The following is a 138,272-nucleotide window of genomic DNA, read 5'->3' as shown; positions in this document are numbered from 1 at the left end:
CTTGTTCAGTGGACCTGTCATTCCATCATAGAGAAAACATCTGCTTCTGGTTGTACCTTTAATGATGATCTGACTCTTTGAAGAATTCTCTGCCACCTCCATTGGTGGTCTTCTGGGCAGACCTCAATTAGGTGAAGGAGTTCTCCCTGGCAATGCATATACACCTGAACAGCTTCTTAAATGACCATGTAAAGATGAAACTCTGAAGAACTTAACTGACACAAGAAAAGGTTGAGTAATACATGATGAAAAGACAAACAATGAATTCATGTCACAGGTGCGAGTGGTAATCCAGGTCTCAAGTGTGTATTTAAAAATGCAAAGGGGATTAATTAGTCAGATTTTTTTTTACTACCGTTTTGAATTGTATTGGTGGAATTTAGATATAATTGATCTGAATTAATTAATGGAAAGGTGGCACAGAGTTCAAGGCAATTAGAACAACACTTAAATGTACAAAATTAAATAAAATGCACACTTTATTTAATTTGAACATTTGAATTACACATGAATTACACAGCAAAACATACAAAATCAAACTTTCTACAGTAAATACATTTATAATAAAGAGTGCAGGAACAGAATATATATAAATTCATAAATACTCAACAACTGCAATACCTGTGGAGAGAAACGAGGGGAGGGGGAGAACAACATCTGTAAACAACCTAGACCTCTTTGCGAAACTGGTCACACTCAGCTGAGTGCCAAGACTGAAAACAGTTCCTATCACGAACCAAGCAAAGTCTTTTGCCATTACATTCCGGCACGCAACAAGCTACTTTAGTTTTATTTTCAGTCCTACTTTTCCGATAGCATAGCCAACATCTCTTAGAGGACTCTTAAAATGTAGGGACATGGGCTGTGAGGAGTGATGATGAAGGAGGGACTACAGGCTTTAGTGTTTACAAAGGGAAACTTGCGTGAATATCGATACCTCCCAGCTGACGAGCCAGGTTTTCTCTGAAATAGTTCAACAGTCTATGCACATCCCCTGGTGCCACATGAATGTGTTGCCATTCCTTAAAAAATATGAAACTATTGTCTACGTCTATGAAGTAAAAAAGAAAAAAAAAAAAAGTCTTCCATCACAGTTTTTTGTAGGACGTTGTAAGATTTTATCATTTGGTCTGACCCATCAACACCGCACATGTTTTTGTTATAATCGCTGATGACAGTGGAGGGCTACTTCTTTTGTCCAGTCTGGAGGTTTATAGATTTAAAAAAAAAAGTCTGAACAGCATCTGCACTCTGCCTTACATTACTTCAGGTGGATTTTTCACAAGAGGCAAAATTGTCAAAAAAGTTATTGATATTTAGTTAAAAATGTTCATAGTATTGCTAGCTAATGTTTATTTAGCAAATTTCACAGAAACTTCCAAAAAAAAAACTTTAGATAAAAAGAGGCTCGCCGATGATGGTTACGTTTTTTTCCAGAAACAAAAACTAGCTAGTAGCGCTACTACAAATAAATGCTTCGCAATTAAAAAGGTTTGACTATATTCCACAAGAAACAAAATTGTTAAACAAGTTATTGATATTTAGCTAAAAATTTACATAGTAATGCTAGCTAATGTTTATTTAGCAAATTTCACAGAAATGTGCTTAAAAATAGAGGCTAACTGCCGGTCCGATGAACGCCATTATTTTTCCCAGAAAAAACTAGCATTACTCCTACAAATAAATGCTTCGTAACTAAAACGTTTTGACTTTCAATAGACAATATTGACAACACATGTTAAATAACTTGTCTTACCTTGAAATATCGCCTCAGTTTTCAAGTTGAAGCAGTAAATCCAACACTGGATGTAATCTCCCGTGATGTCCTCTCTGGCTCCGCTCAGGCAAATGGAGGATGACGCGGATGACGATGCATTTATTATTCATGCTCAGGAACTCCTTAACCAATCATATGTGCCTTTAGCTTATACTGTCATGAGTATCTAGCATTTTCAGAAATAAAATCGTGATTGGACGGCCAAGATATTGAGACAGGAACCACGGGAATAATTGTTCCCAAACTTGAACGTTCTGGCTGGAAAGGGTTGGAAAGATATAATTCACAAACCTCACGAAAATCCTGTCGAGCACTCATCTAATATCTTCGCATGAAGTGTGTATTCTATCAGCCAGAATCAACTTCAAGATCAGGATCAAGAGTTCCTCTGATTCACAAATCATGACAGTCAGATGTATTTGATGATCTGATGGTATTTCTGTAAAATGTGCATTTAAAGTACAACTTTTTTTAAATGTATATACACAAAGTGCATATAAATGTAACAATTCAAAACAAATACAAACTGAACAACATAAGTTGGCTTCGCCCTCCCTCACGCATTTTTGGTTCATTGGTTGACACTGCGAGTTTGATTGACAACAGGTGAGGCTGTTAGTCTGAGCAAACAGTCACAACAAATGTGTGCACTTGAACATTTAGGCCTATATTATTTTATTTCTTTTTTCGTTCTATGAATTAGTTCATTCTATTCATTTAAATCTTTTGATTATTCATATCTTAATTTTGTTATATTTATATAAATAGATTTAGCGCTTCTGATATGCGAGCCGGTGTTCGGAGAATCTGTCCTACCCGCTCAGGATGTGCTACCGGTAGTTCAAGCTGTCATATTGTCTAATATTGTCATATTGCTTCTTTCTCAGAATGAGCTACTATTTAAATTTTTCACCTACAAAAGCCGACTCTTTGGGCCAACTCATTCGCGAATGACCCATCACTACATGTCAGTGCAACCCACTATCAGTCTATAAACTTTGTTAAGATTAAACAGTAGAATTTAACGCTGATTGCCAGAAAAAAACAACTGTCAGTCAGGTGTTGGAATCCGATTAACTAGAAAGCTACTGATGTGTAACACAATTGCATTGTCACTGGACATGCACTCTAAAATGGGCTTTTATTTTGCATTTTAAAATATGACATTATGCCTGGTTATATATGAGAAATTGAGACAAACCTTTGATCCTTTCTGCTGATATCAGCCTCTGCCTTTGCTTGAAGTGTGGAGCGCTTGCTCATTGACGTGAATAAACCACACCCCACCTGATGGTATTTCTGTAAAATGAGACTAGTGGTATCTGCTTTGCTCACACAAAGTTACGATTGTATTAGGGCTGCACAATTAATCGAAAACTGATCGCGATTACGATTACGGCTGCCACGATGATGTAATCGTGAAAATTGACGAACCCATGTCCACGTATCCATAATAACACACTTTGGTAAAAACGCATGCAAAATAAATAAAATGTTGGAGGGGTTGGTTACATTCAACTTTGTTCTTCTGCACCATGTAGATGCACACAATGACACAAAACGTGCCTGTCAAAGGTTAAGGTAGTGGTTCTCATAGTGTTGGGCGCCAGATTAAATGTGTAAAGAGGTGAATTAACACTTACATTTCGGCCTATTTCTCACACAACACTGTTGTATGGCTTCAGAAGAAATGAAAAATGCATTGCTCCTGCAGCAGTATAATTTTTGATTTAGTCTATTTTTGAATGTTTTAAAAGTTAAGGCCTATAGGCATAATTATGTTATTCATTTTAAGTAATAAGTATTTACAGTATGTAACACTGTATGGAAAATAACAGAGCAATGTAAGCCTAGTGGCAAAAATGTAATTACATTTATTATTATTTTTTTAACTTTTTACATTATTCAGCAGAACGGTGAAAACTGTAAGAATGCATTCTTTATTCATTTTTGAAATAAAATTTGTCATAACATGAGGTTGAAAGAAAATCAGGTTATGGATTTAGCTTGAAACGCTAAAGTTTCTTGTTTTATAGGGGGACACGACCAAAATAAATATTTGAGAACCACTGGATTAAGGCCACACCTTCTGAATAATTATAAGGAGGTTTTTTTATTGCAGAATTTACAAACAAACATGGCAACATATAATCCACAACTTTAAGGATATATAGAAAACAGTCAGAGGAAACAGCTCTTTATGACATGAAGAATAAAATGTTTTAAAATAAAATAACCCAGTGATAAGACACCGTACCAGTGGAGAATTCAGTCTAAGTTCAGTTATTTTCTATAGCCAGGAAGTGTTTAAGGATGTCGTACAATTTTTGTTCTTTTGGACCTTTTACAATTTTTAGAGATTTCAAATACAATTTAAATTAATTTAAAAAAAAAATAACAAATTTGTGGGATGATCTTATAGTTCTACACTTGTGGATAAATTTAGCTAGGCACAGAATTGTATTACAACGGAGTTCATCGTCTTTGCTTTGCAATATCAAACCAAATGTTATGTCGTCTCTGGAGATAGAAGTCAGGAATGAAGAGATATTTTACTGTATACAATTGTATGGTCTTGGTCCGTAGTTTCAACATCATTTTCACAAAATGTGCATGCATTATCATCAATACCAAAGCGAAGTCGAAGTAATTCTTTAGAGGGGTATATGTTGTTTGTAACTTTGAAGTGTGTTTCTTTCATTTGGGGGGTATAGGAATTGTTAAATACATTGTGCTTAGTTTAGTTATTGAATTTGTATCAAATTTATGCAGGATGCCATTTTTGTTGGGCTTTTCGTGGTAAAGTTTTTCAGTGAAACAACTTCAAATAAAATGATTATTGAACTTTATCCAAAATTAAAATCCCTTGAATTGATAGTGGAGCCAGTAGTGGCTGTATCATTTGGTATGTTAATATATTTCTTGTTAGAAAAACTAATTCTTGGGGAAGTGCAAAAGAAGAGTACAGAGGTGTGTGGTGAAACGTTATGTACATACTGTATAACATTTTCCAATATAACAGTATTTGTTTACAGAACTCTGATAGTGATATAGGTAATTTGTCAATATTAAAGTCCGTCCTGAGAAGAAAATCCAGGCCTCCAACTTTTTTGAATAAGTGTTCTGAGATACAATACCAAAGTGATCCGCTGTGTTTGATCCAGGACTTCAACCAATTTATTTTTAAGGTTCCATGAAGACAATCAAAGTCAATAACTCTAAGTTACAGGAACATTGGCACCTCTGTGAAACTTTTTTTTGTGGGAGAAGATGATGTTGAGAGGAAAGTCCATAAAATGATGGCTATGCCCCCACTTGTGCCTGTCAAAGGAACAATGAAAATCCACCATGTCATCAGTTTCTCTATAGGAACAATTATATAACGGGATATAACATGTCTTTGTCAGGCAGACAAAGGTGTACTCGACTGTGAATGCTATGGGCTGAAGGAGGTGAGCCAGGGAGAAGAAGAAAGCCCACATTGCATCGAAGAACCATCACGGGCAGTGGTGCATTGTCAACTACGATGGTGAACCCTACCCAGGAATCATCCAGGAGGTTGAAGATGATGTGAGGGTGAAATGCATGCATAAGAATGGGACCAAAAAGTTGTTCAGGCCAAGTCCACGAGAGGACATTAGCTGGTACAGGGATGAGCAGATTGTGTGCCTGATGAAAGAGCCACAACCTTTAAATAAGAGGTCTGTCCAGCTAGAGAAGACAGTGTGGAATTTCATAGAAAAACACCTGGGATGCTGGTTTGTTTAGTAGTTTACTGTTGCTGTTGAGATGTGAGACTGAAAAATGTTTAAGTTTGAATGGTTGATGTGGACATGTGTCTTTCTTCTTCAGGGGGTGGCAGGGTAAATTAGTTGATTTTCTTTCATGACATATATTGTTGTTCAGTGGAGTGATGTCCACCCTGTTATGTCCTGTCCACCCCGTTTCCCCGCTGTCCACCCTGTTATGTCCTGTCCACCCCGTTTCCCCGCTGTCCACCCTGTTATGTCCTGTCCACCCTGTTTCCCCGCTGTCCACCCTGTTATGTTCTGTCCACCCTGTTTCCCCGCTGTCCACCCTGTTATGTCCTGTCCACCCCGTTCCCCCACTGTCCACCCTGTTACCTTTTGTGTTTTTTTATGTTAATAAAATTGTGTATTTAATAAGTTGAATACTGGAAATAAAGGTTTAGGATTTTACAAGTGTGATTCACCATAAAGGGCTAAATAGTCAGCTTGTAATGTACAAATGGCTTGCACGTGCAGCGCGAGTCTCGTCACATTTTAATAGTTTTTAGCTTCCCATTCAACTGATGAAAACATGCTGCATGATCATGAGGAACGATTACATCAAGATGTAGATTGAAATGCAGGGTCAGGTGTGAAAAACATAATATAAACAAAATAGACTGTTCCTCTCGCCGTTGCTTGCATGCTAGTTATTGCCCCTCTGTGTGATTTTGAAAAATTTATGACCTAATAAATATTTAAGATTCCACACAATTTCATGATCAGTAATCATACAAGCAAATTTGTAACTTTAACTGTTAACTCATTTTGTACAAAAGGACAGGTTTTCTTTCATAAAAGCACTTTCACAAGATGCTCTGTGAAAATTCACATGCAAGAATTTTCACATGCAGGTTTTGCACAAAATTTTCACTCAAACTGTTATGCTGAGCCATTGACCAGAAAAAAAAAAAAATGTCAATCCATGTCAAAAAGGTTTCCGATCCCTGCTCTAGACTGTTTGTTCACTGTTTTGCCTTCTGACTCATGTTTTGTATTTGTTTGCTGTTCTGAACAGATATTGTGTTTGACACCTGCTTGTTTTGGACTGTGTTATAAGAATATCCCTTTAAGAAACCTCCAGCATTTGGATCCTTCATCTGTGCTTGTCTGACTCTCTACAGAAGACTTCTCCTAACTCAGATCCAGTGAGGTGCCGTCTTTACTGGCTATGGTCGCATTCCACTCAGAGGTCCTCCGAGAACACAGAGAACAACTACAGGTGATATGATAACATGGCAAAATTCATCCAGTCTCTACCACACCACCAAAAGCCACCATCTTCCTCTCTTCAACCACAACTGGCATTACCAGTAATGTTTGATAGTTCTCCCGATAAATGCAAGGGATTTTTGAGACACTACTCAATTTTTCTTTCTTAACAGTCATATTTATACTCCATCGAGGAATCCAAGTTTTTTTTTTTCTTTTTTCTTTTTATTTAAGTTTTTATTACAGTAATTATAACATTTCCTTACATTTGTATGGTACCTGGAATCTTAGTCAAGGCATTCAACAATTGGGTATATTGGCTAAAAATAAATAAATAAATAAACAAAAATATAAAAACCAGCAAAACATATTTTGTGAAACAGATATTACATCCAAAATTATAGGAGAAAGAAAAAAAGGAACATAAAAGTCATCAATTGAAGTAACAATAAAGTATGTTGCAAGGCAATGTCAGCCAACCCAATATTTCAGCTAACCAAGTTTTCTTTTTTGATGTCACATCCAACTGGGAAGCTCTTAGCTGGGTGACGACAGTTTGGGAATATGATGCGAAACTCATGCGGAATATTCTTATATTCAGAAATTTATCAAGAATGTTTTTGAGTATCCTACAGGAGCCTGCGATGTAGGATTACAGCTGTTACATCTATGGTATCCACACATTAGCTGCACAGAGTGGGTGGAATAAGATTGCTTTGAAGAACACCTACAGAGAAGGCCTCTCACCCCACAGCTTCAGGCGGAACTTGGCTGTCATGTTGAGTCCATGAATCTGAACCAATTTATCCATCTGCATTAACAATATGATATATAATAGCCCAAGACCCCATTTACGTTTTCAAGAAGTAAATGGCCAACCCCCACCACAGTCAAGGAACTGCAGAGGTTCCTAGGATTTGCCAACTTCTATTGACGCTTTATAAGAGGATTCTGTTGGCAGCCCCGTTGACATCCCTGTTGTAAGGTAAACCTAAGAAGCTGGTCTGAGACAGCACACAAACAATCTTTTGATAGGCTCAAGGAAAGATTCATAACGGCTCCAATTCTGAAACACCTATACCCTAATCTGCTATTCATTGTCGAATTGGATGCCTAATACAGTGAAATTGGAGCAGTCTTTTCCCAATGTCGGGAAGTCAAGAAGTAAAATTTTATCCATGTGCATTCTTTCTCTGTAGAAAGAAATTGCAGTGTGGGAAAAAAGGAACTATTCTCAGTCAAAGAAGCACTCGAGCAGTGGAGACACTGGCTGGAAGGGGCTTGTTATCCTTTCCAAGTTCTTTTGGATAATAAGAATTTGGAGTACATCAAAGCCACAAAGAGAGTGAATCCTCGACAAGCAAGATGGGCACTTTTCTTCACACATTTCATTTTCACTGTTTTTTATTGTCCAGGCAGTAAGAACTATAAGCATATGCTTTGTCATGTACAGTATGTATTAGAGTGGTACCTACCATCACATTTCTGAACCAATCCTGCCCTCCTCAATCTTGGCACCCATTAGGGGGGAGATTATCAAGGAGATTCAAAGTGCACAACAAAATGAACCACCTCTGGCAGACTGTCCCCAGGGTAAGCTGTATGTGCCTTAATCAATGAGATAGCGAGTCAGCCATTGGATATATACTTCCCTCAGTTCAGGCCATACAGGCATCAACTGTGCTACTTCCTTGATCAGATCTGGTGGCCCACAGTTAACAGGGATATTGTGAGTTATGTCAATATTTGTATGTATGTGTGTGTGCTTATTCTAGAACCCCTTGTCAGCTGCCTGCCGTTCTCCTGGAGCTCCTACCTGTGCCACAGCACCCATGGTCTCAAATCGCAATCGACTTCATTAATGATCTTCCCCATTCTAATAACTTCACTATCATTATGGTAATCATTGACCACTTCTCCAAGGCATGCCGATTGATCCCTTTGAATGGACTACCCACAGCTATGGAAACCGCAGAGGTACTGTTTAATCAAGTCTTCAGAATGTAGGTTTACCTGATGACATTGTATCAGATTGAGGATCACAATTCACATCAAGTTTATGAAAAGTGTTCTGTAAACAACTTGATGTGAATGTCAGTCTCACTTCAGGGTACCATCCACAATCCTTTGGCCAAGGAGGTTTTTAATGTTTTTATGCTCCTACTACAGCCGAAATCAAGAACAGTGGAGACAGTTTCTTCCCTGGGTAGAGTATGCTCGAAATTCATGGTCTCTCCCCATTTCAGTGTGTATTATGATACCAACCATGATACCGTTTCCATGTTCTGGGAAACCTTCTGAAGTTCCGGCAGTGGAGGAATGGATAAGGAGGAGCTAGAAGAATTGGGATTTTGCAGGCCCATCCATCATACCAGCCAGGACAGATGGTATGGTTATCCACCAGGGACCTGCATCTATGACTTCCATGTAGAAAATTAACTCACAGGTCCCTTTAAGATCCTTCAAAAAATAAATCCAGTTACCTATTGTGTGCAGTTAACATCTACTTTCCAGATTTAGCCTTCATTCCATGTATCCCTTTTGAAACTGGCTCAACCCTCCACATTGCCCTAGCAATAACACCATTGGAGACTGTAAAGAGCCCAGCATATCTGGTAAAGGACATCTTGAACTCTCATCATTGGCTGTTCTATTTCATGGAATGGGAGGGTAATGGCCCAGAGGAGAGGTCTTGGAGACCAGCTGAGGACACACTCAGTCATCACTCATCCATGACTTTCATAGAACACACTCTTCTCTTCCTGCTCCAAGGCCCAGAGGTCTACCTAGAGGCCTAGAGGCATTCCTTTAATATGGGGATCTGTAACATCTGAGCCTGCAGTTCTCCCTCCTGCCCACCAGAGTGAAACCTCACCTGAATACTGAGGACACAGTACTTCCTGTTTAAGCCACATAAATAGAGCTTGGAGTGCTTGCATCTTTGTGAAGACTTGCCTCTAGTCTGCAATTCTGAATGTTATACTTATATCTTGCTTCGTGGTTTTTGGCTCTTGCCTGTTTGTTCAGTGTTTTGCCTTCTGCTTTATGTTTTGGATTTGTTTGCTTGTTACAGTACATATCTACCACTTATCTAGAGACATTCATTCATTATTCATTTCAAAGCCAGAAAAAATTTTCTTATTCCTTATAATTCCCATCTCTAAACAATTTTCTAAACAAATATATATATATATATACACACAATTTTAAATATATATATACACAATTTTAAATATATATATACACAATTTTAAATATATATATATATAAAGTAGTGTTAGTTTTCCCATTTCAAAAACCTTTTTGTTTTACTCAGTGACTGACTAATAGCGGTAAGATTGAGAAAAACATGCAATAAGTAATCTAAAAGTAATCAGATTATATTACAAAAAAGGTGAAATCTTAAAGAGAGCTATCTGCATTACATCATTCATTACAAATGTTACTTAAAACTAAACTGAACACTTACAGAGAAATTGGCTAGTGCAGTGGTTCTCAACATTGTAAATCAAGTGGCAATCCAACCCAAGAGTCTACCAAAACAGTTTTTTATACAAAGATTATAATATATTTCAATAAAACATTTAAATGAATTAATATTACCATGGACTACAAAGGGCAAACAATGTGCTAAATTATTAATATGACATAGGCTAAATAGGAAAATTTAGATGTTAGAAAAACACAATTTTCAGTGCAAATAAAAACTTGGGACAGTTGTGGATGTGGCTGTCATGCCCTCATCGGGATCTCCACCTCCTACCATTCTCTGCTCTCGATCACCAGAGTTCTAATCAGTCTCACCAGCAATCAATAAACAGCTAATTACTAACATTATATATACTCCCCTTGGACTATTCATGACCGCTCTGCTCCCATGCAGTGTTTCTCTCTTTATCATACAGTACTCGCTTGTTTATTATATACAGCATGTGTACTTAGCTACTTACCTTTGTTACTTACCTGTTGGAACATCATATTGTTATTCTCCATCGTATAGCTGATATTCCTGTGCATTCCTAACTGAAGACTTGACCGCAACATAAATCCAGCGGGAGTCGGTCTCCGTGAAACCGGCAACTCTCTAGAAGAGCTTTAACGACAACTTGGCAGATCTCACACCACCTCAGCCATTTCCATTGTTGATGGCACTGTTAATCAACATCGGAATATCTTGCAAGAGATTCCTACCTCAGCCACCATACCGGTGAGTGCTTCACCCACTGCAACAACTTCCTCTATGCACTTCAGCCATCACTCAGGCCATCTCGCTACTCCAGTGCAGCGAAGGATTGCAGCGGATTCTTAATTCAGTTTTCTCTCTCCATGGAGATACTGCTACACAGATTCACCACAGATCATTCCAAGATCGCCTTCATTATTTCACTCCTGTCTGGCGGAGCACTTCAGTTGGCCACAACTATTCGGAACGTGAATGGACCAGCTACTCAATCCATTACCGCCTTCCTTTCCCACTTCAAAGAGGTCTTCTCTCACCCCTCAGGAGTTTCTGACGCAGGAGAACAGCTTCACTGCATTAGGCACGGGAAAGGATCTATTTCTGATTATGCCATCTCCTTTTGCACCGTCACAGCAGCCAGTGGATGGAATTAGACAGCTATTCTCACCTCCTATCGCCAAGGATACAGTCAAACTTCAACGGTTTAAGATGACACCATGAGTCTATGATCAAGACTCAAACAACTTTCCATCAGAGTCGCAACAGTCCTGCGGTAACGAAGTCCTGCCCAAGGCGGAACCACTTTCATCCCCTTCTTATTCTTCCTCTTCCTTTTAACTCAAACGCAAATAGACTATTCATGTCTCAGTACAACAGAACATCAACGTCATATTCAGAATAGGCTCTGCATGTACTGTTGAGCTGATGACCATCTTCTCCCTAACTGCTCCATTAGTCCTCCTCATGTGCTGTGAGTTCAGTCAACTGCAAACCCACCATTCATTCTCAGTTGAGTACTTCAGTGAATATTACTGCCTTACTCTTCCTTACCATAGAGGCCCTCATCGATTTGGGATCAGTGGGCAACTTCATCTCCAGATCACTCTGTAAACGGTTTCCACGGATGCCTGGCCTTACCTCGTCCTCACTCTCCTCCTTTTCATTAGCTTCAAACTCGTAGTTGTCACTCTCCTCCTGGTATCACATCTTCACCACTGCCAGCTTTATTGAATACCACATATGTAGAAAGACCTAACATCATTCCTTCTATTTCCATTCTGCCAGTTAGATGTCCTAAGCCCCCAGAAGGCCACACAGGTACCTCCCACTGCCAATAGGACTGTGCTATTGACCTACTCCCTGGTGATCCTCTGCCTCGTGGTCGCATTTATCCTCTTTCACTGCCTGAACATTGTGCCATAGAACAATACATCAATGAAGCTCTTAAACAAGGATATATTCGCCCTTCCACTTCACCCACAGCCTCTTGCTTCTTTATTTCTAAGAAGGATGGAGGACTAAGACCCTGCATCTTCTATCGTGGACTCAATTATATAACTGTAAAATTCTGTTACCCTCTTCCCCTCATCCCTGCTGCCCTTGAGATGTTTCTGGGGAGTGCCTAGAAACTTATCAGGATTCGTAAGGGTGATGAATGGAAGACCGCTTTTGTGACCCTTACAGGGCATTATGAATATAGGGTGATGCTCTATGGACTGGCCAATTCACCAGCAGTCATCCAGGGAATCATGAATGAGGTTTTCCATGAATACCTCAGTTTATCATAATAGCGATATACAAATTTTCTCCAATTCCATGACTGAACATCACCAACATGTAAAACTAGTCCTACAAGGGCTCAGAAAGCACCACCTGTTCCTCAAAGCAGAAAAATGCTCTTTTCACCTCTTCTGTGCAATTACTGGTCTATGTTATAGGTCCCAAGGGCATGCAGATGGACCTGGGGAAGTTGCAAGCCGTGCAGTCCTGGCCATCACCTTCAACAATCAAAGAAATCCAATGCTTCCTGGGCTTCTCAAACTTTTATCGATGCTTCATATGGAACTTCAGCCCTCTTGCCTCACCACTAACATCTTTTCTCAATAATAAACCCAAGAAACTTTCTACAAGCCCCGAAGATGCCTTTCAAGCCCTCAAACAAGCCTTCACATCTGCCCCTCTACTCAAACATCCTACCACCACTGTATTGGGCAGTGTTATCCCAGATACATGGTAAACCAGCCAAGCTACATCCCTGTGTGTTCTGTAAGATGTCTCCAGCTGAGATAAACTACAACATCGGCAACCGGGAGCTCCTTGCCATCAAGATAGCGCTGGAGGAGTGGCGCCACTGGCTGGAAGGTTCACGCCACCCATTCCAGGTAATAACCGACCATCGGGTGCTAAGAGACTGAATCCTCGCCAGGCCTGTCTTCAGGATATCATCTGCAAATAGAACGAAAGATCCAAGAGGTGGGCAGATTTCTGAGAACCTATTGTTATCGTCACCAGAATCAGTGGAGCCGCTATCTGCCCTGAGACGAGAATGTGAAAAACTCGGCTGTGCGTACTCTGCTTCCAACATCCCGTTTCCCTGGTCGGGTGTACCATCCAAGTTGTCTGCTGTGGACCACTGGTTACGGAATAGTGAGAGGGTCTGGAATGACGTTCATGTCCACATCCTAAGAGGTGTATGGAGACAAAAGATCCAGGCCGATTTCCTAAGGTCCGATTCACCACATTAACAGCCTGGGCAAAAGGTCTGGCTATCCACCAGAGACATCCAACTCCGCTTACCCTGCTGCAAGTTAAGTCCCCACTTTATTGGTCCTTTTCTTATCATTGAACAGAGAAAACGTTTCACCTACCATCTCCAATTACCCCCAACTATAGAATTTCATCTATCTTCCATGTGTCTTCGTAAAATCCTTACTCCCCCTCCATTATCTTCTGCAGAGCCCGTTAAGTCCCCACTTTATTGGTCCTTTTCTTATCATTGAACAGAGAAAACGTTTCACCTACCATCTCCAATTACCCCCAACTATAGAATTTCATCTATCTTCCATGTGTCTTCGTAAAATCCTTACTCCCCCTCCATTATCTTCTGCAGAGCCCCATGGGGTGGGTGATCTCCTGCCATCGCTGCTCCTGGAGGGCGGTCCTGCATATGTAGTTCGGGACATTCTGGCCTCCCGAGGGGGCCGTCTCGAGTACCTTGTCAACTGGGAAGGTTACAGACCAGAGGAAAGGTTTTGGTGGCTCAATACAACATCCTGGATCGATCCTTATTTTCTGCCTTCAACATGGATCATACCAATTGTCCGGCTCCACGTTGACAGGGATGGCTTCACCTGTACAGTGGTATGAGTGCATTCCTAACAGTGACTTCATCCTCCTCTGTGTGTCAAAGCATTATTAATTACATTTTATTGTATTACTTGCATTTAATATTGCCAATTCTCTGTGGCCCAGAACAGAACTGATTATTGATGTCTAAATTAAAATTCTAGACAATAACACAAATTTCCCAATATTTTTTTTCCATAATTCTATATGATATTTTCTTGCAAACAAACTTAAATTGCCTTAAGCAGGTTCGAATAAGGAAACCTATTGAACACAAGGGCAAAACTAATGAAACCTCAGAGAGTAGAGTATGTTTGAGCGCTGAAACACCAAAATATATTCACGATTTCTCAGGCTGCACTTACAGTACAGTGCCTTTTAAATAGCAAAAAGAGAAATTGACATAGTTCTTAAAAGTGCTTTGTCATTACAGCATCAGCATTTATTTTCTGTTTCAGTCTAGGAGAGGTTAAAAGTTGACATACCAAAGTGCTGATTCATTGCAATGAAAACTGATTCATTCTGACACCAGGATAGAAACACAACAGCTACTGTATTTACTTGTATTGATCTCATGTATGATGTTACATAAGATAATTCACTTCAACACTGGAGTATTGTTTACAGTATAAATTTATATTTGTTGCAATTAGATGTTAATATGACACTAGCTCATTAAAAAGCATTTGTGACCTTTGCAGGGTGGAAATGGTGGTGGAGATGAAGATGCTGTAGTTGAGATTAAATCCAAATGCTAATGTTATATATTGCAATGGATGCACAAAATACTTCCATTACAGTATGTGCTTACACCAGTTTAATATATAACAAATAATTGCGATCTGATTATTGTCTTTTGTTTATGCATTCTCCAGTGCATGCACATGGCTACATGGGTGAATCTCACCCCCAAAATCAAAAGAAAAGAAATTAGAAATCACATTTAGTTAAAATCATGCATAGTTTAGGACTACATTGCTATGTGTCATTTATTTTCATGACAATGCACAGTTTCTTCCAAATTCTCCTTACTGTGATGGAAAAATATGTAGTTCTAATTACGGTAATGTAAAAAAAAAAAAAAAACATACTGTGTGTGTGTGTGTATATATATATATATATATATATACACACACACACACATACACTGGAAGCCAAAAGTTTGGAATAATGTAAAGATTTTGCTCTTATGGAAAGAAATTGTTACTTTTATTCACCAAAGTGGCCGTCAACTGATCACAATGTATTGTCCAGACATTAATTTTGAATTTTAAATTAATTTGAAAAAATGTAACTACTTCAAAGAGTTCTCATCAAAAAATCCTCCACGTGCAGCAATGACAGTTTTGCAGATCTTTGGCATTCTAGCTGTCAGTTTGTTTGTCAACTTGCCATAGATTTGACTGTCTTGTCGGGCACTTCTCACACACCTTACAGTCTAGCTGATCCCACAAAAGCTCAATGGGGTTAATATCCATAACACTCTTTTCCAATTATCTGTTTTCCAAAGTCTGCGTTTCTTTGCCCACTCTAAACCTTTCTTTTTGTTTTTCTGTTTCAAAAGTGACTTTGCAATTCTTCCCATAAGGCCTGCACCCCTGAGTCTTCACTTTACTGTTGTACATGAAACTGGTGTTTAGCGGGTAGAATTCAATGAAGCTGTCAGCTAAGGACATGTGAGGCGTCTATTTCTCAAACTAGAGACTCTGATGTACTTATCCTCTTGTTTAGTTGTGCATCTGGTCTTCCACATCTCTTTCTGTCCTTGTTAGAGCCAGTTGCCCTTTCTCTTTGAAGACTGTAATGTACACCTTTGTATGAAATCTTCAATGTTTTGGCAATTTCAAGCATTGTATAGCCTTCATTCCTCAAAACAATCATTGACTGACGAGTTTCTAGAGAAAGCGGTTTCTTTTTTGCCATTTTTTTCAGTCTATTGCATACTGTGGTAACTCAATCAGTTGAATGCCACTTTGGTGAATTAAAGTTCCAATTTCCTTCCGAAACAGCAAAATCGGTACATTATTCCAAACGTTTGGCCAGTGTGTATATATTTGCAAAATATTCACACTTCATGGTAGTATTTGTTGCAATTCTGTTAATTTATGCAGAGTTCAGAATACACAAAGTAGAAATTACTGTATTACAGTAATCAGAATCACTATTGAGGATAATGAGAATTACAAAAACATGGTCTAGATGCATGATGATAATAAAGAATTGGGGAGAGATTATGCTTAGTTATTAAGAAAATATTGTTACAATGCAAAAAAATCGTAATAGTCCTATAACAGTTTTCATTTTATTTATGCAAACTGTAAATTATTATTTTGTTCTTTTGATTTTGGTGAGAAATATGACATTTGTGAGACATTCACTGATATAGTACATCACTAACAAACACTGACTTGAAAATATACAATCTTAAATTGAACAAAATCAATGACGCTATTGTGTTAGCATTGTGAAAACAAACAAAATGTGTAGAAAATAACTACTTTTGTTAAATGTACATTCACTACATAGATCTTCAAAGCAATTAACAGTCAATAAAAGCAGCTTAAATAGATTTTTTAATCAGCTCCCATGTTGTTTTAGCCTCAATGTATTTAACCCTTCGTTACTGTTTGGGCAATTTTTTAGCCTTGAGTTTTTTCTTTTTTAATTAGCAATGTTTCCTTCATCGGAGCAGTACAAGGCTTGGTGACTTTGATTTGATGAGTACAAATGGTTGCAAATATATATATATATATATATATATATATATATATATATATATATATATATATATATATATTTTTCAATGTTACCTCCACAGGAAATGCATGGGTGAGACTATAACACAGAGCTTTTTTTATTTATCAAACCAGTCAGTCACAATGTGGAACACCCACACATAAATTTTCTCGTAAACCACCCAAACCCGCACACACTCAGATCAAAGCCAGAGTCTGACCCCACATTATTGCTGTTTATGTCACTGAAAGTGAAAATTTTGCAAGCAACAAAATTGAAATCAGTTCAAATTTTGAACTGATCAAACAGTTCAAATGTTATAGTTTACCATTGCAGTCTTTAGTTTGTACACAAATTGTATTGTTATTTATTGTTCATTGCTGTTCATATCTGTTTATTGATGTTTGTTATATTGACATTTTATTAATTTACTCTATTGAGATATTGAATTTTGATGCTTTGATGTCTGAAATGGGTAACAAAATGGTTTATGTCTTCTGTTCATAATACCTCAGGTTTGACTGTAAGCATAATGTAGCATTTTTGCAAGAACTGAACATGTTTTTTTTTCCAAAGCAAACATTTGACAAATAATAGTCTTTGATGACGTCGAAGTACTATCCAAATTCATAACTTGTGAAATACATCTCAAAACTAATTTTGTTTCAACATTGGGTTACAGAGACTAGGACCATCTAAATCAATGGATCACTGAGGCCACCTACTGGCTTTTAGTGTTATTTCATGTCATGTATTTATTTATTTATATTCGCCAGATGTTAGCAAATGCTCCAAAAGCCTCACATAAATATCATGTTTTCTAAATTTGTCAGATTAATAAATTTTACGTTTTACATTAGTGAAATTAATATGAAATGTGTTTATTTAATAAAAAAATTAAAATATATATAATTAAATGTTTTAAAAAATCGAATTAAGTCTAAATAAATACCATCAAACTCCAGATGGAATGCAAGAGTTTAATATAATCTAATTTAATTGAACCCCGATCAGTCAAGTTGTCGGCCTTTAACTGAACAATATCCAAAGCAAAAGCAAAAATGGATATATATATATATATATATATATATATATATATATATATATATATATATATATATATAAATACATTTTTATACATTTCTCATTATCTTCTAATGATTCTAAGATTAACTGTCTATGCTCATTCTTAAGAAATGCTGTGTTCTTTACAGATGTGTATAATACTGCTCTAAAGTGGAGTGTGGCATACTCCTGTATATTTGTTAAGTTCCTCTGATACGTTCTCCTTTACATCAACAAACAACAAGCTTAGTTAAGACCAGTGCAAATTAGTACATTAATAAGGTTAGCCTCTTTATAATTCATTAAAAAAAAACTCAATAGACGACTGAGGAATGTGCTTACTTGAACCCTAATTGTTGTCTAGATCCCTTGTTTTTGTAATTCAATATGAATCTCTTAAAGACTAAATGGCCTTAGCTTGGTGAGTGGATATACATATATCTATGTTGCTATGGAAACCTACATCACTTTGATCACAGTGTTACACAGATACGGACAACAGGACTAAATGGTGGACAAGCTGCTCTCAATCTGTGCGGGGTTTCCTGTATTTCACCTTCTCGCTGGATGTCACCCCATTAGAGTGGCCATGTATTGATCCATTAGAGTAATCAGTCTTTCGAGAGCCGCCGTGTCCCTTATAGGTCTGTGTAACAAAGAATGAGAACATTTGGAGCAATTCTTTAAGCTGTACTATTTCACAACACAAGCAGGATGATATTTTGAACACTAATAATTAGAACCAGTTTACCTTTATGTAGAAATTTGAGAAGAGAAAGATAAGAGTGATCATATAACTGATCTGGAAATACAGCCAACCCATTGGAAAACCACATGGCCAAAACACAGCACAAGATGTTTGGAACATAGTTAGAACAAACTGGACCTGCAAGAGGAAAGAGCCATCAATGGTTGATTCTTCAATTAGGGGCAATTAAAATCTTCAAACTGGTAAAACTTTGATCACATGTCCTGGGATAATATTCGGAATTGGATCATGGTCTTGATCTACCTTCAAGTAGTATAATGTGTGATAGTGTGGATTTTTATTTTGTGAGTGGTGGTAATGATAGTAATCACTATTGATCTAATGTGGGAAAAAGCTGGATCAGCATTAGTCTTGAAATAGCTTAAAAGAAATAATCTAGCCATCAATCAACATATTTGTTTTTATAACTAAATAAAAATGCATTGTTCCTGAATTAAAATTCTAAAATACTTACGCTAATGAATATTGATGGTTTGGTATGCACCTAATGATGCTAATCTTAGATCATGATGTTAAAATGTAAAACAGAACCAAATAGAAACATATTTTTGAAAAAAAAAAAAAAAAGTAAAATAAAACTAAATCGTTATCTAAAACAAATTTATACAAACAGCACATGAAAACACAGAATCAACTTTTATCAATTATATACTGAATAACAACAGACACACATAAACAGACAGTTCAAAGAAAATAATCGATGACATAAAAAACATCAAATTAACCAACAAAAATAAAAGGAAAAAAGGTTCCACACATTAATTACTTTACATATATTTAATCGGAATTGTCCCTCTCCACTGCTTCCCACTGGCAACCTTCTAGGAAGTCCAAATAAGTGCCCCACTTCTAACCATATACACCCAAACTGCCGCTGTCTATGCGTCATCTCTTCAAAAACCGCTCATGAAATGACGGTGCATCAGCCGACTTCCATCCCTTAAGAATTACCTGCCTGCCGATCATCACGCAGGTAAGTACCTAGTTTTTTATATGATTGTTCATTATGTTAATACCCGCCCCATTACCCAAAATACAAAGTCTGGGGCAAAAGAAAATCTGAGTGCTCATGACCTCACAGATAAAATTCTGAACCCTCGACCAAAACTCTTGAATCTTAATAAAAACCAAAACACATGGGCTATGTCCCCATCCCCTAACTGACATCACCAGCAACTAGGTGTATCTTTAAAGCCAAGCCTATACAATCTAGAGGGAGTCCAATAAAAACAATGCAGAATATTGAATAGACTTGACATTTTTTTAAATCCTACCCCATTCTTCATCTTCCAGAACTAAATTAAACTCTCTTTCCCATAACTTCTTAAGAAATGTTAAAACCCTGTCCCCTAGACTAGCCAGAAATAGTACGCTGAATCTTCCTGACCTTTCCTAAAAGCAGCAAGCACCATCTAAAGAGTGTTTTCTGCTTTTGGGGGCTGCATACTACACCCAAAGGTGGTACAGAGTAGATGGCGCAGCTGTAAGTACCGGAGAATTGAGATCTGGGAATTCTAAACCGCTGTATTATATTTTCAAAAGGATCTCAACGCCCCATTTGCATACAGGTCACCCAGCGTAGTAACACCTTTCTCAATCCATTCTGTTCAGCAGAAAGTAGACTTGTTAATGCACAATTTAGTGTTTAACCAAATACTTGTGGCAACGTTCAGGTAAATGTCTGAATTGAACACATGGGAAACTTTTGTCCAGACTAAAAGCATGTGCGAGATAATGGGATGTGTCTTTAATTCTCCGGACAGCTTGGTAGAAAAACTTTGTTCAATAAAGAGCCAGGGAGGGGCTCAGGTAGAAGCAACCAATGTGCCAAATGTCTGAGACCAAAAGCATAATAGTAAAACAAAATCTTGGGGAGACCTAAAAGCCTTTGCCTTTGGCCTATCCAAATAAAGGATTTAGCTATATTATCAAATAGTTTAAAATAAAAGAGGGGAATTACAATGGGGGATAGACTGTAGTAGGTAGTTGAATTTTGGAATACAATAAATGTTTATAACAATAACCTTCCCAGTCATAGATAAATGTACTGAAGCCCACCTGTTCACATCAATCGAAAACCTTTTTATTAAATGGTCAAAATGAACAAACTAAATCACTCAAATTTGCTGGAAATAAAATGCCCAAATACTTAATGCCCTGCTTGGGCCACTGGAAGGCCCCCGGTTAAAAAGGCGTTTCAGGGCAATATGCTGTCAGAGCCAAAGCTTCGGAATTTAGAATGGAATTTAGAATTTAGAAAAGGAATTCATAATTCTGTGGAAGCAAGGCATAGATCTAGTAGGGTCGGAGACAAATAATAAAATATAATCTGCGTAAATCAAAAACGTATGCGCCACACCTCCCACCATCACCCCTGGAAAATCATCATCCTTTCTAATTGTGGCTGCTAATGGTTCCAAGGTAAGACAGAACAAATGGGGTAAAAAGGGCAACCCTATCCAGAATAAAATAATCTGAAATGAATCCATTCGTTTGAACCGCCGCTACTGGATGTCTATATAGTAACTTAATTCACCCAATAAAAGTATTCCCGAACCCATACATTTCCAAAATCTTAAAAAGACCATTCTACCATATCAAACACCTTTTTGGCTTCAAGTGAGATGGCAGCGACCGAAGTCTGATCCTTCGCCACTGCCCAAATGACTAATGTTATCAGATGAGTTACGGCCCTGAATAAACCCCACCTGATCTATATGTATAAGAGATGTCATAACTTGAAATAATTGGTTAGCCAAAATTTTTGACAATATTTGAATGTCTAGCTGGATCAGGGAAATTGGATGGTAACTCTTACCCTTGCTTGGATCTTTGTCCTTTTTAAGAATCAGGCTGATGCAGGCTTGCGTCATGGTTGGCTGAAGCTTACCATTCTTTAATGATTCTGTATAAACTTCTAGCAAAAGTGGAGCCAGTTCTGTAGCATAAGATCTAAAAAACTCAGCGGCAAAGCTGACTGGCCCCAGAGCCTTGCCGGAGTGCAAGGCTTTAATTACCTCGCCAAGCTCCTCCGAGTTTATCTCAGAATCAAGATAATTTTTCATCAGTTTAGGAAGTTCTAATGGTTCCACAAAGTGTTTAATATCCTCATCAGTAGACGAAGACATGGAGCTATAGAGATCAAGCATTATTAATATCAATGGCTGAGGTATACATTTCTCCACCAGCAGATTTTACTGAGGAAATGGTAGAAAAAGACTGTCTCTGTTTTATATATATAGCCAGAAGTTTCCCCTGTCTTGTCCATGACTTAAAATATGACTGTCTAGCCATGAATAGCCAAAACTCCACCTTCCGCAACAAAATAGGATTATATCTGTATTTCAGTTGGGTCAATTCCCTGAGGCCATTTAACAACATTTGGCGCTTCAGCTCTGCCTCTGCACTTTTAATATTCCCTTCCAGTTCCACAAGCTCTTGTGCTTTGGATTTTTTGGTGAATGAGGCATACTGTATTATCTGGCCCCAAAGAACTGCCTAAGTGCATCCCAAGGCATGGCCTCAGAGGACACTGAGGATCAGTTGGTCTCCATATAGACATTCATTTCAGCCTTTAGCATTTGTTGGAATTCAGGATTTTGAAAGTGAAACATTAAAGTGCCAACTATATGATTTCCTTCTCTCCATATCTGGCAACACCTCTAAACACACCAGGGTGTGACCTGAGTCTAAAATGTTTCCAACTGAGCAATCAACAACAGATGAAATGAGGGACTTCTAGAAAAAAAAATATTCTAGAATAAATCTTATGGACTGATGAAAAAATGTATAGAACAAGAAAATGCTGTGGCTCTTCCAAGAAAGCCTTCCTTTACTCATCGCCTCGTGCAACACAAGATCTTTATCAGACGATATCAGAAATTTGGGATCTCTGAGCAAGAACTCTGTGAGCTCTCTCGATATCCAGCTTATGGCCTGCTATGTCGAGCAGATTCGGAAAGAGCCAGTCCAGGAGCTTCACCGTATCCGGTCTCTCTTCTCCTTTAGGAACTCAGACAATATGGATGTTATTCCGCTGGCTACAGTTCTCCATGTCCTCCAACTTTTCCCAGACACACTCTAAATCCACCTTGGTCATAGTGGATTAGCAGATAATTCCCTCTCCAATGACGTTTCTGGACATCGCCCACTCTTGTAACCACATAAGAGAACTTTGCCTCCATGGCAGTGATCGATCAACGCATCACAGCGAGATCCTCCAAGTCAGCAACGACCTTCGTCAGTATTGCCGACATGCTCAGCATCTCTCACCGCATTTCTCGAACCTCCCAACTAACTAGTCTTTTAATGTCTCCAGAGCCCGAGGATTTTGAATTCTTTGACATATTGTCCTCCTAGAACAGTTATGGAACAGAGTGTATCAGATCTCACCGGTTTATGTCATTATATGTATTAAAACTAGCAAAGTGCTCGCCATTCACACGTCCGATCCTCGCATGGTGTCACGTAGCCAAAAACATGATTTTTATTAGAAATGTAATGCTTTTCTTCCCCTCCTATTAGGTTTGGGTCAATGTGACCCATCTCTACTTTTCAGTTTGAAAAGTTTGACTGTCTGAAATAGCGATATAAAATTATTAATCTAAAATGTATGATTATATTAAATTTATTATAAAGTTATTAATATCAAAATGTCACTTTGTGAGAAAGAAAAGGTTTAATAAACAGTTGTTGAATATACTTTATATATCATTATGTTCGCAAATTTCCTCGTTTTGTTGCTCTGACAAGCCAAAAAAAATAAAGGTTTACTGTTTTTAACCGTTTTTTGTTTTGTTTGTTTGTTCTTCTGTATTTTAGTTTATTTAAACTATGTGTATGCATCCATTACTTAATGGATGTATCTTTTTTCAACATAATTTGAGAGAGAAATTTGCTACAGAGAGGTCAAGCCAAAATAGAGAAACTGTTAAATGCCACCTTTCAACACTTCAAAATGAGAAAAAGGTTATAAGATACACAAGAAAAGTTTACAGCTATAAAAAGTAGAATGATTGTTTTGTGTTGGTTTTTATCATAGGTAATCACTGGCATTTTATTATAGTGAAAGAATTTTGCTTTAAAATGAAGCTTTCAAGTTTGTAAGGAAAAGGGTGATTCTTTGGAAACCTGTCAAGAGAAATGTCCTGTCATATTTAACCCCAAATCAATACAAAAACCCCCCACATTCAATAATATTTCCTATAAAGAAAATGATTTACACATTTACATTTAGGACCATTAAGAGTTTTTGCATTGTGACATTATATTCAGAACACTTAAAGGGGTCATGACATGGTTTTTTTTATTGTATTATTATGTTCCCTTAGGTGCAATTATAGTATTAATATATTTTTTTTTAAGAAAAACTTTTAAAATCTAGTGATTTATGACCTTTTCCCACCCTGTTTCTCATCCTCTGATTCAAACAGTCTGTTTTGGGGGCGTTTTCCATTTAAGACTTCAGTGTTAACGCTCACTGTTATGATTGGCTAACGCCAGTGCCTATGTATCAATTATTGACGCTCCCAGCCAGAACAATATGCAAGTAAACTAAGTAAAAACACTGTGATTATTCATAATGAATGAAATTGCGCTTTAAAAAGTAGTTTAAAGTTTAAAATAGATTACTTACAGTTTGCGTCGTCGTTGTTCCCAGAATAGTCGGCACGGACTTATCTTTGAGCAACAGTTTTCTGGCAAAGCCAGCATCATATTGAGATTTGTTCTCAAAACAGTCATCCTTAAAATGTACAGAACAAACGCTTAAGTTAACACTGCCGTGACTGGAACGTCCGCAAAAAATAAACTGCATCCATTTTTCCCTGACGTCTGGATCTTTCGGCAGATTATTCAGAGGTTTTGTTTGACCACAGCCAGGAACAGCACATCTGTGTGGCATCGTAATTTTCCTGTGCACAAGTAGTCTCTGTCAGAGCTCGCTGTCCATCGACTGAACACTTGTGAGGCGACGGCGATACTGAAATGAGCGTAGTTGTCTTACGCTTAAATCGTAGTTATCTTGTGCTGGAGGCGGTCATATGCAAACGCTGTTACGTCACTTCTAACCGACACGTCACTTCTAACCATGAATCCAGAACGAGCTGTATTTTGAGCTTGATTAAATAAATGATTCGTTTAGAATGGGGAGGACGTCTTAAAATATTAAACTTGCAGGACGTTTTAATGATACAAAGACCTCTTATATACCAAAAGATCAAGGCAAATTTGGTTTCTCATGTCATGACCCCTTTAAACGCATTTTGCCCACCAGTTCTCATAACTCTAAAACAGACATTTTTTTCTGTTTTCCAGAAAGAAAAGATGCAGTCGTACAATTATTTATCGAAGATTACTGAAAATGAAATTCAGTCCAAAGGGAGTGCTACTATGATATATAATACTTTATAACTAAAATAAAATGTCATGTTTTCACATGTAAAAAAAATAAAAAATCTTGATAGGCCTAAAATAGACATGCAAAATATTTTCTTATAATTTCTTATTTGTTTCTTCTGATTTGAGAGTAAACTATGACCAAGTGTTTTCTTGACAGGTTTCGTGAGAATCACCCAAAAGTGTATACTTACCAGCTGCCCTTGAGTGATGTATTTTTTCCACCACAGATACGGTCTGAGGGCTGGAACAGCAGAGAGGCCGTAATATGAATACATCAACACATGGATGAAGCTGTTAAACGTGGCACCAAAATATGCTGATGAAGAGTAGAAACGTCAGTATTAGTAACTGCATAAGCAGTATTCACCATCTCATCATCACATCCAAATCTTCCCCTCCGCTGCCACTCTCCAATCAGACAAGTTGGCAAGACATATGAGAACCAATGCCATTAAATGGTGTTGACAGCAATTTTAAAGTCACTTTTATACTTCAATTGAGGGTAAAATGATCAGTGAATAACAATTTAAAGCTTCAGGTTAACTTGGAATATATCACACACTAAGTCAAATAGACTACTTTTATGGTGTGTTTATGGTCATTTTGGAGCTTGACAGTCCCAGTCTTCATTCACTTTCATTATATGAAAAGTGTTCCACTAAAGAGAGAAAATCATATGGGTGGAGTGACATGAATGTGAGTAAATATTAAAAGAATTTCATTTCTGGGTTGTGATAAGCCAAGATCACTCTCATACAAGTTTATCCACATTTTAATCTGACTGTGATTTTAATAGATCCACTACACCCAATATGTAACAACAAGTAGTCTAAGAAGTAAACAGATCTGTTTAGGTCAGAGGTCGATAGAACACAATTTTTTTAACGTTTCCAAGCTAAATAATGCAATAAGTTATTTAAAGACCATCTGGACCTGCTTTCTTGCCCTCTTTGTGTTTGTTTTTGTGCATCTGAATAATTCAGCATATTAAGTGCAGCATAAGCTTCTATTCACAGCAAAGTGAGGGGAGATTCTGTGCGAGGAACTTACAGTGGCCACACGGCACCCAGTTCATGACGAACCACCAGATGCTCAGCATGCTGGCGTGATGGTACACATGCAGGAACGTGATCTGGTGGTTGTTCTTCCTCAGGATGAAGAAGATAGTGTCCATAAACTCAATGAGTTTGGAGAAGTAATACCACCAGAGGACATTGATCATCTGTGGAGGGATTACAAGGACTCATTTTACAAGAAATAATACACAATCAGTGTCAGATGGTACAAAAGTCATTACCTTGATGGCCCAAGCTTTTTTAAAGCATTTCAAGAAATATCTTCTGCTGCCAGACAAACTGATGGAAATACCTTTCACAAGTTACAACAGTACTTGGGCAGATTGCATTGATAAGATGCAATTCCAGGAACAGCCTGACACAAACTAGGCTGTATTCTAAGACCCAAATCTATTGCGATCAATGTTAGCTATTCAGACCATAAAGTCTAAAGTGGTTTTTAGTCCATGTCTGCTAAGCTTTGAGGTCACCTGTATGCTATTGCGCTCCTAATAGTTGACAGACCTACCGTAAGCTCAAAGGTTGTTCATTAATGGTATATGCTTCAGTTGAAGCCATCAGTCCCCGTTATTTCACTTCACTGTGTAAAAATCTTGTTTGATAGCCGAATTCCTGGTTAACATCTATATTACCCATGATCCAGCAGAGAAATCTTCACCACTCAGAGATCCGTGCCCAACAAAGCCCTTCACCATTAAACTACACCACTAAACTTAAAATATATTGTTTCTATACTTCTATCAACAACCTAAAATGAATAGTTTTATATATTTATATTAATTTACATAATTCGCAATGCTTCATGGGATTGTATTTCTTGCCCTTGTGAAAGACGGTAAGTACACAGTCTTGTATATTTGTCTTTTTGTCTGATTTTCAAATACTTTTTTGCCAATGTTTGTGATGCTGCGATTCACATTGAAGCTGGTTGCTTTGGTTCATGGCTTAAAACTCTTTTATGGAGGATTTTATGAAAAGACTATGCAAAAAACACAGAACATCAACACAAGAAAAATAATTTTGCTCTATACAATTTTGAAGAAAGAATGTAGCTATGAATGTTATAAACATGATATCAAAGTTGAGTTGTTTACCCTGTTATCAGCTTCTCCTCCACTGTGGGTGTTTTGGCAGAAGAAGTTGTATCCACCTTGATACGCTGACATGACCAGCTGTAGAGACAGAAGAGTCCAACAGACAACATAGTCATTCTTAACAACACTGCTCTCTCTTTTTTCTCTATGAGTACAATATTCTCCTGAGATAACTAAAGCGGAGTACACTACAGAATAAGCAGCTGCACAGGCCTGCTGGTGTACTCCTCATTCATGGACATATTTAACGGCTGAGTTCTACAGAAACTGGACAAAAGTGCTTCATATATTACTTTCAATTCCTCTGAACTGTCTTCAATAATCTTGTTCTCACCTCCTGTTTTTTCCACTCACTGTGCAGTTCAATCTCACATGAGCCTCTTATCTATCAGAGTTTATGGTCTCTTTTTGAATAAAAGGCATTGTTCAAGAATTTTAGCAAACACAGAATGAGAGCTGCTGGATCTTGTCTGTCCTCATATAAGTTCTACTGAATGACAGAGAAAGGTTCTTGTTAACACCTGACTTCATGTTGCAGGTGACGGTTGTGTAGAAAATGGTCCTCTGTTTTGTCCACTGTACTCAGGAGGGGACATCTCCATTTAAAGAGATAGTCCTCACAAAAAGGAAAACTCTGTTATCACACACCCTCATGTTGTTGTAAACCCATATGCTGTTATTTTTTTCTGTGGAAAACAAAGGGCTCTACTACGCGCTACGTCCGTGCCTAACGTCTTATCCGATTTTCATGAGCACGCCAATTCTAATCGCAATTTCCATGCCGGTGCAAAGCGCAAGCAGCCATGGGTGGGAGTGCTTGAGCTATTGTGGGTGTATGCGAGCAAACTGTGGGTGTATTTTATGTTGATGAAGTGGAACAAAAGCACAATTTGCTATTTTCCTGAGAGATATGTAATTGCGCAAAGACGTTAAAACTACATCTTAATTGAGCACAAAGTTTAAACTCAGTTCCTGCATTTGCAATTTGGAGATTAAACCAGCAGGTGCTAATAAAGTTCATGTCCAAATTCTGAAAATATAGAGAAACATCAAATAATGAGGTAATCGCTTGAGATTTGTATGAGGTAATAGTATATTTTTTCAAAAAACTTTATTGTTATGTTTATATGTATTATTATTATATATTTACAATTGCATTTATGATTTAATTTCTAGCCTACTAGTAATTTTCCACGTGTTGTTGAGATTTATTTTTAAGTCTCTACAAAAGGGTCCGGTGATAGAAGGAGAGAAAATGTTTGGATTGGGTATGATTTTTGTACACCTTCGTTATAGTGATTTATATTTTTGTTTTGTTTGAAGTGTAATTTTAATTAAGATTATTTTTGGTTTATTTTTTCATGTTTGAATACATGTATTTAATTTTTTTAAATCAAAATCGACAGGTAGAAGTGAAGTGCGTGCCGATACAGTCATTGTTAATGCAAGCCATGATTTGAGTGTCAGTGGATGAAAATGATTAAGAATACTTACATTCTCTATAATTTAACTGAGCATACATCCAAATTCAGAAGAGAACTACATTCTCTATGCATATAAAATGAGCGTCTTACTGTCATATGAATATGTCTGGCATTCATCAAGGACGAAGTTAATGCACATTTTCAATTCTTCTAATTCACTGCATACAGTCCATTTACACTCCAAACGTCTTATGAATGTGCTGTCTTTGTTTATATCACTGGTGCTTGACAGGGAATGAACAATAATAGGATGCAGACAGTGGAAAACACAGAAGAGGCTCAGAATTCAATTGCATTTAATCCAGCCGATTTGCGTGTTGAGCGGGCGGTTTTGCCAAACCTACTTGCACTTAGACTTAGCGCATGTTTGCACAAAAATACCAAACTTTCATGACCATACCCATTGACTTTGCACTTATGACTAATGGCATAGCGCTGCACTTAACACTAGGGCTCTTAAAATAGGGCCAAAAAGCTTAACGCAGGTCTTTTTCCATTCAAAGACAGTTCATTGTGACCACGTCTGACAAGCTCTGAAAAGGACCATACAAAACAGCAACAATTATAATAAAAGAAAATTAATAGTCCATGTGACTTAAGTGTGGTTGTGGTAGAGCAGTGAGAGAAAGAGGAGAGAGAGATGAAAAAAAAAAAAAAACACTTACTCGCCAGTTCTCCAATACGCCGTAGCTTGTTCCTCGGCCACTCCTCCACCCTCTAATGGATGACAGCCGCGCCTCTCCAGGCGGATCGGCCTCCCCATTCACGGTCGGCGGTCTCAGACCCTGCAGCATTTCAGCGGCTGGTAGGGGACTCCTCCGCCCCTGGCAGCGGCCCTGACCGCTCCAGGCGGTCGGTTAGGAGCCCCTTCTCCCCTCGCGGTCGGCGGCCATTCCTCCGCTTCCAGGCGGTCGGGCTCCTTGTCCCCCGGCAGATGGCCGCGGCTGCTCCATTGGGGTTGACGGTAGTGGCTAGAACTCTACTACGGCATATTCCTCCTCCTTCCCGGGTTTCGGCACCAGTGTAAAGGAGGCAAGAACCGGCTTGAAAATATAAATCCCCCATAAAATATGGGGGCATTTTAATGTGTGGAGGCAAGTCATTCCACAAAACACACAGAGTAATAGGGGTCTGGGAACCAGACTCTCTAGGGCCCGTTTAGCAGCATATCTCAGCCTTGCCCTCTTCTCCTCTTCAGCTGCATGTTTTTTGAGATCCTGAGCACTACTGGATCCTTTGCAGCCACAGTTGAGTATCTTTTCAAGCAGACTCTGCTGCTGCTGGCGTTTGTTAGTGGTTCCTGCTGAACAGATATTTCTTGCAGATTGTGCGATCCACCTCCCCATATTTGACATCATCTCGTCTGAAGAACTCGACTGCCGTCTTCTCCCTGGATTGGAGGGTGTACATGACAGTCTGAATGGCTATATTGTATGTTACACATTATGGGTAAATATTATTTCTTTTGCAGTTTGCCTAGTACCATAATAGCGTAAAACCAGGCGCGTGTACGTAATAAGAGTGCACAGAACCGTATCCGCGGCCATAAAACCGTCCTCACGAGGGAGCATTTCTGCTCCGGAAAAAACATAGTCTTATATTTCATAGTCATATCTTATATCTTTATAATTAAAATCTGTATCTTTCTGGCCATGATCGTTTAAAATGTATAAAGTGCATTATTAATTTAGAAGCATCGTATTCAACATGTAAAAATGAGGTCAGGCTCATTTCTGTAAAAGCTAGCAGATAGGAGCTTGCTCCTGCTTGCATTAGCTTACATGTTGCAGGCTATAGATAACGTGAAACAAGAGAAAGATGCCGTCACGTTAGCCTAAATTACATCCAGGTTGCTGCCACTTGTCTCCATAAATGAACAATTAGCTTAACTAAAATTATTGGTTAATAACAGTCGGTTAAATAATTAAATTGGCAACATCACTGTACTAAATAACTTACCTCAGGCTTGCTTTCCGACGTGCAGTTCATTCGGCAGCGTGTCCAGTTGTCAGAATCGTGGTGTAGCAGACTTTGAAAAAAAAAAAACCCGCCCTACTCTGACTCGGATTGGCTGTCAAATTTCGGCATTAAGAGTGATGATTGGTTAGGTAGAACCTAAAGTTACAAAGTTTATGGTAACTATGCAGCTATTGCAGGTAAATGCTGGCCAGATTAGTAAATTCCCAGAATGCATTACAACATGAATAAATGATACGCTTAGTGTTATAGACATATTATTATTCTTATCATTTGTATTTTTTTTTTTTGCTGTATTTTATGCTATTATTGTTTTTGTTGCCACTGTTGGTCAATTGTTGTGTGGTGATGTAAGAAGCTCATCTTTTAACTTAATGAGGTTTGTTGATTGTCACATTACAGGTTTGTGTGTTGATGTCTATTGCTTGACTGTGTCAAACAATTGTACACTGCCTTGCAAGACATACCTCTGCAATCAGAGGCAAAGATTACAGTTAACTTCGTATAAAAGTAATTAAAAAGGGGACCAAATAAAAGTTCACATATTGCGAATAATAGTTGGCTGAACAAGAAATTAGTAGTTCTCTCGACAAGAATTTTTGCATTTGGTGAACAAAGTCACATTGACTACACAAAGCAATGTTACGGAGGACAATTATTAGAATCAGAATGAGCTTTACTGCCAAGTGTTTTCACGTACACAAGGACATTTTTTTGGTGATAGGAGAAACAAGTGCACATAGAACATTACAGTGAGACAGAATATAAAACAAGGTAAGAGTATAAATAGACGTATTACAAATACAAATACTAGGTTATATAACAGAATGACGTATGTACATGTGCAAGTGGTAATGTATAAATTATTAAAGGAATATTCCATGTTAAATTCAAGTTAAGCTCAATCATCAGCATTTGTGGCATAATGTTGATTACAACACCAATTTATTTAGACTTTTTCCTTTTTTTTCTTAAAAAAAGTGCAAATCTGGGTTAAAGTAAGGCACATTGGTCAGTTGTTGTCTGGTGATGGAATGGAAATGAATAGGGGTCAATCGGTAAACGTTAAAATACTATAGCCACAAGTAGGGCTGGGTATCGTTCAACAAATTCCGATATCGATACAGTTACCAATATCTTACATTTACATTTACATTTATTCATTTGGCAGACACTTTTATCCAAAGCGACTTACAAAAGAGGAAGAACATCAGCGAATCATCTCAGGGAGACAGTGGTACAAAAAGTGCCATATTACAAAGTTTCACTATCATCAGAATAGTATACAAAACAGGTTTAAGTGCAACAAGAAATGTAAATAATTTTTTTTTTTTTTTTTTTGTGACCGGTTAAGTGCTTTTGCAAAAGATGTGTTTTTAGCCGTTTTTTTGAAGATAGAGAGTGAGTTAGCTTCCCGGATTGAGTTTGGAAGGTCATTCCACCACCGTATTGAAAAATATATTATATTTTTTTCAATACCAATTTTATGAAATCCATTTTAACAAGATTAAAAACATTACCTCAAAAAAACTTACAGACACAAAGACTCTCCTGAGCCTTCTGGTCTCCTCATACCAGGGTTGGCAGGGGCAGAGGCTATAACATTAATGTGAAGAGGAAAAAAAACAAAACAAGAAAGCTAAAGTGTAAATTCAGTCAACCCTAAGGATAAGTACGGTTTAACAAGATAACTAGTTTAATGTGAGTTAAGTTACTCTCAACCTTAAAGGATTTTTAGCATCAATTTAGCGAGCTATCTATAGCCATACATCCAAACAATTTCTAATGTTACGTAGGTCCCAGTTTATAGAACTATGTCACCGTGCACAGAAACGTTATTTTTAACAAGTACACAAGCATGTACCACAACAAGTTAGCCGATTTTGTTTGTTGGTTTGTTTGCTAAGCGTTAACATTACCTGTTGGATTCTCAGTCATAGCTCCACTGCATTCATCAGTAGTTTTGAAAGAAGCTCTGTGGCAGGAGGACGCTGAGAGGACGACTGCACCGGCTCGGTCTTCTTGCAGTCGAAGATGGAGCAACTTTCTACTCTTAAGTTTATTCCGTGTACTGTCAAGTGCTTCATCAGATTTGTCGTGTTGCCGGTCTTGGCAGCAATTATCTTGTCGCAAATATTGCATTGCATGCTGTTGGCATTGTTACGACTGCGGGAAGCAGGAGAAGGCAGACAGGGGTTTAGGATCCAAACGCAGTTTATTCGTGATAACACAAAGTAAACAAACTCAGGAACAAATGAAAAGATCCACGATGGGAAAAACACAAACTAGAAGTACTGGATTTAACACAGGAAGAACAAATGACCAATGACTGGGGGCACAAAGGGCAGACAGGCAGTCCAGGGGGCAACGAGGGGCAGACAGGCAGTCCTGGGGGCAACGAGGGGCAGACAGGCAGTCCACGGGGGGCACAAGGGACACGGAGACAGACCAAGGAGGGCGAGAGGGCAGATAAGCAGTCTCTGGGGGTGTGTGCTGGGAACCAGGTCGGGTGGCCTGGGGAGCTTCCACCGGGTAGGGGCGGGTTTAGGTGGACTGGGAGATGGCCGCAGAGCAGGGGCCGGTTCAGGGGGCCTGGGAGGTGGCCACAGGACAGAGGCCGGTCCAGATGGCCCGGGAGGTGGCCAACTGGCAAGGACAGGGACTGGGTCAGGGGGCCTGGGAGGAGGCCACTGGACAGGGACTGGGTCAGGGGGCCTGGGAAGAGGCCATAGTACTGGGACCGGGTCAGGAGGCCTGGAAGGCGGCCACAGGACGGGAACAGGGTCAGGAGGCCTGGGAGGAGGCCACAGGACAGGGACTGGGTCAGGAGGCCTGGGAGGAGGCCACAGGACGGGAATAGGGTCAGGAGGCCTGGGAGGAGGCCACAGGACAGGGACTAGGTCAGGGGCCCTGGGAGAAGGCCACACTAAGGGGACAGGTTTGGGTGGCCCGGGAGCTGGCCACAAGGCAAAGGCCGGTTCAGGGGACCTGGGAGGTGGCCATCGGACAGGGACAGGTCCAGGAGGCCTGGGAGGCAGCCTCAGGACAGGGACAGGTCCCAGAGGCGGAGCTGAGAGGGGCTCTGGTGACGAAGCTGTGGGAGGTTCTGGAGGCCCAGGAGGTGGAGCCAAGGGAGGCAGACCCATGGAAAGCTCTGGAGGAGCAGGAGGCAGAGCTGAGGGAGGCTCTGGAAGCTCAGGAGGCGCAGCTGAGGGAGGCTCTGGAGGCAGAGCCGAGGGAGGCTCTGGAGGCTCAGGAGGCGGAGCCGAGGAAGGTGGCGCCGTAGGAGGCTCTAGAGGCGGAGCCCTGGAAGGCCCTGGAGGCAGCGCCGTAGGATGCTTTAGAGGCGGAGGCCTGGAAGGTTCTGGAGGCGGAGCCGTAGGAGGCTCGGGAGGCGGAGGCCTGGAAGGTTCTGGAGGCGGAGCCGTAGGAGGCTCGGGAGGCGGAGCCGTAGGGGGCTCGGGAGTCTCAGGAGGCGGAGCTGAGGGAGGCTCTGGAGGCTTAGGAGGCGAAGCCGTAGGAGGCTCAGGAGACGGAGCTGAGGAAGGCCCAGGACACGGAGCCGAGGATGGCTCAGGAGGTGGAGCCGAGGGCGGTGGCACTGCAGGAGGCTCCAGAGGCGAAGCTCTGGGAGGCTCGGGGAGAAGAGCCGTAGGACGCTCTAGAGGCAGATCCCTAGGAGGCTCTGGAGTCTCTGGGAGCAGAGCCGTAGGAGGCTCAGGAGGCGGAGCCGTAGGAGGCTCGGGGAGAAGAGCCCTAGGAGGCTCTGGAGGCGGAGCTGTGGAAGGCTCAGGAGGCTCTGGGGGCGGAGCCCTGGAAGGCTCGAGGGGCTTGAGAGGCGGAGCCCTGGGAGGCTCGAGAGACTTGAGGGGTGGAGCCCTGGAAGGCTCGAGAGGCGGAGCTCTGGAAAGCCTGGGAGGCGGAGCTCTGGAAAGCCCGGGAGTCGGAGCTCTGGAAAGCTCGGGAGGCTCGGAAGGCGGAGCTCTGGAAAGCTCGGGAAATTCGGAAGGCGGAGCTCTGGAAAGCTCGGGAAACTCGGAAGGCGGAGCTCTGGAAAGCTCAGGAAACTCGGAAGGCGGAGCTCTGGAAAGCTCGGGAAACTCGGAAGGCGGAGCTCTGGAAAGCTCGAGAGGCGGAGCCCTGGGAGGCTCGAGAGGCGGGGCCCTGGTAGGCTTGAGAGGCGGCGCCCTGGGAGGCTCGGGAGGCGGAGCCCTTGAAGGCTCGAGAGACTTGAGAGGTGTTGGGTCTTGGACGGTAGAGGCTACAGGCGCTGGCTCTGGGACGGCAGAGGCTACAGGCGCTGGCTCTGGGACGGTAGAGGCTACAGGCGCTGGCTCTGGAACGGTAGAGGCTACAGGCTCTGGCTCGCTGACCGTGGCAGGCGTGGGCTCTGGCTCGCTGACCGTGGCAGGTGTGGGCTCTGGCTCGCTGACCGTGGCAGGCGTGGGCTCTGGCTCGCTGACCGTGGCAGGCGTGGGCTGGGAGGCGGAAGCCTTCCTTCTCCTCCTCCTTCGGGCGGACGAAGTTGGCTGTGCTGGCTCGTTGACGGCGACAGGCGTGGGGGTTTCCTCACTGACCGGAGGGGCTGGCGAGCCGCATACCAGCAGCGTCTCCGCCACGAAATCACGGAGTGTCCAGCCGCGTGTCGCCGGTGGCAATCGCTCCCTGAGCGAAACGGACAGGCCATTCTTAAAAAATACCACCAGGGAAGAGTCAGGGAAGTCGGTGGCACACGCTAGGATCAGGAAGTCCCTAACGTGGTCCTCCATCGGGCGGCTTCCTTGCCTCAGGTCCAGTAGGCGACAGCTCGCCCGGAGAACCGCTGGATCCATAGTTTGGTCTTTCGTTGATTGTATGTGAACGTGAATGTCATTGTTGTATGTTCGCTCGTGGTTACCCTGTTCCCTGTCTGTTCCATCCGAGGTTACCCTGCTGTCTGTCGTTTCAGGTTTACCCTGCCCACTGTGGATGTTCTCTGCCCAGTCACTCCTGCACCCCTCCTGTGTTAAATCCAGTATTTCTAGTTTGTGTTTTTCCCATCGTGGATCTTTTCATTTGTTCCTGAGTTTGTTTACTTTGTGTTATCACGAATAAACTGCGTTTGGATCCTAAACCCCTGTCTGCCTTCTCCTGCTTCCCGCAGTCATAACAGGCATGAAGCCTGGTGAAATACAGCCACACTTTTGTTATTTTACACATCTTTTACATCTATGGGTTTTCGGCCGCATACACATTACCGCCTCACGTGTGAGCCGCGTCTCTGAGCGTAACCGGTGTAAACTAGTGTTTTTCCTTGATGCCTAAACACAGCCAATCACCGGCATTTTAAATTCTATCACCGAAGTTGTGACCACTGAATTTCTTAGGTATTGAAATTTGGTACCGAACAACAAGACATTTTTTGAGGCAATTCGGTTGGTGCCTAAAATGTATCGAACTCGATACCCAGCCCTAGCCACAAGACATAAAAGATATGTTTGTTAACATGATTTTAGTGTGATAAAATCGCTTACTAACATTTTCTGTGTAAATTTCTAGCCAATTATAGCCATTATGATCAGGGATGTCCTTAGGGAGGTGCAACCAGTGCAGTCCCCCCGCAGATTGCTACCTACGGGGAGATAGCTATCACGGCCCCAGCCCACGAACACTATAGGACCCAACCTGTACTATCGATGGCCCTGATGATGATGCAATGTCAACAATCCCATAAACCCTAAAATGACAATTTAAACAACTTTACAGCTCAAATAAAACATGAGTTTTAACAAAATTATTAATATAAGTGCTTTTATAAAATTACAGTTCCCTATCTGTCACTCACTCGATGTTGTGTCGCAGTAGTGACACAAGGGGTTGAACTTGTGAGCCCCAAACAGAAGGAAAAGGCCAATGAGAATTGCAGAGTGGAATTTGCATGCTACTCCCCCGGACATACGAGTATAAAAGGAGACAGCTTGCAACCACTCATTCAAATTTGTTCTTCGGAACCAAGCAGCATAGAGAAATCCACTAGCGTTCCATTCACCTCAGAAAGCAAAAGTGTAAAAACGGCTGTTGGATATACGGCGCATTAAAGCAGATTCTCCCTTTCTCACACAGATAAGTGCAGAGAATGCCCTTGGGTGCTTCAGCAGCCACACTTGTGAGATATAAAAGAGTATATTTTCTCTAAAACAGTAAGCACTGATGGAGAGCGTCTTTTTAAAGATGCCTTTCCTTTTATGTGCAGTTGCTGGATGCGGCCATTATCTCTCCGTCTCTGATGGCCACGATCGCGGTCTCCCGTGTTTGGGTTGTAGGCACGCTGAGACAGTGTTTTTTAGATGGTTCATGTTCTCACAGCGAGAACATGACCATGGCAATGCTGTGGTCGAGGCTTTCATTCTTTAGAGAGAAAGCCACTCCAGCCACTCCCCGCCCCGGTTCTTCTGGCTACATGCCCAAGGCCGTGGTGGCTAGCGCTTGGGCCGATTTGGGGAATCCAATGGGAGCATTTCCGCCGGGTGAATTCCTACAGACCTCCCCGCCAGTCGAGTTAATGGATGAGTCAGGTGGCTCACACCAGGGCGAGCTTAATGTCTCATTCAGGCTCGGGAGGAGGATGAGGTTTCGATCGCCGCATGAGGCCAACGTGGAGCTGGCGGCCATGCTTGCCCGGGCTGCTGCGATCGTCAGGCTGAAGTGGAACCCTCCACCCTACCCTAAGCGTTCACAGCTGGACGACTTCCCGCACACCGTCTGCTCGTTGCCGAGGACATCCTCCTGCGGCAGCAACACCGGCTCCGCCACAGCCCGAGCAACCGCTCGGCCCTGGTTTAGAGCCCTCCCGCAGGAAGTTGATGCCCCGCATCTCTCAGTCTGGTGCCAAGAACCACAGGAATGCTTCGAAGCATCCCAGAGATGGGCAACCCAGGGGTGCAGAGAAACGCTGTAAGCCAGGAGGGGGTACATAGATTATTCCATCCCCCGGTGGAGGGCTGGGAGGAGAATCTTTTGTTCCCTTTTGTTTTGATTTTGCCACATGCCCAGGGGGCTCTGGCACTTTCATTTTCCCAAAAAAAAGAGCGGTTTCCAGATTCTCAGGTTCACACACACACCGTGTCTACAGCCGTCGTTGTCACGACTAAACTGTCTTCATTACGAAAGTTGTGGAGGCAGCCCTTGCACCTCGCTAAGTGAAGTGGGTGTCTGCATCCTCAATTATCTCGATGACTGGCTGATTCTAGCTCACTCTCGAGATCTATTGTGTGTGTGTGTGCACAGGGACCTGGTGCTCAGACACCTCAGCCAATTGGGGCTTCAGGCCAACTGGTAAAAGAGCAAGCTCTTCCCGGTGCAGAGCATCTCTTTTCTCGGGATGGAGTTGGACTCAGTCACTATGACAGCACACCTCACGAGCGAGCGCGCTCAGTCAGTGCTGAGTCAGTGTCATTCAGGGCAAGAACAGCGGTCCCGCTGAAACAATTTCAGATGCTCCCGGGACATATATATATATATATTTGACATTTTATTGAAGAGGAATAGCCCCTTGAGATGAACCATCTCGTTTTCGAGGGGGTCCTCGATTCTAGATACAGAAATTCTCCTTACAGCAGCAGTCAAACAAACGTAACAATAACAAAACAAAAAACAAATAACATGCATTACAGTAATAGTAAGTATTTAAATATATAAACCAAAAACCATACAAACAAGACATTCATTCATACAAGACACCCAAAAGGTGACACACTCCTCCCTAAACAAAGTAAACAATACCATATGTACCAAAACACACAACTAAACCAAGTAAACTCATATACAGACAAAAATATATACGTACCATGCCAAAAATAAGTTACAGTGAAAGAGGAAAAAAAAAAAAGAAAATATATATATATATATATATATATATATATATATATATATATATATATATATATATATATATATATATATACTAATCAAAAGCAATCACACGTATTCTGAAGATGTTGAACTAAATGATTTTTAAATGTTGGAAAAGAAGTTAAAAACCGAATTGAAATTGGAAGTTTATTCGAATCATACGGTGCTTTATATTGAAATGCATATCTACCTATTTCTTTATTGATCTGAGGAGTGTAAAAATAAATTTGGGTATTATGACGCAAGTTATGAGATGACCTAAATGGAATTAAATACTGTTTTAAATAAACAGGGTAATTCATATAAATGCATTTAAAAATAAACTGTAACCAATGAAAGCGCCTTCTATTTGATAAGGTCAGCCAGGACAATTGATGGTACATTTCACAATGGTGTGTTCTGTAGGGGCAGCGGAGTATAAATCTACACAGGCTATTGTAAACTGTATTAAGAGACTGAAGACAGGAAGCAGTAGTGTTTTGGTATACAATGTCAGCATAATCCAAGATTGGCAATAGAAGTTGAGAAACAATTCTTTTCTGACATGATAGTTAAAACAGTTAATTGATTGATATAAAATTCTAAGTGAGCAGTTGAGCTTATTAGTTATATTATGCACCTGAGTGCTGAAAGAAAGATCAGAGTCAAGCCAAAGGCCAAGATACTTAACCTGGCTAGTATGTTTTATAGGAGTTTGATCCAAAGATATAATATTTAGTGAGTTTTCTAGAGAAGAATTCTGTTTCGTTTTAAAAGCATTGAAAATGATTTTGATTTGTTAAGTAGAAGCTTATTAAACAATAGCCACCTCTGAACTGAATCAAAACCATTTTGTAATGTGGTGCTGATGTCACAAATATTAGGTTTGGAACAATAAATAACCGTGTCATCAGCATAAAGTTGAATATTACATCCAGTGCAGCTACGCAGAAGATCATTGATAAATATTGAAAATAATAAAGGCCCCAAAGAGGAGCCTTGAGGAATTCCTCTATCAATACCTGTAGAGTGAGACAAACTGCCCCCAAAGGACACACACTGGCGACGATTATGTAAATAAGAATTAAACCAAAGCAAAGAAGAGGTAGACAAACCAAGAGAGTACAATTTGTCTAGAAGTAAATAATGATCAACTAAGTCAAAAGCTTTAGTAAGATCTAAAAATAATGCACCTGTACACATACGATTATCAAAACTCAAGAACACATCATTAGTAAATTTAAGAAGGGCTGTAGTGGTGGAAAAATGTTTTCTGAATCCAGATTGGCATTGAGATAATAGATCATTATTAGCTAAATAATTCGATAGTTGGATGAAAATTATTTTCTCAAAAACTTTTACAACACTGTTGATGATTGAAATGGGTCTATAGTTATTAATATTATCAGAACTGCCACCTTTATGAAGTGGAATAACTTTAGCACATTTCCAGGCCAAAGGAATCGTACAAGATGAAAACGATAAATTAAAAAGTAAGGCCAATGGCGCTGCTAGTACATGAGAACCAATTTTAATAAACTTGTTCTCAATGCCATCTAGTCCAGCTCCACTGGTAGATGACAGTTCACTTATAACCTTTTGCACATCTGCTGGACTGATCTCTGTAAATGAAAAGGAACTACCGGTATGGGGACAGAGAGCCAAATCTAGTTTAAAAGTATGAGTCTGAACTTGTGGTGCTGAAGAAAAATGTAAACTAAAAGCATTTGCAATGGTTACTGGATCATCTATAATTTCATTATTCAAATTTAAATTGGTTGTAGTCCGCCCTGATTTCCCAAGTAAATTATTAACCTGTTTCCAGAATCTTTGTGGGTTTTTGAAATCATTCGATAGACAATTTCTAAAGTAACTGGATTTGGAGTTTCTTGTTTGCATGGTACAATTGTTTCTTAATCGTTTATATTCTTCCCAGTCAGCAGTGTGTTTTGTACGTCTACACTTATGCCAAGCCCTATCCCTCTGTTTAAAGAGATTAATAAGGTCACCATTTACCCACGGCAAGTGACTACCTTTAACTTTAACAATAGTCCAAGGAGCATGCTTATTTATGACATTCAAGAGCTCAGTATATACAAAATGCCATGCATCATCAATAAATGGAATTAGATTAAGCCTGTACCAGTTAATTTGAAGCAAATCGTTAATAAATTTGTCACTATTAAAGAATTTGATTTGCCGTATCTTAATAAATTTGGGAGGGAAACGTTGCTTCGAAATTTTCCAAACGCAATAGATCATGTGGTGATCACTAAAGCTGTCTGGTAAAACCCCAGATTTAATTATTCGTTCAGGGTGAGAAACTAAGGCCCAATCCAAAAGAGATTTAGAGGTAGGAGTCAATCTTGTGGGCTCAGCTATAAATTGTGTCAAATTTAAACTATTAATCATATTTCTTTCAGTAAATGTAGATGAATGAAGCCAATTAATATTAAAGTCACCCATAAGTATCATTTCTTTATTAGAAACTAAGGAAGAAACAGTAGAAATAATATTTTTAAATGATTCCACTTTCAGAGAGGTAGGCAGTCTGTAAATATTTCCAATAATAATTTGCTTATTTTCATGCAGAGTAATTTTAATGAACAGACCCTCAAAAGTACTGGAATCTCAATAGGAACCATAAGTTGAGAATTTAAATGAGATAGTACATAAGTGGCTACTCCACCTCCCCTTGATCCTCTGTCAGATCTAAATAATTTATAGTTGTCTATACTGATATCAGTGTCAGAAATGTTGCTGGTAAGCCAAGTTTCGGATAATGTAATAATACTTGGATTATTATAGGATAACCACGCTCGTAATTGATCAATTTTAGGAAGTAGGCTTCTAATGTTCAGGTGTATAATATAAAGACCTTTACCAATACTTATAGATAAATTATAATACGGTGTAGACTAATAAAGAAATCATGTAAGTACATAGTGAAAAATAGAAACCAAGGGGGGTGAGCACCATGGGAGCCAACACACACACACACACACACAACCACATATACATTCTATCAAAACAAATAACAAAAACATTAATAGATAGACTAAACGAAAGAAGAGAAAAAAAAAAAAAATTCAAATCTCAGTCAACAAGTAATGCAATCCAGGAAATAGTAAATACAATAATCAATATAATTACCGAAGCACAATCATTTACGATAAACAAAGATTCAGAAATTGAATACAGAATAAGAGCTACAGACAACAAAATAAGAAGTGAAGTGCAATTCAGGACAGACCCACACTATGGAGATTTCATCAAGACATCCCGAATAAGCACCTCCGATTCGTCTGGAGAGTTGCAGAGGTGGGCTACTTCACCGATGTGAATCCTGAGAGTAGCAGGGTACAACAACGCATAACGAATCCCCATCTCGCGTAGTTTCTTTTTTACCGGATCAAACAGGCGGCGTTTCTGCGTCAAGCCATGGCTGAAGTCTGGATAAATGAAGACTCTAGAGCCTAGGTACCTCAGCTCCTTTTTCTCCCGAGCAAGGCTAAGAATCTTAAGTTTGTCTCGAAAGTGAATAAACTTTACCAGAATGGTTCTTGAACCTGGTTTGGAGTTCGGTTGGGAAGAGGCTCCAGAAATGCGATGAGCGCGCTCGATTACCGGTGGAGTAGAAAAGTTGTCTTCGCCGAAGAGATGAGTGAGTAGATGTTCAATAAAGCCGATTGTATCTGTACCTTCAGCTCGCTCAGGAATGTGAATGAAGCGAAGATTTAGGGCTCTGCTCCGATTTTCGGCGTCCTCGACTTTCTGCAGTAGTAGTGTATTTTGCTTCTCCAGCGTCTCAACGCGTTGCTCTAGATCAGTTATGTTACCCTGGTTTGAACTGACTCTAAATTCAAGCTCTCCTACTTGGTCCCCGAGAGTTTTAAGGGAAGACTGCAATGCATTTGCAGCTATTTGCAGGTTGTCAAGTTTCGGGTCAAAATATATGAACATCTCTTGCTTAAGTTGTTGGAGAGCTTTCAAAATAAATGTGTTGGTCGCGTTTTGTTCCATGACGGATCACAGGTGAAATAATCAACTGAACAAACGGTGTCCGTCTAACAGTTCTCAAAAAAGAAAAAAGAAAAGAGGTTTGATACCTCTAATAACTCTCCAAGCTTATCATAAGGTAGATATGCACGAGGATTCATTAATTAGCGCATTTTGCAGACTGAGAATTGAAGAGCCTCACTCAAGCACTGCTGCTGTGTCGGCCATTTTGCGACATATGGCGTCCTTGGCGGCAGTTACGCTGCTCGGGTTGATGCATATGAGACCGCTTCAGCACTGGCTTCAGACTCGAGTCCCTAGATGGGCAGAGCTCTCCTATGAGGCAGCTGTATGCCTTGGAGTGGCGTCTGTTCGTTAATTGGTGAGCCCTGTTTGAGTCAGTCGAGCTAAAGGCCCTCTCACTGAAGATGGCGCTCCTGACTGCGCTCAATTCCATCAAGAGTGTTGGGGACCTGCAGGCATTCTCTGTCAGTGATATGTGCCTAGAGTTCGGTCCGGAATACTCTCACGTGATCCTGAGACCTCGGCCGAGCTATGTGCCCAAGGTTCCCACTACCCCTATTAGGGATCAAGTGGTGAACTTACAAGCGCTGTCCCGGGAGAAGGCAGACCCTGCCTTGTCATTACGGTGTCCGGTTCGTGCATTGTGTGCTTACTTGGACCGCACCGAGAGCTTTAGACACTCGGAGCAGCTCTTAGTCTGTTTTGGGGGACAGCAGAAGGGGAAGGCTGTCTCAAAACAGAGGATTGCCACTGGATTGTGGATGCCATCACTTTGGCATACCAGGCCCAGGCTGCGCCATCCCCCCTGGGAGTACGAGCACACTCCACTAGGAGTGTGGCATCCTCCTGGGCCCTGGCGGCGCCTCTCTAACAGAAATCTGTACAGCAGCAGGCTGGGCGACACCCAATACCGTCGCAAAATTTTACAGTTTCGTCTTGTGTTAGCAGGTATGAACAGGTAAGTATGTGGGCAGATGGCTGGGTGTACCGCTTGCACTTAGAGCCTTTCCCCTACCAGAGGGAATAACGTGCGCTTTTTCATACACGCGAGTTCCTGGGACTAGCGAACCCTGGATGTCCTTTCTCCCCCAGCACCCTGCGGCAGGTGAATTTGAAGGAGGAATTGGATGCCAGGCCCAGTACTCATGAAGTATGCCCTGTCAGGTCAGCCCTTGTACTTGGGATAGGGGCTCCATATGTGGTGGTTCCCTGTCGGTATCCCCATATGAGGTATTTTCCACAGTACGGTTTCCCTAATGGTAAACCTGTGTCTTCCCTTGGGCAGAGTTCTGCTCTTTCACCAGTCGCTGCACTTGTAGTGCTACTCCTTTACAGGTAGGACCTACCGCAGGAACTCCTTTCTTTTTTTTCTTCTTTACTCCATTTTTTTTAAAGAAGATAAAAGGTTGAAGCAACTGATGCGGCCTACTCTCATTGGAAGTACGTCTTGCCCCCCTGGGTAGAAGGGACTATGTGGGGCGATAGGAAGGTTCGATGGGGCTGTGTGCACTTGTTACTAGGCACGCGGTGGCCTGCCTATTACCTAGTGACATCGACAACGTCGAGTGAGTGACAGATAGGGAACGTCTTGTTTACTGTTGTAACCTCCGTTCCCTGATAGAGAGAACCAGACATTGTGTCCCTCCTGCCACAACACTGAACTACCCAATGAAATGGCCGGGACTCGGTCTCGGCTCCTCAGCACAAACCTGAATGAGTGGTTGCAAGCCGTCTCCTTTTATACCTTTATGTCTAAGGCAGTAGCATGCAAATTCCACTTGCCAATTCCCCTTGGCCGTTTCTTAAATATCAAAGGTGTTTGGGGCTCCAAAGTGCAACCCCTAGTGTCACTACATCGACACAATGTCTTGTTCCCTCCATCGGGGAACGGAGGTTCCAACAGTAGCAAAGAAGATTTCTGCCTTTAAACATTTTTTATGTTGCATTTTTTATGTTCTTATGTTAAATATTTTTTTTCCACATCAATCTACACTCCGTACCCCCGTAATGACGAAGCAAAAAAAAAAAAAATGTTTTATAACTTGGGTTCAAGTCCGGGCTCTGGCTGGGCCACTCAAGGACATTTACAGAGTTGTGACAAAGCCAATCTTGTGTTGTCTTGGCTGTGTGCCTAGGGTCATTGTCCTGTTGGAAGGTGAACCTTCGGCCCAGTCTGAGGTCCTGAGTGCTCTGGACCAGGTTTTCATTAAGAATATCTCTGTACTTTGCTGCGTTAAGCTTTCCTTTAACCCTGACCAGTCAACCAGTCCCTGCAGCTGAAAAACAACCCCACAGCATGATGCTACCAGAGTGACCATCAGGTTCTTCATCACATTAGCAAGGCCCTTCTACCCCGACTGCTCAGTTTGGCCGGGTGGCCAGCGCTAGAAAAAGTCCTGGTTGTTCCAAACTCCTTGTTGTCCTAGTCGTTCCAAAAAAACTGTTACTAAAGGTGATGGACATTTATAATGTCTCTTTCTGTAATGCAATTGCAATAACATTTTCATTTTATTGAACAGGATTGAGGTAAGAAACAGCTCTGATTAAAGATAACTTGTAACTCACACATATGTGCTTATCCTGGATTTAAAGTTCATTATATTTGGAAAGCCAGACAGTTTTGCAATGCAGATAGTAAAGAGAGTTCAAAGTAGGCAAGAGAGGACTCTGAACTCTCAGGTGCTCTGTGAATCATCAAATAGTCCACCATCAAAACTGAGCAGTAAAATTGTTAGAAAAAAAAAAACAAAAGTCAGCATCAAGGTACATTCAAATCTAAAATCAAATCTAGATTGTGTAACATCTTACAATGAAGGAAAAAAAACAGGTTGGAGTGCATGGGGACATTAAAAAAAAAAAGAAAAACACTACAAAATTACAGGATGAAAAAAATAAAAATAATAATTTCAGTGGCAGTGTTAGCTGAGATAATGAGCTTGTCAAATCCCACATGGGCACTAGACACTGCACTGTGGTCACAGCAATACCAACAAGAGCAAGTGCCCACCACAAATAACCTGCCCTAAATGTATCTATAATGTTTTGCATGTCCTGAGTGAATATATATATAATGTTAGAAAACAGTAACTAAAAACAAAACAAAAAAAATTTTCATTTTGGTTCAAAAATTCTGAAGCCTCTTTTCCAAATCGTAACAGGTTAGAACAGAATAAAAGAATGGTTAATAACGTTTTTTTTAACATGACATCTGCGCAAAGGGGCGAAATACCAGTTGTAGTGTTGCCAGATCTTGCAAAAGAAATAAGCAGCCTGGTGTGGAAAAACAAGCTCAAAATAAAGTGAAAATGAGCATTATTTTTTTTCCTGTGTGGTAGATTTATCAGCATAGAAATCCAAAGAAACATACAGTTAGATAACGGAGTATAATTTTAATTACAGATCTGTTTTTCAGTAAAACGCGGCAGCACCAAATCTGTATGAATGCATCATCTCTAACAATAATTCAGTGAAGACATGGAAACAACTGAGAAATATACTTTTTATTTCTAATAATATTTTCATTGTATCTGGTAAGCTGGTGAGTTTAATTATACATAGTTATTAAAAAGCTCTTCATTAACAGAATGTGACATCCAAAATGAACATTTAGGCAAACAAATGTGTGTGCATCAGTTTCCTTCAGGATCAAAGAACATGTTTCATTTTTTCAGGCAATATGAAGTGGTGTAGTTCCAGAAATGTACTGTGATAAACCCTTTAGCCTTTAGTTTCATGAAAATATGTATATATATTAGAATGTAAATTAATCAGTTATCAACATTTAAAAATAAAGTTTTCACTCTCGATCAATTGAAAATCACTTTGTTCCTATTGTCGGTTACGTTCTGCAAAAAAATGTGTTTGTTTTGCAGTTTTCATTTTCATTCCTTAAACCGTTTTTAGAACCTATTACAAAATAAAGGTACACATTCATAAGAATGTATGTATTGTATTTAAAGTGGTTTAAATGAGTTAAAACTTACTTGTTTTTTGTTATTAATTTTTTTTCCAAGGTCCATTTATAATGTCAATAAAGTTTTCTGTGTTTTTCAAAAAGTGCTCTTTTTGAACTTGGAAGGGAGTTTTGAAAATGTCATTCCTCATGATATGAACCCTTTAACCCTTAAAGGAATATTCCGGGTTCAATACATGTTAAGCTCAATCGACAGCATTTGTGGCATAATGCTGATTACCACAAAAATGTATTTAAACTCGCAAAAATGGAGGTGACAGTGAGGCACTTACAATGGAAGTGAATGGGGCCCACCTTTGGAGGGTTTAAAGGCAGCATGTGATGTTTATAATTTTAAAAAGCACTTACGTGAATTCTTTTATTAAAACTCATGTATTGTTTGAGCTGTAAAGTTGTTTAATTGGTCATTTTTACTGTCGTTTTAGGGTTTGTTGACATTACATCGTCATGGTAACAAAGTTGTAAAATTGGCTCCAAGTTTACACAGAAAATATTAGTAAGCAATTTTATTACACTAAAATCATGTTTAAACCCAAATCCTTTATGTCTTTTGGCTATACTTTTGAAGCAGTGAGTATTTTAACGTTTACGGATTAGCCCCCCCATTCACTTCCATTGTAAGTGTCTCACTGGAACACAGATTTTTGCTTTTCAATCAGTATTATGATACCAATGCTGTCGATTGAGTTTAACTTGTATAGAATCTTTGTGTGAATATTCTTTGTGACCCAGAACTTTATTCCACCCCTTTACCTTATCAATTTTTTTAAGTTATGCTCCTGCCTCTTTAGTTTTCCTCAACCTTTCTCTTATAAATAGTGTAACTCTAAAAAATGAAATGCAAGAAATATATATACAGTGCTATTTTGTTATGTTGCAGCCTTATGCTAAAAACTTAAAATATTATTTTTTCACATCAATCTCCACTCCATACCCCCATAACGACAAAACAAAACTGATTTTTTATAACTTTGCAAATTTATCAAAAATAAAAAACTGAAATATCACATAGACATAAGTATTCAGACCCTTAACTCAGTACTTAGTTGAAGCACCTTTGGCAGCAATTACAGTCTCAAGTCTTTTTGGATATGATGTGACAAGCTTTGCACAGCTGGATTTGAGGATTTTCTGCCATTCTTCTCTGCATATCCTCTCAAGCTCTGTCAGGCTGGATGGGGACTGTCAGTGGACAGCCATTTTCAGGTCTCTCCAGAGGTGTTCGATTAGGTTCAAGTCCGGGCTCTGGCTGGGCCATTCAAGGACATTCACAGAGTTGTCACTAAGCCAATCTTGCATTGTCTTGGCTGTGTGCCTAGGGTCATTGTCCTGTTGGAAGATGAACCTTCGGCCCAGTCTGAGATCCTGAGTGCTCTGGACCAGGTTTTCACCCAGACCAGTCCCCCAGTACCTGCCGCTGAAAAAATACCCACAGCATGATGCTATCCCCACCATGCATCACCTTTGGGATGGTATTGCACAGTTGATGAGTGGTGCCTGGTTTCCTCCAGGCACGACGCTTTGAATTGAGGCCAATCATTTCAATCTTCATTTCATCAGACCAGAGTATCTTGTTTCTCACAGTCTGAGAGTCTTTTAGGTGCTTTTTTGCGTCTGGCCACTCTGCCATAAAGCCCAGATTGGTGGAGTGTTGCATTTATAGTTGTCCTTCTGCAAGTTTCTACCATCTCCACACATAATCCCTGGAGCTCAACCAGAGTGACCATCGGGATCTTGGTCACCTCTCTTAGCAAGGTCTCTCCCTGATTGCTCAGTTTGGCCGGACGGCCAGCTCTAGAAAAAGTCCTAGTTGTTCCAAACTTTTTCCATTTAAGAATTATGGAGGCCACTGTGCACTTGGGAACCTTCAATGCCGCTGAAATGCTTTGTAGCCTTCCCCAGATCTGTGCCTCGACACAATCCTGTTTTTGAGCTCTGCAGGCAGTTCCCTTGACCTCATGGCTTGGTTTTAGCTCTGATATCCATTTTCACCTATGAGACCATATATAGGGAGAGAGATGCACGTGACCACGTTGCACGTGTGTCTGTGTTTATGTTTGTTTTAAGTTAAGTTTCTGATTACATTTTACGTTGACTGTTCAGCCAGTTCCCGCCTCCTTCTTGCCCGTCCTTGAACTGTTACAGTGATGCCGAAACCCAGGAGGGAGGAGGGATGTCGCGGAGTCCTCGCCGCTGCCATCCACCAGGGGAGAAGCCGCGGCCATCTGCTTGGGACGGAGGAGTCGCTGCTGGCCAGCGAGAGCCGGAGAAACCTCTGCCATTTGATGAAAAGTGGGAGTAGTGAGCTGTCATCCGCCAGAGGGTGAAAGAGCTGTTGAGGACCGGGAGACAGTGCATCTGGGAGCCGGCGAACAAGTTTATCTCTCTCTCCTCTCTCTGTAGCCCCGCCTCGCTCTTTCCCTCTCCCCTTTCCACCCCTCATCTCTCCCAGGGCTCCAGAATGATGGGGAAGACCTGCCGGCAGGCAAGGCTGAAAGGACAATGCCCCCCTTCCAGGAAGGGAGGGTAGGGGAGTGCATAATGCCGGGGTTTTCACTCATTTCAGTGATTGGCTTGATTTGATTTATATTTGAAATTGCCATTTGATGAAGTAACAAAATGGAAGTAAACTATAGCAAGTGTAACACATTTACGAGTACAACGAAAATTCTGTAAGTGTAAGCATCTAAGCTCAATAGGTGCCTGAGATAATCCATACAGTATGTGTAGCTTGTGTAGATTATGTGTTATGTGTAGCTCAGCTTGTGTTTGACAGCTATTTGTGTCTCATAAAATCTCAACGATAAACTAATAAATTTGGTTCTATAATCTCATTGATATATGAAACATTTTACAAAATATAACACAATATATACAACTCTACTACTTTCTAATTGTCTTTAAAATGCTTTGATATCATTTCTGGCCATTTTGTAGATCCATTTATGATAGATATGTACTGAGATATGCATGGGTTGCTAAAGTCTCAAGTATGTAATGATGTTTGTCAAAACACTTCATAAATATATGCACATCTTAACAGTCATGTTTACAAAAGTGAGTCCCTGCAAGCAACTTTAGCAATCCTACCTCATAGAACATGTAGAAAGACAGCAGCGTCAGGCCAAGGTTATACGGCACTAGCAGAGCTCTGCATGAGTAAGGCTGTCTGTTTTTCATGTATTTTGGTCCCATCCACACAATCAGAAGATATGTAAAAGTTAAGGCAAGAGTAGGAATGAAGTCATCCAAAAGTAGCCAACCCCGAACCCGTGCATCTGAAAATGACGGAGCTGAATCATCATCACTCATATGCAACATATATATATGATGAAAGAATATTAATAGTTTAATTAATCCTTCCCGCAAATAATCTAGTAAATCAGCCTAACTAAAGACTGTTCGTGGTTGCCAAACTATGTAGCAATTTTGCGCATTAAAGGAATATTCCAGTTTCAATACACGTTAAGCCCAATCAACAGCATTTGTGGCATAATTACCACAAAAAATATTTTCAACTCATCCCTCATTTATTTTTTTAAAGCAAAAATCGCAGTTACAGTAAGGCACATACAATGGACATTAGAAGACACACGTAAACATGACAAATAAATGTTTGCATGTGTGTAAACATGACTCTATTGTAATTAAATTGGTTATCAGGTTTCTCATCGTCATGGAAACAAAGTTTTAATGATTAGTAAGCGATTTTGCCACAGTGCATCAATATTGTTTTAGCAATAAAAATCAAGTCCAAATCTCACTCAGTAAACATGCAGTGCTTGATCAAAAAAAAGTTCACATCAAAAAGAGTTAGCCAGGTCAGCAAGAATGACTATTAAAGGCTTGTTAAAAGTCAAGGAGTATTGGTCTTACCCCTGAGTCCCATCCATGAGTCAATATAAGTGTTGACTCTGTGATTAAAGGCCTCCATCTCCAACCTTTGAGAGAAATCATATGAAGATTAGTTGTTTTCACTAGCGTAAAGGCTCATTTACATTCAAGCTGTCTGTAAAAGTACAGTAAAAGAAGTCTGTTCATATTTCTATTCTTCCAATTCATTGCATACAGTCCATTTATTGCTCACTTGTAGCTCAGGAAAGGTCAAGATAGTGAGCTTAGAAAGAGCCCTAATTCAGAAAACCTCTTTAAACGCGAAAGTGTATATTTCAGATGCTGTAACTGGTCACCATTTCTTTTAGCGTACATTTTCCACAATTTTTAATCACCTTTTAACTTTACTGCAGTTTTCTTAAATAGTCCTGCAGTGTGACAGATTTTTCTAATTAAATTAGCCTCTCATTTAATATGGGATCATAAAAACTACATGCGTAATAATTATACAAGAAACTATCTGAAAATATTGTTTAAAATAGTTTGATAAAATATAGCAGGTCACATTGTATTCACTGCTTGACATGTCAACCTAAATATATACAATTATATTAACTTTCTACAACAGACCAATTCATAAACTGCTTTAATAAGTCTTGTCAATATAACCGAATATACATCTAAGATGGCGCCGCAGATGGCCGCCTCGGTATGGAGCTATCCAGTTCTTTTACTGTTTTTGTTTGTTTGGCCTGTGTTTAATCATTTATTTCCGGTCTGTTTTACCAGAGACGAGCTGCTGAATATCTGGCAGAACACAACCTTTTACATTCCCTAACAAAATGGACGAATTACTTCCTCACCTGCAAAAATAAGGACTTCGCTAATTCTGCTGCATTGTGCTTCATGAAAACCTGGCTGAACCCGAGTGAAGCCATTCAGGACAGCGCATTACATCTACCGGGCTTCCAGCTGTTCAGAGTGGATCACATTGCGGAGATAACGGGGAAAACGAGAGGCGGTGAAATGCGATTTTATGTCAGCGAATGTTGGTGTACAAATGTAACAACACTGAAGATGTGCTGTCCTAATTTAGAGGCGCTCTTAATAAACTGTAAGCCTTTCTACTTGCCGTGGGAGTTTTCCTCATGAATTCTTGTTTGTGTCTAAATTCCTCCATATTCGTGCGTGAACAGCTGCCTGATCAGATCAAAACTCAGGCAGCTTTGTCAGGCCAAAGAGGATGCTTACAGAAGTGGGGATAAAATCTTGTACAATCAAGCCAAAAACAGACTGACAAAAGAGATTAGAGTGGCTAAAAGACTATTATGAAAAGCTGAAAAAACAGTTTTCAGCTAACAATCCTGCATCAGTGTGGAGAGTCCTGAAAGACTTTACTAACTTCAAGACACCATCCCCCAACACTGTAGGGAATCAACAACTGGCATACAACCTGATTGCATTTACCGGAAACAGTAGACAAGAAAGCACAGGGCCCAGATTGTGTTTCAACCACTTGAATAAAATCCTGTGCTGACCAGCTGGCCCCCATCTTCACACAGATTTTCAACAGATCACTGGAGCAGTGTGAAGCTACCTGCAACTTCAAATGCTCCACAATCATCCCTGTCCCAAAGAAACCCAAGATCAAAGGACTAAATGACTCCAAACCCTTCGCTCTGACATCTGTGGTCATGAAGTCATTTGAGAGACTGGTGTAGGCCCACCTAAAGGACATCACTGAACCCTTTCTGGATCCCCTTAAATGTGCTTATAAAGCAATCAGGTCTGTGGATGATGCAGTCAAAATGGGACTGCATTACATAATTCAACATTTAGACAAACCAGGGTCTTATGCAAGGATACTATTTGTTGATTTCAGTTCAGCTTTAATACCATCAACCCGCACTCCTATGGACTAAATTAACCCAGCTCTCTGTTCCCGGCTCCATCTGTCAGTGGATCACAAGATTTTTGACAGGCTGCAGCTAGTGAGAATGGGGAAATTCCCCTCCAGCACATGTATAATCAGCACTGGTACCTACCAGGGATGAGTGCTCTCCCCACTACTCTTCTCCCTGTATACAAATGACTGCACCACCAAGGACCCCTCTGTCAAGCTCTTGAAGTTTGCAGAAGACACTAGTAATTGGCCTCATCCAAGATGACGGTGAGTCTGTACGTAGAAGGGAGGTTGAACAGCTGGCCATCTGGTGCAATCAAAACAACCATTCTGAACAGCACTGTGGCAGCAGTGGAGTCATTCAGGTTCCTGGGCATTACCATCACACAGGACCTGAAGTAGGAGGCCCACATAGACTTGAAAAAGGTCTAGCAGAGGTTTTACTTCCTTTGCCAGTTGAGGAAGTTCAACCTGCCACAGGTGCTACTGATTAAGTTCTACTCAGCAGCAGGGGTGTAAAGTAACAAATTACTTTAAGTAGTTTAAAAATTGTATACTTTTACTTAAGTATATTTTAAGTGCTGTAACTGTACTTTTACTGTGCTATTTTCCCACTGTCTGTGTTTGCTACTTCCCTGTCCTGATTTTATTTGTATCTATCAACATGATTGGCTAGGAAGAGTCTCATGACTCCCATCAAATCAAATCATATGTAAAAAAACTTGAGCGGCAGCTGCAGATCTGGCACCATCTGTTATAGACGTGGAGGATGCCTCAAGCATAGTTTACAACTACATCTTGGCAGCACCTGGAAGGGATTGTCGCAGTGAAAAAGGCCAATTGCTTGATTGTGTCATTTGAGTTTAACTTGCTCAAGCCAGATATCAGCATTAATCCTGCCTCTAATTTGAAGAAACATATCGAGGTAAATTTTCTATTTCTGATTACTAGATTCTGTGTGTCTATAACGTAGCCTGTAATTTAACTCTATAATTTTAAATCATCACTGAGATTATTGGGCTGCTGTGACAGATTAATGCAATGTTATTAATAGGGCTGGGCAATAAAATGATGTTTATCGGAAAAAAGAGAAATGACCTTGATCAAATTTTTTGTCGTTTACTATATTTAGCCTATGTTTTACATCTAGAACAGGGGTGTTCATTACATCAATCGTGATAGCAAGAGCACCACTGATTGGTTGATCTAGATGAAATATAAAAGTATATATTTACATTTTATTTCCTGATGTCTGTAGCTGCATGTTGTTTGATTGACAGGCGGCTAATGTTTGAGCGCTAATGCGCCTAAATGATCAAATACACTTTAGAATTCTTGATGAAGATTTAATGTAAACGCAGTCGTTTATGTCTAAAGTGAATTAAGAGTGGGACAAAAAGTTTATTTCCATCAAAATGTTGGACTTGAAGTGTGCATGTAACCGAATTGAGCACTGTCTAGTAGGCTATGTCATATAAAGGCAATTAATCAAACAACATCAAGGAAATGGGAAACAACTCACTTCTTTTGGCTGAATAACTTGAGTAGCTTTAAAAGTATTAATATAATAGAATAAAACAGTGACATTTTTAATAATCATATTTTGGGGAAAAAAAAATATTTTAATAAAAATATTGACCTCTGATGTAGAGAGTGTTAATTGGTATAATAAATTACCAGGAAAGTAGAGATGATAAAATAATTTATAATTATGATTAGGCTTTAAAAAGATAGAAAAGTATCAACATTTGCAGATACTTCAGCAGAATATTCCACCAGTCACAAATTGGATTATGGATGGATTATGCATTAGAATGTGAACACAACTATTGATGGGCTTAAAAGATACAAGAACTAAATCAATGTTGAACATTGTATCTCAAAAGGAGGACAATGTGGCCCCCCCTTGTGCTACTTAAAGAAATAATTCACACAAAAATGTAAATTCTCTCATCATTTACTCACCCTCATGCCATCTGTCTATGAATTTCTTACTTCAGAACACAAATTAAGATTTTTAGAAGAATATTTCAGGTGGTAACCACCATTCACTGCAAGTGAAGGGGTGCCAAAAGGGTTGACACTCCAAAAAGCACATAAAAGCAGCATAAAAGTAAAACATACAACTCCAGTTGTTTAATCCATGACTTCAGAAATGATGACAGGTGTGGGTGAGAAACAGATCAATATTTAAGTCTTCTTCTCTCTGCCCAGTAGGTGGTGATATGCATGAAGAATGTGAATCACCAAAAACACAAGAAGAAAGTGAAAGTTAAAGTGGAGATTGACTGAGCAGGGAGGAGAATTAATAGCAAAAAAGGAATTAAATATTGATCTGTTTCTCACCACATCTATCATATATTTTCTGAAGACATGGATTAAATCACTGGAGGCACATGGATTAGACTACTTTTATGCAGATTTATGTGATTTGTGGAGATTCAATATTTTAGCACCGATTCACTTTCATTGTATGGACCAAAAGAGCGGAGATATTCTTCTAAAAATCTTAATTTGTGTTCTGCAGAAGAAGAAAGTCAAACACATCCTGGATGGCATGAGGGTGAGCAAATGATGAGAGAATTTATATTTTTGGGTGAATTATTCCTTTTTAAGCGTGATGTAGCCCATGTACCAAACACCTTTTCCGATGCCTGCTCTTCCTCCTCTATTCTGCAGGACATGACTTGCCAAGTGATCCTGCTTTTTTAGCATTTTTTTGCATTCCTTGCATTGTTTGAACATGTTTTATGCACAACAATAACTCTGTTGGCATTAAGGGAAATTTAGACCCTACACATAAACTGATTTTAATGTAATTGTTTCATACATTATTTAAAATGGTGATCAGTGTATTGAAAATAACTTTTTAATCTTTTAATTTCTGTAATCATGTCTCCCTTTTATTTTTTGGAAGCAGATTCATGTAGTGTTTATCATAGGGTTGTGCCGATGGACGATATCATCGTCCATCGTGATGGCTGACCAACATAACGATGTAGAGCCACCATCGTGATGCCATGCCCCCTTTTGCGAGTCTTGCTAGTGTGACTCACTAATCCTAGTCTCTTCTATAGTTAACCTAAAAACTTTGCAGGGATTGCTCTGTAAATTAAATTGAGAATATAACTAATGCATATATGCTATTTTAAATACTGTGGTATATGCCAGAGACGTGACGTGTTAGTCTGTGAAAATACCGTGTCAGGCAGGCTACACAAATATTGATCTTGACATTGTTAGCTTCTTGTCTTTTTTTTACATGTCTTACACTGTACATTTAGATTAAAATATTTTATGTTGTAGGCTACAAGAAAATAGCCTTTATTAATTAATTATTAGTAGGCCTAGTTGTAGTGTCTCAGAAAATCTTGCTCATTGTCACATAGCTCTTGTATACACTGAAGCGGCAGTTTAAGATAAACCCAGACCAGCGAACGTCAAATAACTTTTGTCTGGTTAATACTTTTAAAGAAAAATTTCCTTGGCCATAAATCCATAATGTCAAATCAAATGAAAGAAACAAAGTGAATATGAATAACACACATTTATTAAAACATAGAAGAACAACAAATAAAACAAGAAAACAGGAACAACACTCAGACCGAAACTCGGCATTAACATTTCACTTATAATTAGCAGCACAATTAACTTCAACACAGGCTACAAAATAAATTATGTTATTGAACTATTGTAAAGTGGTCATATGAACTACACAAATGAACGTTTAAAAAATAATGCAAAATTGAATAGCTCCGCAACGGATGCCGAAAAATGCGTAAAGAATTCTAATATCTTTCACCATAGACCATGTTTAAATTTCGATGTTTCTGGCCAGAAATACCAACATATTCACTTTATCTGGTTTTAATAAGCTGCGGATTGGAGTAACTACACTACCCGCTGTGCTGAAGACCCGCCCTGATGGAGTACTGGTAGCACATATGCACAGATATTTCCGTGCTAATCTTGCCATGAACGGAAACCTTTTGTCCTTCGTTTTCCACCAAGTCAGCGGGTCCTCTTCCCCATCAATGGCCATTTCCTGTACATGGTCATTTCTGCCTCGACCTTTTGCTCATCAGTGAGTAAAATAACGACATTATAGTTTTTAAGTGGAAAATAGTATTTATGTAAAGAGATATATTAAAATAAAAAGTGCACAACTCTTCTTAAGTGAAAGCAAAAAAAAAATGCTTCACGTGTCGTGCAACCTACTGATGAAGCGCCAACGAGTCATTAGTTGGGTTAGTAAAATAACGAAATTATTATTTTTCATATAATTTTTGAAAATTATATGAAATTATATAATCCCCTCCCCCACACCGCCCCACCCCACCCCACCCCATCGTCCATCGCGATGTTTTACTGTCAACATCATCAACTGCCAATTTAGGGGACATCGCCCAACCCTAGTTTATCATAGATAAGTAATATATTTTAAAAGTTGGCATACAGTGTTCATTATAATGGGGAATATGTTTTGCAACTCAGTACTCAAAACTCACTACTCTTGAGTACTTTTAAATGAGCTACTATTTTACTCTTACTTAAGTAGTTTTTAGGACAGCTACTCTACTCACACTACATTTTTTGGGAAGTAACAGTCCTTCTACTTGAGTATGATTTTTCAGTAATCTTTCCACCCCTGCTCAGCAGTCATTGAGTCTATCCTCTCCACTTCTAAAACTGTCTGGTTTGGTTTGGCTACCAAGTCAGACATCAGAAGGCTTCAAAAGGATAGTTCGGAGTGCTGAGAGGACTATTGGCTCTCCCCTACCCACCCTGCTAGAACTGTACAGATCCAGAGAAACAAAAAGTGCTGGTAAAATCACTCGTGACCCCATTCATCCAGCACACTTCCTTTTCGAATTGTTGTCATCTGGCCGGCACTACAGAGCACTGAGCACCAGAACAGCCAGGCACAGGAATAGTTTTTTCCCTCAGGCTATCTGCTTCATGAACCGTTAAAACTGCCCCCAAATACTTTCCTTTTGTCAATAAAACAATGTGCAATATTCAATCCATCCATTCCTACTTATATCCATATTTAATTTACTGTATAGTCTTTAACATATCCTACCTCTTCTTCACTACATTACATCACCTGCACATAACTGTAAATCTGCACATAAAAGATTCGAACAACATTATTGCGCTATTGTAAATGTATCTTTTATCTGTTATATCTTATTTTTTGTATAACTTTTTTTTAAGTCAAGGCCTATATGTATATGTTTGTATGTATGTATATATGCTGCATTCTCTTTGCACTGGAAGCTTCTGTCCCCATGACAAATTCCATGTGTGTGTAAACATACTTGGCAATAAAGCTCATCCTGATTCTGAGGTAAAGTAAACTATTTTTCTTCTTAAAAAACAGCTTCACATGACGGCATCAAAACCAAGCCAAAACTCTTTCATAATACCACATGATGCGTGACACACCACGAGTATCATAAAGTATTTTTCAAGGCTAAATCTCTGGAATCATTCGCATTTCAGTGGTCACGCGCGTGTCATCCGGACAGAGCAGTTTCCCTTCATATTTTGGGGTGTTTCAATCTAATTTGCGTCAACGTATTGAACTGTCATTAACTGGAATGGCATCAAAGACTATTCAAACGCGTCTTACCTCAATAAAGGTACTTCAGATATGTATTCTTCAGTGCACTGTCCTATACGGATGGTGTTGGTGTGGACTCTTCGCGGATCAGTCACATGAACTAGAGCGAGTCACAAGTGTCTGCAGTCCACCTTAAACTGATGCGAATAACGGACCGTGTTCACAGAAGTCTCTCTTTATACTGCCGCTTCAGGGCAGTCTCGAGCACGCTGAGCCCTCCTCTGAATTACTGACACGGACAGTTCAGATTAGTAATCATTTCCCCAGGACGTTATTTTAACATGTTTATATATCAGTATCTCAAATAGTAGTTTTTTATTTCAACTTTTAAATATCTGTCGATTGATTCACATATGAGCTGTTGTCATGACATTGCCTCATGAGAATCCACTACATGATTATAATGTGCTTAAACTGGATTTACGACGTAAAGATACCAGTTTTTAATTCCATTTTGACGTTGTTAAAAAAAAAAAAAAAAAAAAGTGCTATAAAGTTATGACAAAGGCGTGAACTGATCCTCGACCAAAGTCACCCCATTCATCTGAAGTTAGAGTAAACCAATCACAGCACTGCTTTTGTGTGGTGTTGGAGCGGACCAATCATAGCGCGGCTCTGATATGGGGTCGCAATGGACCAATCACAGCTCGGCTCTGATGCAAAGCGTCCATCTCCTTAAAACTTGGGGCCAATACTCAGGGCAGCACTTACAGGAAAAGTGTCTCAAATTGCTCCCAATATGTTCGTGCGGCCCAATTAACCACCTTGAAAGGTTTTTGGAAAACTTGTATACACCGATTAACACCTGCCCACATCACTCCTGGAATTTTAGTGCCCCATCATGTAATTTCTCTTGGAATGAACACTAGTTGAGTTTGGAGGAGACTCAAACGATAGTTTCTATACTTAATTTACAATTATGTAGACTATATGAAGATTGCTCAAATTTAGTTTGATGGAAATGTATCAATTTAAATGCATAAATCTTAAAAATAGACTTCATTTCTCAATTCTTAAAGAAATAATCCAGGTACAATACAAGTTAAAGGAAAAGTTCACCAAAAAATGAAATTCTCTCATCATTTACTCACCCTCATGTCACCCCAGATGTGTATGACGTTCTGCAGAAAACAAATTAAGATTTCTAGAAGAATATTTCTACTCTATAGGTCCATACAGTGCAAGTGAATGGTGACCAAAATTCTGAAGGTCTAAAAAGCACAAAAAGGCAGCAAAAAATTCCTCCATTGGTTAAATCCATGTCTTCAGAAGCAATATGATAGGTGTGCGTGAGAAACGGATCAATAAATATATATATTGCTATAAATCTCCACAATCTGACCAGCCCCAACCAGCAGATGACTGAACGTGAAAGTGTAGATTTGCAGAAAAAAAATGACTTCAATACTGATCTGTTTCTCACCCACATCTATCATATTGCTTGAAAAGATATGGATTTGACCACAGGATTACTTTTACCTTCATAGGCTTTTTGGACCTTCTGAATTCTGGTTATCATTTAGGTGCATTGTGAGGCTCAACAGAGCCAAAATATTCTTCTAAAAGTCATAATTTGTATTAAAGAAAGTCATACACATCTGGGATGGTATGAGGACGAGTAAATGATGATAACATTTTCACTTTTGGGTGAACTATCCCTTTAAATTCAGTCGATAGCTTTTGTGTCAATGTTTACCACAAAAAAATAATTATTTCGACTCGTTCCGTGAGGTATTGCAAACACCTCTGTAATATGGATTTTTAGAAAAGGAGGGACGAGTCGAAATACAGTCCATGGTCCAATAAAATTAACAGAAGTAAAAAATGCTGAGCAAAACTGTTGGTCCAAGGGCCATGCTTTAAACAATACCATCAATAAAGCTTGTGTGGAAAGGCAGTGTCAGTACCTAATCTGATATTGATTAAATAATTCAGATAGAAAGAACAAACATGCCATGTAAAAACCATTTGAAGGATTTTATCAGCTGATTTCATTATTAGAAGCTCAAACGATTATGAGGTTTAGTCCTAAAAGGCATTGTTGGCCAGTGTGTATGAGCCACTCAATAACTACACAAATTGACAGGAATCACTTTATTTCAAGCCATATTCAGACATTAAAGCTAACAAGCTATAGCTTAAAAGAATCACATTCTTCATATGAATCGAATTCATTTTTTCAGCATTGTAATAAAAAAAGGCCCTCAGCACCCTCTAGTGGTAGACTCAAAACACCAGCATTCATAGCATTGATGCCATAACCTTAACTAAAGAAGACTAAGCATTCATTTAGTATAAAATAAATTAAATGGGCTTTAAAAATTATATGTTGACTTGTTAGTGAGCACAATACAATGCACAACACTACAGTCTTCTACTGTTTCCCAAATGAAATCCTACATGAGTTTAGTCAGTGCTGCACACATAGTTCCCCATCAAGAAATCAGTTTCAGTGCCAAATCTGTGGGTCTTAAATTCAATCTTGGTACAATATTACTTAAACCTCTTAAATGCCAACAGGGATAATAATCTGTTATGCAATTCAACGGATTTGTCCATTATAAAAAAGAAAGTACACTTGTTAATGCCTGATGAAGTACAGTATTTACAATACATTTCAACAAGGAAACTCACACTAAATGTTCAATTTAGTGTCTGCTACATTTACATCATCTCACACAAACCGAGAGCTGCGTGAAATATGTACATATCCGACTGCAATTACATCTTTTATCTTTTGAAGTTATTCAAATTATTTGCGAATCATAAAAATCTGATATTTACAAATTCAACAAAGATTTGGCTGAGCTCGGCAATCAACACATGCCATTTTCAATTCTCTCATCAAACACATTTGTTGTTCTGGACCGCTTCTTTTCACATATTTGGTCTTCCGTTCTCATGCAAAGGGACTTCTCATATGACAACACTATTTCTGAGTGGGCACAATTTCATTTTGCCCTGTTAACTGGCTCTCCGATCAGTTCTGGGCATTTCTCTTCGTCCTTTGCGATTCTGTCGCACTTGTGCAGCAGGTCGTAATTAATTTTGTCTGTAATGACGCTGTCCTGCTTGTACTGAGGATGATTGGCAACAAACTCCCTCATCCATTTAGCCATAGTCATCAGCTCACCTGAGAGGAAAAACAAATGAGTCAAAACATAAACAAAATGCAAACAACACAACAGATGTCACAGCACACAAACATAGATCAGCTATTTTACAAAGGCTTTGAATGTTACATTTTTTCATTTGAATTGGATTGACAACGTAATTTAAAAAGCATCATCCATACAATGCAAGTCAATGGGGACCAGCTCTTCCAAGCTCCAAAAAGGAAATAAAGGCATAAAAGTAATCCATACCACTCATGTGGTTTAATCATGTCCTCTGACGTGATATAATCTAGCTTCAAATCATCATTGTGCAAAGTAAACAAAGTTACATCAACCCGAAACCAGCCGTATAGCTTCAGAAGACATGGATTAAACCACTAGAGTCTTATTGATTATGTTTATGCTGCCTTCAAGTCCTTTTTGGAAATTGGAGTTTTGGACCTCATTGGATATGTTCACATCATATCTCCATCAAAATATCTTTGTGCAGAAGAAAAAGTCATTCAAGTTTGAGATGGCATAAGGGTGAGTAGAAGATGAGAGAATTATCACACCGATTTTACTGTATGTAAACATCTTTTTGAAAAGTGAATTTAAGACAACTTTAGGCCTTTCATGGATCTGCGTGCAGAAACCCTGTGTAATTAACATGAACATTTGCATACCAGAAGCGCGCTTCTTAATGAGCTTCAGGTAGTTGAGGATAGTGCAGCGCGTGTCCACATCCACCTCCATGTTCTCAAGGTAGCTGTTCAGCATTGGTATCAGTCCCTGAAATACTCCCTCCTGAAGAAACGACAGCATGCGAGTGGTCAGTACCGTTTTTACCCATTTGAAACTGTTTCAAGTTACAGAGCAGAGTAACACACCTTCCCATTGATGATGGTGTCGATACTCATCAGTGTGAACTCTTCACCATCATTACAGTCACTATCCACTCCGTTCTGAGCCGTGGTGGGGGGGTCCAACACCGGATTACAGCCTGCAAAAAACACATTTGACAAATGAACACTTGGGCTATGTTCAGAAAGGAATACAACATTAATATGTACTGAATACTTCAGCAATAAGGTACAAGAAAATATTACGGACCAAATGTTCATTACAATGTTGTTTTTTAAAGTAAAATCATTCAATGCCACACTTCTGCTAGATGAAAGAGTCCTGACAGTAAACAGAACGTTGCTAGGCCACAAGAATAATGGTTAGCTGTGCAGTGATATAAACAGAAGCTTGTGAAGGGATAAAGAACGCTGTTGACCAATCAGCATCCGGGACTGGATCCATCCATTTTATAAAGTGCAGTATACACTTTATAAAACACATATAGATGTCACAGCTCAATATTGATATGTTCAGTATATTATATTGATAATGTAAACACAGGCCATTATCATTCAGGGTGTTTTTTTATTTATTTATTATATTTTTAATGACATCTTGGGATCAAAGTTTATTTTTATGCCAAGATCAAAGTAGTTGAGATGTACACAGTAAACTTCTTACAACATTGCAATAAAAACGATATAATCTCCCCCATATTTATATATAAAAGACATTTTGAAACCAGTTTAAAAACATCCAATAAAGAACTTTGAATAAATCTGTTGTCTCATGGCATTCCAGTAAAATATGCTTAGTCATTAACTAGGTTCCCACCCAAGGATTATTTGCGAAAAAAATTATTAGCACATCAAAATAAAGCTGATGGAAAAGCACATTATTGCTAAAATGTCACAAATGTCGACATAATATTTTTCCGTTTAACTTGCATAAAGAGCATAAACTCTATGTCGATACATCAAATGTTACAAAAAAAATGGTTTGGAAACACTTTGTTGATAAAATTGGCATTAACGCAAAAATGTAGTCACATGACCCAGAGTTTGCCACAATCGATAGCCTGTGTTAATCATGACGACAGTATTGAATGCTAATTTATTGTACATGATTATGGGTTGATCTTTATGGCATATAGAGTCGATCTGCAAATGTGACACTACAGGACTGCCAACACAAATATCTTATTTAACAAATGAATGGCCACTGTTTTCCTTTTTCACTATTCAAAATAATAGATGGCAGTCTTGGAATTAGCCCACAATACAAAAAAACTAGGACTGTCAATCGATTAAAATAAATTACATGGTGTCCCGATTAATTAATCGTGATTAATCGCATATACAAATATAGGAGAAAGCCCCTCATATAACAATAATTCAATATATAAAATTACATATTTATATCAATATATAATTATACATAGTTATCTTTAAATATTTAAAAATTATATATATATATAATAAAAAATATTCAGATAATTAAAATGCATTACATTCTTGTGGCAGAAGAGTTAATCATTAATAAGACAATACAAAAAGTGGCTTTAGAATATAATGTATTGTTTACTACCATATTATTGATCATAAGTCAATCATTGGCACACAGTTTATCCATTACACAAGTGAATTTGTCAATCAGTTTGAGATTTATTATGAGGACTTGTTTAAGGACCCGTCAATTTCAACAAGCGTCAGACATGCTTGTGTAGCGTCTTGGATGTGTTGAGTCATAAACATAAAATGTTTAGGTCACTGTTTCAAGTTAAATATAGTTTAATACTCAATCTTTAAACACATCTTGAGATACCTTAGTTGGCATTTGCGCTCCATCAAGTGTTTTGAACGCAAAAACGTAACGAATGTTTGTGTTGTGGGTTGCTTCACTGTATAAACTGTGTGTTGCTCATACAGCTGAAATTTCACTTACTGCCCTCTGGAGTAAACATGTGGTACTACAAGCTTGCATTTCTCAAGAATCTTCCTTATTATGGTGCGATTAATTGCGTAAATGTTTTTGGCAAATTAATCGCACTGAATTAACGCGTTAAATAGACAGCCCTAAAACATATAATTTCTGTGCACAAAGATGTTTTAAATACAAAATAAATTCACAATACTAGAAGTATCTGTCCTTTTTTTTTTTTTTTTTTTTAACAATTAAAGCACAATTCTATTAATTTATTGTTTAGTTTTACTTTTGAAAAAATGCCGGCAAAATCCTGAATATAATGTATTATATAAAATAAATTACCAAACGAAAAAATTTATATTTTTAGACCTATATATATCTTTTCTCAAAATTAAATTAGTTTTACCCCGTTCTGTAGATGAATAAAGTCGGCTGAATGACATTCTCAGAATGTTCTGCACTTTTTTCAAGAATATAAACTGTCAGAACTATTTGTCCAATGCTGAGTTCACTTTCAGAAAATTAGCTTTTGAAAATTGTAATACGTTTAAATACTTTAAATCTAACCGTCTTTACCTCAGATCGCATTTACTGCTTCTTCAGAAAATATACATTTGCATTTTGATGCTCAAATAAATTTGAGATGATAATAAAGTTCAGTTGGTTGTTAAAAGTTGCTGGAGTAATATGTGGGACATTATGCAGTTGTGATGGTGATGCTTTAGATTAGATGCCCATCAGAAGGGCAACTGTACCTTTTTGATTGCTATTCCTCCTCTTCTGATGGCTTTTATTTGTGAAATTAAAATGACAATAAACTGACTAATTTTAATGAATTGTCTCAATACTCTCCACATTTTAACCAAACTTCTGAGGAAAACAATTAGGGACATCCGAGAGGCAAATTAGCGATAAACACACATTTCTGAATGGAAACGGCTTCAGGGCAGATTTCTGTTGCGCTAAACCAAATGTTATGCGACAATGTGTTTTTTTTAGGCATGACGTCATCAAGCACACCCTTTTCATCGATAAAAGGCCATTTGAATGGAAATGGGCAGAAGGCAGCAAATGTTGCAATCCCCCCCGCATTTTCACTTTGTCGATAACAAAATAGCGAAAGGTGGATGGAAACTAGGCTATTGTTATGTTGCAGAAATCACCCAATGGTAATTCTTCATCTTTTGATCTAAAACATGTGCAAGTCTGGAATGACTAATACAACAGATTAAATACACAACTTTGATCATGTCTAGTTTAAATAGAAAGAAAAAGAAAAGGAACTTTCATTTATAAAAGGGTTCATTCAGTGTGTTAACTCACCTTTAAAGACATCTTTCCGGAAATAAAACATGCCCTCTTGAACGGCGTTCCGCTTCTGGGCAACCTTCATGTTCTCGTCAACCTAAACAAACACAAAACCATTGTAAATGGCTGTATGAAGTGCTTCAAACACATGCACAATGCTAATTCTTGTAGTTTGTTTTTTTTAAACAATATTTTATCAATATGCAGATTTTTACTGCTACTTAATATCATCCATAGAGGAAACAACAATTATTTATATTCAATTAAATAAAAAAATACAATCCAAACCTTTGATAATGGAATGAGAAAATCCAGCTTATAGGACAAGATGACACGGGTGAGAAGAACGATAAAAACCACATAAGCAGAGTTCTCAAAATCTGTCAGTTGGACCTGCAACAAAGCAAATAAAGGACAGTTGCATATGATGATCAGACATCAGTCAAGAAACAACAACAAACTTCTACCAACAATAATAACATTTCACACAGTAATATAGGGCAGCAACTAATGATTATTTTGATAACTGATGCACCGCGTGATAAGATCTCAGAAGCGGAGGCAACTGAGGCTAGTCCTCTACCACTCAAATTGAGGTGAGTAACCGTGCCACCACGAGTACCTACTAAGCACTGGGAATTGGGCATTCCAAATTGGGAGAAAATACTTTTTTCTTTTTTTTTTAAACTTAAAAAAACCAAAGCCTGAATCATGAAAAGTTAGTTTAATTTGTATTATTACTTTCAGCAAAACAGTTCCTTTAAATAATAATAAAAAAAAACATACTGTTTATCAAAAGTGCAAAATTATCCATCAGGGATGGAGTGGGACTAAAAGGGCAATGGTAATAAAAATATGAATAATGTATTTTATTTAGATATAAATCAAGTGTTCTAAATTGAAGCAAGGGGATGCAAAGAATGTGAAGAAACATGCCCCATCAGCATGTACATCGTGTCTTCAACCTCATATTTTTGGAATAATAATAAATATTTGTTGAGATGCACACTGACCCACCACTTTATTAGGTACACCTACTTATTCATGCAATTTTTTAATCAGCCAATCGTGTGGAAGCAGTGTAATGTATCAAGCTGGTATGGGTCAGGAAATTCAGTTAATGTTCATATATAAAAATTTGATCTCAGTGATTTGGACCGTGGCATGATTGTCGGTGCCAGACGGCTGGTTTGAGTATTTCTGTAACTGCTGATCTCTTGGGATTTTCATGCACAACATATGTACATAAAACTTTATTTTTTTTTGTCACAACATAATTCCCATATTTCCATTTCTATTATTCCGTAGTTGTGATGACTTTACTATTATTCTAAAATGTGAAGAAAAAAAATACAAATAAAGAATGAAACTTGGGTGGGTCAGAAGTTTATATACACTAAGTTAACTGTGCCTTTAAGCAAATTGTGAAATTCCAGAATATGATGTCAAGCCTTTAGGCAATTAGACAATTAGCTTCTGATAGGCTAATTGGAGTCAACTGGAGGTGTACCTGTGGATGTATTTTAAGGCCTACCTTCAAACTAAGTGCCTCTTTGCTTGACATCATAGGAACATCTAAAGAAATGCCTGAAGGTACCACGTTCATCTGTACAAACAATGGTACGCAAGTATAAATAAAATGGGACCACGCAGCCATCATATCGCTCAAGGAGGAGACGAATTCTGTCTCCTGGAGATGAACATAGTTTGGTGCAAAAAGAGCAAATCAATCCCAGAACAACAGCAAATGACCTTGTGAAGATGCTGGAGGGAACAGGTAGACAAGTATCTATATCCACAGTAAAACTAGTCCTATATCAACATAACATAAAAGGCTGCTCAGCATTGAAGAAGCCACTGCTCCAAAACCACCATAAAAGAGCCAGACTACCGTTAGGAAGTGCCCATGGGGACAAAGATATTACTTTTTGGAGAAATGTCCTCTGGTCTGATGAAACAAAAATGGAACTGTTTGACCATAATGACCATTGTTATGTTTGGAGGAAAAAGGGGAAGGCTTGCAAGCCGAAGATCCCCATCCCAACCTTGAAGCATGGGGGTGGCAGCATCATGTTGTGGGGGAGCTTTGCTGAAGGAGGGACTGGTGCACTTCAAAAAATAGATGGCCATCACAAAGCCCTGACCTCAATCCGATAGTAAATTTGTGGGCAGAACTGAAAAAGCATGTAAAAGCAAGGAGGCCTACAAACCTTAAACAGTTACACCAGTTCTGTGTGGAGGAATGGGCTAAAATTCCAGAAACGTATTGTGAGAAGCTTGTGGAAGGCTCCCCAAATGTTTGACCCAAGTTAACAAAGTTTATGTAAACTTCTGACCCACTTGGAAAGTGATGAAAGAAATAAAAACTGAAATAAATAATTATCTCTACTATCTTTCTGACATTTAACTTTCCTAAAATAAAGTAGTGATCCTAACTGAACTAAGACAGGGAATGTTTTCTGCAATTAAATGTGAGGAATTGTGAAAAACTGAGTTTAAATGTATTTGGTTAAGGTGTATGTAAACTTCTGTCTTCAACTATATATATATATATATATATATATAGATAGAGAGAGAGAGAGATAGAGAGAGAGAGAGAAAATAGAGAGAGAGAGAGAAAATAGAGAGAGAGAGAATAGAGAGAGAATTTTGGGGGATTGTTTACAGTAAACATTCCTGTGCAATGCAGCAAATCTTAAGCTTTCTGTTTATTATTGGGATTTTGTTAGCATAATAAACTGCAGCTGGGCTTTTGCTCATTTTAGACTATTGTAGCCTCAGTCTTTTGTTACTTTGATGGGCACCAACACAAAGCAAACTTTTTAACTTCTATAAATGAATAAAAAAAACTGTGGACAGATAAATCGGTCTTTTCCACCACCTAAATTATCGTCAAAATCCATGATTGGTAGACCTCTTAATAATGTTTTGGATTATGACATGATTATGCCCCAATTCTCATTACCATAATGAAAATAAAAATCTCATTTTAAATTATTTTTTTGGTATAAAATATTTGTTGTACTGCTGATTTCAATAAAAATGTCAATGCATTACAGTAATCACCATTGAGAAAAGAGAATTAATGTTATGAATTATTAAATATAGAGAAAACATTGGTTTCTTCATGCAATTTGTAATTATCTTTTTTTCTATAGATTTTGCTGTAAAATGGACTTGGGTATATTTTGGTTTGGTTTACATCTTTTGACAACACTTAAAGCACTGATTTTAAACTACCGTCCAGGATCCTTGTCCATTTTTCATTCAATTCTGAAAACATTCTGATTCTCATTCCAGAGGCAGCAATGACAAAACAGAAGTTTAATAATCAGGTGCATATAGTTCACGGTGCAAATGCACAATGGATAGTTCACTCAAAAATGAAAATTCTCTGAAGATTGAGTAAAATTACCTTAATTAAATCCAAATGTATCTGTTTCTCACCCACACCCATCATATCACCTCTTATGGAGTCTTATTTTATGTATCCATTATGTGATTTTTAGGGCTACAAAGGTCTGATCATCATTCACTTGTATTATGAGGACCTACAGAGCTGAAATATTCTACTAAACATCTTCATTTGTGTTCAGCAGAAGACAGAAAGTCAAACATCTGGGATGGTATGAGGGTGAGTAAATGATGAGAGAATTTTCATTTTTGGTGAACTATCCCTTTTATGTGTCTAAATGTTGTGTGTTCAAGCAAACTGTAGGTGGCAGAGTACTCAAGTTTACTTTGCTAACCCGACAATCACTCAAACTGGAGGTCTGCTTTCATCATTTGGCACAGAGACAGTGAGCAGACAGACAGCATGCACAGACAGACAGCAGGCAGTTTCAGCTGTTTCATACCTCCATCGGACGGAACTCGACTCTCCATCCAATGTCAGAGTTTGGAGGGGGCGGCTTGAACCTCATTGTCTGCCAGTTGGTTGACTGAAGATTCTGTAACATGGAAAAACTTTAATTCATTTTCATTTTTTTCATCCAGGCAGCATTAAATACATACAAATACGAAATATACCAATGCAAAGCGTTCATTAATCATTTTTTAGTTTGCATGAAATCAAATAAAGGCTCATCTACTTCCTGAAACTCTAAAAATAAGATGGCAACTTTACATACCTCAAAGTGGTCCGATTCGTTCTCGTCATCTAAATGAATCTTCTCCTCGAAGAGTGACAGCGGGTCACGGATAAAGAGATGTGCGATGTGCTGCGCCAGCAGTTTGTCAATGCCTGCAAAAGTACAGCATGCTTATAGAGCCTGCAACACATGGTCTGCTGCTCTAATGATCATCAGTGTGTGTGAGAGAGAGATTACCTGCATCAAGCAGCTGTTTGTTGATGTCTTCATCAATGGTTAGCTCAATGTCATTATATTTCTCACCGCAGCAGGACAGGTAGCTGTCAATCGAATCATACCGAGACTTGTGGATCCTGAATTTATTGGTTTTCAGTGGCTGCAGAGAAACAGATGAACAGCAATAACACGAGATGCAAGCCAGTTTAACAGAACTGTGAAGTAGAAGTGTATAATGAGAGATAAAGCACATGGGCCGTTGACGTTACATGTCAGAGCAGGGTCTTCCATCTAAAAGCATTTTAGTATTACTTACTACTCCACATGTAGTTATTTCTTTTTAAATGAGAGACTAAATGTAAAAAAAAAAAAAAGTGATTAAAAAGAAACTGAGACCAGTTTCAGCAACTAAAAACACATTTCCAGACCCTAAAACCTACTGGTCTTGAATTAGAAACAGTGACGACATTAGCCAAAAAGTGAAAGAGATAAAATCCAGACCAAGTATAGTGAGGACGCATAAAACAAACTGCATGGTAGAAAATTAGATTGCTCACACTATAATCAACTAAATGGTCTACGCTTCAAGCGCCCGGCGCGCCAAATCACGCATTCAGTTGATGGATGCCACGGTCTTAATTTTGTAGTGCTGCTCAACTACTCTATTTTCCTCATTTGTCTCAATTTCAAAATGACTATGGATGTTAAAAAGTCCTCAAAACTAGGAATAAGAATCGTAAACAAAGACTAACATAGTTAAGTGGTTACATAATGAAGTCATTGTTTGAGAGAGGTTTACAGATCCCCTTCAGAGCACCAGCTCCTGCACCAGCAAAAGCCCCATTTCAGTGGATGATGGGATGCAGTTCTCACCTCTAGTCCCCGCTCCTCTCGAGTTCTGTCATCCACAGAGGCAGAGATCACACCCCAGCGGCAGTCAATGTCTGATACGAAGCCACGATAGAAGGGTGACGCGGCACTGAGAGCCATCTACATAAAAAAAACATCACAGAACTCTTGGAATGCAGAAGATCTACAACATTTCACTCCTTCCTGAATGGTATGATGGATGAATGGTGTTTAAACTTGCGTACTATTGTTTGTGCATTTCTGAGAAACACTGACGAAAGATGTAGTCGTACAAGTTGCCACAACTAAATACTTATCACACCAATATGGCAAAAATGATGAGGGTGGCTTTGTTTACTATAATAGAAACCACGGTCCAAAATTAACTTTTACCCCCAGCCAATGGCAGTGAAAATTATTGCACAGACAGGACAAAACTAGAAATACTAGAAAAAAAAAGAAAAAAACAAGGAAAAACTTCAGGCAACAAGTGTTGGGGAGTAGTTAACTAAAAATAGCAACAACACTTACTTAACTACATATTTCAGTAGTGTGAGAGTAGCTCAGCCATTTTCACAATAGTGTCGCTTTTCCAGTAACAAGCTCCATTTTCCAATGAGTAGTGTTGTACAGGCACAAAACCCTTCATTGGTCACAAAGGGATCTATTTTCATGACCACGCTAGGCACAGCTCTACATCTTATCCAATTTTCCTGAGAGCGCTAATTCGAAGCGCAATTATTGAACCAACGCAAAACACAAGTGTTCATGGGTGTGTGTGTGTGTTTGCGCTATATGTGGGAATATATACGCAAATTGAGGGTGTATTGTATGTTAATGAAGTTGTGAAGAGAGCAATTTGCTATTTTCCTGATAAAAAGTCTAAACTCAGTTTCTGCATTTGCTGTTTGGGGATTCCTCAAAGGCGCAGTTAGAATCACAACATTACAAATAAATGAACAATGGGAGAAAAGTGAAGCATATTTATGAGACACGGGCGAACAGGATAAGATCCAATAGTACCACAGAGGCTGATAGAGAACATACAAAACACATATCATTGTCTAGAGCAGCGCAGTCGACAATAGTCACAGATCAAGAGATGCACTGCCATTTAAACTACCAAATTCTTATGAAAAGGCTGTCTTAATTTATATCGACATTGCTTGCCAGAGAACAGACTATATAATAGGATGCAGACGGTGCAATAACCGGAGAACTATGGTAGTCCATTAGTGCTTTGTGCACGCAATTTCACCAACCCACTTGTGCTTGGACATGGCCCACGCTTGCACAAAAATAGCAAAACTTCATGGCCATGCCCACCGAATTTGCACGAATGACGTATCGCATAGTGCTGTGCTTAAAGCGGATCACTCCTAAAATAGGGCCCAAATAGTTTACTTGCATTTTTTGGTGTTTGGCGAGTAAAGATATTGTGTTTAAAGTATTACATGGAGCATGAACTCTGCTGAAAGACTTTGCCTTCTTTTAAGCAGTGTTGTCTTACCACTATTGGACAGAAAGTGGCCAGCTGATCGTAGAGATACCGTGCCTCAATGATGCTGCATGCCTGGAACGTCACCTGCAGCCACAGTGGTGTACAAACTTCATACAACGTCAACCTGACTCAAATATTACTCAACAAAAATCAACAAAAGTCAACCATCTTCAGGTTTCTTGGAGTAAAAGGGACGAATTTACCTGCAGGCAACAATTTCCCATGCCAAAGCCCATGGCGTCCATGTATATGTGATCGGGCAGGGCCGCCCGCGCAGCCTCGCCATCATCTTCTGGGAACGTCTCTACAAACGGGGATGGGGTTTTGCTATCTTTATAAACTGTTAAGGACAAGAATGTTGAATGAGAAGCAATGCAAAACATGGTGAGAATCACACTATAATATGAGTGAAAATGTTGGGGTAAAATACAATGTGTCCTAACTAGGTGTGACGCAATAAATTGGCAACCGACCTATCCACCATAAAGTCTCATTAGTATAAAAGCCCTTTCTACATAACAGAGTACAATAGTAAGGTTTTGGAAGGAAAAAAGGAGAAATTGATTTTTAACAATAATGTTAACTTTTTAACTCTTTCCCCGCCTAACACGGAATTTTCCGTGTTTTATGAAAAAACGCTTCCCCGCCAAACACGGAATTTTCCGGGTTTCCGTGTTTTAGGTGTTATACGGTAAGGAAGACCCCTCCGCATGTTTTGAAAGAGTACGCAACTCTTTGATCAAAGAAACAGACTGCGATCGTCTCAAACATGAAGAAGTGGAGTATGAGAAGCTCAAAATATCAGACATAAACATGCCTTTTTCTCAGCTTTTTATCTGAAATGTTGTTTTTTGACAAAACCTACCTCTGTTCAAGTCGCAATAAAAAAAAGAACAAATGAAGATAAAATAAAATCGTTTTTTTTTTTTGCCTAAAAACAGAGGCTCAGATCTTTATTGTGATATATAGCATCTTCATATATTCATGGAAGAAAATATTCTGCGGGCCATTAAAGTTTAGCGAAAATCGTCAAAAACCCTGGCGGTGGCTGGCAACTTTTTTTTAAAAACGCTGGCGGGGAAAGAGTTAAGAGAGACCAACCATGAGCTCTGAGATTAAGTATTGATAGATGCTTTTATAGAAGTCACAAGTGTGTGCGATTTCAACATTTTTATAAATGTGTTGCATAACCAAATCCCCAGTGAAGAACTACATTACCCATAATCCTGAAGAGAGATTCACCAATCAGAGAAGTCGCTCTAACTATGGAAATGTTCCCATTCTACTAATTTACATTTACCAGAAAATGTGTTTAATACTCACTGTTTAACCATGCTTATATATAATAAAATGCTTTTATTTATTTTTTAATTGCTATCAATATATACCATGTATCAAAAATGTGTTATGCTGTGATTAATCTCGGAGTGGTTTGGTTTGGTTCATGGCTTAAAACAATTTAAGCATCACATTTGTTTTTATAAGAATTTTTCAGATTCAATACAAGTTCAGCTCAATCAACAGCATTTGTAGCATAATGTGAATTACCACAGAAAATTATTTCTCATCCCTCGTTTATTAAAAAAAGTAGCAAATAACGTGGTTATATTAAGGCATTTACAAAGAATGGGGCAAGTCCATAAACATTACAATGAACACTATTTTTAAAGTATCCATTATCTAGGGCCCTATAATTTCCACGATCACGGAATCGCGGACGGAATCGCGGAATTGGCAAATTAACGCGGAATCTGGTGTAAACGCGGAATTTCGCGGAATTTTTACATTTGAAATGAAATTCTGTTTTTGTGTGGGAGAAGAACGTACGTCTGGGGGAAATGCACACCGGGGGACGCAAATCTGGGCGACACAACCCCTCCCGCTCCGTCATTTCAGCTCCCCCTCACCCTCCCCCATCAAAACAATGAAAAAATGGTGAAGCGGCTCTCCACAGCTCCGCTTTCGGCGAAAAACTTGAAACACGACGCTAAGCCCTGAGTACAGAGCCGAGCAGTTCCCTCGTGACTTTTACGTGTCAGGTGAACTATTGTTTTGCAAATTTTGTCAACATTCCGTTGACTGGAAGCGCAAAAATACATGCACTGACCACCTGTCATCCAAAAGCCATGTGAAGAACAAGGATAACAGTGTTATGTTGCATCATGCAGTAAAAGTACTGAGTAAATGTGATGTTTGTTACCTCAATAAATTTAAGGTCATTCCTGTTTTATTTGTGTACATTTTAATCATTAACATTAAAAGCACACTCTTTTTACGACTGAAATAACAGTAAAGGGTAAAAAAAACTGAATTCGCAAAAATTAAAACGGAAAAAACGGAATTTTCAAAAATTAAAACGGAAAAAACGGAATTTGGGAAAAAATAAAACGGAATTTGGGAAAAAATAAAACGGATTTTATAGGGCCCTGATTATCCATGTTAACATTATTTTTGTGCAATAAAACCTCCGTTCTACATAATTTTAGTGTACAAATTACTTACAAGCATAGCATCTTAGTGGTAACCAAGTTGCAATATTAGATATAACTGTACCCTGATAAGATTAGCAAGCGTTACTAAATTGTAAACACATTGTTTAAAAAATTTAGCCACACAATGTACATTTTGATGTATATAGACTAGTCCCATTCAGCCCCATTCAGGATATCAACATTATGCCCCACATTCTATTGATTGAGCTCAACTCGTATTGAACCCAGAAAATTCAAATTGTGCAACAGTTTTGCATTTAGTTTGGTTAGAGAAACTGCTTGTCGCTGGAATAACTGCTTAGGTTTGTGAAGAGTTCCTCAATTACATGTTAAAACATCTTGATGCTCAAATTAAACTAATTCACTCGATCTCATGAGGAACTAATGACAAACAGTCAAGACAAACCAAATTATTATATACTTTTTCATTTTTAGAACAAGATTGACTTTCAACTTAAAAAATAAATAAATGAAATAAATAAAATTATAGACTTACTGGGCACATTTATCACCACTTTCTCACCCCTTCTGTGGCGTATGTTTCTGGTCAGGGTGCTGTAGAATTAACAAATAAACCCCGTTAATTATAGGCTACCTAATACTACCTTTTCAAGATGGAGCTGTAATGGAAATACTGAAATATTTATCATAATTACATAACTCAATTTTAAGAGGTGCTTGCCTGTGCAAAAACACTCCGCCATTATGCTGGGGTGTTCTGAGTGGTTTTAAGCACAGTCTGCGATTGCCTGGGCATTGATATGTAATGGGTAAATCATTCTCAGCAGTAATGGTGGGTCCCCACTTGAGGTTTTAAGTACATGTTTGCGTTTAGCATTATTTAGGGGCACAGTTGGAGTTCAGTTTGATACAACTGGTAATGTGTCACAACAGAGCATGCATGCATTAAAAATTACTACAGAATTAATTAACAAAAGATTCTTCATACATGACAAAGGACACATTCTCAGATAAACCTTTTTCAAATTGTTATTTTTAAATTAACCTTACAGGCTTCACCAAACTACCACACTTTATACATCCATTTGCCATTAACAAACATATACTGTAGGTAGGCTTAATTCCTTGCCCAATTCCCAATGGGCTCCAGGTCCTCATGGTGGCGTAGTGACTCGCCTCAATCTGGGTGGCGGAGGACGAATCTCAGTTGCCTCCGCATCCGAAACTGTCAATTCACGCATCTTATCACATGGCTTGTTGAGCACGTTACCGCGGAGACATAGCGCGTGTGGAGGCTTCATGCTATTCTCTGCGGCATCCATGCACAACTCACCACGCGCCCCACCGAGAGCGAATCACATTATAGCGACAACCACATAGAGCTTACCCCATGTGACTCTACCCAACCTAGCAACCGGGCCAATTTGGTTGCTTAGGAGACCTGGATGTAGTCACTCAGCATGCCCTGGATTCTAACTCACGACTCCAGGGGTAGTAGTCAGCATCTATACTCGCTGAGCTACCCAGGCCCCAGTAGGCTTAATTCTTAATAGATTAATAGCTAGTTCATCAACATTTAAATCTATCAAATAAAATGTTCATGTCATTCATAACTGCATTCATGTATTTTCAGTTTTAACTTTAAATTAAGTGTTGTATAATACAATAATGCATCCCTTAACATTCGGCCTCTTTTTGTGCATGAGCTTGAAACGACATACCCTAAGTTAAACTCTTGCAGTTCTTGAAGCCTTTGGTTTACAAACACAAACTTGGGCTCGTTTGAAAGTAGACACTTAAACATTTGTTATTATTGAGAAAAAATGTATCATTTTAGTGTTAAGAAATTAGTTAGAGCTATTGAAATATTTTGAATAGTGACCGCAAATATTATTTCTAAAATACTTTATTTTTAAATATGCAAGACAATGCGCAGTGCCCCAACAACAATTCTGATGCAAAGCCCCATGTCTGATGAGAGGCTGACATAATTTTGAAGTGGATATGATCAAAACTCTTTGTTCAATAATGATTTATGTAAGTGTACTTTCAAAAAAAGGTCACTTGGAGGCACCAATAGACCACTTGTAGTAACTACGTAATCCAAATGTTGAACGTGGTTCAAAACACACAATTTGTTTATATTTCAATGTAAAAAATACCACACAAATCAAAATATACATGAAGATCTAATTTTTTTTTTATTACTTGGGAATATATTATAATGCATTCCATATATATATTTATGCATTTTATAAACAATGTGAAAAGAACATTACAATTTGAAATGTTACAATGGTAAATAAACTTACTTACAATAAAGATGCTTCTGTTCATTTTTTCCCCCATACAAATGTAAACTGACTCTGCCGTTCACCCAGGGTCTTTAGTCACTGCCTCAAGCCGGGGAGCCTTACTCTCCCCTGCTTAGATCACCGTCAGTGAAGCCTGGAGCACACCTGCTCCCAATGCAATTGAATGAAAAGCAGTGGAAATAAGTCAATGCCCCTGGATGTGCAGTTGTACAGGGGGTTTCGGTCAATGCACAGGGAGTACATGTGCTCCAGAGTCTAACTTACGGTGAGCAAAGCCAGGAAGGGTGGCTCATCTCGGCTTGAATAACATGTCCGAGCCCCCTGGATGTGCAGTTGAACAGGAGGTTTGATGAGAAAATGCAGGCCACAGGAGCGGTTCCTCCAGGCCCACGGTGAAGGCAACCGAAGCCGAGGAGGGTGACGCCTCTCAGCTTGAGGCACAGGCTAAAGACCCTGGGTGAACGGCTAAGCAAAAGTAGTGAAAAAATTACTAAGTCAATGCACTGGGAGCGCGTGTGCTCCAGGGTCTAACTCACGGTGAATGGAGCCAGGGAAGATGGCTCATCTCAGCTTGAATGACATGTCTGAGCCCCCTGGATGTAGTTGAATAGGGGGTTTGATGAAAATATGCAGTCGGGAGCATGTGTTCTCCAAATTCTGGTGACTGAAGCGGAGGAGGGTGGATCAGATCGCGGGTCCAAAAGCCAAGTTCTTTGTCAACAGTATGGGAGTAACACGCTATAACTGCAGTCCACGGTTTTCCAATCAGATCCTTCGCGAATCGGCATCAGAGATATAAATAACATTGTTTTCATCTTTTCATTGTTTTTGTAATATTGTTTTTCTCTGAAAATATGCACCAGACTAGTGGTTCCCAACCTTTTACCCTGAAGCCCCCTCTACTTATATATAAGTCCAGGTATATCACCACCACGGATACTCACGCTATGTGTTTGCTCCAGTGCACTCGCGAGATAGCACTATCATCAATAGCCATGAGAAATGCAAAATTATGACTACAGTACAATGCTATTTGCTTGAAAATTAAATGAAAATGCATTGCCATGGATTTTGCATAACCGCAATGGTACTTGTTGTCCATACGACTGCCAGCGCACTTGCGTTAGAAGCAGAATACTGTCAATTTGGTACACATCGTCCTCACGCAGTTGTGCAAAGAGGCTTTTATTAGTAGTGGCATTGCATGACTTTTTTGTTTGTTATTTTATGTTTGAGATTTTGCTCATCAAGTTGAGTTAGACGAGGATGCTGACAAGCTTACATGATACTATTATCGCACTTTTTATGGATTCACACATTTTTATTTGACTCGCTATTTTTCTCAGAATCTTGCATGTGAGTGAGAGTTTAATTACTCAGAATGCTGTCCATCATTTTGACACATAAAACAAGCAAGAAACTCTGCTTAAACCATCTTCACCTGGTATATCTCTCCCTTGCATGCACATGAAAGAAATGCACATGAAGAAATGCGCATCCTCTGCATGCACATGAAAGAAAGAGAGGGAGGGGGGGGGGGGGGGGGGAGAGGAGAGCGCAGCCAAAAACTGCGCTTTTAATGCAAAAATAACTAAAGTGCCTCTTTTAAAGATATTTGGAATTTTAGTTGATTTAATAGGGAGTTTTTATTAGGAGATGTACAGAACAGTTCAAAATGCTCTCTGCTGCTGGTATGTGAAAAATCATTGTGTGTTGGACTGGATTCCTCATAATCCTCCTGTAATGCCGAGTTGACCAATACAAACAACTTCACACTGCTCTAGAGTCACATGTCTCTAACACATTCAACTGCAACATAAAACTTTCACTTTTCCAATTCCAGAATGAAATCAGAGATAGTTCAGTTTACCTGAATCTTGGGTGGCTGTTGATGGCCGCGTCAGGAAAGAACAGAGATTTGGACACTCCTCTTTCAACAGGTGTTGGTTTGTACACTGGCTGTGTGAAGCCAGGACAGCCTAACCTAAAACATAAAATAAAAAAATCTATTTTTAACTAATTTTTCAAACAATTGTTTACAGACAGATTGTTTCACTTTTAATTGACTATAATCACAATTCCAGTGGGTCAGACGTTTGCATACACTAAGTTAACTATGCCTTTAAACAGCTCGGTAAATTCCAGAAAATAATGTCAATCCTTTAGGCAATTACCCAACTCGTTTCTGATAGGCTAATATGAGTCATCTGGAGGTGTGCCTGTGGATATATTCAAAATCAGTGCCTCTTTGCTTGACATCATGAAAAAAATCGAATGAAATCAGCAAAGAAAAATTGTGGACCTCCACAAAGTTCATCCTTAGGAGCAATTTTAAAATGCCTGAAGGTACCACGTTCATCTGTACAAACAATGGTACGCAAGTATGGGATCCATGGGACCTTGCAGCCACAATACCACTTAGGAATGAGACGCATTCTGTCTCCTAGAGATGAATTTTGTTTGGTGTGAAAAGTGCAAATCAATCCCAGAACAACAGCAAAGGACCTTGTGAAGATGCTGGAGGAAAAAGGAAGACAAGTATCTATATCCACAGTAAAACGTGTCCTATATCAATATAACCTGAAACGTTGCTGGGTAAGGAAAAAGCCTTTGCTCCAAAACCACCATAAAAGAGCCAGACTACAGTTCGCAAGTGCACATGAAAACAAAGAACTTACTTTTTGCAGAAATGTCCTCTGGTCTGATGAAACTAAATTTGAACTGCTCGGCCATAAAGACCATCGTTATGTTTGGAGTAAAAAGCGTGAGGCTTGCGAGCCGAAGAACACCATCCCAACTGTTAAGCATGGGGGTGGCAGCATCATGTTGTGGGGGTGTTTTGCTGCAGGAGGGACTGGTGCAATTAGATGTCATGAGGAAGGAAAATTATGTGGATATATTGAAGCAAAATCTCAAGACATCACCCAGGAATTTAAAGCTCGGTCGCAAATGGGTCTTCCAAATGGACAATAACCCCAAGCATACCTCAGAATTTGTGGCAAAATAGCTTAAGCAAAACAAAATCAAGGTATAAGATTCCATCGCAAAACCTTGACCTCAATCTGATAGAAAATTTGTGGGCAGAACTGAAAAACCATGTGCGAAGCAAGGAGGCCTACAAACATGACTCGGTTGCATCAGTTCTGTCTGGAGGAATGGGCCAAAATTCCAGCAACTTATTGTGAGACGCTTGTGGAAGGCAATCCAAAAAGTTTGACCCAAGTTAAACAATTTAAAGGCAATGCTAGAAAATACTATCAAAGTGTATGTAAACTTCTGACCCACTGGGAATGTGATGAAAGAAATAAAACATGCTCTCTACTATTATTCTAACATTTAACATCCTTAAAATAAAGTAGCGATCCTAACTGACCTAAGACAGGGAGTCTTCAATACAAAGCATTAAGCCCTGAACCAAACCAACCAGCTCTGAGAATTTGTTTTACAAACGAATATAGGGAAAAAAAAAGTGTTCTGATAGACTTTTATGTGATAATGTACAACTGTAAACACTTTTGGATAAGTTACTCAAAGTAATCCACTACAAATTGATAATTACTTCTCTAAAAACTGTAATCAGATTACTTGAATGGTTATTTTATTAAAAAGTAAATCGCATTACTATTAACTGAAGTTATTTTATTTCTTACACTCTTTATGGCAGAAAATTTTGATTTCCTCTTAACTATTCCATGAAAGCCATTCATTCGGCACTGCACTTTTCTCCCTTATAATGACTTGTTACGAGCACACGTCCATTCTTGTCATAGCAACTCAAATAGACACATCAGGATTTAAATGTGTTTTACATAACTGTTATTTTAGAACTATGTGTAACCCTAGTAATGCACTTAAAAGTAATTAACTGAAAGCTTTCAATTTTTTTCCTTTTGTGTGGCACATAACTAAGAATGTCATGAAGGTTTTGAGAGTGAGTAAATCACAACAGCATTTTCATGTCTTTAAAAACACTTTTAAAAAAATGCTCACATCAAACTGAATTGTGGCCTTTTATTAAGAATTAAATCAATGACGAATGGGTCTTTTAGTTCTAAAAACAGACTGCGTGAATCTATACGACTGTTCATAATACTTTAATAGCATGGAAAGGCAAATATGAGCCTGCATCTTACCACATTTTATCAGGACCAATAAAGTTATTTGGGCTAAAGGGTGAACGCTATCCATGCACTGTTGATATGGTGCACCCAACTCACTCTAACAGCCTGCAATTTTGAGCTTAAGCAAATGTCTACTCAGTTTCCAAAATGAAAGTCTAAATTGTAACAATTCGTATGTATAGAACAAAGAGAAACCCAAAACTGTCAGTTAAATAGTTCTTATAATGGAAGTGTAATAAGACAAACCAGCTTAAAGCCAAATGAGGTCAGTTCTTCTTGGCACATTGACAGTTACAAATCCAACCCATATAGGACTCGTTTCAGAATGGGTGTCTTAATTATGTGGGTACAATTACGTACAGCTACTTAACTCTTTCCCCGCCAGCGTTTTTAAAAAAAAGCTGCCAGCCACCGCCAGGGTTTTTGACGATTTTCGCTAAACTTTAATGGCCCGCAGAATATTTTTTTCCATGAATATATGAAGATGCTATATATCACAATAAAGATCTGAGCCTCTGCTTGTAGGCAAAAAAAACGATTTTATTTTATCTTCATTTGTTCTTTTTTTATTGCGACTTGAACAGAGGTAGGTTTTGTCAAAAAACAACATTTCAGACAAAAAGCTGAGAAAAAGACATGTTTATGTCTGATATTTTGAGCTTCTCAATACTCCACTTCTTCGTGTTTGAGAAGATCGCAGTCTGTTTCTTTGATCAAAGAGTTGCGTACTCTTTCAAAACACGCGGAGGGGTCTTCCTTACCGTATAACACCTAAAACACGGAAACCCGGAAAATTCTGTGTTTGGCGGGGAAGCGTTTTTTCATAAAACACGGAAAATTCCGTGTTTGGCGGGGAAAGAGTTAAGGAAGAAAAAGGAACTTGCAACATGCCCCATGCGCAATTAGGAAAAATACACATCCGGTCAAAAGTTATGAAACACTTGACATGTTTCATGATCTTATAAATCTTTTGATCTGAAGGCATGTGCTTAAACATTTGAAATTAGTTTTGTGGAAAAAAATATAATTATGCCACCATATAAATTTATTTCATTATAAAAATACAATTTGATTTAAAAAAGTTTTTGAAATGGATGACTTGGACCAAATAATAAAGAAAAGCAGCCAACAAGTGTTCAATACTGTTTAAAAAGCATCCCAGGGTGAAACCTCAAGACGTTGCTTGAGAAAATATCGTGTTTGCAAATTCTAGGCAAAGGGTGACTACTTTGAAGATGCTAAAATATAACAAAGTTTTGTTTAGTCACAACATAATTCCCATAGTTCCATTTATGTTATTCCATAATTTTGATGACTTTACTATTATTCTAAAATGTGAAAGGAAAAAATATATAATAAAGAATGAGTGTTTAAAAACGTTTGACCATCAGTGTACCTGGGGAATGCTGTGACTGTGAGAAGAGTTTGGTTCTGATGGAGCACAGATGAAGCCTCTCTCCTCCTCTTGTCCATGTTGTCTTGCACGGTGTTAAATTCGGACATGGTCCCTCCATACGGCTGTCCGGGCGTTCCCTCGATCATGTAGCTGCCGTACTCTGGCCTCCATAGAGTGGGGTGACTGCAAGTAACATTTAACAATAAACCAATCAGGAAACTCAAACAAAAAGGGTGCATTTAAACTAACTGACTTTTCCCCTCTAAACTCCCTGGTGGTGTAAACTAATGGTCAACCGATTTTATATTTATTTATGGCCAATGCAGGTTTCAACACAGCTGTGGGAATGCATGATTGTGGGTGTGATATTGCTTTTATTGAATAGTTTTACAATTGAGAAGGTAATTACTGGAGTAACTTACATATAAGACACAATATGGCTATTATCATAGTTATTTTGGCAGGATCAATCGTTGTGTGTTGCAAGCCACAGGAACACCACAAACAGAGTCAAGTGTAGTGACACCAAGAGTGAAGCACCCCAATGCTGGTACACTTAACAGTAATAACAGAATGGTTAGAATGCAGTTTGTCCAATCGGATTGGAGGACCCTAATTCACTGTTGCATTTTGGCTAATACAATTTTACGGTGCTCCTAAAAGGACAGGGAGTATATATATATATATATAAAATAGTTCTATCCATCCCTTAAGAAAATTACTATTGCTACTAGCTCATTGTGCAGCATAAAGCAGTTGTTGCATGGTGATTTTACACAAGCGTAACAGTTAAATTGGCCTGTTTTTTTAGAAGCAAGCTTCCAGTAGCTGGTCAACTAAAAAAGTGAAGCTTTCAAGCAGAATATAGAGTTAACACACCATCCTCCATCGTGGACTCCAGCCATGGCTGAGTCCAGGGCACTCACAGTCTAGATATCGTCCATTTGATCAAACCACTTCCACTTTTCCTTGATGGTTCTGTAGGCACTTTAAAATTTTTTGGTAGGTCCGGTGGTAGCCGTGTGAGGCCCACAGCTGAGACACTTCCTGAAAGACTTTTTCATTTCACGTAGTTTCGTTTGTCGCTAACGAGAGGAACATCTGCACCTCGTTTATCACCCACTGCGAGGGGTTTCGCGCACAGCCATTTATTTTTACAATTCAAAAGTCACGTGAACAAATGATACTGCTATCGTTGTAGCTAACTATAAAACTAGCGGGTTGATGTCCCGTGTCTAAAATCCAGTGACGATTCTCTCTGACCAATCAGTGATCTGCATTAGTATTGACGTCACATTTAGTATCGGCTCGGATCGCTTGGATCCTTGACCGAGGTGGTACTAAAAAAAGTACAAGGTAGTATCCACAGTGGAAAACCCCCAAAAAGTGAGCAGAGTCGTACTGTACAGTGGAAAAGCCCCATAATAATAACATTTTAGAAACACACATCGCTTTTAAATAAAGCAATGGAGATGCTCACATGGATGCTGAAATATTTCTAGTAAACAGTATTTTAACGAAATTCAATAAAATATTTAAAAGACACTTAAAAGAGGGCAGATTTTGGAAGTTTTAAAGAGAAATCGAACACTTGTGTTAATCTACTAAGCAGGCACAATTATCAGCTGATGCGAAAATGGGATAACATAGACAGAAATATCTAAACGTGTTTTTAATGGGGATAGGGCGTTTTCTCCATGTGGGGTTGTAAGCACTGAGTAGGGATGGGATAGTAATGCGGGGCAGTCCGCTCTTCAGTATGTGCAGCAGAGAGGCAGTAATGAGGAACGCTTCCCATTGTAGGCTGGTATTTTCCCTGAGCTCGGGCAGCTCTCGGCTACTCAGAGCGGTTTGTGTAAACACATTCACCAAAACAAACCCAGCCACATTCCTCACTGCTATATGACTTATGAAACTTCAGATCGAGCTTCTGCTGAGTGAACTGGTAGATTCAATAGATTTTGGATGAGACTGTTAAAAAAAAAGAAAAAAAAAATTTTTGAAAGAGAAAGGAACAGGAAATAGAAAAGACACTTTTGATTTTGAAGTTTTGAAGTGAATCATTCAAGACTTATTCATGAATCAGTTCTATGGAAGCCCAGGAGTGCCATTAACGAAAGAATAAAGGAATAAATTATCAATCTATTAATTTGAAAATAAAAATGTGAATAAACCAATTTATAAATGGACAAATAATAAGACACATTTAGATGTTTAATTGATGTTTTAAAATGTACTTCTATTTAGCAATAAAATAGCAAATTAATAAGTCATTTTTAAACACTGTTTAAATGGCATTTTAAAAAGCATTTGCCAGTTGCTTTTCTTCATCCATTTGCTTTTCCTTATTGTTTGACTTTTCTTTTACCATTTGTCAATCCATACTGAAGCTCAGGAGTGCCAATTAGAAAAGACTAAAGGAATAAATTATCAATCTAGTAATTTGAAAATGAAAACTTGTAAACTTTAAAGTTCATTTATAAATGGACAAATAAAAAGACACATTTAAATGTGTTTATGTAATTCATGTTTACACATGTCATTATTTTTAACAACTACATTGTGCATTACTTAATCATATTTATTTCATGTTTAAAACGTCACTAAATGTAGCAATAAATGAGTACATTAATGAGTCTTTTAAATGCACCTTTTTTTAAAAAAAAGGTATTTGGCTATTGCTTTTCTCATCCATTTTCCAATGACTTTTCCTTTTCTTTAACCAATTGAGAATAGTTAAAAAAAAAAAATGCCATTAGACTGTTGACTCATGGGAGAAACAAATGAACTTGACAGTTATAAGACACACCCCCTCTCCCACGTGCCATTCAAAATGGATGCAAGACGGCCTGTTATTGGACGATGGTATGAGCAGTTTATGTGATATGATTGTAGCGTGCATACGAATATGTGTTCAGGATGGGAGCTGGTTATTGTGATGCTGTGAACAGAACCAGCCTCCTGACCCGCACCCCAAACTGAAACACATAACAGAGGTGAGCAAGGGCAATATCTCGAGATGCTGGAGAAAGCCGAAAGACTTTTCAGAGCTTATACTGAAAAAGCACATCCCTTTCAGTTATATCACATTCATTTTAAAAACAATGTATGATCATCTTTAAATATATATATTTCTTCAATAATTGCCTGTGTATGATCGAGAAAAGGCGGACTTTCGGAATGACAGTCAGCTGATGATACAGAGAAGGAAAGCGAGCACACTTTTGTGGAACAAATGGTAGTGTTTAAACTAATGTTGTGTAATAGGCTACTTTTATGTGCATTACAAAATCTTCCAAATAAAAGTGCATATATATATATATATATATATATATATATATATATATATATATATATTTATCCACACCAACCTGCTGTGTATATCGGTTTATAATGTCGCAAATAATACAGCTTGTGCTTAATCTCTTGTTGTGCTCATTTTCATAAAGATGTTTATTGACTGACAGTAGCTATACACAAAGTAAATATACAATGTACACATTCTTTTATCACATTCCTCTTTTACAATTGTAGTCTGGGTCTTATGGATCTAACATTTTGAATCAATTTACATTTTAATTGTACCTGAATCCATTACGTTATATTTGTTATGTTATAGTTACATTTAATTGACACAGATAATGGCAATTAACATGTCAAGATTTTCGAGGTAAAATGTCCAAGATTTAGGCCAGACATTTTCAGAGAGAAAAAACCCAATAACAAACAAGTGTTTTACCCCTTCACTGCTAGAACTGTGTGAAATGAAACAGGGAACTTAACATAACTTTTACTGGAAGAAAAAAAAAAAGGCCTTCTGGTTGTGTAAACGAAAGTTAAAAATTTATTAAGCTTTATAAACAGAAACAATCTGGCAAAGTTTCATTGTGTCCCACTGCATATGATCAATGATCTCACAGTGCACTGAAGGTACAGTATATAGGCTTTGTTCACAAATATGGCAGTGAGAGAGAGAGCGAGACAGAGAGGTCATACAACAATGAAATGGGTGAATAGCTGTAAGGTCAGAGAGGCAATTGTTATAGTAACATCCATAAAGTTGGCACCCCATATAATTAAGTCATTAAGAAATCTATACCATTCATTTGTGCTGGTTCGGCGTTTGAGATATTAGACATAATTATTTGACTGTGTGATGTCACTCTCCACCCCATATCATCCAAATCGCCCCCAACCGGTGTCCAGCACTTGATTTGTGCTGATTTGTGCCATTCAAATTAATCTTGTATCTATTTCCCTTCCTTAGATATAACAGCTTGTATTCGGGAGCAGTGACGTCACTCTCAAAGTCCAAATCGCTCCAAAGCAGTGTCGCTAGTTTGTGCTTTGTGCTACTAAACATGGCAAGCACAAAAGATGGAGACAGGTAAGAGTGATTGACGTGGGGTTTAGCCTGCTCAATCTCATGGCTCCCAAATTCTTTCTTGTGTTATACAAAGAAAGGATTTTTTTTTTTACATTATTATGTTTCTTTTAACGGCACAAACCAATGACAAATGGTGATTAAAGCATGTTTCAGTTCGTGGCAGGGGTCAGGAAGCTGGTTCTGTTCACAGCATCACGATTACCATAATCGTGGAAAAGCAACTGCAAAAAGCTTATTAAAATGCCATTTAAAAGGTGCATTTAAAAATGACATGAATTTAGCTATAAAAGAGCACATAAGTACATTTTAAAACATCAATTCAATAAACACATTTAAATGTGTCTAAATAAACCAATTTATAAATGGACAAATAAATATACACATTTTTATTTTCAAATTAATAAATTGATAATTTATTCCTTCGTTCTTTTTGTAAATGGCACTCCTGGGCATCCATACAGTTCGACCGATTCGTTGAAAAGAACAGACTAAAAAAAGAAAGGATTCACTCATAAATCAGACATCCAGTAAAATAAGTTTTACTCCACAAAAGAACACTATCTAGTAGCAGAGCAGGACTAGAAATATGTATATTCATTATACATATCCATGACTTGTCCCTTGCCTGGGAAACATAATAAAAATGATCTATATAAATAGTTCTAATAGTTTCCACTACAAACACCATTATGTATGTTGCGTGTTTATGGCCATATTTAATTAGAATGTAATTGTTTGAATTGGTTTCCATTACAGATAAGTATTGGTCCCTGATGGTATCCACTAGACAGCCACCAACAGAGGCCAACACATCACCATAAGAGGGCCACAAGGAACCATTAAAAACAATTACTATTGTAAGCATTAAAAACCCTAAGATTTTTTGTAAGGGTTTCTATTGTTTTTTTGTCTATTGTCTAAACCTTTGGCCATCACAAAATATTCCAGTGACACACGATTAAGTGTAATAGAAGAGTTACTCACTTGGGGTTGATCTTTTCACCTTTCTCCTGTAGGGTTTCCAAAACATCTTTCCCATTTAGAACAAGACGGACAGTTTCATTTTTTTCATCCATCTCCACCAACATGTACTCCACCTGAAAGAGCAAGACATTGCACTCAATATAACGTGAAACACCAGGTACAACAATGATGCAACTTTCAAGTTGGTCACTTCGATGCTGCGTCAGTAGTTGAGGCTATGGAAACTCTTGATGATCTCTGAAGCCTGTATGGAATCAAACCAACCTACTTGGCAGATGCGCTTGACACTTAGCCCCTTATGTGCACATCATGGCAAGCATACGAACCGGAGAATACTTTTTTCTGAATCTTTCTCTTTGGGTCGTGATTTCATCTCATGTTCTGGAAGTTCGACTCATCATTTTAAACAGCAAACCTGAACTGCAAGTGGATTATTTTCTTCTTGCTGTGGTGCTTCCAACGTTTTGCATATCCTTTACACTTTAATGTATTGCAATTCTACTGTAACTATTGAGTGTTTCTCTAGAAACTTAGAGCAATTTGCCTAACAATGCCTTTTTCTTGATGGCGTTTCGCAAATGTTTCCCTCTGCACGACCGACTGGCATAAGCGCCATTTTATCTGCCTGATTCAGGCCCATGTGGAAGTAGCACTCCTTGAGATGGATTACGTCAACTGTGAGCATATGAAAAACAAGATGCTTTGCTCACGACTTGCTTTCTTTCTTAAAGCCAACACATTTCTTATACTCCATTTCTCTGATGCTGTGTTGGAGGTGGTTCTAAGTCAGGAGGTTAAGAATCTTATCCTCAAATGACCCATACATGATGCACCCAAGCGTTTTCGATGTGATGAACAGCTTTTACAGAGTTAGCATTACTCCCCAGTCCCAAGTCAGAAAAGGCTTCTACAGATGTTATTTTCTGTTAGCCAAGAAGGACGGTGGGCTGTGGCCCATACTGGAACCAAATACTTAAGTCTCCATTCAAGATGGTTGCTTAGATAAAGATTTTGTCTCATGTCTGTCTGTTTGATTTCATGTCGATATACCTTAAGACACGTCATGTTCAAATACCCCCTTGCCAATGGCCATTCTTTAGATTCGCCTTTGAGGGGATGGTTTACTCGTTCAAATTCCAAGTTTTCAGAGCTGGAAGAGCTGTTTGATGCTTTCACTTGGGAAATTTCCTTGAGGGATTTGCCACTCACTTTGGCTTCATTCAAACTTGGAGACCTTCAGGCCTTGTCGGTCAAAGATATTGCATAGAGTTTGGACAGGGCTTGTCGAAAGCTGTCCTCAAGCCTAGGGAAGTTTATGTGCCCAATGTATTACAACTCCTTTCAAGGCTCAGTTTGTCACCTTGCAGGGGTTCGCTCCTCCTCCGGTTGAGCCAAATAAGACTAAGAGGCTGCACATGGTTTGACCTGTAAGCAGGGTTTTTCCTGCATAGAGAATTACTAGGCGGCCGCCTCTCTCAAATTCCGTGCCACCTCCAGCTCTCTACAAAACTCTGGTGGGTGTCTTCATGGAAAACACTAACAAGCATTGCACTCAGTGGATTGTCATTTGTAACTGCAAATCTCTGCAATAATAATAAAAAAATTCAGTTGTCGAATTGTCGCACGATGTCATTTAACGTAACTTGAGATCATATAAAACTATAATGATGACATGCAAGACGAGAGGAGCACTGCAGCTCGAGTGTCTGATAGAAACACATATCACAGCTTGGTGATATATCTTTTTTTAATACTTAATCAAAGTTCATATAATATGGAAGCGTGCCATGTAAATAAACACAAACTCCAAAACTGTCATTCTCTGTGCGGTCAGAGCCGCTTCAACCAGTCGCAGACAATGACAAACCTATATATAGGTTTTGGATAGACTAGATTGACAAATGCTTATCAATAATCTCTTATTGCTAAAAATGTTTCCAGTTTTCACCAACTAAAACTTGACAAAAAAAAAAAAAAAAACAGAATAAGGTTGAATAAATATGATAAAAACTAAAACGGACATTTGACACAGGACTAAGACTAAATTAAAAAACAGATGACAAAATTAACACTATTATTCAGTTGCCAGGTCATTAGGGGTGTATTAACACAAAGCCAACATTTACGTGTTCTTGACATCACTTTTTTGATAATGTCAGCCTCATTTGAGCCAGGAAAAACCCTGCTTGTAAGGGCAGTGTCATGCATATTGACAGTACATGTCAATTCAGGCTGTCAGATTAGCTCTTTGTCTGATTTTGAGGCCGCACAAAAGGTCTGGCCTTCTCCAAGCAAAGACTCTCACTTGGCGTTTGATGCCATTGTGCTTGCTTCTATGCATACAGTGCCCCATGGGTGTTAAGGCTCATTCCACCAGGAGCATGAGCAGTGGTTTTTAATGTGTGGTGTGTGCCGGCGGGGAGGGGGAAGACCTGCCCTTCCTCAAATCTCGTTCACATTTACATATTTAACAAAAATACTGACAATAAACACAAGAACCAATGTGAACATTCTCCTGCCTTGTTTAAACTTTCACCTGGCACAGCAGCACATCCTGCATGTGCAGCTTTCAATAATGTCAAAGCGTTCATGATGTCACGTGTGCTCGCAGCTCTAATGAAGACAAGCCGCTCACATTCAAATTGGTGAAGGTCAGTTAACACTTAAATGTTGGTCTGTTCCTCTCACAAAAGTATCATGTGGCTTAAGAAGAATTAAAATCTAAGGCACGAGTGTTATGAACAACTATTAAGGTGCTTTGATGTGTGCCTTTGTTGCTTGGACAGTCACAAACACGTTCCTCCCATCCTTCAATCTCATGTTTCACAGATGAATGAAGTCATAATGGTTTTGAATGAAGAGGGTGACTAAATTATGGCAGAAAGTTTAGTTTTTATTTCAGTGGTTGTTAAAGTTTGTCAGTATCATTAATCAGGTGTAAATTATTGTCCAGGTGTCTGGAACACTACCGAAACATGACGTGCATAGTCAGCACTGTAACATGATACTTGTAACATTTTTCTGTGCTGGCCAGGATGGGTCAATCACAGTCATTTGATATTACTGGATGAGGATTTAAAAAATACTTTTATAGAGACTGATGTTTATTTCCATTCACAGGTACAAATCCATGCAATGATCAGTTTTTAATTATAAACAACTATCTAGAGAGTCACGTGGTGCCATGTGAGGATCGGACGCGTGAACAACAAGCTCTGCACCAAATCTCCGTGAGATTCGATACCCCCTGATTCTTAACTGTTCTAGAAGGACAATATATCAAGCATTTCGAAATCCTTGTGCTCTGGAGTCAACGGAGAGTGAACAAGCTGCTAATCCCCTAGCGACCAAGGTGGATTTGGAACCGTAACTGGTGGAATAACGTCTGAATAATTGGAATTCCTGAGGGAGCAGAGGGTCAGAATATGGTGGAATTCTTGGACAGGCTCTTTTCAAGTCTGTTCAACATAACAGGACAGAAGGTGGAAATCGAGCGAGCTCACAGAGTTCCGGCTCGGCGATCCGCTGAGGGAGACAGGCCCTGATCAATTCTGGCCACATTTCTGAGATCATCCGATAAAGATCTTGTGTTACGCAAAGTGAGAAGGAAGGCTTTCATGTAAGAACCACAGTATTTTCTTGTTCCCAGACTTTGTGAATGACAAGAGAGAAATGTGATCAATTCAAGGAATGCAAGAAACTCTTACATCAACGGAAGGTCGCTTTTGCACTGATGTTCCCAGCCAAATTGAGAACAGATGCTAAGGATGGCTGCAAAATATTTACATGTCCCTAGCAAGCCATGTCCTTCATAAAGTCAATGGATTGAGTAAGTTATTTTGTGGTACTCAAGTTACAGCCAAGTGTGCCTGACTCACTGAACATTCACTTGACCGAGGACACTCTGTCTCTTTTTTGTGCTGGTTCCGCCTAGCGGCTGGAGTTTTTTATTTTTTGTGGAATAACACTCATTTGGGACAGTGTTGTGGATGATAATCTGCACGTTATTTGTGCTTTATGCCTCCTATTGGTTGGAGTTTGTTTTGTGGAGTATTTCTTGCAGGAGTGATTGGGTCATTTGTAGCATTCATGTAGCAGTTGAATGGGCTGGCTCACTGAACATTCATTTGGCTCCCAGAGGAAACTGAATTGCTTTTTTTGTGTGTTGGTTCCACTAGCGGCTGGAGCTTGTTTTGTGGAGGAACCCCCTTCGGGAGAGTTATGTGGATGAATACACACGTTGTGTGTTTATTCCGCGTATTGGCTAGAGTTTGTTTTATAGATTATATTCTGTTGTGTAATTTTGTCACACAAAATTTGAATAGAAAAATCAGACTTGAGCAATCCGATGGCAAAGTTGTCACAGGGGGCTCTCTTAGGCATACGGTGCATCTGAAGAGTATTCACAGCGATTCACTTTTTCCACATTTTGTTGTTACATCCTTATTCCAAAAGGGATTCAATTAATTATTTTCCTAAATATTCTACAAACAATACCCCATAATGACAATGTGAAAGTTTATATCTCATATGACATTTCTAACACTAAAAGTGTCTTACAAAAGTTAAAGTACTATATTGTTTTGTATGAATAAGTGATCAGGATGGTTTTCACATAATTTTGTAGCAAACAAGTTGCAAACATTCATTGATGCTCAAGAAGTACTATATGCATACTATACTAAGGTAAATATCTGTAATGTAGATTCTGAAGAGCAGTACCAAGTAAAAAAATATTTTCTCTCTTATATTTGTATAAATTATGAAAGGGGTGTGAACATTTATGAGACAAGGGAATGCAAACTTATCTTCTCAACTTTATATACCATTTATTTAATGGGTTATCTGCTGTCTTCCTTTTCTTCTGATTTCTATCAAAATCAAGCAATTCTGTGATTTGGCGACTAAAAATAGCCATTTGGCTCCTTAATGTTTCAGTTTAGGAGTCAATGGCTCCCAAGTCATTTTTTGAGTCTGAAGCCCTGATCTGCCAATGAGATTCCCATGATTCCCATTTCATATGAGCTAAGCTAGGGAAAGCAGCAAGTAGAGCTGTCCCTTGCAAGTTTTATAGTTTTGATTGCAACCCTGTATATTTCAGGGATGTTCTGTTCATTCATATTGCTTGTCCTGCACCTGATCAGCCAGATTGCAGCCATCTATTATTGAAGGTATTATTTGTTTGTGATCTATACTTATGTAAATGAGAAACACATTATTTGAACTTTGAGTGTTTATATTTTCTATTAGAGAACTTTATTCTGATGAGAAATTCTAAATTGCATTTTGCTAAAAAAAAAAATGTTTTTACTAAAAAAAAATTCTGACATACTTTGTCATTTATATTGTTATACTGAAGCAAGATTACACTGAATCGTGAACCTCAATGGATATCCAATGGAATCGGGAGACAATATAACCACATAGTGCCATCCCAATATGAAAGCAGTGTATTTCTTCAACTATGGGTCTTTATGGCCCTGTGAATTCAATAAAATATATACTCCTTTTAAACACACTGTGGCAGCGGGGGCGTGGTCAAGCGCCCGTCCGGGAGAGGAAAGCGGTAAGGGCGCTTACACCTGAGCTAAATTATGCCTAACACCTGTCTCTAATTCCAGTGAGCACGAGGAGAGCGGCATAAAAACAGAGCCTCCAGACGGGGAGAGAAGAAAAAGAGCAGACCCAGCGTTTGTGTGTTCGTGTATTTGTGTATGTAAAACATAATTAAAAAAGACGTACCTTGAGAGGAAGACCTGTTTCCTGTCCTCCTTCACTAGTATAGTGCTACACTGGTGCCGAAACCCGGGAAATTATGGAGCAAAGTCGCCCCAGAGAGTCCTCCCAGCTGGCAGAAGTCCTCCAATCCCTCGCGACGCTGCATCAAGGCCACCAGCAATCCCTGCTTGAGCTCCGGCAGGACCAAGATCGGCGGTTTTTTGAGATCATGCGGGCTCAGGCAGAGGACCGGCTCGCCATCCGGAGCCTCCTCAGCCAGGAGACGGAGCCGGCCACAGCCGCGACCCCGGACAGCCGCGCTACGCTACCCCCGCCCACGTTACAGAAGATGGGGGCAGCAGATGATCCTGAGGCCTTCCTCGACTTGTTCGAGCGGACGGCCGAAATCTGGGGCTGGCCGCCGGAACAGTGGGCAGCCCGTCTAATTCCTCTCCTGTCCGGGGAAGCTCAACTCGCGGCACAACAACTGCCGGCGAAAAATCTCCTGGCTTACACTGACCTGAAGAGGGCCATTCTGCAACGGGTCGGTCGGAGCCCGGAAGAGAATCGCCAGCTCTTCCGGGGCATGAAGCTGGAGAAGTCCGATCGCCCGTTCAGCGTTTGCCCAACGGCTCCGGGACGCCTGTCGGCGCTGGCTGCTCGCGGGGACCACGACGTCGAGGGAGTGATCGACCAGGTGGTACTGGAACAGTTCGCTCAACGGCTGCCTCGGAAGACGGCGGGGTGGGTCCAGTGCCATCGCCCGGCGTCGTTGGAGGAAGCTGTTCGGCTAGCGGAGGACCACTTGGCGGCGATCCTGAGGGCGGATGAGCCCTCTTCTTCTCTCTCTCTCTCTCCCCTTCCCTTGTATCTGCCCATGCCCTCGCCCCCTTCCCTGTGTTTTCTCCTTCTGTTCTCTCCCCAGGGCCCGTTACTGCCCCGCGCAGGCGTGGAGGCTTCCAGAGACCTGCTCCCGGCCGTGGGAGAATGCGTCCCCCATTCCCCGTCTTTCAGCCGCTCTCCTCCTCAGGTGGGGGCCCGCCAGCACAAGTGCGGCCGCAACGCCTGGGCCGGCCTGTTGGAGGTGCGGAGACCGGGCCACTTCGGGATCAGTGTCCGCTGATGGAGGTGGGGACGGTGGTGCGGGTCTCCGACATCCCGCAGGCTGCCCCCTGTCGGGCTGGAGCATACCGGATTCCGGTAAGGATCGGGGGGGTATTTACCAAGCTTTGCTGGATACCGGCTGCAATCAGACCACCATCCACCAACGCTTGGTTCAACCCGGGCTTTGGGTTTATCTAAACTGGTGAGGGTGAGGTGTGTGCATGGGGATGTGCACAAATATCCCATGGTGACGTTGGCAATTATATTTAGGGGAAAAAAACATAGTGTGGAGGCAGCGGTTAGTTCCCGCCTCACCCATCCGCTAATCTTGGGTACTGATTGGTCGAATTTTAAAGATATATTAGAGGGTATTTGTGCGGATGGGTCCTGCATAAAGAGATGTGTGGTGTGCGATGCTTTGGCAGGGGAGGCGGAGCCGGGACCGTCCTCGGCTGCCCGAATGACGAGGAAAGGGCGAGGTGGCCGCCCTCCTCTCAGGGAATTCCCTGAAGGGGACTTTCCTCTAGAGCAGTCGCGGGATCGAAACTCTTAAACATGCTTTTGACCAAGTGAGAGTGATTGATGGTCAACAGCTCCGGCCGGCGTCGCCATTGCATACCCATACTTTGCGTTGATTAAAGACCGGTTATATAGAGTGACGCAGGACGCTCAAACAAAGGAGGAAGTGACACAATTATTGGTTCCACGAGCCGCCGGAAATGGTTTTCCAGGCAGCTCACTACAATCCTATGGCCGGTCACCTAGAGGAACGGAAAACACTTCTCCGTCTAATAGCCCGCTTCTATTGGCCGGGCATTGGCGGTGACGTCCGCGAGGTGGTGTGCGGCGTGCGTGAATGTCAGCTGGTAAACCCACCGGCCACCCCAAAAGCGCCATTGCGCCCTCTACCATTAATCGAGGTCCCCTTCGAGAGAATTGGGATGGACCTCGTCGGGCCATTAGAACGGTCAGCACGCGGACATCGCCGTGTTAGTCCTAGTGGATTACGCGACGCGATATCCGGAAGCAGTGCCTCTGAGCAACATCTCTGCACGTAGTGTTGCAGGGGCACTCTTCAAGATAATCTCCCGGTGGGGATTCCGAGGAAATCCTCACCCGATCAAGGCACGACTTTTATGTCACGAACACTTCGCGAACTTTACGAGCTCTTGGGCATCAAATCAATTCGCACTAGCGTTTACCACCCGCAGACAGATGGCCTAGTGGAACGATTTAATAAAACGCTCAAGAACATGATTCAGTAAATTGCAGTACCGAGGATGCTAGAAATTGGGATAAGTGGCTAGACCCCTGTTGTTTGCAGTACGAGAGGTCCCACAAGCCTCCACCGGGTTCTCCCCATTTGAGCTGCTGTACGGGCGATGCCCCGCGGTGTCCTTGACGTCATCCGCGGCGTGGGAGGAGGGACCTTCTAATAGTAAAAATGAAATTCAGTTCGTTCTCGATCTTAGAGCAAAACTCCACACACTGGGGCGATTAACACAGGAAAATTTGCTCCAAGCTCAAGAACGCCAACGCCGGCTGTATGACAGGGGTGCTCGGCTACGGGAATTTGCACCGGAGATAAGGTACTTGTATTACTCCCAACATCGAAGCTCTAAATTACTCGCCAAGTGGCAAGGACCCTTTGAGGTCACACGACGAGTCGGGGATCTCGATTATGAGGTTAAACGTACCGATAGAGGGGCGACGTCAAATTTATCACCTCAACCTCCTGAAATTATGGAGGGAGGAGGCAGCCTCTGTGACGTTGGCCACGGTAGTTCCGAGAGGGCGGAGCTCGGGCCGGAGGTAAACAAAAACTACAATCTCAACACTCCGGTTACTTGTGGAGACCAACTCTCACCGCGACAGCTCACAGAGGTTTCTGAATTACAAAAGGAATTTGCGGATGTGTTTTCCCTCTACCGGGCCGTACAAACATCATACAGCACCACATCGAGACCGAGCCGGGCGCGGTGGTGCGTTGTCGCCCTATCAGCTATCCGAACATAAAAAGAAAATAGTACGGGAAGAATTAGATGCGATGCTTGATATGGGCGTAATAGAGGAATCCCACAGTGATTGGTCCAGCCCGGTTGTTCTTGTTCCCAAGAGTGATGGGTCTATTCGATTCTGTGTGGATTACAGAAAAGTCAACGCGGTGTCTAAATTTGACGCGTACCCAATGCCCGTGTTGATGAACTGCTCGATCGGTTAGGCACTGCTCGATTTTATTCGACCTTGGATTTAACAAAGGGTTATTGGCAGATCCCTTGACACCAATGTCCCGTGAGAAAACAGCCTTCACTACGCCGTTTGGGTTACACCAATTTGTGACGCTTCCTTTCGGTTTGTTTGGGGCGCCGGCCACGTTTCAGCGACTCATGGATCGGATCCTCAGACCGCACACCGCGTACGCCGCTGCCTATTTAGATGATATTATCATTTATAGCAATGATTGGCAGCGGCACATGCAACATCTGAGGGCCGTCCTGAGGTCGCTGCGGCGGGCGGGCTCACGGCAAACCCTAAGAAGTGCGCGATTGAGCGTGTGGAGGTACGGTATCTGGGGTTCCACTTGGGTCATGGCCAGGTGCGGCCCCAAATTGATAAGACCGCGGCGATTGCGACTTGCCCTAGACCGAAGACCAAAAAGGGGGTGAGGCAGTTCCTGGGGCTGGCTGGCTATTATAGAAGGTTTGTGCCTAATTATTCGGACGTCACCAGCCCGCTGACTGACCTCACTAAAAAGGGGGCTCCAGATCCGGTTCAATGGTCAGAGCAGTGTCAACAGGCGTTTATGCAGGTTAAAGCCGCACTTTGTGGGGGGCCGCTTCTTCATGCACCTGACTTCTCTCTCCCTTTTGTATTACAGACGGACGCTTCAGACAGAGGGCTGGGGGCCGTACTCTCACAGGTGGTGGAGGGGGAGGAGCGCCCGGTGCTGTACATTAGCCGTAAGCTCTCCTTAAGGGAGACTAAGTACAGCACTGTGGAGAAGGAGTGTTTGGCCATCAAGTGGGCGGTCCTCACCCTCCGGTATTACCTGCTGGGGCGGGCCTTCACCCTCTGCTCGGATCACGCCCCACTCCAGTGGCTCCACCGCATGAAAGATACTAACGCCCGGATCACCCGTTGGTATCTGGCTCTCCAGCCCTTTAAATTCAAGGTGGTCCACAGACCGGGGTGCAGATGGCTGTCGCCGACTTTCTCTCCAGGAATGGGGGAGTGGTAGACAGGCCAGATGGTGCCCGGCCTGAGTCGGGCGGTGGGGGTATGTGGCAGCGGGCGTGGTCAAGCGCCCGTCCGGAGAGGAAAGCGGTAAGGGCGCTTACACCTGAGCTAAATTATGCCTAACACCTGTCTCTAATTCCACGAGTGAGCACGAGGAGAGCGGCATAAAAACAGAGCCTCCAGACGGGGAGAGAAGAAAAAGAGCAGACCCAGCGTTTGTGTGTTCGTGTATTTGTGTATGTAAAACATAATTAAAAAAGATGTACCTTGAGAGGAAGACCTGTTTCCTGTCCTCCTTCACTAGTATAGTGCTACACACACTTTCTATCTAATTTATTTTTTTACAGTGTCCAACAGTAAACCTGACAAATTCTGTAATTTTTTCTGAATTGTAATTTTTCTGAAGCAACTAATGTCACTTCCACCACATCTTGATAATATTGTTAACATAACATTTTTATCTGCTAAATGTGCACAATTGAATAATATTGTTACACTTTTTGCATATTTTGTCAAAATTATAGGGGTGTAATGGTTTATTGAGGCACAATACATCCCGGTTCAAAAATGTGACGATGGCCATTATTGTTATTATTTTAGTAACTATTCTATCCAATATGCAGGACATCCTATGCCTACGTAAAGAAGCACATGGAAATCGCTTCATTGCACACAAGGAACTCTAAAATAGGAATGCACGCTATATGTGTTGTATGAGGAGTTTGGCTGAAACTGAAAAGCTAATGTAATACAGGGAGCAGCAGGAACAGGAGAGTAACGTACCTTTTCTGCTTGAGGGATCGAATGTCTGTTTGAAGTGCAAGAGTGATTTGCTCTGACTGCGTGGGAAAAAAATGACAGTTTACCGAGGTTTCATGAAAGTACCATATTAATCTACTTTATACTGTATAATGCTGAATATTACAAATAATTATCCTATAAAATGTATTATTATTATTAACTGGATACGCATGAACTTCCATTAAATATTTATTTTTGAAAAGAATATTTAGATGTAATTAAAGAGAATTATTATATTTGGAAAATACAATAATTGTAAATATTTTAAATGTATGTGATCTGTGACAGTGTGTAAGAAACATATGTATCTAAAATCTGTATTTTCAGTGAGCAGAATTATAAGCTAATATTTGTCATTTAGTGTCACCATTACCCTCACTGTTAAAGATTTTCCCATCAAAAAAAAACAGTAAGAACTGGCAGAAGGGTTGCCAGCAAGTTATTGTAAACTTAACTGTCTTGCTGTTGCTGAAATTAACAGCTAGATTCGGATTTTACAGCTACAATATACAACTGTAATTTAGCAGCATATAGCTGTCAAATTATATACCATCTACTGTTGTTGAGGTTAACAGTTCCCAGCATGCACTGCGGCATGAATAAATTACTTAGACATTTTACAATTTACTGGTTTATTTTGATGTTGCTTTTGTTGCAGTCTAAGTTGCTTGTATTTTAATGATCAGCTTTTACTTTATGTAAAAGTATGTTTGTTAATTGTCAAGATTTTTGCAGTTTGTATGCTGAGTTGATATTTGTCTCTTCTCAACTTGAGTTATGCTCGAAGTTCATCAAAAACGTCACAATCGTCTTGCCAATATCATTTTGCTGAAATATCCTTTACTGTTTTTATGTGTAATGCATCACTATTGCCACATATAGTGTCATTTGTAAGGTAGGATCAGACATTCAGTATGACCTTTGAGGTTCTGTCTTCAAAGTAGCACAGTGCAACAACTTGTGTTTACTTAACCATAAATTGACTGGCTGGAAGAACATAATATAATAAGGAAGGTCCAAGGCTCAAGAGAACATTAAATCACCATAATGTTGACTTCAAACAAAATAACAACACTAAATAAATCCAAGACTTCTATTAAGACTGAATAAAAACTTTTGTACATGCCCCCCCAACCACTTTTATTTTTTTATTGTAAAGTTTTACATTTTATTTTATTTGTTTTACAATTTTTGTAGGCCCCACTGCATTGCCAAATAATACATACTTATTAAAGTGCAATGGCTTATTGGTATTTCACCATTATAACCCACAATGCAGTGCTATTCTTTTATTTTACTGTATACAGATTTATTTTTATTATAAAAAATATAACGCTGATGTGAGATGATAAAGAAATGAGGTGGTCATAAACATCATGAACAAGAACCATGTGCCACTAACTGTTTTCATAGGTGGGTTTAAAATATCAGGGTTTCCTGCAGAAAATTTGTTAGTTAAGGTGGTGGGGTGGGGGGTGGGATTGCATAACTCCTGACACAAATTAAGACAAATACTGAAACTTGAGTCATATCTTTTTAATGATGTATTAGTTTGTCAAGGTAATAACATTACATCTAATAGTCCGTCAAAATGTGCAAAGCTTATTACAATCACTGCTTATGGCAGAGCCTAGCATCGCTACAGGCTATCCTCCTTGGTTTAGAAAAAAACATTTCAAGGGCCCTTCGGTAAATGCACTCTTTTACGAGTGGACCATTTATGCATATTTTCATAAATAACATGTATGACCTAAAAAACAGTCAAATAGCAAATGTTTAGTTTAGCAACTTACATCTTATCTAGCACTTGACCGACCGTAAACTGAAGCGCGTCGAGTCGCTCTGCTAACATTTGCGCTGTGAACATAAAGCCCGCCTACTTTGATTTGATTGGTCATCTCAAATATTCTGACATTGACGAGCAGTGACAGACCAATGAGGCTCAGATGAACACACACACACACACACACACACACACACACACACACGGCGCCGCTGCGGAAGAACGCGCTGATAACAAGACTGAAGCGAACACAAAGGCTTATCACATATTTAAAGATGGAAAGGGAGAAAACAGGACAGAGTAACACGGCGAATATCGCTCATATATATATTTTTTGGACGACGTAGTTAAGGCGGCAGGCGTGTGTTGCTTAGGCGGCCGCCTGGTTTCAAAGTGCTGCGGGAAACCCTGAATATACATTTAAAAATGTCACTATAGCTTTCGCCAAGACGATATCATGATTTTGAATGTACATTTCCCTCTAATGCCTTGCATAGAACAGCCATTTCCTGTAAAACTAGTCACTTCACTGTGAGCCTGCTCTTGATCTCCCAGAATGCAACATATTTAACATCAAACTACTGTATTTAAGAATCACAGATTGCTGTAGAAATTTGGCCATAAATTTACAGCTATTTTACACAGTGCTTTGCTGGGTTCAGTCCCAGATGGATCATATAGCACTTTTAAGAACAGTACTTCTAGGGAAAATTTAAAGGAAATGAACTGTTTTGTGGGTTAACAGTTCAGTAATAATAATTTTTAAAAAAAAGTTTAAATCTGAACTTTTCTTGATTCAGGCTAAAAGAATCATAAACCGGACCATGAGTTCAGTATAGTGAACACCCCTTCAAAATTTGACCCTCATTGTGAGAATATTCTGTTCACAGGTTATATTTACCTTGATTTACTTGTTTTTTTTTTTTTTTTTTGACACAGCATGTCTAATATTTCACCTCAAGCATGCTCTTCACTTATACTGTTGTCTCCTTGATAGCCAAGTGCACTTAACCATCCATCCATCCATATTCTATAGCTGCTTGTCCTATGCAGGGTCACGGGTAGTGCTGGAGCCAGTACATTTTTGGGGGCAAAATTGTTGGTTGTGATGGAAATGACACCACAACTGAGGAAAAGTCATAATCTGTTAATTTATTTATTAGTTCTGTCAATTTTTTTTTTTTTTTTTTTGTATTCAAATGTATATGCTAGTTAATTAAATAAAAAAAAACTCAAAATAAAATTACAATAAATATAAATCAATCGCTCCATAAATATTGAAATGGATTGTTTATAATTTGTTTTGATTATCCTCGTTTAAAAATTGTCATGATGACAAAGCTGGAATTTGTTAGTGCCCGCAGTAGCTGAAGAAACACCCATGCACTGCTATTGTATGCTAAACTATATTAATCCAGGTGAGAGTGGATAAAATTGTGTCCTTGCCCTGACCAAACAATGAAAAAGCACGATATGAATCAATTCCAGACATTTCTGTACATTCATAATGCAAGTAAAATCAAACTTATTGTGAGACATTGAGACTCTCTGATGCCATGCATTTCTTTTCACCCTATGTCCACCAACGCAGAAACAAAGGATTCACCTAAACCAACAAAATTCCATCAGGCTTAATCATAAATCCACTGATGTCTTTTGCATGTACAAAGGTAATCGGATGAAAAGTCACTTCAAAAAGAGGTTTTGAATATGGTGCTGAAAATGCATGTTTTTGAGTACACGGATCATTCAGTAAAAGAATAGATGGTCAAAAAAAGTTCACTGAAAGATGACTAACCAACCTAAGGAAGTAGGAATTTGTAATAGTCAACCCCGAAAACCTTCACTTTGCATTTTTATACTCAACTGTGAACATCGTGGTGGAGGATGACTCTTTGCAGGACTATGCAGCAATATCTCCCAGTCAAAAGTTAACACACATATTCGTTATTTGTTATTATTTTCCAAGTTTTAGAATAGTGAAGGCATCAATAGCAAAAGTGAAAGTATAGGAATTATGTAGTGACCATAAGCTTATATTTATACCTTATATTACTTAAAGTATTAATTGTTAAGAAATTTAAACACAATACAAAACGTTCTTTAACATTATGAGAAAAAAATGAAGTGAAGCGTGCCAAAATATATGACATGGTTAGTTGATATATCATGTACGGTATAGCTTTTTAGTTTTTTTTTACATCAAAGTTTAATGTCAAAACAATTATGTGCACGTATTAGGAAAGCGTGTAGGGTGCTGTGAGTTTTTCACCACCTTTCTGGCTTTTCTAGTTTATTTTAAATGTTCCTGTAGTGACAAATGCTTTTACAAAACAAAAATAATCTTCTACTTGGGCTCTCTCAGTTAATGAGAGCAAACAATTTATAATAACAAAACTATAGCAAAACATGGTTTAATAAAGTTGTACATGAAGAATAGCATGATACCGCAAGACAAGATCATAGACAAATAAGGTTGGCCAAGGTGACAAAATAAGAAACTTTTAAAAATTTAATTTAAAATACATTTGTTAGGTTTGTAGAAATGTTTGTGCCCATGTTGGTTTTACAAAAAAAAAAAAAAAAAGCATTTTCTAAATTTGTATTTAATCACTTTAAAAATGTAATGTGGTGTAACCATAAAGTAAAGGTTATTAAAACACTTCCCTTGCAACATGAATAAATGACAGTATACACAACAAAAATGTAAACATAGTTTTTAAAGTAAAAAAAATAAAAACTTAAAATATCCTGAATTTGAGTCCAGAATATAAAGTTTTCTCAGAGTTAATACACATGACCTGAACAAAATGTGCCTACTCGTGAAAAATGGCAAAACGAGTTTTTTTTCCTTCTTTTTTTTTTTACCTTTAAACACGTTCATGTCTAAAGATATCCTTTCTGTTTTCCGTTAAATTTGTCACGGCAACAAGCCTACCAATCTGTTGGTTACACTACATGACTTGGCAAAACGTTTTTCCAATGGTAATCATATTTTTGAACAAAACTGTTACACTGAGATCCCACTTTATTAAAAGTCACGCATAAATATTCAGATTTTTCTTAGTTATTTTTCTCAGTTTTAATGAATAGTTTTATTTTTTCAAACAATTGTGAACATTTTGTTTGATACTAATGAATGTATGAATGAATGAATGTTACATTTATATAGCGCTTTACTGACACTACACTCAAAGCGCTATACATAGTGAAATTTATATATATATATATATAAAAGATTGTTCTGCATTGTAACCATGCCAACATTTTTCTTTTGTTTTATAAAAAAAATTTACTCCGATATTAATGAGGCTTTGCTTATTTTTTACCGACTCTGGATTATTTCAGCACATTACAATTTTTACTTTAAGCCCCATAAATATTATCAAATTGACTTTTAACATATTTACATACATTTTTATTAAAGACCTGGACAGAAAATGAGCGTCACGTGACTTCATTGACCAAACGTCAACTTCCCAAAAGGATTTCAACTACATATAAACATCCACGAAACCGTATGCATAACACAACGTGAGCTGAACCGTGCACCTGTTCACTTGCTTTATCCACTTCTAAACAATACTTTGAATCGTTGCACAGAACCACGTGTTTATTTATATATAATATGCATACATAACTCTTGCATTTACCTCGTCTCCCCATTTGAGCACATCCTTCTGTCGTTCCTTCACTTTATTGTAGATGTTGAGGAACTGCAGGATGCCGTGTTTTCTAACGTGATCAGCATGTTTCTTGGTTTCTTCCCAGTTGAGCGGTGACCCTTGTGACAGTAAGCCCATAGCACAAACCTACGATCCCTCGTTTGTTTATTCGCTTTATTCAACTTCTCAACTGCGTGCTCACTTTCGTAACGCGTATCTGAGGCTGCACATGCAATAATAAACGGTGGTTTAAACGTCGCGAGCGCACGCGCTAGGCCTTCTTTGAGTTGTAAATACGGATTTATCCGCTGTTGCCTTGCTAACTCAGCGGTAACGAGTCAAAAACAGGCTCCGGTTACACGACACCTCGAGTTACAACGAAATAAAACGGACTTCAATCGCTCGCAGTTGATATATGAACGGGCTGTGCAGAGCGCGAGATGAAGCTACACCTTCCTAGTGCCGACACTTTGCTCATACTGTGCACACGTGACTGTGTCGAGCCGGTGACGTCATCTTATGACTCAGCAATCCCTACCAAAGCAAAAGAGCGCCGCTATGGCAACCAAAACCATTCAATTTAAATGTGCCATTGTAATCATGACCATGCAAAAAGCATAATTACTGTATTATGATGGTTATTGCATGGTACGATAGACATGTCTGTAAGGTAGGTCATTTCTGTTATGCAGTTCTTTTTAACTTTAGAAATGTAAAAAAATTATTTACACAATAGGCAAGTCACATTATGTTAGCCCTACATATACTTGTATATTGCTATTACCTCCTTTCTTACCATTCTACCTAATTTTTGCATTTTACAGTCATTTATTAAATTGTTATTTATTTTATAATATTATTTTATATTTTTTTTTTCACCAAAGGCCAAATTCTGTCAAAAATACAAAAGGCCACGGCCCTCGATGCAATGACAAATGCTGCTGCTGCTATTATTATTATTATTATTATTACTAGTGTTGTTTTTATTATTAAAAGAGTCACGCATACATATTAAGATTTTTTTCTTAGTTCTTTTTCCTCAGTATTATTAGACTGTATTATTTATTCAAACAATTGTGAACATTGTGTTTGTATACAGATACGAATGAATGAATGAATGTTACATTTATATAGCGCTTTTCTGACACTGCACTCAAAGCACTTTACACAGTGAACAGTTGACTCTCCTCAACCACCACAAGTGTGCAGCACCCACCTGGATGATACGACGGCAACCATAGTGCGCCAGTACATGCACCACACACCAGCTATTGGTGGAAAGGAGAGAGTGGAGTGATAGAGCCAATTAATTGATGGGATTATTAGGAAGCCATGATTGATAAGGGCCAATGGGGGGAATTTGGCAAGGACCCTGGGGTTACACACCTGTGAAATAATTTTTCATCCAATGTGTTTAATTTATTTTCTTGATCTGCAATCCCCGTCTCGATGCGGCTCAGCTGAGGGAAGAAAGAAATGACACAGAGAACCAATGCTATCAAATCCTTCTTCAACGTTTATTCGTACAGCACGTACATTATATGGTCCAGCAAAACAACATTACACTGGACTAACCAATAGAAACATTCTGTATCTTATCTGGACATGACATACATGTTTGATATGAAATACGTTAGTTCTTATGACAGAGAGTATAGATAAAAGACATATAGACATTTCTACAGATTGCAGTTTACCAACACACCCTTCAAAACAGGAAACAGCTTGCAACGCATCAACCGTGTCTTGTAACAGCCAAGTACACTATACTAACAAGAGAAGAATTTGTTGAGAGCCCTTATTATTTTACATTGCCCACTTTGATCCTGAAAGGATCACATAGCCCTTTCAACAAACTTCAGTATTAGGTATACGTACATAGTGGAGCATGGCAATATTATGTCTGTTTATCATCACGTTCAACTTTTGCATTAGTGATTGTAGTAAACATGGGCCAAATAGTAACATAAGCAGAATACATACAGCAATCGATATAATGGATGACATCCATGGTGCAAACCACCCAAACATATTGAAAACATTTCCTCAAATTCCTTGATGTCAAACGTTATCAGCTAATTCTTTATTCAACTTATCCATTTCCTTTATTACCTTAAATTCACTATCATCATCATCATCAGTGTGACCCGGGATGTATGTACAGCATTTGTCATCAAACATTTTACATAATCCTCCATCTTTAGCCAAGAGGTAATCCAGAGCTATACGATTCTGTTTAGTCATTTCACTTGCGGCATGTAATTGTTCTTTTACCAGTGTTGATTGTATCATGGAAAAAGTCTCTCCGGCTTGATTTAGGTCTGGGCTTACCACAACTTCCCTTGCAGCCCACTTTGCTACTTCATCAGCATACTTCGAGTCTGTGTATATATCGATTTGATTTAACTTTAGCCAAATGGCATGCTCTGATCAACGCAAACAACTCAGCAGCTTGTGCAGATTTATATGGGAACGAATAAGCTTCAATAATTTGATTCGGAAGTTCCTGTTACAGCATAACCAAACCAGTATATGGAATCATTTGGCTTGCAACAGGACCCATCAACGTTGTGTACAATGGAAGTTGGTTTATTTGTCTGATTAGCAGTAGCCAATAAAATAACTTCATACCCCGATCAACGTTGAGCTGTCATGTGTTGTGCATGATTGTTCCTACCTGGTGAGAGGTGTGCACAACTAATGGATGTGAGAGAACAATACGTTCTGCATGTTGTACCATCAACGCCACAGCTGTCACTGCTCGCAAACATGCAGGGAGGCCTTTGGCGACTGCGTATACAGTATATGTTCCGCCATGGGTCAGAGCGAGGATCGCTGCTGCTGTGCCTGCCGCCTCGTGCATGTACATATGAAAGGGTTCATCATGATTTGTTAGCAATGTCCATTTCAGCAGTCCACTTGATAGGTTCCTCAGCTCTGGAGAGTGTTGCTTCACTCAGGATTTTGTCATATAACGAGCAGTTATTTTACAACCCCCTACTCTTTTCAAGAAGTGTTCTATCATTTGTAATGTCCACAGAGAGTCAGGACCTCGGTTTAACGTCTCATCCATAGGATGGATACACAAAACTACACAGCTTTGCTTGCTGTAAAACAAATACAAATAAAATGAATGAATTATCTGGATCTCCGTGTCCTCTGTGAGAGTCAACTGTTCCTGCTCATCTCCAAACGGGACTACTTCCCGAACGGGACAATTTCCCGAACTGCTGATTCCTTAGACATATTAGCATTAATATTGATATTGTAGTTAAGAATCATATAAAAAAAAGTATTGCAATAATTTCAATAGCGAAAAGACCATGAGCCAATGTTTTCTAATATATAATTTTTTTATATTGGGCTGTGCATCATATTTTTTACTGTACAATGTCAAATCAATCAAATCACTTTATTGTCACATTACTGTGTACACAAGTGCAACAGTAGGTGAAATTCTTGTGTGCAGTTCCGAGCAACATAGCAGTCATGACAGTGACGAGACATATACAAATTACAGTAAACAACATACTTGCACAACACAATTTACATATCAAATGTACACATACACAACACAATAATTATATACAATGTACAGTAGACAATACACACAATATAGAATACACAATATACACTCACCTAAAGTATTATTAGGAACACCATACTAATACTGTGTTTGACCCCCTTTTGCCTTCAGAACTGCCTCAATTCTACATGGCATTGATTCAACAAGGTGCTGAAAGCATTCTTTAGAAATGTTGGCCCATATTGATAGGATAGCATCTTGCAGTTGATGGAGATTTGTGGGATGCACATCCAGGGCACGAAGCTCCCATTCCACCACATCCCAAAGATGCTCTATTGGGTTGAGATCTGGTGAATGTGGGGCCCATTTTAGTACAGTGAACTCATTGTCATGTTCAAGAAACCAATTTGAAATTATTCGAGCTTTGTGACATGGTGCATTATCCTGCTGGAAGTAGCCATCAGAGGATGACAATGAGCCTGGTTTAGGTTTTTTTAAGATTATATTTCTCCATTAACCAACATCATATTGAGTTTTGTGTTCCTTGCCACAGTCACCTTTAGCTTGCTCACAGAGGTTCTAAATACAATTATTATTTAACTATTAAATTTTTATACACAATATACAATCATATTTAATCAAACTACACAATGATCATTCCAAGACTTTATAGATATTACAGTTTCGATTTTTTTTATTAATGCATGCTTTCCTGTAAAGCTGCTTTGAAACGATGTGTGAGGTGAAAAGCGCTATACAAATAAAAATGACTTGACTTCAAAATGACTTGACTTACTATGGCTTGAAAAACCTGCTCTAGATTTATAATAGCAAGAATATACTCATTATCCAAATGACCGAATAGAGGATCACAGTTAATTTTCAGATGTTGAATGAAACTCAAATGGGAACGTTTGGAAAAGCTCCACCATAAAGCTCCACTTCTTGTCATATTTTTTCCATTGTAAGTTTGCAAGTGTGAAGTTAAAGCTACTGTAAATCAGTGGCACACAACCAGGGGGCCCGGCACCTCAGTAAACTTTAAAGAGTCTGCAAAATTACAATGACATTATATGCAAATACTTTAATAATTCATACGAATAATTAAAATCTGCTTAAAATTAAGGATAGAAGTGCAACATCAGGAAACTTCACACGTGCACAACTGAGCTCACACTTACAAGTTAAAAGCATAACAAATTAGTATTCAAGTATTACAAAAACATCCTATCTTATGTCAGAAGATCTGACAAGTTAATTGAAATCACCATGTTTACTAAACAAACATGTGAATATCCAAATATGGGCATGGGAGCATTTTTATCTCCTGCTCCATGCCCAAGTGAAGAACCGACAGGCGTTCCGGACCCTGATTAGACACGAGGAGGTTGCTGCTGCAGCCCCAGAGCCCACCCCAGCTGTCCAACCAGTCACCCTCATCAAAATGGGGCCGGCAGACAATCCCGAAGCATACCTCGACCTCTTTGAGAAGACAGCCGAGGAGTTGGAATGGCCGCCTGACCAATGGGTGGCCCGTCTGTTGCCACTAGTCTCCGGGGAAGCGCAGCTTGAGGCTCAACAGCTCCCTGCAGCCAGCCTCCTTATTTCCGCTGACTTGAAGAGAGCCATTCTGCAACAGGTTGGCCGAACCCTGAACAGAGTCCTAAACCTGTGAAATAATGTCTTGTTGAGGCGGTGCCAGGGCTGTCTGCTTTGCGTCAAGAAGACATAAGGGAGGAGGTTCCCGCCCTCAGGGATTTCCCTCTAGAGCAGTCATGTGATGAGTCCCTCAAACACGCATTTGAGCAAGTGAGAGTAAATCGATGGTCAACAGCTCCAGCCTAACGTCATACCCTTATTTTTAAATGATCAAAGATAGGTTGTCTCGAGTGATGCAGAACACTCAAACTAAATAAAATTTAACCCAGTTATTATTCCAGAAGAGCAACCGGGAAGTGCTTTTCCAAGCGGCTCATCATAATCGAAAGATGGCGCCGCGGATGCGTAGCTGTGCTGTTCAAGAAACGCAGGCGAGGGAGATGAGCTGGTGAGGCTTTCGTACAGCACTGCTGAGTATTCATATAGCGAATCTCCGCACTCTTCCTAAAAAAACGGACAAACTACATCTCCTCACAATACAAACAAGGACTTTTTAAAATCTGCTGCCTTGTGCTTCACAGAAACCTGGCTGGGTGAACATCTGACCCTGTTACATCTACTGGGCATTCATCTGTTCAGAGCGGATCACATCGCAGATTTAACGGGCAAAAAGAACATGCTTTAACCTCAGTGAAGGTAGGTGTATAGATGTAACAATGTTATAGAAGATGTGCTGTCCTAATTTGGAAGCGCTCTTTCTTAACTGTAAGCCTTCAAGACACAGATAAAAAATATCTGGACTCACTTATTATTATTCTTGGGGATTTTAACAAAGCAAACCTCACACGTGAACTGCCCAAATACAAACAGCACATTACATGCCCAACCAAGACAGAAATATACTGGATCATTGCTACACAACTATAAAAGACACATAGCGCTCTTAGAGCAGCTTTGGGACTCTCTGATCATTGTCTGGTTCATCTTCTTTCAACCTACAAACAGACTAAAATCTGCTAAGCCTGTAGTAAGGATTGTAAAGAGATGGACCAATGAAGCAGTGCTGGAACTATAAGCCTGCTTTGACTGCACTGACTGGAGTGTTTTTGAGGCTGCAGACACCAATCTGGAGGAGCTCACAGATACTGTGACATCATATATCAGTTTCTATAAGGATATGTGCTTTCCTACTACAACGAAAAACCATGGTTTACAGCAGAACTCAGGCAGCTTCCTCAGCCCAAAGTGGATGCTTACAGAGGTGGGGATAAAGTCTTGTACAATCAGGTCAGGAATACACTGAATAAGGAAATATTCAGTATATTCAGAATGGCAAAAGAAGATCCTCTTATAAGCTGAAAAACTAGTTTACAGCTAACCACCCTGCATCACTGTGGAGTGGCATGGAACAACTTACGAATTACAGGACACCTGCACCCAAAACTGTAGAGGACCATCATCTGGCTGACGACTTGAATGTGTTCTACTGTAGATATGAAAGGCCCAATCTCACACCCCACACCCGCTCTGACCTTCACTTCACACAAACACCTCCCCCTCCTGCTACTCAACCTGCACTTAAGATCTGCGAAGAAGAGGTGTGCCGTGTCTTCCAAAAACAAAAGACAAGGAAAGCACAGGGCCCAGATAGCATTTCACCTGTTTGTCTTAGATCCTGTGCTAACCAGCTGGCCCCCATCTTCACACTGATCTTCAATAGATCACTGGAGCAGTGTGAAGTCCCATGCTGCTTCAAATGCTCAATCATCATTCCTGTCCCAAATAAATCCAAAATCACAGGACTTAATGACTACAGACCTGTCGCCCTGACATCTGTGGTCATGAAATAATTTCCTACTACAACGAAAAACCGTGGTTTACAGCAGAACTCCTCAGCCCAAAGTGGATGCTTACAGAGTTGGGGATAAAGTCTTGTACAGTCAGGTCAGGAATACACTGAATAAAGAAATATTCAGTATATTCAGAATGGCAAAAGAAGATCCTCTTACATATAAGATATATACCCTATCTAGATTGCCTTCAATTTGCTTATCGAGCAAACGGACCTGTGGGATGCAGACAAAATGGGATTGCATCATATCCTGCAACATCTGGACAGACCAGGGACATATGCAAGGATCCTTTTTGTGGACTTCAGTTTGGCTTTCAACCATCATCCCAGCAACTCTCCAGACTAAATTACACCAACTCTCTGTTCCCACTTCTATCTGTCAGTGGATTACCAGCTTTCTGACGGACAGGCAACAGCTAGTGAGACAAAGGAAATTCACTTCCAGCGCCTGTACAATCAGCACAGGTGCCCCCAGGGATGTCCCCACTCCCCACTTTTCTCCATGTATACAAAAGACTGCACCCCTCTGTCAAGCTCATGAAGTCTACAGATGACACTACTGTCATCTGCCTCATTCAAGATGACAATGACTCTGTATACAGAAGGGAGGTTGAACAGCTAGCTGTCTACAGTCAAAACAACCTTGAGCTGAACATGTTCAAAATGGTGGTGATGATTGGGGACTTTAGGAGGACCACAGGTGCTGCTGATACAGTTCTACTCAGCAGTCATTGAGTCTGTACTTCAGTAACTGTCTGGTTTGGTGCAGCTACGAAATCAGAAATCAGAAGACTACAGATGACAGTTCTGACTTCTGAGAGGATTATTGGTTTCCCCCTGCCCTCCCTTCAAGAACTGTACATTTCCAGAGTGAGGAAAAGGGCTGGTAAAATCACTCTGGACCCCACTCACCCAGCCCACTACCTTTTTGAATGGTTGCCTTCTGGCCGACGCTACAGAGCTCTGAGCACCAGAACCGATAGGCACAGGAACAGTTTTTTCCCGCTATCCATCTCATGAACAGTTAAAACTGCCCCATTGAGCAATAATTATGTGCAATTCACAGTTTGGTCTTTTTATATTTATCCAACATGTTTTGTCTTATTGTGTATTCTATATATACTATATTTCTTATTATTATCTCTGTCTTGTTGCACAGAGGAATTTGTTCCAAGCTCAGGAACGTCAAAGCCGGCTGTATCAGTTCACCCTGGTCCCATGTGGAGTACTCTAAATGATGATCTAGATAAGCAGTGGCATATGCCATATGTAAATCACAAGCAAGATTTGAGAGCCATCCTGAGATTGCTGTGGCAGGTGGGGCTCACGGCCAACCCGAAGAAGTGCACAACTGGGCAGATGGAAGTTTGATATCTGGGGTTCAACTTGGGCCATGGGTAGGTGCGTACCCAAATTAACAAAACCACAGTAATCTTGGCCTGCCCAGCACCCAAGGCCAAAAAGGAGGTGAGACTACTATCAAAGGTTAGTGCCTAGTTTCTCTGATGTCACCTGCCTGCTGACTGATCTCACTCGATCCTGTCCAGTGGATGGAGTCATGCCAACAGACTTTTCTAAAAGTTTATTTTTGAGAGTGAATTATTGATCTGAGTGAAAAACACAAAAGAGTGTATCTGCTGCACATAAGGCAAGAGAATAAAAAGCTTTACCTACCGCGTGTCATTGCTCCCTGTCTCCTAATTTTCCATACCTGAACCTGAAGGTCTTGTTACAGCATATTAACAGCAAACGATGCAAAAGAGTGCTATTTTTATTTTATTTTAATAGTACAGTTTACTAATCTCTTTTAGGACTTGATGAAGATGCTTCATAACATTGTGTCCTAAAAGCTGGATTAAACTAGATGATTTTAAACTGATTTTATTTTGCAGTTGGGCTAATCAGCTAGTCAGCTCTGGTTTGCAGATTTTGGGCCAGTCATATTAGACAAATTCTTACCAAAAATCACATAGAATATGATGGGCACAGACTAATTTCTTCTTTCCCTCATCTAGTAGGAATATATCAAATATGTTTGATATTTTAGAGATGACTATCCATGACTATAGAAAATCATAAAGTGTACAATGCTCTATAACTCAGTTATGAAGTCATCATAATTATCCCATTTGGTGTGTGAAGTCTGGAAATTCAGAAAGCGTAGATTGATTTTAGCAGACAAAGCATTCAACCTCCTGTCAGATGTCAGTGAACTCAGTCTGCATAATGGTTTGGAACAAAATAAGGTTAAGTAAATATAGACAATTTTCCTTTTTGGGTTAAATAAGTGATCATTCTTCATGTTTTACACTCCATTTGTGTTTTAGCTATGATGTGATTGGCGATGTGATATGGTGCATAAGAAGAGGAAAGGGAAATCTGAAGTGCAGTCACTATAGATCACATGTCCAATGTTAAGGATCAGATACTGGAAGTCCAGTGTGGCTGGTTAAGCTAGTCATGTTTTATGTCGTCTTTTATTTTGAAGTTTAGTTTTGGTTTCTTTTCACTATTTCCTGTTTCCTCCCTGTCTTGATTGTTCCCCAGATTGTCTTGTTTACCTTGTTAGGCCTTGTGAATTTAAGCACTCATGTTTGCCTTTGTCCCTTGTCTAGTGAATGTAACGTCATCTTCATGGTTGGTTCTTCTTTTCATAGTCATAGTAAAGTCAAGTTCAGTCTAGTTAAGTTCATTTTTTTATTCTGTTTTGTTTTATTTATAATTTCACATTGGATGCACAGTGTTAATAAACTGCACTTGGGTTCCATCATATCACTGTCATCGTCTGTTCCTGTTCTCGACCCACTCTTGTGTCTGCCTCAGTGTTACACACCATGGTAGTAAAAGATGTCTGCAAAGAATTAGAGGAGACTAGAGGGTAATTCTAAATGACTTTCTAAACACACCAAACTTGTCTAAACTGTTGACACATTCTCAATGAAAATCAGGCATTGCACAGGCACATAGAAGTAAAGGACACCTTTGAAAGGACTTTCACATCTTTGTAATTTGCATTTTTAAATAAATATTTCCTTTGGATATTTTACAGTTATACAGGCAGCAAATTACATAAATCAGACTGATCTCAATGCAAGATGTAACCTTTGGGCAGTGACTTATTTTTGTGCAGACACATGATTTTAGTTAGAGCGGTGCGTTAACACTAGGACTGGGTGTTACGAGCACACCGGACTCTCCCTCAATCACCCACTCTATCTCACCTGTGTTTTAACTACATGCACCTGCATCTAATCATCATCTTATTAGAACTGGCATTTAAACCCCATTCAAACACTCAGTTGGCATCTAGCCTTGTTGTGAGGTACTCTGTACGTCTCTCTTGTTTTGCTGCAGTGTAAACTACTTTTCTGCATCACTGACATATCTGCTATCGTTCCTGGACATCACAAATGAATTTACTCTGAGTTTTGTGAGTGACGCTTGCTCTACTTCCTTGGATCTTCCTCACTAGTTTGTTCACATTCCTCTACAAACACATAAGATAAGTGACTGGATTTCCCAGTTTACTGTGCAATGTTTGAAACTTACCTTCTGAACTTTGAGCATGCGCTTATGCTCTGGGAGCCTGACATTGAAATCACTGAGAATTCTTTATATCTGTAAATACTTACTGTCTCCACTGTTTATGCACCTGACTCTCCTTTGATCCTGTGTGATGTCGAAGTTACCAGTTTGAGCACAAGATGTGAATTACCTTTTGACTCCTTTCAACATTGAAATTACCGTTTTGAGCTCAAGACTTTATTTACCTATGATCCTGTTTTGATATTGAGAACCAGCCATGACATCCTGTTTGATATTAATGTAACCTGTTGAAGCTCCTTTTACCAGTTGAATAAACTCCTGCACCTGGGTTCATCTCACTCATCTGTGCTTGTTACGTCCCTGTAATAGAAATTATAACACGGACATGATGTAGCTTCAGTCAAGTCCAATGTTGTAATGGACAAGCCATACGTTCTGTACACAGGTTGAACAAGGCATTAGCAATCGCGCACAGATCCTCCAATCACAAACTGGTACTTAAGCTTACGGCAAAAGAAAGTTAAACTTATGTAAACAAGCAAACACTGCATATTGTAATTTAAAGTGCATTTCCCCAAAATGTTATAGAGATTAAATAAGACAGCATTTTATAAACAGATCGTCTTTTTATCCTATTAATTTGTTTTCAAAATAATTGAATGATCAGTTTCTTAACCAAACAAAGCATTTTAACTTAATAGTTTTTACTTTACCCTTTTTATGGACAATTTTAAGTATCTTTTAACTTGTATCAACCCCATTCAATGTATCAGTATTACATCATTTTTATCATCCTTACATACTCCCCTTCAACACAGATGACATCCCAACCAACGGATGGGTAATTATGAATGCAGGTAAACAGTACATGATGTCACCAGATCGCCTTTGCAACAGTTCGTATACAAGCACTCAGCTTATTCAAAAGTCCAGGAGTGTGTAGTGTATATGTTAGCACTCCACTTGTCCATCAGTCCATCACTGAGTGAAAAATGAATGTGTGTGCATGTGTATTGTCAACACTCAGTCCAACAGTCCATCCATGAGTGTATGATGTATGTGCAAATGGATAAGTGTTAACACTCAGTCCGTTCAACAGTCCATCAATGAGTGCATAATGAATGAGTGAGTGCGTTTCAGTACCCTGGTACAACAACAGGCTGGTAGTCAAAGTGCTGTACTGGAGTCATCCATGCACTTGCCACTTGCATGGCTCTATAAGGGACTGGTGGGTACCACTGCATGGTGTTACTTGTGAGTCCAGTGCTGTAACAACCAGGATTGCCCAACTGGTCATATGTGAAGACTCTTGGAGGTCGCTCTCTCTTACAGGTCGCTGGTATCGCTGTTCATGTCCACAGTGGATTCCACTCTGAACAGATGACTGCACTGCAGATGTTCTCTCCTCCAGAGCAGTGTCCTCTTGAGCAATAATCTCTTGTTGTCCTGATGTGTCCCTCTGTCAGTGTATCTCCACTATTCTGCTCCAGCTGGCAAATGTCCTGTTGCTGAGGCTCAGCATCCTGTGAAAGGTGTTCTGTGTGTGTGTGTGTGTAGGTGTGTATACTTCAGGCTGTATCACAGGGAGAGGCTGATCCCTGGGCGGATAGGATCCATAGTCATCTTCATCACTATCCTCAATGTCTGCCTCTTGGTGTTGTTGCTCCCTTCCTTTACGGGTCCATGCTGTGATTTTGTCTTTTTTCTTTAGCTGGTTTCAATTGTATTTCCAGTGGCAAATGGTCACATGGCAACAGCAGGTTACGATGCAGTATCCTACGTCCTCTCGCTTTGCCTTGTTCTGGTATTACTTCATATATGGGCATGTCTTTTCCCACCTGACGGATAACTTTGTGAATGCACTCTTCCCAGTGGTTTCGGAGCTTCCCTGTTCCGCCCCTGGGTGTCAAATTTCTGACGAGAACCCGGTCACCCTCGTGCAATACAGAACTCCTCACTTTACTGTCATAATTTCTCTTACTCTTATCAGCACATTTTTTTTGCGTTTGCCGTTGTGATCTCATATGCCTCTTGCATCTGTTCTTTCCACCTTCTCATATACTCCTGATGATCAGCAGTCTCTGGTGTCAAGCCAAATAATAAGTCCACAGGTAATCTCGGTGATCTTCCAAACAGGAGGTAGAAGGGGGAGAAACCTGTGACTTCACATAGAGTACTGTTGTATGCGTAGATAAGCTTGGGCAACGACTCTCTCCAATCTGACTTCTGCTTCTCTGTGAGCGTTCTCAGCATTTGCTATAGTGTTCTGTTTAGGTGCTCCACCTGCCCGTTATCTTGTGGGTGGTACGGTGTGGTTCTTGAGCCCATCACTCCACAGTTCTTCAGCTGTGCAAACAACTGGTTTTCGAATTCCCCTCCCTGATCATGATGAATCCTCAGGGGGAACCCAAACTGCAGCGCATAATCATTAAATATCTTATCAGCTACACTTTTGGCAGATTGAGGTGGTGGGGTAGCAGTCCCGGCGCCATTGGGGGGCCTGGCCCGCCCTGTGAGTCACTAGTGCCCGCCCTGGACGATTTTATTATGCAGCATGCAGAATTCAGCACTGAACAAAAACTCCAACGTTTTGAACGGTGAGTGGATTTTATCTGAAATGCATCTGGTTGGCCATTGCGTTTTAGAAATCGACACATATGTCTGTGATTGGCTACATTGCACAACGCTGCAAAAACACGTTATAATGAGAACATCTAGGCTACTTATGCTTGTGAATGTAAATCGTTATTTTGTTTAGATGTTCTTATTGATTTTGTGCAATGGATGAATAACAATGTATTTGTTTTAGGATGTTTTATTTAGATAGGGAGTCCCACGAATCGTTTTATTCTCCCGCAACCCATTACCGCCGCGCCCGCACTCGACCATCAAATCGAGTCGACCAACCACCAGTCCTTGCTTCTTGTTTGCACTTTTATTTATATATTTTTATCAATAGGCTACTGTAACTTTCGTTACAAGTTGGTAAGTTGTCGTTTTGTATATACATGATGAATAAACTCCTGAATAAAATTAAAAATGTGTTTGGTCTGATTTAAAAAATAATATTTTTAAATGGATTTGATTGGTTTGTTGATAGTGAGCGCGGGAATGTTTCTTTGTGTCCTAAGCATAGTAGCGCTTAATAACGATAGCTGTTTTTTTTTTTTTGTAAACAACTATGCTGAGCTATTTCGTGTGACAGTTACCATGGATATACGGTGTTTCTTTAATCAAAGACCACCAAAGTTGGCAGAAGAGAGCAGCGAGTTAAGGGGAGAAGACCCAGGGTGTAGCCGTTCACAAGAGGTCGATCCAACTCCCAACACTTCAATCAGCTTTGACATTTAAATCTGCATATTTGTGATATTTTTACCTTTTATAAAAGGACATTTCCCCTAATCTTATTAAATATATGATTATATATCTTAATGAATCCTCTTTCATTTTAAATTCTTTATTTGATCAATAAATTAAATTAGAATAAGATACTATAGGACTATTACCGATTAAATCATTTACATTAATATACATTAATGTTATGAGATTGTTTTAAATATACAAATAAGAAAAGTTGAAAGAATGACACTTAAACATGAAACTAAACCGCCAGTAGATGGCGGTAAGGGATAAGCGGCTGCGGTGTTAAGCGAGTCATTTGAGTTATGTTCAAACGATTAATTCAAACCGCTGATTCATCAAGAATAAAGTAGTCGTTCATGAATGGGTCATTGAATCTTTGACTCAACCGATTCGTTTAAAACACAATCATTTAGTAATGAAAACACGGTTGACTGTGAGATGCGTTGTGTTTCTGCTGGGATCTTTGTTTTAAAATAGAACAAAGTCAATAGTGACTTAATATGAATTACTTGTTTATTGAACTGTCGAAATCAGTGTTACATTTTCAATCGTGATGGTATTCAGCACTTGGTTGTATGGTGTTCCTTCATGTTATAAATATAAAAACTAACTTACACATTTTGAATTTTTTACCGCAGCATGCTGAGTTTCTTTGTGTGAGCTGCAGTTAGGCCTATTTGTTTCATCGAGAGGCTGCACGAGCCTAAACGGCACAAATCTTTAGCGTCAGTTATGAATTTGAATAGTGTCAGTACATTATGTACCAGGCTACTATCTATCATTGTATCATACATATTCAATTCATAATCGGTCATATCATTTAATGTTATTAGGGAATTATGTTCATCTCAGTTGTGCCCCCCTGAAAAAAATGTAATGCCCGTTGGTGAATTTGTGTCTGGCGCCTCAATGGATACAAGCTCGAATGGCTGAGAGGTGACAATCGGTGTGAGTGGAGCTTTTGTTTCTTGACAGGGTTTTTTTCTGTTTAAGGCAGGTACAGGTTTGAGTGACATAGTGTTCAATCTCTCTCTGCATGTGTGGCCAGAAGAAGCGATCCCGAACAGGTGATGTTGTGCGTTCCACACCTTGGTGTCCCATGTCATTGTGGAGCTGTCTCATAACTGTTGACTTGTATATTTCAGGGAGAACAAGTTGTGTCCTGGTTGCAGTCTTTCTGTGAAGTATTCCATCTCCATCAAAGCTGAGTTTCTCCCAGTCACGGAGGAGACACCTGCTCTGTGCACCGAATGATTTTAACTGCTGTCCTACAGGTCTCTCATTTGACTGTTTACAGGCGATGATATGGCCAATATCTTGATCATCTTTTTGAGCTTGACAGAGAGCTGCTCTTGAAAGGGGCATAGGCATGTCCTCATCAGTTTCTGCACACCCAGTAGCCATAATGGACCACACAGTATGTGAAACATTAATTTCCACAGCTTGTACTGTAGTTTGCACAGAAGGGGAGGACATTTCCTCTGAACATTCTTCAATCATCGTCTCTGTCACAGGGCCTTCTTGAAAGACCATCGGCATCACAGTTCTCTCTGCCCGGGCGATATTTTATTGTCAAGTCTGCTAATTCGGCAACCCACCTATGTCCTGTTGCGTTCAGTTTGGCCGGCGATAGCACGTAGGTTAGTGGATTGTTGTCCGTATACACTATGCAAGATGAGCTGATTAGGTGGTCTCGAAAGCGCTCTGTAACGGCCCACTTCAAAGCCAGAAATTCAAGTTTCCCTGAATGCAGATGGTAGTTTTTTTTTCTGCTTTGGTCAGTGTGCGAGATGCATAGGATATTACATGAAGCTTCCCCTCCTGCTCTTGATACAGCACTGCACCCAGGCCTTGCTGTGAAGCATCTGTGTGTAGGATGAACAATTTGTTGAAATCTGGGAATTCAAGTATTGGTGGCTCAACCAGACAATCAATCAATCTCCAATATGTGTTGATGTTTTTCAGTCCATGTGATTGGCTTGTGTGACGGTGTCCCTTTATGCTTTCCTTTCACTCTTTTTGTCCTTACGTTACAGTCCTTCTGCTTATCTGGGACAGGGTTTAATTCCATTAGGGCATAAAGAGGGTTGGCAATGCGGGGGAAGTCGCTAATATACTGTCGGTAATGGCGCAGTAGCCCCATGACTGCTCTCAATTCTCCCACAGTCCGTGGCCTCTTCTCCTTTAAAGCTCTAACAGCTGCAGTATCAGCTGGATCCATCTTGCTGCCCTCAGCAGACACGATGCGCCCTAAATAGCGGACCTCACGCTTGAACACTTCACACTTACTTGGTTTCAACTTTATCCCATGCTGCCGTAGCCGCTGTAGCACTGTCCTCACATTATCAACGTGATCCTCGAAAGTTCTGCTGAAGACCAGGGTGTCGTCTAAATGTGGGATACAGATCTCATCCCTCAGCCCCTCCAAGCATTCTTCCATACAGCGCTGAAAGGCGGCTGGAGCGTTCATCAGGCCAAAGGGGATTCTGATCCACTCAGAGACCCCATGGTGTGACAAGCGGTCATGGGTCTGCTCTCCTTCGCCATAAAGCCCTGATGGTACGCTTTCCCTTGATCCAAAAGAGAGAACCACGAGTTTCCTCCTAGGCCATCCATTATCTCTTGCACTCTGGGGATAGGCTGGCGGTCAGGGAGGGTCTTTCTGTTCACTTCACGAAAATCTACACACAGTCGGAGACTACCATCTTTTTTTTTGAACGCACACGACTGGATGCGTACGGCGAGTTAGACTTCTCCACCCAACCCTAAGCGACGAGGTCATTCAAATAGTCCTTCATTTCCCGGTAAAGTGGCTTAGGCACAGAGAAGTATGCTTTTGCTACAGGCTCTGTGTCTTTCAGGGAGATGCTGAGTTGAAGTTTTTCTATACAACCGATATCCTCATCTGTTCTTGAAAAGGAGAGACACTCCTCTCGTAACATCTTATGAACTACCTCTCGTTCTGGCTCACTGAGGTGGCCCAGATCCACAGGTGGATCCCAAACATTGCCTGTAGTCTGGTCCTTTTCAGCTCTGATGTGATTTGTTGTAGCTGAAGGTGGAGGGCAGGACCCCTCTAGTATTGAAGCGGGGTAGACTGCTTGGACCTGCTGGACAGTCCCCATTACAGTTTTCCCTGATAACACTGTCATGCTCTGTAATATTCTGCACACTTACAGTAATAGAGGGTTTTATGCTGCCCTTAATTACTTTTACGATCATGTCACATAGTTCGAGTCCCTCTGTCCAGCGGGGGTTCACATCCGGCTTAAAGAGAAGTGTGTTGTCTTCATGTGGGGAATCCATATTTACATGACACTCAACTCTGACTGATGTGCGTTTTGGTATGTTAATCCTCTCCCTTTTTTCTTGACTATATGCTCATCCACTGGTGTGGTGCTAACTTGCTCTACAACAGCAGTTACCTGCTCTACAAAAGCCGCTGCTTGGCCTGGAAATGCTGCCCTTACTGTTCTACTTAACCCTTCCCTGTCAGTAGTGTTTGACTGTTTCAGTTCACTGTCTATAATAATCCTAATCACATTAGACCCAATGATAGGTTGGACAAGCTTACCACCCTTCATTACAAGTGTGGGGACAATAACTTCTGTGTTGGATGCAGCCCCTGAAGCTAATCTAAAAGTTACCTCGACCCAACCTGTGTATGGCATGCTCTCCCCATTTGCAGCCTGTATGTCAAAAGTCTGTGTTATATCCAGAATTTCTGTTATGTCTCTTAGTCTTGCATCTGGCAGGTGTGCTTCTTTCCATAGCTCATCAATTATGGTCACTTGGGAGCCTGAGTCCCACAAAGCCTGAACACTTTGGCCTTGGATGAAGCAATCAACCATGTGCTTTACCCCTACTAATGGCGCCTTTTTAGCCCTTTTGTCCATCTTTGGAATGGTGTTTGTAGTCATACATGAGAGTGCTTGACATTCTCTTTTGTGTGCTGCCCAATTATCAACTTGACATTGCCAAGAACAGTAAAGAATTTTCTTACAGGATGCACATTTCTTCAGGATTAGTCCTTTTCCCCTCTGTCCACAATGCGCACATTGCTGCGTTACTAGTCACTCCCTGTCCCGTGCGAGTGACCTTCCTCCGTTTAAAGACTCCCCTCCAAATTGCCTCTGTCCTTTTGCTCAACAACTAGCCAGAAAGTGCTCGCTACTGCCACATCTATAACAGTGTGTGCAATAATCTTCAGCTCCACTCTGTTGACAACCAAAACATTTTCTCCTTTGGCCACGATTTGATGGGGGGGAAAGCTGTGCTGTGGGGCAAACCTTTGCTGATACTGAGCAGTTCCTCTGTGTCTGGGGCCTGCAGTAAACCAGTATCCCTGTGCCGGATCCTGCACCTGCTGACCCGAGAATTGCAGTCCTGATGCACCATCGGCCCCCCCTGTTGGCAGTGGCTGTCTAGGCATATGCTGGGGCTGTTGCATGGACTCTCTAATGTGAGACACTTCAGCTTTAAGATCTTTGAACAGAGCCATCTCAGATTTAATTTCCTCAAGCTGGGAAAGAACAACTGGGGAAGCTTTAGACTTATGAGCTGGTGGGTTTTCATTCTTTTCAACAGGAGCATCACTGGACTGGGCTGAATGGATGGTAACAGGTCTTTGTTGTCCTGACAATTTTTTTTCTTGTTCTGCCTCTCGGTCTCATAAGCACATGCTGTATTCAATCGCTCAAGCAGCAGTTCATCAGAGATGTCAGTTTGCTCCAAATAAGGCTGAAGATCCTGCCTGATGTTGTCATTCTGCAGGCCAGTTAACACAGTGTGAAGAAACATCTTCTGCACTAACCCAGGGTCATATTGAAGACCTGACTCAGATTCCTGCGAAGTGAACAAAATCTTTTGTCTCAGGTCGAAAGTGCGAATAAGAAAATTCTGTGGAGTTTCTTTGATGCCTTGCACCTCTGAGGTCAACTGCTTATAAAGCTCGGTTGCACTTTTCTCTTGATAATGACATCGGAGTATTTGCCTCAGTGTGGTTAAGGTCAAGTTGGTTTTGCCCTCTAAATAACTGCGGAGTTGCATGCCTGGGGATATCGCTCATCACTGCATCTACTATCTCCAGTTCGGGAAACCCCTTGATTAAGCCATGTTCAATTTGACGTGCTAAGCTTAAAGTCAGCTTGTCTTTCTGACCGGGCTCACCGATTTGGCCAGCTATCTTAGTCCTTGTCCCTTAGGTTAGGTGCTTGCTAACTGAAGCTGCAAGGCCTCAATTCCCTCCAGTATTTTTTTCTCCTCCCTGTCCTGTTGCTTGCCTAATTGTTTTGATGTGCCATCTTTACCAGCTACCTGGAGCTCAGAAATGTTGTCTTGAAGATGGAGTAAGTCAGCCATACCTTTATCCTCAAGCTCTTCTCTCTGTATATGGTTTGAAATAAGTGTGATGAGAGCAGTTCGGCCCTTGTTGGTAACATGTTCAAACTCTGCTCCCATGATTATTAGTCACACAGCTCCACCAAACTTTCTTGGGGCAACAGACACAACGCCCCATCACTTCAAGCTGCAACTCCTCTAACTCTGTCGACTCCATCTTTCCAGCTGAGTGCGTGTGCTAGCAGTGAAGTGGTACCTTTCAATCTTTGGGTGGTAGTAGTAGCAGTCCTCCTGGTATGCAGAAATACCTCAGATCACATGCATGCTGCCCAAGTCGATTGGAATCCCACTGTCGCTGATTCGCCACCTGTTTCTGATGTTCTGGGGTGGTTTAAAAGGGTTGTGTGATGGCTGGGGACATCTCTGGTAGATGTCCCCAGCCCGTAGGTGGCTGAACCATGCTGCACACTATCCCAAGCGGTGCCTCCATGTTACGTCCCTGTAAAAGGGGTAATAGAATTTATAACACCGACACGATGTAGCCTCAGTCAAGTCCAATATTGTAATGGACGAACGTAAGCCACACGTTCCGTACACGGGTTGAACGAAGCATTAGCAATCGCACACAGATCCTCCAATCACAAACTGGTACTTAAACTTACGGCAAAAGAAAGTTAAACTTATGTAAACATGCAAACACTGCATATTGTAATTTAAAGTGCATTTCCCAAAAATGTTATAGATTAAATAAGACAGCATTTTATAAACAGATGGTCTTTTTATCCTATTAATTGTATTTCAAAAGAACTGAATGATCAGTTTCTTAACCAAACATAAAGCATTTTAACTTAACAGTTTTTACTTTACCCTTTTTATGGACAATTTTAAGTATCTTTTAACTTGTATCAACCCATTCAATGTATCAGTATTACATCATTTTTATCATCCTTACACTTGAGTATCATTACAGAAAGGCTAGACCAAAGAGGAAAAATGAACTCAGCGGGCATCACCATTCGCTCCTAGAACTGGTACGTCAGCTCAGAGTGGCCCTTCACACACCATCCTAGCCCAACAAGCTACACTTCTGGCACCAGTAGCCCCAGCACCCGACCATGATTCTTTCCCCTCTCATGTCAGCGCTGTGGTTAATCCAGCTCCTTATTCCGGATCTATTGGGGATTGTGGTGGCTTCATTCTACATTGTCAGCTCGTTTTGGAAATGCAGTCACAGCGCTTCCCCACTGAACGCTTGATGATCATCTACGTGATTTCCTTCCTGACCGAGAGAGCTCTTCTTTGGGCTCGGACCATCTGGGATCAAGGAGGCTCTGTAATGGAAACACTTGATAACTTCCTGAGTCATTTCAAAGAAGTGTTTTGTCCCCCCTCAGGTGACTTGTCAGTGGCTGAATGGCTTCATGGCATTCGCCAAGGAACGCAAACCATTACCGACTATGCTCTCCAGTTCCGCATGTTGGCGGCAGCTAGTGGCTGGAACAAACCAGCCCTGATGACCACTTACCGCCAGGGCCTGGATCCTCGGCCGAGACTACAACTCACTTTGTATGATGATACCATGGGACTGTAATGATTTATCCAGCTATCCATACAAGAGGCTCATCGCATACAATCCTGTTTATCCGAAAGGTTTTCCTCACAAAACCAGCAATCGCGCTCCAGAATCCAACCTAGAACCTATGCAACTTGAACACGTCTCACTCCAGTTGAAAGAAACCCAAGAATCAACAATAAGTTATGTCTATACTTGGGCAATAATGGATACATTGTAGCTACCTGTCACTTGAAGCCTACATGTCCCGCAGTGACTTTATATTTCAACTATATTATAATATATAAATCACATTATAATATGCATTATTTTATTATATTATAATGGCCACAGATGGGGAAAGGTTATGAAAGGCATTTCAGATGTATACTAGACATGTATATTTGTAATGACACTGCCAACTGAACAACCTTACTCTCCCTGAAAAATTATTGTGATAAAATTCATTGGTTGTCTCATCAGTACCAAGAGGGAGGCTGTTTTTTCTGTGCATCAATGCTGTAAAAACAGTGGCACATGATAATTAACCAAATCATCTCTCACTGAGAAGCACCAATTTAAATCAGGGGAACCATTCCACTGTGTACACAATGAAATATGTGTGTGTAAAATGCTAAACATCAGGCAGAAATTTCACAAAGATCATAGACTATAAAATATGTGAATAGCACCCTTAAGAAATGCTAAGCAGAAAACACATGCTCACAACAGCAGACTGTGCAGACTCAACTGCAAAAACAGCTCAAGGTGCTACACGCATCAAACTGCACTAAGATATCAGCAGTAATTCAGATCTCACCAAAGATGCTCAGTCTGATTTGATCTCTGAATTTAAATTTGCATTAGACATTGTAATGGTAAATGTTTTTTATTCCCCATGATGAGACAAACCATACAGTATGAGACTAAAAGTGGTATGTTTCCTTTAATTTATTATCCACTGTAATAATGTATATTCAGAGTCAAAACATCTTACTGAGCAAGGACAATAAAACACAAATCTCACATCTAACCTCATGCCAATTTAGGCCTATTTTCCTAAAAACTCACAAACATCTGCCCCCTCTTCCCCTTCAGCTCAGAATCTCAAGATCTGCATGTAACAAAATATCATATCTGCTGTATACAAATAATGTGACTAGGCATGTTTGGTATCATTTAAAATGTCTCAGTGCGACTGGTATAAGGGTATCTTTAACAAAGTATGTTGCCTGTATGTTAATGAGGTATGTCCCCATGACATAAAAGTCCCTTTGTTCATGGTTTGGGTATTTAAGGAAATGTGACACATTGTTCATGGTTCTCTGTATTCAGACAATGCCACACAGTTTACTGTGTGTAGTTTATATCAAGTAATTACAATTTGAATTTCTTATGTTTTGATAAAATGTCTAAATGTGACTTATTATTGTCTACCTGGTAGATAAATTGTTGCATTTGATTTTATTCTGATTTATTAGTAGATTGTTAAGACCATGTTTCCAAAAATCTACGACCAGGTAAGTAGCGAACTAAAGCTCCATTCTGAGTGGAGCATGGGGCACACCGACTGAGACTTTAGAGCTCCAACTAACAAATTGGCATTATTTCTAGAAATAGGGTGAAGTCTAAGCCTCTGTTTATTGTAATATTTTCTAGCTAAGTGTACATAGGTAATGATTATATGGAGTTATTTTAACTCTGTAGTTTTGGCCTATCTGTGTAAATTTTGAGGTCATGACCTCTGGGTAGAAATAATGTTACTCTAAGTGTTTACTATCTAAGGGGACTAAACAAAATACTTTTAGATAAAAGGGCAAGCGTGAGCAACCATCTAATTAGTATTTAGTCAATTACTGTTTTAATGACCAATACTGGCGTATTTGTGACTGTGAGATCTGCGTACATGGCCGGCACGAGACTCTCTAAGCAACATCAATCCGAATGAACGAGTACAATATAAAATAGTTAAATACGCTGATTAAATGTTAAATCAAATTTAATAATAACTAAGATTAGAACATTAATACATCCTTAAACTTTTATAATTGGAGTCAGATAAAATAAACAAGGATCATAAAATGAATAAAATAGTTATTTAACAGAAACAAAATAACGTAAACCTGAATGCGCATAAGACAGAACACGCAGGAGACCTTCAGCCACGCCATTGGATACAGTCCTTGGGCTATTCACCTCAGGAATATAATGGAGTGGTGGTGGTGTAGTGGTCTAAGCACATAATTGGTAATCAGAAGGATGCTGGTTCGAGCCCCACAGCCACCACCATTGTGTCTTTGAGCAAGGCACTTAACCCTGTTGCTCCAGGGGGACTGTCCCTGTAATAATTGCACTGTAAGTCGCTTTGGATAAAAGCGTCTGCCAAATGCAAAAAATTATGAGCATGCATTTTTCAAACAATCCAAAATGGCCAACTTCCTGTTGGGCGGAGCTTATGAGTGTCAGTGCAAAAGTTGTCCAGCATGATGAGATCTATATGTGTACAACGATTGGTGACAGTCGCTCAAAAGGGATGTGCTACAGAGGCCCCAAACATGTCCATCTTCTAGGTGGCGGTACAGAGCCCCCCTGCATCTTTGCCAAGCCCTAATGTCCGATGACTCTTGAGTGTGCAAACTTTCAAGAGATTTCACGCATGTTAAGTACCCCAAAAGAACCGAAAACCTTAAAAATAATAATAAATATAGCTGTAAGCAGCAATGATGGGCCCAAGCACCATGGGTACTTTTCCTCTCGGTGGCTTTCAGAAAACAATGCATGATGGACACAGCAACAACTCAACGTTAATGTAAACTTGGACCCTAATCATACAATGAGTAATATATATATATATATTTGCCTACTCATATCTATCTATATATACATATACATAAATAGACATATACCTATCCATCCATCCATCTATCTGTCACAGTGGTGGGCCGTGGATTTTATGTTTAGGCCTTCAGTGTGATAATGACATTAAGAAAACAGTTTCACAATGAATAAGACACCTTATGCCTTTGCGCATCATCATGTCGCGGCTAACTAGAAATACCAATTAACATTTTAAAAACACGTCCACGCATGAAAGCGAGAACTTGAAATGACAATTAATGCTCAAACAAGCCTAGTTTTAACTGCAGCACGACTGTTTTTTTTTTTTTTAAATTAACTTCTCCCGAACAGACATTCAAAAAACATAATTTTTCATATGAATCTACCTAGGAGGTCTATAATACTTGGAATAAATCTATCTAATAATAGTTGCGATTTAAATGTTCCCGATAAGTTTGTGTGACATGAGTTGAGAATTTCTGCACGAGCCTACAAGTCTGTAATTCTGACTTTAAGATGCATTCCGTTGCACTTTTCCAAGTAGGAAGTTGTAAAATCTGACTTTCTGAGTTGAATGTAACGCAGCACTGCTTTTTTCAAAACTTGATCCGACACTGAATGCTCAAGCAGCCTAATTTACACTTAGAAAACTCCTGATATTGCTATAATAATAATGCAAAAAGCACTTACCAATTAGCTTGAAGTGAAAATCAGTCCTCCATTCCTGTTTAATAAATTAAACAATCACATGGTCTTGCAGAAGTTCTCAGGTTTTTAAATCCATAAGGATCTCTTTCTCAATGGCAATACCAGCAGTGATGACAGCCGACTTGTAAGCAAGATCTTGCGCTCTTCGCTTTAATATTACGTACATACTTAAAGCGTGATTGTGTCACTCAAGGATAGCTAGATGGCCTTGATCAGGATATATCCTGAACAAATAAATCAGATTGGCTGATGAATCTGACAATCTGACTTTAGTTGCCCATTCATTTGCAGTGTTGAGGGATTCTGAAGAAATTCTGAAGGCCTGACGGGGTGGCAAGACAACTTCAAAGGGGTGACCTTTTCACACCTGAACAGGAGGAGGCTATTTGCACCATGGTTGTAGAATACAATGCCATAAGACTAAGGGAGATACAGAATGAAATTATAGAGGACAACAACATCTCTGAAAACATCCAAACAGTCAGCATATCAACCATTGACAGGGTGCTGAAAAGACACCAAATTAATATGAAGCAGCTGTACACTTTTCCATTTGAAAGAAATGGTGAAAGAGTGAAGGAGCTGCACTACCAGTATGTACAGGTAAAACATATATGAGCATGCAGCAACTGTACCTCACAGTAAACAGTACAACATTGTATAGTGATATACAGTACAGTAAGTGTGAAATTTAGACATTTGCTGTGGCTGTAGAAAAGATGCAATATGTGCTGTATACATTTGATGTAACTGGATCTTGCCCAAAATGAAAATGCATGCAATTCATAAAACTCATTTTGTGTCTACTGGATATAGCGTATAACAGAACTGGAAGCAAGTGAACCACCACACAGCTTCATCTACATGGATGAAGCTTGCTTCAACCTAACGAAACACAGAAGGCGTTGTCGAAATATCATCGGACACAGAGCTACAGTAGATGTGCCAGGCCAACGGGGCGGGAACATAGCCATGGGTGCTGCCATCTCTGAGAATGGTGTGTTAACGCATATTCCCATTATTGGGCCATACAATACAGAGCGTCTTGTCACCTTTTTAGACACACTCTACAGGGATGTCATCCCTGAACAAGAGAGGGGCCAGATTGGAGATGACCTGCCAAAGTACGTGATAGTTTGGGACAATGTCAGTTTCCATCGCTCCAACATCATCAGGCAATGGTTTGCAGCCCACAACAGGATGCTGATTGAGTTCCTCTTACCCTACTCCCCATTCCTTAACCCCATTGAGGAATTTTTCTCAGCATGGAGATGGAAAGTTTATGATCGCCACCCTTCTGGCTGCCATGGATGCAGCGTGTGATGACATCACAGCAGATGCCTGCAGAGGCTGAATAAGACACTCTAAAAGATTCTTTCCACGCTGCATCGCAAGAGAAGATATTTGTTGTGATGTGGATGAGAATTTGTGGCCCAAAAGACAGGAACATCAGGAGGTATAGGAAAACTGCACTGTAATTCCTACAGCACTGCATGTACAGTTTTCCCTAAGGAGATTGTCTTATGTTCACATTTTTACTTTAGTTTTTTTTGTTTTTTTTTCTTTGTGCTATGCAGTGCTGTCTTTTCCTTTCTGTATCGCAATGACATGGTCTGTCAACAAATTACAGTACAAACAGTAAAAGCGTAAATGTGAATCTTGTCCAGTCTCTTGCAATCAAACTCCCACATACACCAAGGTGTAACCTACAATTTACAATAATTGTCATCAAATCTTTAGCCATAGTTTACATCAGAACATCCCTCCAGAGTACACTGTTATACTGACAACACGACTAAGCAATTTGACTGTCTTATCCATACACAATGACACAAGGACTTGTCATTCTGATGGCACTGACATGTTCATTCACACAGATATTTACTTTTGAGAGATGAACTAAGGATTTTGAGCAAGAGACTGGCTTTGGTAATCCATGGTGTTTTGCTATTTGTACGACTTGTTTTGAGAAATGCACTTACTGTTCTCTTTCATCATCTCGTGTTCGAGATCCACCTATGGGAAGGGCATCCGCACCTGACCTCTGCAGAAGCATCCAATTGCACCAAGTCTGGCCTGACAGACAGAGGTGCGTGTCCAATGCTCAGTAAGGGACCCGCCCCTTACCAAGTGCATAAAACACTCGTACGCGCTATCTTACCTCAGTTGTTATTCGCTTCTCGCAACCTCTTTGCTTCGCAGCTCTACGGTTTTCGCTGACTTCACCACAGTCAACAGGAGAAAATATCCATTCGATCAGCCTCCGCCAGGCGTGATTGTCAGACGGTTGCGTTTAGTTGCGATTATTTCGGGTTGCAAGCCACCCACGCTCGCTACCTGGATTTGCTCAGGCTGCCCGCCTGTTTCTCAGCTTTCACCTCCCCGATGGATCACAAGCTCTCCGGTCCCACAAACCCACCGGACGTGCAGTCGCGTGCATGCCCTGCCGCCTGCGGTTCACTCATTGCCGCGAGGGATGCCCATCCCTTCTGCGTGGTTTGCATGGGACTAAGACACGCGCAGGAAGCGCTTTCACTTCCTGAGAACTGCACCCATTGCCTCGCCCTGCCTAGGAAGCTTCTTCGAAGACTCAAAGTTGCATCCTCCTAAAGCACGGACGAACATTACGACTCGGACGCTGGAGTAGGTGAAAGCGTTACAGCTCCGGGGACTTCCCAGAGCATGCCTGCTCTCAGTTGGGCTGACCAGTCTAACGAGGGCCTACTCGAGGAAATCCTTCCCGGTATTTCCTCGTTCGACTACGAGCCGCCCGGCTCAGGCGAGGACGAGGACCCCGCTATACTTGAGGGCTCGGACGACGAGGAAACCACCCCGTCCGGCCAAGCTCCCCCGGTTAACGGCTCGGCTACACTGTCGCACGCGGTCCTTCTCGAGGTGTGTGAGTGAGCGGCCGCTCGTCTCGGCATGGAATGGCCAGCCCTCCAGAACGCCGCCGACCAAGAGAGGGATGTGTATGACGGCAAACTCCTAGGTCCCCCTCCCGGTCCTAGGAAGTAGCTCATGCCTGTACTCCCTGCGTGCGCTAAGCACATGCGACACTATTGGAAGGACCCGCTAGATCTTAAGCACGGCTTAGCGGGTCTGGAGGTTAAGGATATGGCAGCATGTGGCATGGGCGACCCTCCCACCATCGAGCCCTCGATCGCCAGACACCTTAACCCCTCGCAGGGAGGGTTACTGGCCCCTCCTAAGCCAGTTCTCCCTAATAAGATGGACCGCTTCTCAGCATCTGTCTTCCAGGCCTCGTACAAGGCCTCGGCTCTCACGGTACGGGCTCTAAATGTTTCCTCCCTCCTCTCGGCCTACCAGGCCGAGCTGTTGGAGGACATGAGTACTCATTTGGAGAAAGGCGTGCCATCGCCGACGCTGTGGAAGGAGATCGTTACCGTGAACGACCTGGTCCTTCGTAACGCCCGCCAGGCCGTCCAAGCCGGCGGACGCTCCATGGCCCTATGTGTTGTGGGGGAACGGGCCCTCTGGCTCAATCTCTCTGGTCTGCCCGACAGCGAGAAAAGACGCATAGCAGGAGCCCCAGTGGAACCAGGCCAGGCTCTTTTTGGCCCTGCTGTTGCACTTATGCAACAGCGGTGCGATGATAAGGAGGATGAGGCGTTTAAACTGTGCCTGCCTAGAAAGGCCACTCCACACCAGCCCCCCGCACGGCCCCCTCAGGCCCCAGCCACAGGACGGCCGTACCATAACACAGCCAGGCCTAAGGCTCGCAGCAGGCCACCCAGCCAGCAGCCTAGCCAGCAGCCCAACCATCCTCCTAAGCCCTGGGGTAAGACATCCTTCGCGGCGGCTGCAGCGAAAAAGCCCACCCACTCTACCCCGTCGGACGGGAAGAGGAAGAGGCCTACCTGATGCTCAGCTCCAGGGGCTTCTCGGTCCAGGTTTTCAGGCGACCAGCCCAGTGGACACAAGCTTGAGTTTTTCCCCCCCTTTACCCAAAAGGAGGAAGTCCTCAGCTCGAGGGCCCCTTTTCCCTCGTTCGGGTGCCCAACCCCAGTTCAATATGGACATGTCACAAGTTCAGGTGTGGTCCATAAAAGAATTCCCCTCCCAGCTTCCAGTTCCAGAACTGGGGGGAAATTCACTGTCCAAGAGTGCCCTACCACTGTTGAAAAGTGCTCAACCACAGTCTCTTCACAGTTTGCACAAACCACTTCACACACATTCAATAAAGGTTCAATTCCCTGTGTGTGTTTCAAAAATAAAAACAACAAAAAAACAAGAACAACAAAAATATCAAACACTGAGAGCGAAAGCTCTGCCAAGTACTGTTGTTCCTCTGAAATTCTACATGTCGCCCCTAAGTTGTCCACTAGATGGCGCCATTGTATCACAAATGAACAATCCGGTTGTATTGCCTGCCCTAAGCAACTCGCCGGTGAGTGTGGGTTCTCTCACGTCACACGTGACAGCCTGGCAGTCTGTGTCTGCCCCAGAATGGGTGATTCGCACCATTTCGAAGGGCTACAGACTTCAGTTTGCCAGGAAACCCCCACATTTCAGCGGAGTTATCTTTTCTCACACAGAAGAGAGCTCCGCGCACATTCTGAAAGACGAGATCTCTTTTCTCGAGAAGGGGGCGGTGCGAGCAGTGCCTCCGCATCAATGTCAACAGGGTTTTTACTCCCGTTATTTCCTGATTCCAAAAAACGACGGTTCACTTCGTCCTATTCTGGATCTCAGAGTGTTGAACAAACATTTAAGGAAATACAATTTCAGAATGTTAACCCACAACGTTCTTTCTCGTGCAATAAAACAGAGCGATTGGTTCACGTCAATGGATCTGAAAGATGCGTTCTTCCACATCAACATTTACCCGCCACACAGGAAGTTTCTTCGTTTCGCCTTCCAAGGCATATGTTACGAATTTACAGTGCTTCCATTTGGCCTAGCACTCAGTCCAAGAGTGTTTTGTACGTGTGCGGAAGCAGGGTTATAGCGGGGCTCAAAATCCTGACTTACATAGACGATTGGCTGATTATAGCCGATTCGAGAGAGATCGTATTGCAAAACACTGCGCTCGGCTTCAGAGTGAACGTGAGCAAGAGCAATTTCACTCCCGCGCAGAGAGTTACTTTTCTGGGTCTGGAGCTGAATTCGGTTACAATGCGCGTGCGTCTCTCACAAGAGCGTGTTCTCTCCTTAATGAATTGCCTCTCACAATTCACAGAAGGAACGAGAATACTTTATCGCGCATGTCTCAGGCTACAGGGTCTTATGGCTGCGGCTATACATGTCCTGCCTTTGGGCCTTCTGAGAATGAGGGCGTTCATGAAGTGGGTTTTAACTCTTCATCTCAGCCCTTTAAGCGATCTCCGCCGCTCTGTCACAGTGACGCGCTCGTGCACAGCAGCGCTGCGCCACTGGAGGAACGCAGAGTTCTACGCGCATGGGACCCCTCTCGGGGCGATTATTCTGCGGAAAGTAGTGACGACAGACGCGTCCTTAACCGGATGGGGAGCCACGCAAGAGGGCAGAACAGTGAATGGTGTGTGTGGCCAAGCACACTTCACTCAGCCCATATAAATTATTTAGAGCTCCTCACTGTGTGGAAGGCTCTGAATCACTTTCTGCCCCGTGTGCAGGGGCATCATGTGATGGTGCGCTGCGACAACACGACAGCTATAGCATATATCAACCGCCAGGGGGGGATGCGCTCCTCCAAGCTGCATGCTCTCCCTCACAGGCTGTTAGTATGGAGCAGGCGGCACTTCCTGTCGTTACGGGCGACCCATGTCCCGGGCATACTGAACAGGGGCGCAGACCTATTGTCAAGGGGAAACCCGCTCTACGGAGACTGGCGCCTCCATCCTCAGATAGTGTGTCTACTGTGGAGGAGGTTCGGCCAGCCAACCGTAGATCTCTTCGCCTCGCGCGAAAACGCCCATTGTCCTATGTTCTTCTCGCTACGGGACGAGGACGCCCCCCTTGGCGTGGACGCACTGGCCCACCCGTGGCCCAACGTGCTGCTTTATGCATTTCCTCCCCTTTGCCTCATAACGCCGTCTCTGGCCAGGGTGAGGGAACAGAGCTTGACCATGATTTTGATAGCTCCCAGGTGGCCCAAGGCGTCGTGGCTCTCAGAGGTTATCCCTCTGCTGTATGCCCAGCCATGGCCCCTCCCACTTCGCACAGACCTTTTGTCTCAAGCAAACGGGGAAATTTATCACCCACACCCGGACAGGGTGGCCCTCTGGGCCTGGCCCGTGAGAGGGCCAACTTAAACACATTGGGGCTCCCCCCACGTGTTGTGGCCACCATTCAGTGTGCCAGAGCCTCTTCGACACGGTCTCTTTACGACTAAGTGGCGTGTGTTCGAAGAGTGGTGTGAAGGGCGACGGGTAACGTCATATCAGTGCTCAATCACCGACATCTTATGCTTTTTGCAGGACCTTATGGACAAGGGAAGATCCTTTTCACTATTAAGGTCTATTTAGCTATCGCTGCATGTCATGTGGGTTCGACAGCTGCACGGTGGGGCAACACCCCTTATTCGTAGGTTTATGAAGGCGACGCCGCTCTCTTCAGTCAAAGAGAGTGGTTCCTGAATGGGACCTCTCCATGGTGTTGGGCGCAATGTCTCAACAGCCGTTTGAGCTTCTGGGAGTATTTCCTTAAGAATTTGTCTTTCAAGACAGCTTTGCTTCTTGGCATCTGCCAAGCGGGTCAGTGACATGCATGCACTCTCTGTTCATCCTCGTGCACTAAATTCTCTCTCAGTGGAGAAGGTTTTTCTCAGGCCCAACCCGCCTTTATGCCAAAATGCTTCCGGCATTCACGTGTGAGGTGATTGAGCTCTCAGCGTTCCACCCAGCTCCTTTCTCCTCCACAGAGGATCAGAGGTTGAGATGCTTTGTGTCCTGTACGTGCCCTCGCGGGTCATACTTAGACAGGACCAGCTCGTTTAGAAAAAGCGACCAGCTTTTCATCTCTTGGGGCCCCCGCACTCAGGGAACCCCATTTCCAAGCAACGCCTTTCTCATTGGCTTGTGGAAGCTATATCTTTGGCATATGAATCAAAGGGAGTGCAGCCCCCAGAGGGCATCAGAGCTCACTCCACTAGAGGTATGGCTGCCTCTTGGGCTCTATTTAAGGGAGTCTCTTTGCAGGACATATGTGCCGCTGCAAGCTGGGCCTCTCCCCATACGTTTGCCAGATACTACCGGCTAGATGTCACCAGAACCCCGGTAGCTCATTCTGTCCTGGGTGTCGGCTCTTTGTAGCTTTGTGCTCTTAGGCCCTCCACCCCTCCTTAAGTCTGGGCTGCCTAGTCCAGCACTTTAAAGTCACTAAGCATGTTTCTACTCTACACCTGCCACCATATATTCACCATGAGAGTGCGGTCAGGTTTATTCACGAATGCATGTTACCATATGCTATTCTTTGTTGCTAAAGTGGCTTCCTCACTTTGTGGGGTGGTTTCCATGTGACGTGTCATGCACCGCCTTTCGAGGTGACCGTCCTCTGGCTTTCAGGGCCTCATTGTAGTGTATTGGGCAATCGGGGAGCTGTCCATATCTCCCATAGGTGGATCTCGAACACGAGATGATGAAAGAGAACAATAGGTTACTATCGAATATGCTCACTGAGGTAAGATAGCGCGTACGAGTGTTTTATGCACTTGGTAAGGGGCGGGTCCCTTACCGAGCATTGGACACGCGCTTCTGTCTGTCAGGCCAGACTTGGTGCAATTGGATGCTTCTGCAGAGGTCAGGTGCGGATGCCCTTCCCATAGGTGGGATCTCTCCACTCGATGTTTCAGAGAACCGGGTTTACGATAGTAACCTATTGTTTTGCAAATGTCGAGGATGATTTGAGAAATGTACCAAAGCAACTGAGAAAAACTGTAAGAGAATACTGCATTTCCAGGCCCAGTGACCTTTGGATCACTTTATTATTTACATCCTACTTCCCAACTATTTTGAGACACCCCTCGCTGCAGCCTGTAGCACGATGACGTAGCTGGATGGTCCAATACATACTGGATAGTTAATTTTACAACATTTTAAATCACATGATTTTAAACCTAACTTTAAACCAGAAGTATATTTTTTTATTTCAGTGTCTGCAGGACATGTACGTACATTAAAAACAAAACAAAAAAACAACAACTGATTTTAAGTTTAATATACAAACTGATCACAGCTATGGAATGATTTTCCGGACATTATTCAAAAGGAATTGCAAATTGTATTTGCAATTGCGTTTTCAATTTGTGGACGCATAAAATGTGACAATCCAAACGCAATTGCAAATCGCGCATTACCGTTTGCGTTTTCGTTTAAGCAAACGCACAGTGACTGCCAGATTTCAAATGGAAAAGCAAAGTCCGTTTGCAACTGTGTTTCCCATATCTTACGAGTTTTGGCCCTGTCATATTTAAATAGCAATTTCAATTACCACGTCTGCTTTTTCACTTTCTCAGCGTCGCGTATGTAGCCAGCCAAAACTCAAATGGAATACTAATTCCCTTAGTATTTCCATTGATGCCTTACACGGAAACCTGTCAATCAGGGTCAAGGGTGGGATTATGCTATGGGGCGTGTTTGTCTTGGGAAGTGACGTCACTCACAGTCGACGGTCAAGAGTCATTATATAAACAAGCATTAAAAGTAATGGACCAGAAATCTGTAAGATGGCATCACTGCATCATTCTAAGGAAGCATAATATCTTGAGTTTTGACAGTTTTGTAAATTTTTCTTTTTTAAAACTAATTTTTAAGTGTGTGAACAACGTTGCACCAGAAATATTCTGTCAACTAGTACATAAACAAAAGAGCGGAATAAGAACTAGAGGCACAATAAGTGGAAACTATAGCCGCAAAATGTAGAACAACATTTGGTCAGACATCATTTTCAGTAAGAGGCATACATTTGTGGAATGCATCTGAAATTAAAACATTGACAGACTTCAAGGTTTTTAATACACATTTAAAGCAATGGCTGAAACTGAAACAACTTTGTGAACCCTGACTGTACAGGACATAACACAATGCATACAAACATAATGTTGCATATGTGAGCACGCACAGACATATGCACCCTTTTGTGTTCTTGTATTGTTAAATGTGTCTAGACTTTGATTTATAGTGACTTCCACATCTACTTAAGCCCATATCTTATTTCATATATGGGATGTATTTGTTGTATGTATTTTATTAATTATAAATCTTAAACTCAATACTCTGTAATTTTTGTTTTAAATTTATAAGCCTAACCAGGGACAGGGGTTGCAAATTAGTCATGGCTAGAAACATGTATGTGTGGCATATACTTTGTATTCTTTATAAAGCAATGTTCTATGCATTTGTCCCTGTCAAATAAACATTAAAATAAATACAAAATAAATAAAGAGGTGATGCCCTGAACAGACGCCGGTTTATTTGATCTTGACCGTCGACTGTGAGTGGTCTCTTCCCAAGACAAACACGCCCCATAGCATAATCCCACCCTTGACCCTGATTGACAGGTTTCCGTGTAAGGCATCAATGGAAATACTAAGGGAATTAGTATTCCATTTGAGTTTTGGCTGGCTACATACGCTGAGAAAGTGAAAAAGCAGACATGGTAATTGAAATTGTTATTTAAATATGACAGGGCCAAAACTCGAAGATATGGGATTTAATACAATTTGCAATTCCTTTTGAATAATGTCCGGAAAATCATTCCATACACAGCAGTCAGATCAAGCGCTTGTCACTAAAGTGACCATTTATATTTATAAATAGTTGTCCTTTGGGCTATAGTGATTGCCGTCACTGATGAAGCAGTCTGCTGAGCAGTAATCTTCAAAGTCTTTGGTCGAGTAAAAGGCACGAAGGATTCCTTTCCTTCCATCTCCAAAACAGCCAGGGGGGAAGGCTAAACCTCATGTAAATATATTGAAGGACTCACATATAGAAACAGTTTTAATTTAACAAAGCGTAACAGCGTCCAGTACGTATTGGACCATCCAGCCACGTCATCGTGCTACAGGCTGCAGCGAGGACCTCTTGACTATTTTGGCCCATTTTGGCCAATTCAATAAGTTGCAGGTGGGCACTTCCAGTATGACTGATCAAAAACACTGGAAGTACCCACCCGTAACTTATTCAATGGGCCCCAATTAGGTATTCCATGTATTGACAAGAGACATTTAATACATTTATTCATAAAACCGCATGTATAATGCTCAGGACACACCATTTAACACAGTGCTTCCTAACCAC

General features: G+C 40.3%; 2 protein-coding genes across 3 annotated transcripts; both read right to left on the bottom strand.

Annotated features, from left to right (window-relative positions):
* Positions 1–16,825: 16,825 nt before the first annotated feature.
* On the bottom strand, positions 16,826–58,069 carry elovl5 (ELOVL fatty acid elongase 5). Its single transcript, XM_052089695.1, has 8 exons — positions 57,921–58,069; positions 50,425–50,489; positions 49,639–49,826; positions 27,223–27,300; positions 26,103–26,274; positions 25,244–25,368; positions 18,636–18,770; positions 16,826–18,530 (listed from the first exon to the last, which is right to left on the bottom strand). Exons 2-8 carry the CDS (start codon positions 50,480–50,482, stop codon positions 18,411–18,413), a joined length of 876 nt encoding a protein of 291 aa, XP_051945655.1. The 5' UTR covers positions 50,483–50,489; positions 57,921–58,069; the 3' UTR covers positions 16,826–18,410.
* A 1,928-nt stretch (positions 58,070–59,997) lies between these two features.
* Positions 59,998–104,176, bottom strand: gclc (glutamate-cysteine ligase, catalytic subunit). 2 transcript variants are annotated; one of them, XM_052089687.1, is made up of 16 exons: positions 103,696–104,176; positions 87,400–87,512; positions 82,029–82,211; positions 78,382–78,495; positions 74,732–74,790; positions 71,947–72,083; positions 71,753–71,827; positions 70,267–70,383; positions 69,415–69,553; positions 69,217–69,329; positions 68,944–69,036; positions 65,375–65,479; positions 65,102–65,183; positions 61,897–62,009; positions 61,693–61,813; positions 59,998–61,044 (listed from the first exon to the last, which is right to left on the bottom strand). In XM_052089687.1, the coding sequence occupies exons 1-16, from the start codon at positions 103,843–103,845 to the stop codon at positions 60,863–60,865; spliced, it is 1,896 nt and encodes a 631-aa protein (XP_051945647.1). In that variant the 5' UTR covers positions 103,846–104,176; the 3' UTR covers positions 59,998–60,862. The 2 variants fall into 2 exon arrangements, with proteins under 2 accessions (XP_051945647.1, XP_051945648.1); XM_052089688.1 differs by lacking the exon at positions 103,696–104,176 and adding an exon at positions 100,053–100,114.
* Between the last annotated feature and the right edge of the window lie 34,096 nt (positions 104,177–138,272).

Source organism: Xyrauchen texanus, chromosome 24 (assembly GCF_025860055.1).
Source record: "Xyrauchen texanus isolate HMW12.3.18 chromosome 24, RBS_HiC_50CHRs, whole genome shotgun sequence".
NCBI lineage: Eukaryota > Metazoa > Chordata > Actinopteri > Cypriniformes > Catostomidae > Xyrauchen > Xyrauchen texanus.
Note: the sequence above shows the minus strand (reverse complement) of the source record. Positions and strands in the feature narration are given on the sequence as shown.

What these genes read in the sequence shown, in the direction of transcription:
- elovl5 (XM_052089695.1), bottom strand. Translation starts at nt 50,482, where the DNA reads ATGGAGGCCTTTAATCACAGAGTCAACACTTATATTGACTCATGGATG. An exon ending in CTGGGTGCCGTGTGGCCACT is followed by an intron (nt 25,369 to 26,102) that starts GTAAGTTCCTCG and finishes ACTCTTCATCAG; the next exon opens with CATATTTTGGTGCCACGTTT. An exon ending in TCTCAAATTTCTACATAAAG is followed by an intron (nt 18,531 to 18,635) that starts GTAAACTGGTTC and finishes TTTGTTACACAG; the next exon opens with ACCTATAAGGGACACGGCGG.
- gclc (XM_052089687.1), bottom strand. Translation starts at nt 103,845, where the DNA reads ATGGGCTTACTGTCACAAGGGTCACCGCTCAACTGGGAAGAAACCAAG. An exon ending in GAGAGGAGCGGGGACTAGAG is followed by an intron (nt 69,554 to 70,266) that starts GTGAGAACTGCA and finishes GTTTCTCTGCAG; the next exon opens with CCACTGAAAACCAATAAATT. An exon ending in TCGAGTTCCGTCCGATGGAG is followed by an intron (nt 65,480 to 68,943) that starts GTATGAAACAGC and finishes GCTTTGTTGCAG; the next exon opens with GTCCAACTGACAGATTTTGA.